Source organism: Bos grunniens, chromosome 8 (genome assembly GCF_055505025.1).
Source record: "Bos grunniens cultivar Pamir isolate PY7600 chromosome 8, Bosgru_T2T1.0, whole genome shotgun sequence".
In the NCBI taxonomy this organism is placed as follows: domain Eukaryota; kingdom Metazoa; phylum Chordata; class Mammalia; order Artiodactyla; family Bovidae; genus Bos; species Bos grunniens.
Window position 1 is genome coordinate 86641571 of NC_141172.1, and position 144179 is coordinate 86785749.

The 144179-nt window shown below is 43.0% G+C and overlaps 1 protein-coding gene across 4 annotated transcripts; it reads right to left on the minus strand.

The window, feature by feature from the left end:
* Window positions 1-10628: 10628 nt before the first annotated feature.
* Window positions 10629-118590, minus strand: SYK (spleen associated tyrosine kinase). 4 transcript variants are annotated; one of them, XM_086414467.1, is made up of 14 exons: window positions 118437-118590; window positions 68041-68455; window positions 65583-65743; window positions 48844-48979; window positions 45515-45596; window positions 45089-45132; window positions 43353-43421; window positions 34226-34313; window positions 32388-32562; window positions 28447-28656; window positions 27399-27588; window positions 17759-17899; window positions 16498-16610; window positions 10629-13253 (listed from the first exon to the last, which is right to left on the minus strand). In XM_086414467.1, the coding sequence occupies exons 2-14, from the start codon at window positions 68440-68442 to the stop codon at window positions 13181-13183; spliced, it is 1884 nt and encodes a 627-aa protein (XP_086270593.1). In that variant the 5' UTR covers window positions 68443-68455; window positions 118437-118590; the 3' UTR covers window positions 10629-13180. The 4 variants fall into 4 exon arrangements, with proteins under 4 accessions (XP_086270593.1, XP_086270592.1, XP_086270595.1 ...); XM_086414466.1 differs by having other exon boundaries at window positions 32388-32565; XM_086414469.1 differs by lacking the exon at window positions 43353-43421.
* Window positions 118591-144179: the final 25589 nt, after the last annotated feature.

The following is a 144179-nucleotide window of genomic DNA, read 5'->3' on the forward strand; positions in this document are numbered from 1 at the left end:
AAGTGCAGCGCCCTCTGACCCCCAGCAGTTCACACGCATGGCAGCACAGGACACGCAGGACCGGAGTCCTGGGGGCACTGGGTTATTTGGAAAGAGTCTGGAAGCAGGTGGTCCTCCGAGAAGCTGACTCTAAGGAAACGTCAGTGCAAGTGTTTATCAGCTAGAGCGTGGGTTCCACACCAGAAGTGGAGAGAGGTAGGGCCACAGCCGCCTTCCCACGGGGCTCGTGTGGCCCAGCAGAGCTGTCCCAGGAGGGCCAGACGCCAGACCTGCACAGACCTGGACAGCCCACCTGGACGAGGTGATGTCCCTCGTCCCTCAGGATGTCCGCCTGTGCTGGGAAGCTTTGTGGACCCTCTGGCTGAAATGGGGCTCCTGGAAACCCAAGATATACCTCCAGGCCCTGGGCTTCCCTCTGGGACAGCTTCAGGCTCAGTCCTGGGAGCTCCTCCCTGTGGCTCCACTTGTGACCAGAGAGGGGGTCACTGTACAGCTGAAAATGGTCAGGATGGGCCTCGCTCTCTGCCCCCCTAGGACAGGGAGGCACCTCAATGACTTGCTCATGTAACCCTGTGTTCTAGTGAAGTGAAAGTGAACATGTCAGTCGCTCAGTCATGTCCGACTCTCTGCGACCCCATGGACTATAGGTCACCAGGCTCCTCTGTCCATGGAATTCTCCAGGCAAGAGTACTGGGATGGGTTGCCATTTCCTTCTCCAGGGGATCTTCCCAATCCAGGGATTGAAGCTGGGTCTCCCGCATTGCGGGCAGATTCTTTACTGTCTGAGCCACCGGGGAAGTGAAAGTGACACAATTTGACCCCAGTGCCTGAGACTGTGGTCTCCCTTCTGGGCCTTCCCAGTGTATCCATACTTGTCTATTCTTACAAGCGGTTCCCAGGCTGCACCGGATTCAGGCCCCACAGAACTAGAAGTGCTTCTGCTCCCCCCGCCCCGCCCCAAACACCTTGGGAGCCTGTTCCTCCTGGAGACCACACATCAGACTTACCCACCGGCCTTTAAACATTGTCAACACCCAGGCCATAGCCCAGACCCAAGGAGACCAGCACCACATACCCCTGCAGGCAAGTCTGGAGGGCAGCAAGTCAACCACCAGAGCCCGGGCCCCTTGTTACTCTGCATGGGGCCCCATGAGCCTCACCTGGGAGCTGGGAGGCATGAAGTGTGCTTTCCCAGTCCCATTGCTTCAGAATCTGCTTTTCAACCAGATCTGTGTGATCCATGAGCCTGGGAAGGCACTGAGAAGGGTGACTGGGAGCCATTTGGTCCCCTCTCGGGTCTCCCTGGCCCTCATTCCGCTCCACAGAGAGAAAGGGCGCCTAGTGCGGGCAGGGCCGCCGGACCCTGGGTTTCCCTGAGGATGCTCGTGGTCGTTTCCTGGAACCGTTGTACAAAGCACTGCGGACTGAGCACCTTAAACAACAGAAACATACTGCCTCACAGCCCTGGTAGCTGGAAGTTCAAGATCAAACCATGGGCCGGGATGGTTCATTCTAAGACTGTGAGGGAAGGATCTGCTCCAGGCCTCTCTCCTTGGCCTGGAAAAGACTGTCTTCAGGTTCACAAGTCATCTCCTGGTGTGCATGTCTCTCTGTCCAATTTCCTGTTTTATAAGGACAAAGTAATGTTGGACCAGGGCCCACCCACATGACCTCATCTTACCTGAAAGTGGAAAGTAAAGTGAAAGTTGCTCATTTGTGTCTGACTCTTTGACTCAGAGAGCCCGCCAGGCTCCTCTGTTCCATGGGATTCTCCAAGCAAGAATACTGGAGTAAGCCATTCTCTTCTCTGGAGGGTCTTCCTGACCCAGGAATCGATCTCTGGTATTCTGCATTGCAGGTGGATTCTTTACTGTCTGAGCCACCAGGAAAGCTGCATCTTACCTAAATCATGTGCAAAGACCCTCATCTGTCAGTAAGATCGTGCTCACAGGTACTGGGCTAGTATTTCAGCATCTTGTTGGGGACACAGCTCAACCACATCTTTCCAAGAGTGTCTCAGGGCGAGGTCGGTGCTGCAGCCTCCTAACTGGCTAGAGCCACCCTCAGCCAAAGGAAACGCAGCAAGTCCCTTAGAAGGCCCAGCCTGGCTTCGGCTGCCCCTGTCATCTTCAGAAAGACATGGCATGGGCTTGGGGCCCATCTCTGAACTATGGGGTTGGTCAGCTAGAATCTCTCTGTGCTGGGAGTGAGGTTCTGGTTGGACTCCAGTGGGGACCCAGCTATTTCCAGGCTCTTGAGATGAACCAGTGAGCACAGTGACAGAAGAGTCCATCTGCACAGTGTTATGGGCTGAGTCATGTTCCCCAAATCCATGTTAAAATCCTAAAGAAGGGAAAATTTGGTCTCAAAGACAGATGTTCACAGAAGGACTAACACGTTTTTCAGGGAGAAAACAGCTGTCTGCAAGCCAAAGAGAGAGGCCTCAGGAGAAACCAACCCTGCTGATGCCTTGACCTTGACCTTCCAGCCTCTAGGACTGTGAGGCTAGAGATGTCTGCTATATAAGTTGCCCTGTGTTTGGTGCTTTGTTATGGCAGCTCTGGGACACTGCCGCACCCAGGGATGCTGACCCGGGGAGGACTCTAAGCTGCTGGCTTCAGACAATGGTTGGGCACAGGGAAGAGCATGTAAAACGTGCTTTTTGGGGAAGGGCCTGATGGCCACACGCAGCTCCAGACACACACCTAGGTGTGCAGGCCGATGCAGCAGGCATAGTCTGAAGAACCTGACTTTGTTCTTGTCCCGTGAGACATGGGCCAGGAACAGTCCTGCTGGGCCTTGGTGTCTGCATCGATTCAGGGCAGGCTGCCCTGCCAGGGATCACAAAGTCTGTTGGAGCTACACGTGAGATCCCAGGATGCTCAGCAGTAAGGTGGGGGCATTCACAGATGCCGGGGATCAGGACGTTTCTATCTTCTTTATGAATCTAGCCTTGGTTTCATCCACAGATGGTGTGATCTTGGGAAAAGGAAGCAGAGAATGTGGGGGCCAGGGGGATCCTGATGATGTCCTGAAAGGGCTGAGCTCCAGGGGACCCAGGTTGGGGGTACAGAGCAGGTGGTAAGCATCCAGGCAGAACTCAGAGTGTGGTCCTGGAAGGTGACTTCTCTCCTCTTTTTAGGCACTGTCCATCCACCCCCACTTACACCATCTACACCCTCCAGGATAAACATTAAAGATATTTAGTCCCCCTGTTTGAGGGAGTTATTCAGCCAAGCCTTCCAGCTTGTGGGTCTCCACCAGGATGTGTGTACGGGAATGGCTCAGACTGACATCACCATGGATTTTGCTCATTGCTGGGCATCCTGCAACTCATCTGGGACACAGGTGCTGGCTGTGCTTTTGAGGCTGAGGTCCCCAGATTCTTTTCCTGGACGAGGCCTGAACCTCACAGTTTCCTCCAAGTCACCCTCTGCTGATTGATGACAGCTCCTGACACCTTCTCAGGCCCCCTGACACCCTATCGTCCTATTTGTGAGACTCTGCAGACAGAGAGGCAGTGAAGGAGGCAGTTCAGTTCCTAGGCTGTTTGCCAATTTGCTGGCCAACACCGACAAGCTGATCACGACACTGACTTCTTCATGCCACAGATTTCTCAGTTCTTTCGTGAAAAGTTGGAACCCAAATCACAGGGAAATGATGAGGTTTAACAGTCAAAACCACCAAGTCAGATTTCTATCAGTCAAGGGAATTCAAGACCTTCGCTTTTCAATGAGATGATTTGCAATTGCCGGGGCCCCTTAGGGAACTGTCCTGGTGGGTGTTCAATGACCCATCATAGAGAACGTTGGTCAATGCCACTTGGCCTTCATTGAAGAAACCCAACCTCCTGGAACTCAGGTGGGGCTCTGACTTGAACTTCCTGTCCCAGGGCGCCAAATGGTTCCAAGTCGCCCAAGTTAGAGCCCTGATACAGAGGAGCACCAGTGATGGGCCACACAAGGGGGATGGGTTGCTCTGTTAAGTATTATCCATGCCTTGGCCCCTGAAGCTCCACTCCAGATGAGTGGAGTATTGCTGTGGGAACGCTGTAGAGAATGCAGCCTGGACACCAGCATTTTTAAGGTTCCAGCTGACTCTACTGTGCAGTCAGGCCTAGGACCCAGTGGTATTAGATGAAGACATCTGGGTTGGCCTCTTTTGGGCAGCTCTTTTCTGAGTCAGGAACTTCCCATTTGTAAAATGAGGAATCAGTGATCATAATCTCAAAAGTTGATTGTTTTTAGACTAAAAATAGAAGATGTACCTCAAAAGGCTTTGCAAGCTACATTATGCAAATGAAGCTTCTATTATAGAGTGCTCAAAAATGACACCACACACATTTGCCAGTCTACCAAAGCAAGCTGAACCAGGTGTGTGTGAGCGATGTTCTGGGCATTCATACTTTGCTTGATTTTTTAAAAATCGATTTTAAAGCCCTGTGCGTGCTGGTTGTCCCAGTGGTCAGAGGTGCAGGCCATGGGTTGCCAGAAGGCATCACGTGGGAGTTCTTTCCTCTGACCCACGTGTGTTCACCGGGCATGATCCAAAAGCTGCATGTCACTTTCAAGTGGCATGGATGAGTGGGCTAACTTTGTTTTCTCTCCTGGTGAAGTCTCTAAGAATCAACAGTGGCTTGAGGCTTCAACCGAGGCTGAGGAAGGGTCCTTGCCCCTGTTAGCCATGCAGGGAGTTGTCTTTGAGACAACCTGGGACATGGCTAGCTTCCAAGCGCCGTGCAAGCCCACTCTGCCAGTGGGCTGGTTCCTCAGGGGCAGGGGGACAAGGAGTCACAGCCAAAGCCTAAGTTCCACTGAGGATGCACCTGCAGGTGTGGAAAGGGTGCCATGTGCTCTCAGTAGCCCTGCCTCTCTGCTGAATGGGGCTCCCCAGCACCCACGCGACCCTCTCACTGCAGAGCAGCAGGCGAGTCTCTGTGCAGTGCAGGCAAAGCAGCTTTTCTTGTGCACTGAGACATTAGGCTCTTATAAAAATATCAATAACATGCCCTTGGTCCATGCTGCTAAGTGGGGGAAACCAGTTCTGCACACTGAGAACTGAAGTGGGGAAAGCAGTGATCAGGTTGTTAACAATGAACAGTTATTTTTATGTTGAGAAGAGTATTAAAAGTACAAGAAAGTCTGCATATGACCCTGAAATCCCACTCCTGGACACATATCCAGAGAAAAACATTATCTGAAAGGATACATACACCTCAGTGTTCATTTCAACACTATTTATAATAGCCCAAACATGGAAGCAACCTAAATGTCCATCAACAGAGGAATGGATAAAGTAGATGTGGTACATACATTCAATGGAATACTACTCAGCCATTAAAAAGAATGAAATAATGCCATTTTCAGCAACATGGATGGATCTAGAGATTGTCATACTGAGTGAAGAAAGTCAGAGAAGGAGAAATAGCATGTGTCATCCCTTGTGTGTGGAATCTAAAAAGAAATGATACAAACAAATTTATTTACAAAGCAAAAACAGACTCATAGACTTAGAGAACAAACTTACAATTGCCAGGGGGAAGGATGTGGGGAAGGGATAGTTAGGGAGTCTGGGATCCATGCGTACACATTGCTATACTAAAATGGATAAACAGCAAGGACCTACTATATACCACAGGGAACTCTGCTCAATGTTATGCAGCAGCCTGGATGAGAGGGGTGTTTGGGAGAGAATGAATACATGTATGTGTATGGCTGAGTCCCTTTGCTGTCCACTGAAACAATCACAACATTGTTATTCAGCTATATTCCAATAAAAAGTGAAAAGTTTTTTTTTTCTTTCTTTTTTTAAGTACAAGCAGATCTGAAAAAAAGGAAAAAGGCTGAACACCTGTTTGACACAGCTTCACACACACACTCACACAGAATCCCTGGGGAACATTACAACAGAATACAGGCCCCATGAGCCAATTTTGGACTCTGTGTTTTAAAATTATGACATACAGAAGTAGGGTTTTGGAGTAGAAGGAACTCACTGGCACTTTAAGGCGAACCCTCACCTTAAATGAGAAAGCAGACTGGGGGACATGATGACTTAGTGCCCAAGAACGAAGCATAGGAAAGATACAGAAAAATCTCATTGCAGGACATTCAGGAGCGGACATCTTACTGACTTGAATGTCCCAGACGGAACAAATGTCTAAATGTTCTGATTGCAGAGCAAATCATTTGCCATGGCTCTCTGCTGTGCTGTGCTTTAGCTGGGCAGCCCTTTTCTTGGGAGCAATCACCTCCGCTCAATTCTGTCTGTCTCGGAAGGTTGGCTTCATCTCTGAGCCAAGTGGAGTCTGCTCAGGTCCTGATGTCCTGAAACAGATTGTGTATTTAGGTCACCTTCTTTCTGTCTGGTTTTCCTGCCTTGTACATAATCGCTTGAGGTAAAGGGAGAGATAAGTGGGTTTGGCTTCATCAAGCATCCTGTTTATTTTCTTCAGGGTTGAATGTTGACAGAAGCAAGAGGAGGAGGGGGAAGGTGGCGAAATGGGGGCTTACTGGGCAGCTCATGTGCCTCTGTTCTGGTGGGTGCTGGGGGGCAGCACACTGCTATGTAAGGTTGCCCACTGGGCACCTGGGCAGGCAGAAAGCTCCCTGGCCTCCCTGGGAACACATCCAGTACCCAGAGGTCATGCTCTCCAGGGTGACTTCAGGATGAGAGATGCCACTCCTGATGTTCTCCAAGCATCACCGGGTACATCACACAATCAAAAACTGCTTCCTGCGCAGAGAATGCAGGTAACTCGCCTACTCTGGTGAAAATCATTTTCTTTCTGGCCCAAGGCCCCTGAGAAGGGCTTGAACTTACCAAAATGGTTTTCTTGATCAATAATCTTTCCTTCCTTTCCTCACCTGCTCACTGCCTATGATGCTGACGCCTCTACCCTGCCCCCATGTCAGGGAAGAAGGGACTTGAGCAGCTGTTCACAGGCCATGAGTATTTACAGCATCATCTTCCAAACAGCTTTGACAACCTTGGTGGTTTATAGAAAATTCATGATGTCATTACTTCATATGTGCTGTGGAGAATAAACAGCAGCTAGACACTGGCTCTTTACTTTTATGAATGAGAAAGAGTTGTTTGTGAACAATATTCATTTTCCACTCACTGTTCCACAGCTGAATGGTAGTCATGGAAAACTGAGTCATTCAAAGACCTCAAAGACTGCAAAGGCATCAAGTCTCATGACTCATGGCTTTGGTAAAATAACGCCTAGCTGAAAAAATAGCTCCTGGAAATGGCCTCAGTTGAGTGGCATGTGGGCTGAGAGCATCGCTTGGTCAGCGAATACCCCATAGGAGGGCAGTGACTGGCAGTGCCAGGCTGGTGAGATCACGAGTTCAAACAGGCACAGATGGGCCAAATCACAGCTCAGGATGTGCTGGCTATCCAGGTGGATGCTTGCTGGACTTGGGGTAGTGGCTCTGGGAATGTGTTCTTTCTTTCTTACATTTTTTGGCCACACTGTGTGGCATGTTGAATCTTAGTTCCCTGACCAGGGATTGAACCTGTGTCCCCTGCAGCGCAAGTGCAGAGTCTTAATCATTGGACTGCTAGGAAAGTCCATGTTCTTTCTTAATGTAGGTTAATATTGTAAAACTACAAAACAATAAGTGGTCTTAAAAAGAGTTCTATGTGATGAAACATCAAGTTATATGCCCTGCGCCCTCCTTCTGTATGAAAATGTCATCGTTTGATTTCTTTTTCTTCAAAGGAAAGAGTGATTATATGTGTCCTGGCATTGTGTGTGTGTGAATGAGACAGAGAGAGAATATGGTGTATAAATAACCCACATTTGAGAACAGGATGGGGCTAGTTTTTCAGCAATAAATACATGGTAACTGCTTCCTTGAGTTTCCCTGGTAAAGTGGTCAGTGGTAAAGAATCCACCTGCCAACACAGTAGACACGGGTTCAGTCCTTGGGTCAGGAAGACCCCCTGGAGAAAGTCATGGCAACCCACTCCAGTATTCTTGCCTGGAGAATCCCATGGACAGAGGCACTGAGGGGGCTACAGTTCATAGGGTCACACAAGAGTCGGACATGACTTAACAATTAGACAACAACAGCTTCCCTGGCTGATTTCAGGGACAGAATCACCTTCCCACAAACACACTGCATCTGCTGTAGAGATCCCTCCCTCTTGAGTGTTAAGTGTGGTGTTTCCCAGTCTGTGAGGAGCACCAGCTCCGTCTTGCTAGTAGTCCTTGAGTACAATGATGGCTCTATGGTCAAAGAAGTCAGGAAAATGATGAGCTAGAAAAAAATGTGTGAAAAGTTCTTTGCTGCGCTATTCCTTGAACCTTGGGCTAAGGGGACACTGGGATTCTTATGTGGAAATGCTCCTAGCCATGCTATTAGACCAGGGAACTGCTGCGTGCACAGCACGGCTTTGTCTCCAGACTCACATTTGTAGGGAAGACATTTGTGAGCTGTTTATTGGGCTTCTCTTTGGGTGATGGCAGGGAGAAGGAGAAGGGGTAGGGCTTGAGTGCTTGAGTGCACTTTGCCTTTGCTGGGCTTCCAGTGCCTGAAAAAGGCCATGATTGAAGAGGACTGGTTTTTCCTGAAGGTTCGGATGAATTCCATCCTGAGGCTACAAGCCAATGTCTAGAAGGAAGCAATTACTGCCTAAAGTGGGAAATGCCGGCATCGTTTGTCCTGAATTAAGATCTCATTCTGGCTCTCTCAGGTATTTTTATTTTTCTGAAAATCAGCTGTATGTTTCAGAAGCTGGGAGCCATCGCCACTCCTGGCCTTCAGTTCAGTTGGTGGGCAGTTCAGGATCACATGAGGAGTTGTCATTTCCTTCTATCAGGTGGTCACTGGGTATGTTTCTTTATAGTAATCACAGGACTTTCCATAAAGGGGGTTACTTCTCAGGCTCCTCAGTTTGGCCTGTGTGGGGGCGATGGGGAAAATGCCTTCTCTTTCTCAAGTCGACAATTTCAGTGGAACTAGTGAGTGGACAAGAAGTCACCCCAGCTTACAGGAAGGCGGCTGTTCTCTGCCAACCCCTTTCCCTTGGGCCCCAGCAACTCTCATCCTAACTGCAGCTCGGGACAGACAAAGTCTAACAGGCGCTTTTTCTGAAGTGAGAAAGTGTTTATTAACTGGTTTTGAAGTCTCTTCCTGCCTTTGGAAGGTCAAGCCACAGGTCTTAAAATCTCTTTCAGCCCAAGCTCAGTTTGGTGATAAAGCCACTTCACGTCACCGTTTCCAGTGGTCACAAACATGTGATTGCTTGGGTTCTGCTTCCTCACAGTGATCACAAACGGGATTGCTAGTTTTCTACTCTCTCCCTGAGCTTGAAGAAGTCATTTCCTGCGCCATCACTCAGCGCCACCTGCTGGCCGGCAGAATTCCCACAGTCCAGGTGCTGCGGTGACTCGGGCATTTTTAGAATATGCAGCCCCGCCCCGCGATCCCGCCTCTGCGCCTAGCACTTAAGTGTGCCAGGGCAGTCAGTGGGTAACCCTCAGCTGCAGTTTTGCACATTAGGAGGCTGAGTTTGTATGACTCCCCCAAGGTTAGTGCTGGAGACCACCTGTCATGCTCTGCTTCGGGGGCAACCCGCCAAGGGGCTGTTTGGCGGTCTGTGTTGTTCCTGTCCTGGGGCCGTCTTGACCTCAGGGCTCACCAAGGGAGAGTGAGGCCAGTCAACCCAGGTGTCCTTCAAACCTTTGCCTGCCAGGAGCCGGAGAAATTCTAGTGGGGCTGGAGGGAGGCTGGCACCCAGGAGAGACTCTGGTACTTGACCCTGGCATAGAGCATGTAGAAGAGAGATGACGAGCCACCATTATATCTCCCACGGCAGGATGTCTGCCTTACACTTGCACTGAATTCCAATGAAGTGGTCGTTTGCAATAAGGTTCAGTGTATATGTGTGGCATGTGTGTTTATGAGGTATGTTATGTGCAAGGTATGTGTCTATGTGATGGCCATGCATGTGTGTGTAACCTCCTTTAAAAACAGGGAATGGGTTTCTTTCCTTGTCACCCCCAGTGCTCCCTAAGCTATGTGTACAGAGAAAGGGAAAGTTCACACCCACAGCCCTGCTCTGGCCCCTTTTGGGATTTCTGTCTTGTCGGCCCACATCCCATTAGGGTACATTGTGAGCTGCAAGGCTCTTGCTGGGCAGACCCCTGCCTGTGAACAGAGGAGCTCAGTGGCTTAGGGCCCTCATCAATAGGCCTTTCCCTTCTGTGCATGGCAGAAACCTCCAGATCCACTCCCACCAGCCTGCAAACATCCACCATTTTAGACCATGGCTGGGGACTTAACATTGTTTTTAAGCATGCCGCACGTTGGACATGCTGTTCGACAGTGTATTTGACAGTATACCTGTCCTATTTGGGGCTTCCCAGGTGGTGCTGGTGCTAAAGAACCCACCTTTCAGTGCAGGAGGTGTAAGAGACACAGGTTTGACCCCAGGATTGGGAAGAGCCCCTAGAGGAGGAAATGGCAACCCACTCCAGTATTCTTGCCTGGGAAATCCCACTGAGAGAAAAGCCTGGCAGGCTATAGTCCATAGGGTCACAAAGAGTCGGACATGACTGAGTGACCGAGCACACCTATCACATTTTAATTACATCCATGCAACTCATCACAAAGCTCATTTAAATGTTTTATTAAAAATTACAGTTGAAAAAAAGTCCAGTGACAAAAGATTGCTCTTCTGAAATGAATGGAGAATACGACGCCCAGATGAACTGGTCAGCTGTGCTCCTTGGGAGGCTGGATGCCTGACAATCCAGCAGTCTGCCCCACATGTGAAAACCCAGGTGGGGTTCTGTAGTCATCGGTTGGGAGTAGATGTGAAGTCACCATCCAGTGGCAAAGGCAAGGCTGATACCAGCAAATTGCAGGGAAAGAACAGGTTCAAACAAAAAGCATTTATTATTTTAACCACAGAATGAATTATGTTTCTTTTACAAAAACTTTTGGTCCCACTGAGGAACAAGGTGTTCGTGGCATCAGCAGACAATTGATGCCGGCCAGGGCAATGTGTCCATCATGCTGTCCTTTTGTTCCTGTTAAACGTGGACTGAAAGGTGAAGGCACGTGGAGTGAGCCCATATCAGGGTAAAGATGCGCTCAGAACCATCAGAAGGGCAGTGTGCATGTGAAAGCCCAGCCCAGGCCAGATGCCCCAGAGGAGGCCCTAACCTTCCAAATTTTGCTCATTTACATCACAAATCCCTCTTCTACAAGGTTGCCTCTCCCTGTGTCCCCTCCTCTGTGACCCCAGGGGAAAGGAGAGTTATCCATAACACAGGACACAGTTTTCATTAGATAAGACATGGACATTGGCCACAGGGGGAATTCTACACTCAGGTCTCTCTCCACTGGGGGCGAAGCAGAGGACAGAGTGGGAGGGGGAAGCACTGGCTGCCTCCCAGGCTGGGTTTCTCTTGCCCACTAGCATTCTAGATGGCCTTCCTCCCCGGACTCCAGGGAGGGGTGAGGAGATGCTAGGCAGTGGACAATCCCACCAGAAAGAAGGAAAGAGCTCCGCACACTTATTACATGCACATCCCTTATTCCTGTATTCATGTGGCCTCAGCTCAGACACACTTTAGGGCTGAAGAAGGACCCTGGGAGTCCAGCAGTGTGTATGGATGGCCTCTTTCTTAGATGCCATCCTTGCTTTATCCACATCTTCCTCTGATAACTCTACACAGCCTGACCATCTTTATAATTTCAGTGTGCTGTGCATTGAGTATCTGCTCAGCACACAGGGATCCTCTCTTTAACACAGTGAATAAACCACGAGGTGGCACGATTCCAAAAAGCATGGGCAGGTTCTGAAAGTTTCTTAACACAAGTTCCACCAGGGGAGTCATGTCTTTGCCTGGCTAAGCTGGGGTGCTGACTGCTGCCTTTCTCTGTTCCCAGCTCCCCTGTTAGGAAGTGGGGCCTCCTCCTCTGGCCATCAGCTGGATGTAGATGCAACTGATGATGAGATGGTCTGAGTTTATGTGTCTTGACAGACCTAAGAAGGATGGCCAATTAACACCTACCTTCAAGGGCTACAGCAAACCTGATATCAATGAGCTGATGCCCTACATATGATCAAACAATAGTCAGGATTAACAAGAAGTAGGGGACTAGAAAAGATTTCCTGGGTCTTGTAGCTTCAACTGAAAATCATACTCAATGAGGCTTACTTGTGGGCAGGACAGGGTCTTTGGCTTTATTTTGAATTAATACTTGCTTCAGAAACTTATCTTTAGATGGCCTTGGCCAACAGGTTGTCCCTTACCATGAATACAGAGAAAGTCAGGGAATTCCAGCTGCGGATGAGGAAGCTTGGCTAAGCAGACAGCAGCCCGCAGCACCCTGCTGTTTGTCCTTGGTCAGACCTGAGATGATGGGCACCTTCTCCTCTACTGGATCTTTACAAAAAACCTTCTTTATTAGTCTTCAGTCAAGTACAGCCTTCTGAGAGTCTGAAGGAGAGAGGCTTTTGCGGGGAGAGTAGGCCAAGCCAATTCATTCTAACAGGCCCTGTTTTCCACGTAGACCCAAACTTTCTGCCTCAGAACACACAGAGCAAAAGCAGATTTTCCCTGAACTGGGCTACAGGCTTAGAAATAGCACTGATGCAGCCTGATTTTTGTTTGTTTTTAAGCCTCAAAGCACTTTTATTGGGGAAAGTTTTTCAGTGGCAGGACTCAGTCTCAGGACCTGTCAGAGCATGTTTTAGAGGCAGTCAAACCCCTTCTCCTCTCCTTTCCCTCCCTGGCAGGTGTCACAAGCCAAAGGCGTCCTCCAGAAATTGCAGCCAAGGTGGGCAAGAAGGCTCAGCACGCCATGGTGATGCTTGGTGTTCAAATGCAACCCAGGAGCCTGAGAACTGGAAAATGAGAAAGGAATTTGCAAACAAATCCTGCAAACAACGTGCCACATGGACAAGAAACGCACACGGATCCATAGGTTCCTTAGTCCTGCTGCCTGTCTGTCTGTCTTCCCACCGCTTCTCTGGGACGGGTTTACTTTGTGGAGGGTGTGTTCCAGGACAGGCTTTGGGGGAACAACAGTCACGGACACAGTCCACCTGAGCCGTCTCTCCCAGTGGGCAGAGGGAGATGAAGGCTCAAAATCAACGCACTAGAAAAGTCTTCCCGCAGCCGCTCATCTTCTGAAAGACGGTGTGGGAGCCTTTAGTTAACCACGTCGTAGTAGTAATTGCGCAGCCGCAGTTCCACAGCTACGAATCCAGGCCTGTTCTCCACGCTGCAAAGGGAAGAGAGGTATTACTGTTTGTTATCAATGCTTGTGAAAAAGCGCTGATCACAGCTGGGGCCTTTGCAGGCCAAGTGCGAGTGGAGTGGAAGCGCCCTCTGCTGGCTTCCTCAGGAACCCGCAGTCACAGCACACCCCTTCTCTGGGCTCAGGTGACCAGAAGTCTCTGGGGAGCAGTGTCAGGCCCACCCTAGACCCACAGAACTAACCTGCATACAACAGAGTACCCAGGTGACTCCTGTCCACGTAAGGTGGGAAAGTTTTGTACTCAGAGTCAGGATCTTTAAACCCCACTTTCAGAGATGGTCTCTTTATGATCTAGCAAAACAGAATGCATCTGAAAATACTTAGTTGATCAGTGTGCTGTAGATATACATTTAACACTTAGCTCCTAATCTTTTTAAGACAAAAATGTGGGCACAATTTAAGGTTGTGCCCCAGTAGATGGCTCTAGATTTTCTGAAAACATGCTGCTATTACACACCGTAATGTGGCAAGGTCTTACTTTTGTCACTGTTAGCAGGTGAGGCGATGGTGTATGCAAACCATGGGTAAACGTTTTTAACAATCTGCAGCCTCTAAACAAACATTTATAGGCATCTCTGTTTCCTCTAACATGGGCATACTGAACAGGATCAGCTGAAAGCAAGTATTTCTTAAAACTCTGAGAATATGTCCTTGCTTGGAAGTTATTTTATTTTGCAAGATTTTTGGCAATATTGCAAGTGGGTAAAATTGCCTAGTAAGTGACACAGAACTTGAGGTTAAACTGCATACACTGTCCACATTCAACCTTTTTGACCAACAACAGCTGCAACTTCACTTGGTTCAGTCTAGGTATGAGAGAATAGCCAGGCACCCCACATGGGGACCAAAAATCACTCACTCACTGTTGTAAGAGCAGTGGTTTCTACAGAACCAGAATGGGCTGTTCTAGCAAATGGCATCAAAATAAATGGTTGCACTCATGGTTTTCATTTGCACTTATGGTTTTCAAGAGCAAGCAATAAAGCTGCTTGAAGTATGTCATCTGTGGTCATGGTTAGAGACAAAAGCTTCCTCTGTCTCACTGTGGGAAGATGTGTCTCCAGCCACCAAGGTGTGCGCAGGAGTGGAAGTGATGGCCAAGCCTGGGATGCAGAACCACAAGTGGAAATGTGTCCACACAGAGGGAAACCTTCCCTCCTGCTACTAAGTTTCTACAACTAAAGAGCACAACCTCATCATCTTTGCCAAACAGGGTGCTCTCCTCTGACCGAATGCACAAAAACTCCCTAAGAGTCTTACTGTGAGGGTTTCATCCACCTAATAGCCTGTACTGGGTGCCGTGCTTAGTTGCTCAGTCGTGTCCGACTCTGCAGCCCCATGGACCATAGCCCGCCAGGCTCCTCTGTCCATGGGATTCTCCAGTCAAGAATACTGGACTGGATTGCTATTTCCTCCTCCAGGGGATCTTCCCGACTCAGGGATCAAACCCACGTCTCCTGCATTGCAGGCGGATTCTTTACCGTCTGATCCACCAGGGAAGCCCATGAATACTGGAGTGGGTAGCCTATCCTTTCTCCAGGGATCCCCTGACACGCCAAGCGAGCTAGTGTTGGGAAATAGGAATAAAGAATGACTCTCAGCAAAGATGCCTGGTCAGGTTTCCCATAGAATCTCTCCTTTACATTACGGGCCAGGCTGCTGCCAGGAGGCCAGGGAAACTCTGAGCTTCTGCAGAGGAGCGTGGCCAAGGGTCCTGTGTGCTTGCCGGTGTCCCGCCCACTTCTGTGTACCCGGTCTGGGGTGCTTTTGTTGCTCTGACCCTGGTGCCCAGCAGCCTCCTTCTCTTCTCATTTCCTGCACTCAAGTTCCTCAGCCTGCAGTTCTCAATTGGAACACCCCTTCCTAAAAGAGGCCAATATGGACTTGTCAATGGAAGTATAATCCCCACCCCTGGCAAATTCTGTGTGTGTGTGCCGTACTGTACTCGGTTGCTTAGTCGTGTCTGACTCTTTGCGACTGTATGGTAGTAGGGTTCGACTACTACCAGTCGAAGTAGTGTCCAACTCTATGTGCCTGTAACCCTCCAGGCTCCTCTGTCAATGGAATTCTCCAGGCAAGAATATTGGAGTGGGTTGCTATTTCCTCCTCCAGGGGATCTTCCCCACCCAGGGGTGGAAATTCTCTACTCTCACTCAAAGCTCCCTGTGGTTTGCTCTGTAGCACCATCACAATATGTAATCATGTGTTTAAGTGCTTGGTTAATTTGTTTCCTGTTCGCCCAGCCCAGAATTGTTGACTTCCATGAGGAAAGTTGCTCTTTCCCTTGGCTGACCCCGGGTCACTTTTAGATAATAAAGAGATTCTTAACTTCCATTCCCAGCTACAGTCATGGAAGATGCTTCCTGGGATGTTGCAGAATTCCAGGTTACATCTGAAAGCACTTAGAATATCCATCATCTTGGAGATGCTTCTGCAGCATCAGATGTCATACCTGAGAAGAAACCTGATCCTCAAAATATTAAATCTATTGGCAGATATATGAATTCCTCCTGATTACAGACCTGCATCTTTTCCAAGCTACAAGGGCTCTGCAGCACACTTTAGTGCCAGAGGGATGGAGACCCTGGCCCTGGGTTTCTCCACAATGCACATCCAGGCAGCCAAACCCAGGCAAGGTCAAAGGCCATGTCCCTGATTCTCAGGGGCAATGCGTTTCCCTGGCCAGCTGAGCTCCCCTGCACATCACCTGCCTACAATGTCACATGTGCTCTGCCTGGAAGGCCACTGGGGCAGACTCTAGGGCCACTGTTTCAAGTTCTGAGTCACTTTGGGGGAGTGCAACCTGAGCCAATCCATCCGTGATCATGCCTCAGGCTGAAAGGTGATCAGGAATTAGGACAGTATGACATCTCCCTGCTAAATACTTCCATCATCTTCTCTTACCAAACATGGCATGTATCCCCAGACCAGACACTTAAGAACATTTGTTTTTTATTTTGAACACCCCTTAACCCTGACTGATATCATCTACATTTAAATTTTTATACCTGGAATTAGAGTAATTGTATACTCTTTGGACTAAAGAACAGAAGTGTATGGTCCAGGAAGCAAGACCTGTTCCCGATTGTTTGAAGGGAGCCGACCCCTGATTCATGAAAAGATAGCATTTATGGTCCTTATTAGTGCCTGGCAATTCCATCGGCCTCCGGAGGATTGGGCTAAATGGCAGGAAGGGCTAGGTACTCACTCATAGGTCCAGCACAGGGTCATCAGCTCGTACATCTCTCTCGGACACCCTGGTGGGCACCCCATCCTCTCTCCTTTCTCCAGCATAGCAGAAACTTCACTGCCTTTCATTCCCTAAACCAGGCAAAACCAAGCACAGCATTCAGCAAAACAAAACAAAACAAATAGAACCCATCCTTGAAAACAAACGAAAGAGTAGATGCTGTGTGACTTCAATTATATAAAGTACAAGAAACAGAAGCACCTAACCTATGATGCCAGGAATCAGGTGGGGTGACCCTTGGGGTAAGTCTTATGCATGTAGGGGGAAAAGGGAGCTTCGGTTTCTGCTTTGAGGGGCTGGCTTTATGGGCATGTCCCAGTTATGAAATTCCATCAAGCTGTAGCCTAGGATTTGTGCACTTTTCTGTATATATATTTTGATGTGAAAAAAAAAATCTTAGAAAAGATTACTGAACTGCACATTTGCAAATGAGAGCAGCCATTATTTTTATTTCAACTCTAATGCATGTTGATTTGGGTACATGTTTAAGTAATATTCGTATTTTAAGGCAGGACAAAAAGAATTAAATATAAAATCCTTTCTGTGTGTTTTGACCTTCTCTCTCCCTCCCTAGTGGGCAGTGTGTATCTGCAGTACACATTAACCAGAGCTCCTCAAAGACAGGAGGACCTGCTTGACCACAGAGATCTATTTTCTTTCTCTCTTCTGACACTGGCAAAGTCACTTCTTTAAAAAATAGTGCTCTTTCTTGGCTCTGAGGGGGTCGTGGTGACTTGCTGCTCCCTCTGTACATGCTCACCTGGACTGTGTATCCCTAGTGAACGAGTATGTCATTTTGATGTATAATCTTTTGTCTCAAAAGATCTTATCTCTAAGACTGTGCCTTCGACTTTTAACAGGTGGAATAACTCTCAATGCCTTCTAAGAATTTGCTTCCTGGGTTATGAGCCTCAGTTTGGCTCAGATAAAATTCCCTTTTTTCCTTCTGAACTTGATAGTTCACTGAATTTTTGTTGACATATGAGTGCATATTTATGTGTATAATAGACAATGAAAAAAAACCACATATTGTCCAGATAGTTTCAAATATTTCTTTCAGTTTAGAATAAACTGAGATCACATTAGCTCTGCACTCTCAAAAGATACAGACTCAGGAAGGGTGACCAAATTTGATGTTTTTCAGGGTCCTGTAAAGATAATCTGGTGCTTATCTGTTCTGACGGCCTGATAATTAGGACACGAGGCACAAGTAACTCACCCGATATGGCTTCTGCCCGTAGGAAAATGCTTCCCACATTAACACTCCGAAGCTCCAAACATCACTCTTGCTGGAGAACTTGTAGTAGTTGATGCATTCCGGAGCATACCACTTCACAGGCCACTTTCCGTGGGTCTGGGCCTGAAAACCAGGCAAATGGAGATGTTCCATCAAGAATAAAGTGATGGACACCGTGTCTGTTCACGGCAGCAGTATTCACAACCGCCAAAGGCGTGAGCTCCCCGAGTGTCCATTGACAAGTAAACGGGTACACAAAACGGGGTATATTGATATAGCGGATGCACATCTAAGAAGGAAGGGGGTTCTGACAGATGCCATAACATAGATGAACCATGCAGTTACCTTGTGTTATGCTCAGTGAAATAAGCTGGCCAGGTCACTAAAGGACTAATACATGATTCCACACAACTGAGACCTCTGGAGTCACAGAGACAGAAAGTAGAATAACTGTTGCCTGGGGCCAGAGGAGGGGGAGAGATGGAGAGCAGCTGTTACAATGGGCACAGAGTTCCAGTTTGGGAAGATGAAAAGAATTCTGGAGAGGAGTTGTGAGCAATGTGAATGAACACTACTGAACTGTACTCTTGAAATGGTTAAGATGGTAAAAGGGTAAAATTTATGTTATGTATGCTCGTGCTAAGCTGCTTCAGTTGTGTCCGAGTCTTTGTACCCCTCAGACTGTAACCTGCCAGGCTTCTCTGTTCATAGGATTCTCCAGGCAAGAATACTGAAATGGGTTGCCATTTCTTCCTCCAGACGTTATGTGTATTTTACTGCAATTTTAAAAATCAATAAAATCATGACTCACAAAATGTCTGTGTATATATATTCTGTCTGAATCTTAAAATATGATTAAATCTTAAAGTTTTAAGGTTTAAATATGTATTTTTAAGATTCGGACTGAAGTTTTTGTATCTTCAAAGTCTCTTTCTCTCACCTCTTTGGTTGCTCACAGCTTCTTGGAGTTTGGCATGACAATGCAGGAGTCAGGCCTGAGTATTACTTAATGGTTTTTGGGCTGTTTACAATATATTTAACTATTATTGTACATTTGTCCACAGTTTTAAGTCAGCCCTGATTATTTTGGGGGAGAAGATTTCCTAGTATCATTTAAAACAAAGTTGCAAACTTTCTAATTTAAAAAAGCAAGTGGTGGTAAAAAGATCAAAATTTTGCCCAGAAAAACCCTTTCTGAGGGACATGAGGTTCAGTGTGACATGGACAAGTCTTACTACCTCCCCTGGAAGTCACTATAACCCTGGTGGCATCTCTTGGGGTGGACAGAGGGAGGCCAGCTGCCCTATGGTGGCCAGAGGGGGACAACTCAGGGATTTTAATCTGAGATCTTCTCTAAACGGCACATTGCTTATACTTTTGCCTCATTCATTTTATGCATTATTTTTAGATTTTGATTTCAGATTTTTTTGAACAATCTAGTCATGTATGTTATTTGAAGTTTATTCTGAATTTTGATTACAAGATAAACCTTTGACAAATCCTAAACATGAGGGAAAATGAGTCTCTTTCCACCACAGACTCCAAGTCTCATCAACAGAGACAGCACATTTGATTATTTTTCTTGAGTCCTTCCAGAAAAATCTATATACAAGTATAAATAAGTAATACATGCTTTTTTTGAGAGGTAATCAAGCTACAGGCATATACTTCTTATACTTTACTTTTTAATTTTTCTACTTAGCCATGTGTCATAGATATATTTCTGTCAGCACTTGCAAAGGAAGTCACTTTTAGAAGAGTTAATTGCATGCTTTCCATAAATCTGCTATGACTCATCTAGCCAGCCTCCTGCTGAGAGGTCATTAAGTTTTTTCCTGATTTTCGCTCTTACACATCACGCTAGGGTGAACATTACTGACAGTGTGTATTTGCCCTCTGTATGGAGTACTTGTAAGGAGCTGCTGGATCAAAGGGCATCTGTATTTATGGTCCTGGTGCTGCACAAGTCCATGCTGCCATGCACAGTTCTCCAGAAACCCAGCTAATTCGCTTCTGCCACTATCATCTCTCCTTAATCTTTCTTAACTTTTTAAAGTTTTTCATTTCACTTTGTTTTCTTAAAGAAATTCTTCATGTTCTCATTTTTTCACATGTGTTCAGTTTCTTTCGGCTGCTTCTCACATGGCTTTTTTTGGATACAGTGTGATGACTGAGACATGTATATACTGCAAAATATTTACAACAATAAAATTAGTTTACACATCCTTCACCTGACAAGATTACCATTTTGTTGTTGTTGTTGTTGTTGAAATGGTGAGAACATTTAAGATCCACTTTATTAGTAACTTCGAAGTTTACAATGTAGTGGACTTCCCAGGTGGCTTAGCGGTAAAGAATCCAGCTGCCAATGCAGGAGACCCAGGTGATGTGGGTTCTATTCCTGGGTCAGGAAGATCCTCTGAAGGAAATGGCAACCCATTCCAGTGTGCTTGGCTAGAGAACCGGACAGAGGAGCCTGGTGGGCTACAGTCCATGGGGTCACAAAGAGTTGGACACAACTGAGTATAAGCACATACAATGTAGTACTCTTAACTCTAGGCTTGTAGGTTAGAGCTCCAGAATTTATTTTATAACTAGAAGTTTGTACCCTTTGACCAATATCTTCTCATTTCCCCCACCTCCCAGCTCCTGGCAACCACAATCTACTCTCTGTTTCTATGACTTTGGCATTTTTTAGATTCTACCATACAAGTGAGGTCTTATAGTATTTATCTTTCGCTGACTTTTTCCACTTAGCATAATGTCCTCAAGGTATGTCTGTGTGCTGTGCTGTGCTTGGTTGCTCAGTTGTGTCCGAGTCTTTGCAACCCCATGGACTTCAGCCAGGCTCCTCTGTCCATGGGATTCTCCAGGCAAGAACACTGGAGTGGGTTGCCATGCCCTCCTCCAGGGGATCTTCCCAACCCAGGGATCGAACCCAGGTCTCCCTGGGTTCATTGCAGGTAGATTCTTTACCATCTGAGCCACCAGGGAAGTCCAAGAATACTGGACTGGGTAGCCTATCCCTTCTCCAGGGGATCTTCCCAACCCAGGAATTGAACCAGAGTCTCCTGCATTGCAGGTGGATTCTTTACCAGCTGAGCTACCAGGAAAGCCCCAAAGGTACATTGATGTTGTTTCAAATGGCAGGATTTCCTCCTATTTTATGGCTGGATATTTCCCATGTATTGTCTACAGTTTTAAGCCTACTCACACATACACACACATGCACACACTCACACACACATCACATTTTCTTTATCCATCATCTATTGATGGATAAAGATTGTTCCCATGTCTTGGCCATTGTGAATAATGCCATAATGAACATGAGAGTTAAGATATCTTTACCAGATAGTGATTTCATTGTCTTTGAATATATACTTGGAAGTGGGATTGCTGAATGGTAACAGTAGTTCTATTCTTATTTTTTGAGGAAACTCTGCATTGCTTTCCATAGTGACTGTACAAATTTATATTCCCACCAATAGTGCACAAGGGTTCCTCTTTCTCCACATCCTCAATAACATTTTCTATCTCTTATCTTTTTGGTGACAGCCATTTTAACAGGTATGAGGAGACATACGGTGGTTCTGATTTGCATTTCCCTGTTGCTTAGGGATGTTGAATACCCTTACACGTACTTGTTGGCTATTTGTATGTCTTCTTTTGTTATAGAAATATAGGAAAAATAGAATCTTTCCATTCTGGTCCTTTGCCATTTAAAAACTGGATTATATGGGTTTTTTTTGCTACCTAGCTGTATTGAGTTGTATGAGTTCCTTATATATTTCTGGTAATTACCAATTATCAGATAGATGGTTTTCAAATATTTTCTCCCATTCTCTAGGTTGACCTTTAATTCTGTTGATTGTTTCTTTTGCTATACAGAAAACTTTTTTGTTTGATATAGTCCTGCTTGTTGATTTCTGCTTTTGTTGCTTGTACTTTGGGTTTCATATCTAAAAAATCATTGCCAAGACCAGTGCTGAGGAGCTTTTTCCATATGTTTTCTTCTAGGAGTTTTATAGTTTCAAGTCTTACATTTAAATTCATTAATACACTTTGAGTTAATTTTTGTGAGTGTTATAGTCCAGGGATCCACTTTCATTCTTTTGAATGTGAATATCCAATTTTTGAAGAGTATTTTTCCCCATTGGATATCCTTGACTCTCCATATCAAATATTACTTGGCTATGTATGCGTAGGCTTATGGGCTCTTGCTTCTGTTCCATCGGATTTCATGTTTGTTTTTATGTCAGTACCACACTGTTTTGTTTACTATAGTTTGGTAGTATAGTCTAAAGTCAGGAAGCATAATGCATCCAGCTTCATTATTTCAGAGGATTGCTTTGTCTATTCAGGGTCTTTGGGGTTCCATATGAATTTTAGGATTATTTCTTCTATTTCTGTGAAAAATGGAATTCTTGTAGGGATTTGTATTGAATCTGTAGATGGCTTTGTGTAGTATGGTAATTTTAACAATATTAACTCTTTTTATCCATGAACACAGGATATCTTTCCATTTATTTGTGTATTCTTCAATTTTTCATCAATGTCTTATTTTCAGTCAGTAGATCTTTTAACTTTCTTGGCTAAATTTATTCCTAAATATCTATTGTTATGATGCAATTGCAAATGAAAGTTTTTCCTTCATGTCTTTTTCAGATAGTTCACTGTTAGTGTATAGACGTGCAATTGATTTTTGTATGTTGATTTTGTGTTTTGCTATTTTACTGAATTTGTTTATTTGTTTTCACAGCTTTTTGATGCAGTCTTTGGGTTTTCTATATACAATGTGGGGGTTAAACAATGTGGAGGTTCAGGGTGCCAACACTTTATATACTCAAAAATCCATGTATAACCTTACAGTTGGCTCTCCATCTTCATGGTTCTGCATCTATGGATTCAACCAAGAGTGAAATATGTAGTGCTATAGTACATACTTAGTGAAAGAAATCCGTGTGTAAGTGGATCTGCACAATCCAAATCTGTGTTGTTCAAGGGTCAACTGTATAAGATTATGTCATCTGTCAATAAAGACAACTTTATTCTACCTTTCAGGTATGGATGCCTTTTATTTCTTTTTTTTAACTTGAGGTAACTTTGATACATAAGCCTTTTCTCCCCCTAATTGCTCTTGCTAGGACTTCCAGTACTGTTTAATAAGCACTCATCTTATTCCTGATCTTAGATAAAAAGCTTTCAACCGTTTTCCACTGAGTTTAACATCAGTTGTGGGCTTGCATACATGCCCTTTATTGTGTTGAGGTATGTTCCTTTTACACCAAACTTTATGAGATTGTTTATCATGAAATGATGTGAATTCTGTCAAATGCCTTTTATGCATCTAATGAGATGATCATATGATTTTTATCTTCCTTTCTATTAATATGAGGTATCACATTTACTGATTTGCATATATTGAACTATCCTTGCATTCAAAAATAAATCCCACTGGACCATGATGTGTGATCTTTGTAACGTGTTGCTAAATTTAGTTTGCTAGTATTTTGTTGAGAATTTTTGCATCTAAGTTCATCAGGGATATTGGTCTATAGTTTTCTTTCCTTGTATCTGGCTTTGGTATCAGGATAACATTGGCCTTGTAAAATGAATTTGAGAATATTTTCTCCTCTTCCATTTTGGGCATTAATTCTTCTTGATATGTTTGATAGAATTCTCTTATGAATTCTGTTAGGTCCATTTGGTCTAAAGTATAGGTCAAGTCCAATGTTTCCTTAGTGATTTTCTGTTTGTATGACCTATCTATTGTTAAAAGTGGGGTATTGAAAGCCCCCACAATTATTATATTGTTATCTATTTCTCCCTTCATATATGTTAGTATTTGCTTAATATATTTAGGTTCTCCAATGTTGGGGCATGTATATTTACTATTATTATGTCTTCTTTATGAATTGACCCCTTTGCCATTATAGGATGACTGACCTCCTTTGTCTCTGGCTAAGGTTTTTAGATTGAAGTCTATTTTGTATGATACAAACCTAGGTACATTTGCTACTTTTTGGTTTCCATTTGTAAGGGATATATTTTTCCATCTCTTCACTTGGAGATTTTGTGTATCCTTAAAGTTGAAATGAGTCTCTTGTAGGCAGTATATTAGCTGGGTCTTTTTTTTTGGTCCTTTCAGTCACTCTATGGTTTTTGATTGACAAATTTAATCCATTTACAATTACAGTAATTATTCACGGGTAAAGATTTACTAATATCATGTTATTGTTTTCTGGATATTTTAGATTTCCTATGTTCACTTCTTCCTCTCTTGTTGTCTTCCTTTCTGATTTGATGATTTTCCATAGTGGTATACTTAGTCTCTTTTGCTCTATCCTTTATGCATCTACTGCAGGTTTTTTCCTTGTGGTTACCCTAAGGCTTACATAAAATATCTTACAAATATAAATCTATTTTAAGGTGATAACAACTTAACTTTAATTGTATCCAAATACTCTAACCCTTTCACTCTTCCCCATACATGCTATGTTTTTGATATCACAATTAAAGTCTTTTTATATCATATATCCATTAATAAATTATTGTACCCATAGCTATTTTTAATATTTTTGTCCTTTAGCCCTTATGCCAGCATTAAGTGATTAACATAACACCATATTACAGTAATGGGGAATGCTAAATTTGATTAGATACTTACCTTTATCAGTATGCTTTATATTTTCATATTTTTCATGTTACTAATTAGCATCCTTTTATTTTAGCTTAAAGAATTCAGAATTTCTTATAATATAGGTCTAGTGGTAATATACTCCCTCAGCTTTTTTTTTTGGCTGGGAAAGTCTTTATCTCTTCATTTCTGAAGGACATAAAGTGTTCTTTGGGATATATAGTATTCTTGGTTGGCATTTTTTTTTTTTCTTTCAGTACATTGACTGTATCATTCTACTCTCTTATGGCTTATAGATGTGTGCTGAGAATTCTGTCGGTAGCCTTAGGGGGAGCTCCCTTGTAAGTGACAAGATTTTTTTATCTCTCGCTGCTTTTACAATTCTTTTTCTGATTTTTTGACAGTTTTATTATTGTGTGTATTGGAGAAGATCTATTTCAATTGAATTTATCTGGGACCTATGAGCTTCATGAACTTGGATGCCCAGATCTCAGATTTGGGAAGTCTCAGTCATTATTTCTAAAAACAAGCTTTCTGCCCCTTTCATTCTCTCTTCTTGGACTTCAATAATACATAACTCATTTCGCTTTATGGTGCCCCATAAGTCCCATAGGCTTTCCTCATTCCTTTCTTTAAGACAGTTTTTTGGTTGTGTTGAGCCTTTGTTGTGGTGTGCAAGCTTTCTCCAATTGCAGTGCATGGGCTATCAAGTTGTGGTGCATAGGCTTAGCTACCCTGAAGTATGTCTCTGACCAGGGATTGAACCCATGTTTCTGGTATTGGAAGGTGGATTCTTAACCACTGGACCACTGGGCAAATTCTGAGAGAATCAATTCCTCTGCAGGTTGATAAGAAGTGTGGGGTCCCTGAGGAGAGGAGGAAGGGGTCAGGGGCTCTTGAAGCAGAGACAGGGGTCTGGAATTCTTGAGGCTTTCCCTTTCCTGATGAAGAGAACTCTTTCTAGCTGGGTTCTCGCCTGGCACTGAGTAGTACTGACCTGAAGGATGGGATGATGCAGGCAAAATGAAGTTATTGTTCTTTCCTTTTAGTGCAGTTATTCTCATGTTTTTCATTCTGCTGTGTTGCTAAAGCTTTTTAAGTGGACTCCAGAGTTCTCTCTGGAGCTCTGTGAGATGGTGAAGGACAGGAAAGCCTGGCGTGCTGTAGTCCATGGGGTTGCAAAGAGGCAGACATGACTGAGTGACTGAACAACAAGCTCTCAAAGCTGTTTCATTCATGGATAGCTATTTGACCATTGATCATTTCTGGAGGACAGAATCTGGATCTCCTACCCCACTGTCTTGTTCCTGATGCTTTGCCTTTTATTACTACACTATCTTCTACATTTTCTTTCCCTTCTTTACAGATTTTCAGAGATCTGCTTGTTCCCTTTTCAAAATATGCTGTTTAATATCTGTGGCAGTTGAAAAAATTGACCCTCATGTTCTTGGACATTCCTCCCTTCTGCCTTGAATATGGGTGATCTGGGGTTGCTCTGACCAATAGAATAAGTGGACAAGACTCCTAGCCAGTTCCTAGGCCCTGAAGTTAAGAGTGTGACAATCTCTACTTCCTGCCTCTTGAGTAACTTGTTCTCAGGACCCAGTTGCCATGCTGTGAGGAAGCCCAGGGGTACATGGAGAAGCCACATGTAGATAAGTTATTGTTAAATGGATACAGACCAGTGAAAGTCCCAGATCATGGCCCATGCCAAATCAGTCATTAATGGTGTGAATGAGCAGAGTGGAAATAAATCCTCCTGACCTCTTGGAACCACCCTCATGACACTGTATGGAGCAGAGATGCACCATTTCCACCAAGCCCAGCCCACACTGCAGAACTGTGAGTAAATAAATGCTTGGTGTTGTTTTAATGCAACAAGTTTTGGGACTATTTGTTATCTAAACTTCTCTGTCTCCTCTTTAAGCCCTTGCTTTAGATAGTCTGTATTTTCTTCTTCCTACTTATCATCATGAAGTGCATGTTCCAAAGTGTCTCTAACTTTAAAATCTATTTTTTTCTGGTATGTATGTGTGGTTATTATTTGAAGGTTATTGTTTCCTTTGCTCCATCTCCTAGCAGTCCCATCAAAGGGATCATTTGATGCTTTACACATTCTGTCTCATTTCTGAAGTGGCTTCTCTGGGGCCAGCTTGTCTATGAAGAATGGAGTGAGGAGCTGTGATGGGAGCTCTGCTTCTGCTTCTCAGCCTTTGTGCTGACCCTTCACTGACTAAGATCTGCTATCCATCACCAGCTGCCATACCTGCTGCTGTCTCTCAGAGAAAGCATGGGTGGGTGTATGTGGTCACTTAGGTGTCTTCTCCAGCCACTTTGTGGTGTGGCACTCAGGGAAACTCCACAACTCTCATCCTGCCATTCACTAGTTAGATCATCAGGGTATATCATCTATTCCTGAGACTTCTGGACATTCCCAGGGTCATGAAGAGTTGAGAATGTGTTCTTGACACCCTTTTATACTATCTGGTCTCTGTTACATTTTCCAATTGGCCAGGGTAGACTCTACATACACTCTGTGACTGAGTTCATATGAGGATGGGGCTTTTTTTACTTTTTTCCCTTCTTTTACTTGCTATTAGTTCATTTGAGGATTCATAGAGGAGCTTTGAAAAATCCTACTAGAGTCAACCTGTCCAATACATATTTTCCAAAGTAATTTAACAAATGAATTCTATTCTTGTTTTTTCCAGCTGAATCATCATTAATACCTTGATTCCCCATTATTCTAAGGAACATAGTTTGGAACATACTATTCTGAGTAAATCTCAAGTTGTGACATATTAGACTATTTCCATCTTTTTAACAATAGAATCAAAGCTTAAGAAGAACATTTCTTACACAGTTATTTTTCTATGGGGACATTGCTTCTTGAAATCTTACCAAAATAAAATAAAGAACCATATATTTGCATTTCAGATTTTTACTACCAGCTGCTCTCAGTGGTGGGTAAGTTGTTCATACCTTGTAGTAGTTTTCATCAGCACGAAGTGCTTTGGAAAGTCCAAAATCACTGATCTTGGCATAATGTTGAGTAACCAGCAAGACATTCCTTGCAGCCAGATCTCTGTGCACAAAATTGCATTCTTCCAAATATTTCATTCCCATAGACACCTGATGAACCAGCTCTATGATGTTTTTATCCTTGACATGCCTGAAAGTCACACATATGTCATTAATGATAGTGAACAGGAGTCCATTTCAGAACAACCAACCATGCTTCTTATACAGAGAGAATATGAACCAACTTATTTCCTATTCTTCTAAAGCAAGAGTCATAAGTGGTGGTGACTGGTATTCAGCTGCTAGAATTTTCAACATGTGCTTTGAATTACATGAAAAGCAGTATAACAGGGTGGTCAGACCTGTCTCATGGAGAGCCAGGGTTCAGTTAGAACCCTCTTTCCAATATTGAAAAGGTAAGAACAGCAACCTTGAGTCCCAGTGAAGTACAAACAGGTGCAAATGGGATAAAGTAATCAGTGGCTATTGTTACGACTTATTCCTCATGACTCTCTATCTCAACCATGGCTGGAGATGAGCATAGCATGATTACTCCATTGATGGTTGCAATGAATTAACAGCAATGGGTATTTTCAAAAATAATTACTTATGGGAATGCAGTAGTGAGCCAGATATGTAAAATATCACTGATTTCCCATATAAAATGTTTATTTAATTGTTTCTTTTAAAAGAGCACATTCTTTCTGCCTGGTAAGGGGAGAATGCTTGCCAAGATAGTCTAGGGCTGACTCTATCACCAGGCCAGTATGACATGAGCAAAGGAGACCACATTGTTGAATTAGAGTTTTTCTTTATAAATTAAGAGCTAAAGAACACTTAATCCAAAGACTACAGCTCTCAAACCTCCCCACTCAAGGTCCCTGATTGTGGGCCAACTCTGGGAAGGCACTAGAGGAGACAAGGGTTCTGGAAGAAATCAGGCTATGATGTTCATTGGGTAGACAGGCCCTGCCCCTCACATATGAGCTGCTGAGGCACCTAAGGATACCTGTTCTGTTGTAAATATTTGTTGAGTGGACCAAGTTCTGCCATCTCCATGACCAGCATCCAGGACTCAGCTTCACATATCCCTATCATGCGCACAATGTAAGGGTTGTCAAGCTGCTGCATGACATTCGCTTCTGCTAATAACTCATCCTTAAGAGCAGGGTCATTGGCCTCATTTTTCAGGATTTTCACAGCCACTGTTTTCACAACTCTGCAAAAGAAATCAGAACACATAAGACACTTTTCAAAGTGGCTCACGTATAATTATCTTCCATGAAGCATAATTCCTGTGCTGGAAATGATGATATGGAAATACCTGCCACAGAGTGGAAATGTGTCTGTTGTACATGGCTAATTCTTCAATCATGTTCTCTCATTTTGTAGACAGGGAGTAATACCTAATTAGCTGAAAATAATGGGAGAGTGCCGAAGAATATCCCAACCAACCAGAAAGCTGACACACTGTAGAATATTTAAATAACTTTTAAATAAACTTTAAAAACTATGACATGCATGGATTCCAGTAACATCTTGAGATTTATCACATTATTATGTATAATGTATGTAATTGCAACATGCCTTTAATATGTGTTACAATGAATTTCCAGATGCAGAATTAAAAAGCATGCACTGTTGAAGCTTATAATTTACAAAACACTTCTAAAAACTGAGTTTTGTTCATTTCAAGCATGCTTCAAAATGTTTGAAAAAAACTAATTGTTTTCCATTTTTGAATAAAAGCATCATCTAAGTCATGTTTAAAGTCTTGAAAATATCCTGACATAGTGGGGCTTAAATAAATAAATAGCACTTAACTATGTACAGTTTGAAAAACTGCATCTTTTCATGATACAGTTTCCACAAATGCAGGAAGTATAACTCTTTTGCTGAACTTCAAAAGTAGAAAATAAAAACAGAAGTATCAAATAAAATAGGTTAAAAAATATAATAACAGAGTAAGTCTGACATACATTTGGAAAAGAACATATAGCTGCAGTGTAGAACTCAGGAGTATTTACACATCACACACAAGATGTAGTTCCTACACAGATGGAAGTATAGAACTTATCCAGTACCCAAGAAGCCTCTGCATCCTCCTCCTGAGATCAAGGAAATATAATCTTATGCCATCTCTAGACAGCTTATTGTTTTACCTTTCACATTTCAGTCTACCATCCATCTGGAATTAGTTTCACGTATGGTGGGAGGTAAGGGTCAAAATTAACAAGCATAAACCTCTTGATTCTTCCAATGTTTAAGGAAGAAAGAACATCCACAAACTTTTCCAGAAACAAAAAGAGGAAGGGAACTCCCCAACTCATTTTATGAGGTTATCATTAGCCTGATGCCAAAACCGACAAAAAAATTACAGGAAAATAATTTACTGATATCTCCCATGAATGTAGATGCAAAAATGCAAAGGGAAATATTAGAAAATTTAATTTAGTGCTTTATGAGAAGGATATAATGAATATATAATTCATAAGATCAACCCTGGGATTTCTTTGGAAGGAATGATGCTAAAGCTGAAACTCCAGTACTTTGGCCACCTCATGCGAAGTGTTGACTCATTGGAAAAGACTCTGATGCTGGGAGGGATTGGGGGCAGGAGGAGAAGGGGACGACAGAGGATGAGATGGCTGGATGGCATCACTGACTCGATGGACGTGAGTCTGAGTGAAGTCCGGGAGTTGGTGATGGACAGGGAGGCCTGGCGTGCTGCGATTCATGGGGTCGCAAAGAGTCGGACATGACTCAGTGACTGATCTAATCTGATCTCATCTGATCCAGGAATGCAAGTTGGGTGAAACATCTGAAAATCAATCAGTGTAATTCATCCATAAACACAACAAAGGAGAAAAAGACTATCAGCAGAGGAGAAAAAGTAAACCAAAAATGTAACACACATTTACAATTAAAAACAAATCTCTCAGAAAAGTAGAAATAAAAGGAAACTTCCATAATCTGATAAAGAGCAGCTACGAACCTACTGGTGAAATATTGAAAGTTTTCCCCCTGAAATCAGGAATGAGGAATGTGACCACTGGCACTTTTATTTAACATTGAACCACAGTTTCTAGTTAATACAATAAGGCAAGGAAGAAGTGTAGAAGTATGAGAATTGGACGGGATGAAATCAAACTCTTGTTATTTATAGATGATATATTTCTGGGTCAAACAATACACAAATAAACTACTGGAAATAATGAGTGAAAAATAATAGAAGACTTTAAGAAAAGTTGTTGGACATCAGGGAAACAGACAAAATCATATTCGTGCATTCAAGCAAGGCCAAGGAATAGCAAGTAAAAATTTTAAAATTATACCACATATAAAACCAAAAATACTAAATACCTATGAATGAATCCAGCAACTAAGCTGTGCAAGACTTCTACACAAAAAAGTAAATAATTTTGCTCAGAGAAATTAAAGACCCAAGTAGACGGAAAGATGAGTCATGCTTGTTGATATGAAGACTCAATACTGTAAAGACATCATTTTGCCCCCAGTTAACCTATATGGCCTTTCCTCTCCCCACATCTCTAGTTGAAATTATGTATCTATGGTCATGTCCATGTCAATCTGTATATTTAATTAAGCAAGGAATTGAGTATCACAAACAAGTTGAGAAAATTTATACCTTAATACAGGATAATTTGTATTCATTTTATAAAATAATGGACATATATTAATTTATTTAAAAGTAAGCATAGCAGTCATATATCTATATATATATGACTTTATATATCTGTCATATGTCATATATATATATACACACACACACACACACAGACTTGGACATAACTTAGTGACTGAACAATAACATATATATACACATATATAAACACATATGGTGAAAGGCGTATGATTAAAAGCATGTTTCTGTGCCTACTCTTGCTCGTATTTTTGACCCTTTTATCTGCTCAAGAAAAAAACTGTATACAAATTCCTTAAATTTAAAATAGCATCAAACAACCAAACCCAATTATATTCATATCAGTAACTTCCTAGCTTGGACATAGATTTTCAGAGGATTTGTTTCAAAGGACTTTAGAAACCAATTTTACTGAAAATTCCATGACAGATGCCTTCTAAGCACCAAATAAAGTACAAAGAGATTTTTAGTAATCTAGCAATTTTAATTGTTATATACTACATACTAGGGTTTCCAAGGTGGTGTTAGTGGTAAAGAACCCTCCTACCAATGCAGGAGACATAAGAGGCATGGGTTCAATCCTTAGGTTGGGAAGAGCCTCAGGAGAAGGAAATGGCAACCCACTCCAGGATTCTTGCCTGAAGAATCCAATGAACAGGGAAGTCTGGCGGGCTACAGTCCATAGGGTTGCAAAGAGTCGGACCCGACTGGAGCACCTTAATACGCACATGCACACACATAATACATACTGTTCTTTGAAATTATAGACTAGAGCAAATAAATAATTATACTAATGATACTTGTCATCAAGAATTTTCTGGCTAAGAGAAATGAGACGCAATTTTTAAAAATCAAAGAAAGTAAGTGAAAACACTGTTATCAATGAATGATTGCATCTTAAATAATACATATGTGCATGCATGTGCATATAGAGACCTGAAAATTATAGACACTCAGGTTTGTTAACGGTTGCAGTGTTTGAGTGGTAAAATATGATGTTTTTATTTTCTTATGTTTTCATTGACTCTATTTCTTAATTTGCAATAAAGGACACACAATACATCTAAACTATTACATACACAGTTAATATATATAATGGATGCTTTCATTGTAATTGTACCAGAAATGAACAAAAATTATACAGTCAATCACAAAGGATTTAGCCATGCCACATTACATTTTGTGTCTGGGATTAAAAGAACATGATATATGTATATATGGTAGTTTGTAGAATGTAAGCTCACATGAGAATAAGTGCAGGGAAATGGTGCAAACTTTTGACTTACTTTTTCATCTGGTAATAGCCCTTCTTCACAGTCCCAAAGTTCCCAGAGCCCAGTTCCTTGTCCTCCAGGGTCAGCAGCTTCCGGTCCAGGTAGACCTCCTTGGGCCGGATCTCCTCGGGGTCTGCATAGGGGCTTTCGTAGACCTCAGTGTCCATGGGCAAGGCTTCTCTCTGAGCTTCTGGAAAGGAGTTAAGAAACTTGCAGCCTGTGAACTTGATCCCATGTGAAATTGCCGTGTCCCCTGCTCTTGCCTCCTGGGGTCATGCCTTGCCTTTCATGACCTTGTCCCCTGCTCTTGCCTCCTGGGGTCATGCCTTGCCTTTCATGACCTTGTCCCCTGCTCTTGCCTCCTGGGGTCATGCCTTGCCTTTCATGACCTTGGTTATCTTGGGCATTTATAGCGCCTGTGAGCACAGCCTTTCCCAGCGATGGCAAGGTAGGAAAAAGGCCCTCATCTTTGTTGTTCTTGACCCCTGTTCTTGCACTAAAGTACATCAAGAAAGAGTTTTCCTGTCAGCAGCAGAGACAGATGTGCTCAGCCATGTCCAAATCTTTGGGGTCCCATGGACTGTAGTCTGCCAGGCTCCTCTGGAATTTTCCAGGCAAGCATACTGGAGTGGGTTGCCACCCCCTACTTCAGAGGATCCTCCCAACCCAGGGGCTGAGCCTGTATCTCTTGCCTCGCCTGCACTGGCAGGTGGATTCTTTACCATTAGCACTCCTAATGGACTGTGGTGCCTTTAAACTCCGTCTGAAAATCCTGGCCCTCCTTCACTGAGAGGCGGGGTCTACGCCACCTCCCCTCCGTGGCTTCTGTAATCATGTCCACCGATAGAGTACATCAGTAGTGATGCTTGTGATATACTCAGGCCAGGTCCTAAAGGCCATGCACCTTCTGTCTGGGTTGCTGGGACTCTTGAAGCTTCAGACTTCATGCAGTTGTTTAACTGCCCTGGCTCCTTCTATGCTGTGAGAATGCCCCAGCCAGTCCAGGTGGAGAGACCAGATGAAGAGTCTCTGAGGCTCCATATCCTGGAGATGAAAGATGCTGGCTGGCCTCCAGTGCCTTGGTTCTAGTCCCACCACGGTCTCCAATCCTGCTAGCCCAGCTCCACCCCCTATCTGCCTGTAAGAGGCCCCATGCTGCCATGGCCCCGTTCAGCCTTGCCCAGATTCCTGATCTGCATGAGATAATTAAATAACTGTTGCTGATTTAAGCTACTAACTTTGGGGTTGATTTTTTGTAGCATTAAATAGATCAGGTTTACCAACTAAAACAAAAACCTGGGGCCACCTAGAAAACCTAAGAAGCTGGTCCAGAGGCCCCATTTCTGACCAGTCTAGTAGAGGCCTCGTGAGTTTGAAGGGGTGCTTCCTCTCCTGCCCTCACAGAATCACTGCAGTTCTCTGAACATGTCTAGAATCCCAAAACTTAGACGTTTCTTCAGTTTTTACCAGCTACCCATTGCTGGACCTCCATCTGAATTTACTCCTGGACACAGACATCTTTCCAAGAACAGATCTTAGAAATGGAAACTTTAAGTAGCGTCAGTTATTACTGGAAAAGGTGAAATATTCTGAAGCAGGGGGTTTGAAGGATATTTTCAACATGGCTGATTTATTGTGAGGGAGGCTGTACAGACCATTTCATCCAACAGACACCACTACTCACAGACACATGGCATATTCCACCTGCCCCCAGATGACAGGATCACTCACTGCTAAGCAGTGCCTGTAACAGCTGCTGACAGCAGGGTGAGCCTGCCCTGCCGTTCGCAAGGGACTGTGGGAGGCATCTTTGCGCTGTGAATGCCCAGGACCAAAGGGGCAGCTCTTACCTCTCTCGTTGGCCCACGGTCCTCGGTCTGGCTCGTAAGGGTTGAATGTTGTAGAACTATCCACCTGGTTCCCTGAGGATGTGCGGGTCTGAGGCACACAAATGATAACAGCTCATTTTTCTTCATGAATAACACTGTTGAGTTGGCCTGAATACTAATTTTTATTTTCAAATAATCACATCTTAACTTAAGCAGGGAAGACAAAGGAAGGAACCAGGAAAAGAGACAGGAAAACAACAACAACAGCACGGCTTATCTCATTCCCCGGGCAACTGATGGGATGCTGTGAAGGCTAAATAAAGCTCATGCTTCTATAACAGAAGGGGCCTGCAGGGATCCCAGGGGGTGTGTGAGAGAATTAACCAGAACTGTTTCGGTGGAATTCCCGCCTACTTACTTGCCCTTTCAAATCCTACTTCCACTTGCTAAAAGATGCTAAGGATTTTCATTATCCCCTTGGATTCATTCTCCTCCATTAATTCTTTCTAATATTACAGAGAAGTTATTGAAAAACAAACACTAAGTATCCACCAGCTGCTTCAGCCCACTTCCCAACTCTAAAGCATCCATGAATTCCCAGTATCCACATGTATCTTTACAATCTGTGGAGATCTAGCAGTATTTGGGTAGATGCCAGAGGGTAGTGTGGGTCTGGTCAGTAAGCTAGAGGTACCAAGAGGAAGCGGCCGCTAGCATCCCAGGGTCTAGTGCCCCCCTGTTAATTGTCACTACTGTCATCATCCTCATCTACCAACCCTTTGAGACAGGGAAGCCTGATTTTGCTAACCTGAAGGCAGGTATTTCTTCCTTGTACTCAGAGCAGGTAACTGATGCAGATAAAAAAGCCTTGCTGGCCATTATTAATGGCAACCTTTCCTTATTATTTATTTGATTTGCATCAATTTGCAGCAGGAAATAATGGAGGGAAATCCACTGTTATATTTCTATATCTTTTCCCTTCCAAAAGTCTCCATCTCAGTGGAGATCCACCTTTCTCCTCAACTAAAAACAAAGGTGTGTGCTTAGTCACTCACTCATGTCTGACTCTTTGTTATCCCATGGACTGTAGCCCGCCAGGTTCCTTGGTTCATGGGGATTCTCCAGGAAGAATACTGGAATGGGTTGCCATGCCCTCTTCCAGGAGATTTTCCCAACCCAGAGACTGAACCTAGGTCTCCCACATTGCAGGTGGATTATTTACTGTCTGAGCCACCAGGGGAGCCCAAGAATACTAGAGTGGGTAGCCTATCCCTTCTCAGGGGATCTTCCTGACTCAGGAATCGAACCAGGGTCATCCTGCACTGTAACCGGATTCTTTACCAGCTGAGCTAACTGGGAAGCCCCCAAACAAGAATATTGCTACTAAATTTGGTTCACAGAAAAACCATGGTTCAAATTATCTTTTTGGCATGAGTTGAGTAGAAAGAAATTTTATATACCCATTTTTTTTTTTTTTAGCAGTGCCCAAACACTGGCCATGAAGAAATGAGATACTGCCATATTTTGGAGAAATTTAGAGAAACAGACAGTAAGCTGAATTTTACACAGTCGCTTATCTACTGGCACACACAGAATGTTCACCTGCCTTCCTGACATCCCCAGCTCGGGATCCAAAAGTACAGTAATGAAGTCACAGTGCATCACTTCTGCGACATGGTCACTTGTGCCTGAAACTGTCTTCTTGCTGCTTACCGAGCTCTATAGAGCCCTGGCTCACCATTGCAAAGGCCCTTCTGACAAGCTAAAGGACATCCACTCTTATGTGTCAATGGAATGCCACTGTATCCATTTTCTGATGACTATCTCAGCATTCTTATCAAACTGTTTAATAGAAACAGCTGTGATGTATCAAGAATGAAAATAGAATATAAGTTACAGGGGATATAATCATTTATTCACTGCACCAGAGCTTTGTTGCTAAATTGTTCATTCAACCACTGCTAAATAAAAATGTGTTCAACAAACATAACATGAATGAACGAGTGAATGGAGATAAACTTCAAACTGGGAGGTGTGAAATGTAAACACTTTTAATGTGATTTAAAAATGAATTCTCTCTCAAGTTCTATTAATAGGTGTGGATAATTCCAAATAACAATATACCACTTTAAAAAATTAACATATGATTATAAGACTCTTGGATATACAGTTAGTTCACTTTTTATTTATAATTACCCTGTCTCAACGGAACTGTCCTAGGAGAAACTAGGTAATTCCCAAAGCTTGCCATACTCCTGCTCTGCTTAGTCCCCTCCGGTAATCAAACTACAAGATTGAAATAGTTTTCAAATTAAAAAATAAATTCTCTTTTAGGTTTGCATTGACTATCATTTCAACTTCTCTAATTTTTTCCCTCGAGGTAGGAAGGTTCTGAACTCAAAAGCAAAACCATGATCCCAGGACCAGCCATTATGGACAAGGAGAAGGCACCGCTACCCCTTCTCTGCACTGGAAGGCCTCCCACTCTTTGCCCACTTAGGGATGTATCCCAGGACTGCAGCCCCTCCACCCTGATGGGATGTTCTCCGGAGCAGAAAGACTTCATAAAGGCTGTTACATTTGAAGCCAGAATGCAATGATCTGTGATATGAATCCTGCCAGGGAGAATTTAAAAACAGAGGTGGGGATGTAAAAAGTACTGAAAAAGACACTAGGCATGAGGAATAGGAATCAGTAGTGATGGCCACAGTTTGCCTACAGCCCTGGACAGAGTGATGCATACTTTCATTGGCTGTGTGGTGTCCATCCCTTGTCTGTCTTGTCTATGGATAAGAAAATGGGTTGTGGGTCTCCTCTCGAGAAGGTTGAGCCCCATCTTTAAAGCCAAGGTGGTTCAAGGGCTTCATTTCAACACTGCCCACTTAGACCCCCATGTGGTTACCAGACTTTGTAGCCTAAACCCAGAGTTTCCCTCAATAACCACATCAGCTCCCTGCCTGGACCCCTCGGCCCTCCCTACCCTGACTGGGACAGAGAATGGAAATACACTCCAAAGAGAATGCTCTTTGGAAGAAACGGGAGGTTTTTCTACTGTGTCTGTTAAAAAGGCCGTATTGACTTTATTTGAAGATGAAGCTACAAATGCAAGTTTCATCTTTCCCAAAGCACTTGGTGATTCTACCATTCAGTAGAACAACAAAACCCTATGGAATCAAATGCTTGATTGAAAAGAAGATTTGAGGACTTTGTAAACAATGAACTCTAAGGCAAAATGATAAATTAGCAAAGTATTGTTAATGCTTAGAATTGAAATGCCTTTTAATTTAATGAAAAATATATTGCTGATCCATTATATCATCTGTAGTTATTATTTCTGCTCTGTATTTTATCATTTATTCTGCCCTAATCAATAACATCCCCTTTTCTGCATAGAGAACAAGGTATAAATGAAATGTTGACTGTTGCTTTCCCTCTACTTTTGCTGATATTTGAAACCGAAGTCAAACCACAGGACACCACTAGATGGTACTAGCTACCTTAGCGTTCCACCTTCCAAAGCGCAATTTGTGAGTTTTAAGTTTTGTAAATTTAAAACTTGTATTTTTACAATTTTCAAAAAATTGTAAAAACAGATCACTCCACAATAATAAAAATAGGATTTGTTTAGGTTGGGAAGATCCCCTGGAGGAGGGCATGGCAACCTACTCCAGTATTCTTGCCTGGAGAATCCCCATGGACAGAGGAGCCTGGCGCCCTACAGTCCACGGGCTTGAAAAGTGTCAGGCACAACTGAGTGACTAAGCACAGGTTATAAATTATGATCCCTGATCTCCTGTTGGCTACTTAGCTGCAAGCAGAAAATATATTTGACAAATATCCTTTGAGTGCCTATTTTTAAGAAGTACAGATTCAGAAGTGAACAAAAAAGAAAAATACATTGCTTTTACGGAGCTAATTCAGAGTTTCCTGACTCGGGAACATTTTTTGCCAGGTATTCTGATTTTCATTTCTAGACCTTAATTTTTAGACTTAAAACACATTTTCAAGTCAGGTAACAGCAGTAATAATGATGACAATATATTCAACCACTGCGATGACAAAAATAGCCAGTAGGCTTCAGAAATTGCAGCTGCCCAAACCAGACACAGCTCTGGTCTTCAGTGGAATGACTTTGGTCCCAGTCCAAGTGTCCAGAGCTAAAGGCAGACTCTCCTTGGTCAGGGCATGAAATAACCTTCCGTTTGCTTCAGATCCATAAAAATAAGCACTTGGCTGTCCTAATTAATCTTCCTTCACCTTAGAAGCAAAGCTCTAAGAGCTGGTCCTTTATAATGATGTGGAAACATTTTCTCAAGGGTGTGGCCCACTGCTTCCACATTACCAAGTACATGGGCATGATTTAAGAACTCCTTTCTTTCTCCTAGCTGATTCTTCGTGAATCGTGTTAAAATGTCTAAAAGTATTCCAGTCAGCAATGTAGGTGCTGGAATAAAACCTGAAAAATGGATTTGAATGTGAAATTCTAGAACATTTTTCCACAACGAAGACAAATGTGAACGCTATGTTTCATCTTAGAGAACGTGCCTATGAACTCTGAAACAGAAGCACAGTCTTTAAGGCTGCTGTTGTTCAAACTGACAGTCATCCTCAATAGAAGGATTGGTTTACATACTTAAGGCAGCAAAGAAAAATATTCCAATGCTAACAATAGGAGGGATTTTATTCATGTAAGGATTACCAGTCCTTAGAGTAAGTGATGGCAGGAAGCAAGGAGAGGGTAGATTATGCTTGTATTATTTTCAGTTAAATTCATTCATGTTTTCAAGTGTTAAAATGTTACTAATATCTAAAGAAAAATACTCTTGCCCTTAAGTTTTTGTCATAACATTTCAAATTATCTGATTAATAATATTCTGCAAATCATAACACATTTGTCATTAACTATCTGCATGCTAGAGTTAATTCAGGCTCTATCACATCCATTTTGTGTCTGAATTATTTAAAAAACAACTATTCATATTGAACAAATAAACAAATTCAAGAAAGTCTTTTATACCTTAACAGATGGGATATTTGACATAATTCCCACAAGTCTTTTTCATGACTGGTTAAATAATGGAAAATTCCTCTTTTATTTTTTAAGACCTAAGTATTAGTTCTCCTAAAATATTTCTGGTGAGCAATTAAAATATTTTTAATTCATTGCTTAAATCATACAATGCTTCTCTTTGTTAATGAACTACTGATATTTTTGGCTTTTATGAAAGCTCAATGCATACTTCAAAGCTGTTATAAATTTAAATAGTCAATAGCCCTCTTTTAGCCAGAAAAGTATTTCCACAGTATTAATCAGATTAATTAGCTTCTAACATTTAATTGTCTTTTAAAAGTGATTAAGTAATTTAAGAGGGGCAAATTTTAAAAGGCACAACAGGATTTCAATGAAAAAATGGGTCTCCTTGACATGCCATTTCCTACTCCCAAGGCAACGAGTGCTATCAGTATTTGCTATATTCTTCTAGAACATTCTACACTGTATCTGCACATATATTTGTGCCCGACTTTGTCATCTTCAATTAACATTGCATTTTGGAAATGACTCTATATCTCAGCTACCCATCGTGGTATGAATTTTATAACTGATTTCATTTATTTCCCATTGATTTTTAAATTATTTCCAGACTTTGTCAATGATGCAATGTTAGACATGTACCATTTCACACTTCTCCAATAAAGTACAGCTTACTCACCACACACTTGTTGTGTGGTGTCACCAAGCTTATTTATTTGGGCTAGTTTTACAGATGGACATAAGAGAGCACCATAGTTTTAACTCGCATTTCTCTTATGAAATGCAACAGCTTTTCCTATGCTTAAGAAGTGTTTATATTTTCTTTCCTATAAACTATCCTATGCCCACTAACCTAGTAGATAGTTAAAACTTTTATTGCTTTATATAATTTCTTTATATAGTAAAGATATTGACCTTATATATGTATATGTGTATATATACATATATGATCACTACTAATATTTATTCCAAGTTTATTATGTTTCTTTGGAAGATGTTTTGATTCTTATCCACACATGTATTTTATTTTTTGGTAGTCTTACTGATATTTTCTTGAATTTCTTTAGACATTCTTCTTTAATCTAAAGGCCTACTAGATCTTATCTTCTGCATATTTCTGTATCACTGTGGGTGAGTGGGTTCGGGCTGCTCGGAATAAGGACAGGGGTGGGAGAGGGGCTTATTTCTTCACAGCACTGGGTTACTGTTTCCTGGGGTGATAGCGTCTTGACGTGTCACCCTGACTGGCCTGAATGATAGTGCTGTGTTATTGACTCAAGCTATGATCATGGTACTGCTGTGGAGGGATTTTGGAGAGGTAATTAAAATTCTTAATTAGTTGATTTTATTTAGGGAGATTATCCTGGGTTGGCTTGACTTAATAAGTCAAGAGTTCTTAGAAGAGGTTGAGACTTTTCTAAGAGGGGTGGGGTGGGGGAGTGACTGACCCTTGGCTGTTAATGACAGTTCCACCTTGCATATCCTCCCTTCCTGATGACTTGCCCTATGGACATTGAACTTGCCCCAACAGTTGTGGAAGGCAAGCCCTAGTGATAAGTCAATATATATATGTGTGTGTGTACATGTATACAGATGTGTATATAAATATGTACTTAAGTGTGTTAAAAATTACCTATGTGTGTGTATGTGTGTGAGTGCAATGTGGGTGTTTCATGCATACATCTCTGACTGATCACATTCTCCTGGTTGAACCCTGAATGATGCCCTTGGACACTACAGAATTAAGGTAAATGTGGAAAGCTGTGTCTTCTCTGCAGTGAAATTGCTTATGTCTGGGATTGCACATGGATGGAGGACTGTGCATCAGCACACGGGCCTTGGGCCGTCAGAAAGAGAATGATGGATAACCAGGTGGTGGGAGTCAGGAGTGTGGTCCAAGTCCACAGGGACTCCTCCACGGCTGCCACACAGACTCCATGCATGAAGGGGCCAAGGAAGCCAGGTGCGCGAAAGGTTCTAAGCCTGCCGATGGGGCTCCATGAATGGGCAACTCAGTGTCCTTCCCCAGGTTGTACTATAATATGAAGTTTTGTCACTGCAGTGTTTGATTAAGGACTCAAAGAGATGACTCATGGTTGAAAAGCACCCTGAACCAGAGCATATTTTGAATCACCTCAGTTGATGGGGCACCATCTGGCCTATTTTCCCCAGAAAATGGTCCTATGAGATGCCATCTTGACAACTAGGTGCACCCTCCCCAAGGAGAAGGGGTGTGTGCCGACAGGGGTTGAGGGCCAGGAGGGCCAGAAGGTGGCAGCCGTGGATAGTTTCACCTTGGACCACGGGGAATACTGACCTCTTCAAGGCCAAAGCCTCAATCACCTATTGGCCCTGGTGGCTTGAAACAAACACCAAGTCATGGGGCAAAAGGGGTACTGGCATAGAGCATGCATTCCTTTGACAACCTCCCAGTCTTCCAGCTCCTAACATGGCATGGACACGCTCTCAGGGTCAGTCCTCTAAGAGCAATAGCCCAACATAATTGATGTTTCCCATGAGCTGATCCACCCTGACTGAGAATGTGGCCTCAAAACAGATAGTTCCTCCATTCAGATTTATCACCTAACTTTCCCCCTCAAACACTACATTAAACTCACTTCTCTTTTTCGTAGTCAACAAGATTGAAAATATCTAGAATATAACAGCCCACTTGGAAAGAAAATCTCAGGGCTTTTATGCTTTTCATTTATGTTGTTTCTGCTAAGTACTTCAGGTAATCTGCTTCATGAACTGATGCTTGATTATATGCTGACATGTCTAGAAAAGGCGCTTCATGGGCAGCTCAGCTGATAAAAAATCTGTCTGCAATACAATTGCTGGGTTGGGAAGTTCCCCTGAAGAAGGGATAGGCTATCCACTCCATTATTCTTGGGCTTCCCTGATGGTTCAGATGGTAAAGAATCCACTTGCAATGTGGGAGACCTGGGTTTGATCCCTGGGTTGGGAAGATCCCCTGGGGGAAGGCATGGCAACCCACTCCAGTATTTTAGCCTGGAGAATCCCCATGGACAGAGGAGCCTGGTGGGCCACAGTCCGTGGGGCCACAAAGAGTGGAACACGACTGAGCAACTAAGCACATATGTCTGGAAAAGTACTAACTGGATATGAAAGTGGAAAGAATTATTAATAAAATAATTTTATACCACAATGATAAAACTAAAAAAATAAGAAATCCATATACATGTTATAAATATTTTTTGAGGAAGGTGATTCATTAAAACTGAGTCATTAAAAAAAACTTTATTTACCTCATAATTCAATCATACAGCAAAATATGAATATGCATTATACGTCAGCTTTTGTTGCTGTTGTTTAGTCACTAAGTCATGTCTTTTGCAACCCTGTGGACTGTAGCCCACCAGGCTCCACTGTCCATGGGATTTCTCAGGCAAGAATACTGGAGTAGGTTGCCATTTCCTTCTCCAGGGGATTTTCCAGAGCCAGAGATCAAACCTGTGTATCCTCTATTGGCGTGTGGGTTCTTTGCCACTGAGCCACCAGGAGAGCCCATATGATGTCCGCTTTACTGTCTCATAAGTAAAAATGATGCTCTAATCCTCAAATTCCTCCTTGTCTTTATATATGATATACTTCAGGTTCTGTGTTGGAACTCTACAGCTACAATGAAGTTACTATGGCACTTGATATTTATAAAATCAATGACCTTGTGTAGTCACTGGGCAGGATCCACTCTACTTTGGCTATTCCTTCCACCAATGTGTAATTTATCTAGTCAATTACCATAACACTGCAGCATGTGATTCTGGTTTCCTTTGAAAAGACTTTCCCATATGAGAATTCCCTCCCACCTATTACACTGGCGGAGACGACTTCCAAGTGCGCATTGTAGCAGAGAGAGCGTGCTCACGGTAATGGACTTTGCAGCAAAGGGCCTTGGACCCACATGGAAAGCACAATGAGTACTGGGCACGGGCTGCCCATGAGGGCTACACATGGCAGGGACATGAGACCAGAGCAGCAGGAGGGTCGGCAGCAGTGCACACGGAGGGGCAGCCACAGGGCAGAGCGTGGGTGCTGAGTGCGGGTCTGTCCTACCACTCAGTCAGGGACAGCAAGCAGGGGACTCTTTAGCACCTTTCTGTGGTCACGCTTTGGGAAGGAGTATGATTTGATTCTTGAGATTATTCCACCCGCTGACCAAGTCTAGAAACCATAATGGCAAAGAGGAATAGTAAATGTTTCAGAAAACAAATACAGGCTGCCTTACATGACATGTTATTTTAGCTGTTCCATAATTACAGTAACCCCCTCCAGATTCTGTTGATGAAATGCACTAGAGGCAACATGTGATCATTAGAAAGGCTTCAAGAAAAACCTACTATTTGAGTAGAAGGATCTGGAAAAATATTTTGGCAATATTTTCCATGAAAGGCTATAAGATTCAAGTTTTCATATTAAATAGCCCACTTTTCATATATAATTACTGTCAAACTGAAGACAAATCATCCTAAAGAAACTAATTCTGAGAGCCCAATTTTGTTACTTCTGGGTGCTGGTTCTATGATATTTGTGGAAATTCACTGAGTTGGACCCTTAGGGAACATGCATATTTTTATATAGTCGGTAAAAATTTTTCCAAAATGTCCAACTCCTTGAAGCCATTACGTGATGCACAACTAAAGAGAAACCGTGATATTCTTTTAAAGTTCTCACCTCTAAGCCCACCTGCCTCTTAGAGCAAAATGGACCTGTCCCATGGTGGATAAAATCTTAAAGTTGACTTGCCAGGCCCATGAGTCGTGTAAAGGGTAAAACAAAATGATGACTCCATAATGGTGCTTTACTTTAGAAGCTGATCCCAAAGTTCACTGGCATTTCAGTTCCCTTGATTCGGGGACAAGAGCTGCCTCAGACAGACTGCTTGGTTCAGCATAGGTGCAGCTTCTGAACAAGTCAATAGCCCCTACCATGGGTGGAGGGTTCATTTTAACTTCTGCAGATTTTAAGGGGTAACGGGCAGAAAGTGAGGTATAGAGCACACAGCTCATGTTGGGGGAATTTTTAGACCTCACAAATGGCATTAAAGGGCATCAAAGGTCCACAGTAAGGTCCCCTTCAAAGTAGCAGGACATCATTCCTGCTTGGAGTATAAATCTGTGTGTCAGCTCCTAATAGTCTGGAGGGAAGAAAGAGCTGGAATTCTCTCTCTTCAGAAGCATCAGGCACGTGTTGGCCAAACCCACATGTAGAAGTGTGGAGAGATCACATTCTCACCACCCACTGATGTGGAGTGGGTGGTGGGTTCTTGCCAAGCCTTCAACTCCATCCTTTTCTAGAGGCTTCTTCTCTCAAGTGATAGCAGCAAGCACCCCCATTCCAAGCCTTCCTCCACCAAGCTATGGCCAAAGCAGCTCCCCTGGAAAGGGTGAGTTTTCTGATAACAATGTCTTGGTTGATTTAACCAAAAGAGTTTGGCAGTCAACCTCACTGAGACAATTTATATACCCAGCTTACTACCCATCATGCATGTGGTCACAAGGATCATACACGTGACTCCTCATGGATGGGTCAGGGCTGAGCCTGAACAATATGTTACCATTTCCAAAATCTACCAGGAGGTATATTTCTGATTTAACATTGGGTTACATGGATATTTCATATACTTTTAGAAAATGGAGGTATTTTAACCTACCAAAGAAGCTAACTTAGCTAGCTCAGAACTGAAAATAGGCTGATTCTAGCTGCACCAGCAATCCCAGTTTATCAAGTGTGATAAAAGCAATGACCATTACTCCTTTGTCTAAAAATACTTTTCATTGTGCTAATATACAACTGCTTCATCTTTAATGGCCTGGCTAAGTAACACTTACCCCAGGATGAGAACTTGGAAGTTGTGGACGGAAGTTAATATTTCCTGGTTAGAAAAAACATGCACAATTACTGCTGTGTCAGTGAAAACCATCTATTTATCCCCTCCTCCACTGCAGATCAATCAACATGACTGTAAAATATTACTGCTTGAGAAGCAGATATATTTTCTGCATACATTTCTTGTTATCCTCTTTCACTCAATTTTCTCATACAAGCAATAAAAACAAATCCATTTTTAAAGTTACTGACTAGTTTTTGATGAATGATAAATATACAGTTGGAGTAATCATTTTAATCAATCAGTAAAACCAAAGTCTCATCCCATCTGGTTTGACTTTGCAACAGATCAAATCTAAAATCTAAAATCAGAGGCTGATTATTATCAGCATCTGAAGGAGTGAGACTCCAATGTCTTGGCTACTCACCCGATTGCCCGCCAATTTTTTGACATGGAACTGTAAGAACTCTTAACAAACCATCTGATTTATAAGAATAATGCTCGACCAGCTGAAAAAGAAAAAAGTAAGAAAGTATCATAAATAATGGGGGCAGGAAATGCTCCTTACCTGGAGCAGCTGACTCCCCTTTTGGATTTTAAAAGTGATTCAAGGACAGCCCTAAACAACAAAAGTTGCTTCCTTGGTGATCTTCCTGATTCCTCCCCACACCTCTTTTCTGCCACCCTCAGACTTCCGGCAGAAGTCCACATGCCACCTTCCCTTTTTAACCTTATTCTACTCTTTGCTCCCTTCCCTCCTTCCTTCCTTCTTTCTTTGGTGATAAGTTGCATGTCTTTGTTTATATTCTTCTATATCCATGTGATACTATAACAATGAATTCATTTATTCAGTCTTTCAACAAACATTCTGTTGTTTGGTAGGCCCTGAGAGAGGACGAAAGGTAGACTATGGTGAATGAGACACATTTCCTACTGTTGAGGTGCTTACTTCCTTGGTGGAGAAAGCTATAAATGAATTATAAGGTAGAGTAATTGATTCTGTATTAGTGCTTCAGGTAAAGGCTCTGGAGGGACCAAATAACTCAGCCCAAAAGTTTCGGAGAGAAGACATCACCACACAAGTGACACAAGATCTAGGCCATGGAGAAAGCTGACCCTTTGGAGAATGGCCTTATGTTCACAGAACATGGACACCCTTGGCTAATGGTGCCCAGGAAACTATGAATCATGATGTCTGATTCCTACATTAAAAAGGAAATGAATGGTAAGTAGATTTATTTATATCTAATCAAAATTATGCAATACGAAGACAGCCTTAGTTTTCACATTTTCTTTTCTCAAACAGATATTTCCTCTTCAGACAAACTAAAATCCTTCTATCTGATATTTCTTTCATATCTATTTATTGATTCCTTTTCCATTTATGGACTCTTGGCTCCTAAACCTTTTTTTATCTCAAAACTTACCTATTTGGGTAAATGTTCATTGAGTGAGTATATTTTATCCTTCCAGGGAGCATTCTTCTTTTAAATTTTATTTTGTTGTGGAAAGAACACAACATGAGATACACCCTCTTTGTAAATATTCCAGTATGACCAGCCCTAACGCACTACTGAAATGGACAGCAAAGCTCTCTCTGATCTGTTAAATGCAACAGTGTGTTCTCAGACCTAGTATTGAAATCCCTACAACAGCTGAAATATCCCATGCATCTCTCCATTATCATTCAAATATCTCCTTACATGCTTATGGTTTCAGACAATCTACTCCAAAAGGATGGGTGGGAGGTGGGCATATACATAAAGATTTCCCTCTTGGGCAAGGGTATGCAAACATTTTCTGTAAAGGGCCAGATACTGGTATTTTAGGTCTTTTCATTCCACATATCATCTCTGTCACATAGTTCTTTATTTAAAAAAATATATATATTTTTAAAATATAGAAACCATTTTTCTTCAAGGACTACACAAAAGCAGCTCAGGGCCAGACGTGATCCATAAGTGTGTTGATTCTTTCTCTACAGAAAGGAAAACTAGAGTAGTGAAGTAATTACCAACTCTCAGAAAAACAGCACCAAATTCCTGGGTAGGGGAAGGGTACCGTGGAACCTTACTGTTGTCAAGAAAGAACACTGAAATCACACTCATGAAAATGGAAGGTACTGCTGGCACTTTCGAGGCTCTTTCTTAAACAAACATACAAGGGAAAGATTTAATTAAGGCTGACTACTACGATATGGTAGCGGAATCAGTAAATACGGGAAAAAGTCCTGGGAAGGAATTTTCCAACAATTAAAGATGTTTAACATTAAAGTCAGCATGCAGACTTGGAGACTGTGAGTGGACTCACTCAGGGAAAATGGTCATTCAGGAGAAATCCAATGGCTGTGTAGCAGTGATGGAGCCCAGGACCTTCAAGCATCAGACTGACGGATGGAGGCCAGTGCCTTTCAATGCACACATTCAGCGATTCTTGTAGGAGGTGAGAGTTTCTGATGGGAAATTAATCCAGAAGGCAATATTCCCTACTCATCTCTCTGATTTGCACTGGGCAAACACCCTTTCAAAACGATACCATTAAAATAAAGCAAAGCCTGTGGTCAATAATGAGCTACACGTCAATGAGCTACAAACCAAAAGATAATGTCAGCGTTATGACTAATATGCATGAATATTAAAATACCCAGCATTCAAAGAAAAAGATTTTCTTCCAGCTACAGTTAAGAGCCAAAATACATCATGTGGTGGTTACTCTGAGTGCTTTAAAGGTAATGGGGATCCCTGATCTCAGGTTTTAAAAAGACAAGATTTTTTGAGCCTGGTACTTTCCTGCTGGTGCCACCCATGAAGTTCCTAGTGGGGCCTGGTGTGGACATTTGAACCCTTCCCCAGTGACATCCTGCACCTACAAAAACTCAACGTAGCTGTCGTTCTTGGGGTGGCAGAGTCCTTTGGTTTTCTCTGCCTCTGGGCCCACTACAGTTTATAGGATGTTCTGCCATTTTCTCATTTCTTCATTCATTTAGAATGAAGCCAAGTCGTTCGTACCTGGTGGAAAGCAGGGGTGAACACCGGATTAGAGCTCACTAGCGCCTAAGTAACTCTCATATTACACATTGCTTCGGGCTTTACTATCAGGTAGGTTAAGAAGCGGAGAAGGCAATGGCACCTCACTCCAGTACTCTTGCCTGGAAAATCCCATGGATGGAGGAGCCTGGTAGGCTGCCGTCCATGGGGTCACACAGAGTCGGACACGACTAAAGTGACTTAGCAGCAGTAGCAGGTTAAGAAGAACCCCTTTTTAGGCCAGGTGTGTATAATCCTATACAAGTGGCGGCCTGACACGCAGGAAATGATGACCACTAGGTTGCCTTAATGTTGCAGTGATTCATTTTGCAGCGAGAATGGCACTTGACATTTCATATTAAATTTGGCCTTTCACAATTCAAAGAATAGTCTGATTAGCCACCTCTAAGACTCCCTTCCCAGCCATCTATGCCTTTCTTTACTGTGTATTTGTCTGAAAGGCTACTCTGGGCTCCAGGTAGAGTGCCTTAAGGCAGGATCCAGTGCCTTAAGGCAGGATCTCCTGTTAAACCACGTGTAGTCCTGGTTAGGTACCACTGCCTGGTGCCAAGAGCTGAGGGGCCCTGAACAAGCCATGGGAGCCTCAGTCAACTAACATGGTAACCCTAGACCAAAGCATCCAGGAACCTGGAGGGTGCACCATAGACTCTGATTGGGCAGGTCTCAGCAAGGACCCAGGTCTTCTACAAAGGTCCAGGAGGACATGTACCTGCCAGAGTGTGTCGAAATTCTTCCCGCCAGGGATGGAGAGCTTCCCCGTTTTGTCCTTGTCGATGCGGTAGTGCAGCACCTTGCCCTCGTGCAGCAGGCACAGGGCGTAGGACCCGTTGTCCTTGGCCCTGATCCTGAAAGAGAGAAGACAGTGCGGCACCATCACTCCTACTGCCTGCCCGGGGTGGGGAGGAGTGCCCTGGGCAGGCCGCCTGCAGCAGCGTCTTGACCTCTGGGTCAAGGGCTTTGTACCCAGGGAGGCCCAGCTCCCAGCTCGATGACACCTCGAGTCCCAGACAAGGAACACCCAGCGGGCTTGGGAGCACTGAGGGGATGTCAGGAGAGGCCCAGGCTCTGGGGGTGAGTCCTCCATTCACCTGGAGCACAACTTGGCTCAGAGCACGGGCAGATGAATCCCATAGCACCCCGGAACAGTGGAGCCTGTGCAGCCCTCTGCACTCGGCTCCTCTCTTCCATGAGGTCTGCTTTTGGGTTAGATTCCAGACACTGCAGATCCCCTGCCCAGCCCAGGGTGTGTCACTGGAGGGAGTGTTTGGTGGGCATTTTAACTGGGAATATTCTTGACCCCAGATGGAGGCCAGGAAAGGCTCCCACTTCCTAGGACCCTCTTCATTCCGTCAAGCTCACTCTCCCTTTTACAGGGAGGAGAAAGCAGGACTGGGATTTAAAATGTCCCACGGTAAAGAATCTGCCTACAATGCAGGAGACTTGGGTTCGTTTCCTGGGTCAGGAAGATCCCCTGGAGAAGGAAATAACAACACACTCCAGTATTCTTGCCTGGAGAATGCCATGGACAGAGGAGCCTGCGGGGCTACAGTCCATGGGGTCGGACACGACTTAGTGACTAAACCACCATGCGATAGCGTCAGATGATGTCACCAGGAGAAGAAAATGTCCTTCACTGGGGGCTGGGGACCAATGAGCAGGACCCGGGCTGTGCTGGCTGCCCAGGCTCTGCCTCCTGGTCCCCTCCTTGATGCCACTCCCTTCCCTTATCCAGGGATGAGACTTGTGAGCCTGATGCCAAACAGAGACACCCATTGCACTGTAGGGGGAGGTCTTCTGCCCTGCCCAGGAAGACCTGTGGGACTGTGGGAGGGTGCAGTCTAGGTGAGGGCTGCAAAGGCACAGAATGGAGGTGAATCCCCTCCCCCAACTGAACTCCTTAGTCATCACCATCCTCAGCCCATCTTCCCCTCTCAGCAACTCAAACCTTTGGGATCACAAGATGTGAGAGGGTAAGTCACCGAGATCTCAGAAGGTCCCAGAAAGCCTTGCCGGCCTTGTCATTTTCTAAAATGAGGGAACTGAGGCCCGCAAATGTTAAGCAATGTGTCCAGTCAACTGTACTTTGGGAAGATGCCCAAATGTGCCAAAACTGTTGTGGGATTTCCCTGTTGTGGGGAAATTTCTGATGCCTCCCCTTGGCTGTAAGAGACCACATCCACAGGGCCAGCTTTGGAAGCTGACACAGTCACTTTTGGCCTTGTAGATTCATCTCAAAAAGTGAACCCAGGACATGAGAACTAAGCTGCGTCACATGGGGTTGGAACTTTGTTTTAAAAATAAGTTTCTTTTAAGTTGTGCTTGGCTGTGCGCGGCGAACAGGTTCCTTCCATGCCTCAGTGCTCAGGGCAGCTGGTGTGGGTGGCGGGACACACCCAGACTCCCCTCGACCTCTGCAGGACTGCTTCTGAAACCTTCTGCACTGTGAAAACAGTCCTTCCCCCAAACCCAAGCAGGTCGCCTGCACCCCAAAGTGTAAGCTCCCTTTCATGGTCACATGGCCCATTAAGGCCAGTTGGCTGCTGTCAAATCGAAAAACAACCACACAGAAAAGGAAAAACAGTTTTATATGAGGAAGAACTGAGTTTATCTCTTAGGGAAGCTATTTTATAAGGCAGGATTATTCACCCCTGCTTTGCTTAGTTTATAAGCATCAGTGGCAAACAAATAGGATAGTTTGAAGATTCAAAGAATTATACAAATTCTAAATACGAAGCATTAAGACTTTATGCAAATACATATAAAAGGTTAACTCCAGATAACGATGTCCATAGGCCATTCCAAAATACCATTCTCTTTGATTTCAAGTCTTTGGTGTCTTGGGCTTCCCTGCTGGCTTAGAGTCTGCCTGCAATGCTGGAGACCTGGGTTCAGTCCCTGGATTGGGAAATGGCAACCCACTCTGGTATTCTTGGCTGGAAAATCCCACAGATGGAGGAGCCTGGTGGGCTCCAGTCCAAGGGGTCACCAAGAGTCAGACACGAGTGAGCAACTAACTTTACTTTTACCTTTGTATCTTGGACCTTTGGGTCCTGGAGACAATTAACTGGATCTGAACTCTGACTTTCTGAATCCACGTCCAGTGCCCACCACTCTATCTTGCCTCAGGTCTTGATTGATCTTTTATTGTTAAACAGACAGAGGATCGCAGAATGACAGGGAAATGGTGCAATCACCTCATTAGAAATGGGTAAATGGAAATGAAGCCCACAATGGAAATAACATTATGCCCCTTCCAGACTGGCAAAAGTTAAAAAGACTAGACATAATAAATTGCTGAGAATGAGGGCATTAGGCACCTTCATTTACTGCCAGCAGGCGCATGAATTGGTTCAATCATTTTGGAAAACAATTTGGAATTCTCTACTGAAACTGAACCTATGTATTCCCTGAGTCAGTGATCCACTCCAAGATATACAAAATGCATGCATTCTGCACCTGTAATGTGTGTGGGGATGTTTATATCAGCTTTATTTGTCATTATCAAAAATTGTAAACAAGCTAAGTATCTGCTGAGTACAGAGTCAGTCAGTCTTGGGGTATTCATACCACAGAATGTCATGAATAAAATGAACAAAGGACAGTGTTTGTTCAAATGATACAAATGTTCAAATGTTTGTATCAAATGATACAAAGCACAAGTGACTCTCATAAGTATAAATGGACACTGTGATTCTACCTGTATGAAGTTCCCAGATAGGTAAATTTGAACGATTTCATTGAAAAATGTATACCTAGGTGGTAACAAGTGAAAGAAAAGAGCCGGAGCATGCTGGACACAAGGATACAGAAAGTGATGTCCTCTCTGGGATGGGTGTGAGTGAGGGGCCTTCTGTGATGCTTCTCCTATTTTAGTTCTTGACTTTGGTGGCATTTGCTTTATAATTATCCACTAAGATACACGTATAGAGTGAGGCAGTCTTGTGAGTATTGAATATTTCATAAGAAAAATGGCATTAAAAGAGAGCTGGTGTGAGACAGAAATAGATCAGCAATTTCTGTAAAGGCACGCACTTCCTTGAGGATCCTCCCATGAACAGGCCCTGGAGGAGTCTGTCTCTTGCAGAGCTCCTGACACCAGTGGCAACAGCTACCTGGTGAGCACAGTCTAAGGACCAGCAGGCACAGGGACAGACCATGGACATGCAGCCTCAGCGGCCCCCAAGGCAGCTGGCAGGAAACGAGGCAAAGAAGGGAAACCCACAGGCCCAGCATCTGTAGGTGGCAAAGACCAGAGGCTTGGTGACACTAACGGCCAGCAACTGTGAGGTGTCTGCTGGCTGGCTGCAGGCAGATCCTGGGCTGGGCTATTTTTAATCTGACATACGGAAAATACTGGTTTGGAAGCTGAAGTAGCTCCTCCTCCTCCTGGCCCCGTCCTGTTCCTCAGAAAGACCCCCAGTGTCCTGGGACACCCACCGGGTTTGTGACATGGATGCCCAAAGCGGAAAGAGAAAAGGCTAGTCTTGCAGCCTCTCTTGAGGTTGACCACCTTCCAGTTTAACTATCTTCAGCACATTCCCAGAAGCCCCAGAAGAATTTTTTTCCAGGGAGTCTCTTGGAAGAAGCAGATAGAAGAAGCCAAGACAAATCTTGGCTCACGACAGATTTGTGTTTTGCTATTACAAGGTGTGGGACTTCAGTGCTTTCAAACTGTGACGCTGTCCTAATTGGCCTTAAGATTGCCTTGAGGTCCCTGCTGAGACAGCAGGAGATCCACCTTGTCTCCAAGGGTAGACCGTCTCAGGCTCTGCCATGAGCAGGTTTTGCACATCACAGACATGAGGCACAAGCAAAACTGAGGTCTGGAGAGTGTTCATTCTGCCAGACACAGCCTGGAGGGCTTCCTATGACTTCCTGGATCAGAGAAAACACGTAGTAATGATGCCCAGACATTCACAGGGAAGTAAGGACCCAAGCGGTGGTAGGACCTTCAAGGTGACCCTCACCCACCAGGGTCTGGGGTCATGGCATTGTGTCTGCTGCAGACAGAACAGAACAGCCGGGGCACAGCCTGGCCCACCAGGCATTCTCACTGTCTGCGTATTTTTTTTTCCCCATGGCAGAGCAGAGCATGGCTGGCTCGGGGGAAAGGAGGGCTCTGGGGATGAGCTGTATATCTATGGCCTGGATGGGAAGTTCAGAGAGACATGGTGGGGAGGTTCCCTTCCAGAGCTGATGCTGTATCAGGTGGTCAGATACTGCAGCATGGGGCCTGACGGTGGCTTGTTAAGAGAGGAGCTGGGAGTGGGGGAGAAGATGTGGGAGTGGCATGCTCAGTAGTATGTGTGCTCAGCTGCATCCAACTTTTTGTGCCCCCATGGACTGTAGCCAGCCAGGCTCCTCTGTCCATGGAATTTTCCAGATAAGAATACTGGAGTGGGTTGTCATTTCCTACTCCAGGGGATCTTCTTGACCCAGGGACTGAACCCATGTCTCCTGTATTTCCTGCATTGGGCAGATGGATTCTTTACTACTGCACCACCTGGGAACCCTGCTCAGTAGTGTGCTTGCCAGCATCATGCCGAGAGCATCCTTGGACTCAGGAGAGGTACCAGCCCTAATGATCCACAGAAGAGAAAAGAAAATGCAACTTCTGGGTGCTTCTGTCTTGCACTTGAGCAAAATTGAGGCACATGAGACTTCCACTCATGCAGTGAAAGCAAAATCAGTATGGAACACAGGTCCAAATACAGGGCCACGCCAAGCTCTTCTTTCACACATCTGCCTTTTTAAAAGTTTTATCACAAACTCCCCCCTCTCTCCCTCTGCTCTAACTCATGAGGTGAAACAGGTCACACTGCTTCTCCTCCAGCTTCATGGGGACTTTGATCAGACCAATGAAGAGATACTCACATCAGTCCTTAACCCTCTTTAAACTTTTCACTTCAGACTCTTTTTGCTGACCTATAGCTGCAGAGCCACATGTGTCGAATGAAATGGCACACTTTGATCCCTGATGGCAGCACACGAGAGCACTCAAAAAACTCAGCTTTTACTGTGGGCATATGAGGGTCATGCAGTCTCATTCATCAGTGAACAAAAGTAAGGTTTTTGTTTTTTTTCCCCTAAACCCACAGATTGCTTTTGAAATGCAGGTATATAAGAAAAAAGTGAGCTATAACTTGAGCAGGGAAAAGTGAGTGACAAATAAGAAAAAAAAGTGTGTTTCACCTAATGACAAATACCAATATCAGTACTGGTGTGGACACAGGGAGAACATCCCATTCTTGGGGTCAGCAGCAAGGTGAGCATCTGAACCTAGGATTCCCACAATGAAGCAAGGACCATGAAGAAGAAAACCTCTTCAACCCCGGAGGACAGTGTCCCTGGCACAGAACACTCAGGAGTCCCACAGATGAATATCAATCAAATATAAGCTCAAAAGATCACCCCAAACCAAAGGAAACAGGAGTTATGAGAAAGAGGGCAGGAAAAGAAAGAGAGCAGGAGAGACATAGATTTATACACTAAGGACTTTCTGTATTGAAATCATTAGATTTAGAATATAAGCTAATTATGCATGAAATGTTCAAAAAACAAATGAGGGACTCACAAAAACTAGCAAGCAATAAGATGCTCTAAAAAATGTACAGGACTATTTGGGAAACAACCAGAACAAACAGGACTGCTAGAAATTTTTAAAATGTATAACTGATGGAAAAAAAACAGTGGATGAGTTTAAAGTAGATTAGATACAGATGAAGTGAAAATTAATGAACCAAAAGACAATCTAAGGACATTAAATAGTGCAGCACATAGAGAAAAGGCAACAGAAAATAAGAAAGAATTGAGGATGGAGTAAGGGCTAAAATATGTTTAATAGCAAGCTATGAAGGAAGAAATGATAAGAAAGAAGGATAGTAATATTTGAAAAAAAAATAGAGTATTTTCCAGGATTGATGAAAGAAAAAGATTCATAGTTGCAGGAAGCACAAGTACAGGACAGCCACAGGTTGAGCTTTAAACACATTACCTTGTTCATCTCGATTAACAAGCCAGATAGCACATTAGTTTTCCCTTTTTATCATTCAGTAAACTGACGTCAGAGAGATTAATTAGGCTGTCAGTCACAGAGCTATTAAATGGTTGTACTTGTCTGAACTTAAGTTTCTACAAACAGAAGCAGTTTCAAGGTTAACAGTGTCTCAATCAATCAAATAAAACAGAAAAATTCCTTACTGCACATATACTTACAGATCCTCCAATGAACTTGGAACATCTCAAATTATCACTGTTCTTAGTTTTGCTTAGGTAGGCACTGGGCATCTTGAACAGGCTCAAATGTGGTCCCCAGACCAGCATCGCTTGGGAACTTGTCAGAAATCCAAATTTCTGAGTCATAACCCAAACTTGGTGAGTTAAAAACTGGGTGAGGGGGTTGTGGTTTGACCCAGCAATCTGTGCTTTAACCAGCCTGCAGGTGATCTGCACACAAACAGAATGTTGAGAACCACTGCTTACATCATCTGCTCTGGACTTCGTATCCATCCTGTGGAACCTCATTCTTCATCCTTTCTCCTAACTTACATTTGTTCCTTGCTCATAGGGAATACAAGTGTGTATTCTTACAAGCTTTCTCACTGTCTCTGAAAAATGTGTCACATTCTGAATACACTTTTTTTTTTTCCTGGCTACCTTATACTGAATTGTACTTACGCTGAAAAAGATATCTCATAGCTCTTTCCAAAGAGAGACATCCACCTGCCTCCCAGTCCACCTGGTGGGACAGGGGCAGGGGAGGGGGGAGGGCATTGTTCTAAGATTCAGGGGTGGCAGGTAATATGTTATCTGGTGTCCCCAAGCCAGGTCCATCCTGGACAAGGACCATGCGGTTTTGTAGACCTCTGATTCTGGGTGGTCACAACATTTTCCCTTAGAAAGGCATTGTCACCAAATCTTCCAGGATCCAGCTGTGTACAGAATGGGGGACACCCTCATCAGACCATCTATACACGCTGCTCATTTCTTTACCTGTAAGTTCTCCTGGAGGGCTTCCCACAGGGCCCCGAAATGTAAGAGGCATGAATAAATGAATGTGTATGTGTGTGCATAATTTGTGCACCCATGTGTGTAAGGGAGGTGAGGGTGTGAGGGGCGTGGGGCTATAATGAAAATCAATTCAGTGGGCAGTGGAAGGGAGGAAGGGAGGAAATGATGAGCGGGCGACACTCCTGGAAAATGGCTAATGAGGAAGGGACGACGCAAAGGTCAAAGGGCTTACTTTTCGAACGGTATGAAGAAGGAAGGTCTGGGGCACCTGGATTTCAGATGCAGAGCACATAGGAGGACTCAGTTGTTCCAGCGGGCTGGGTGAGAAGATGATGGTGGAGGGCCTGAGAAGGGCAAATGGCACCACTACTTGGCACCTGCTCAGAGGCCTGTGCACTCTCTTCTTCCTCGGCATACAGGGCCCAGGGGTACCCGAGATGATTTCTGACATATTAAAAAGCTGACATGGGAAAGGAGCAGGCGGAGGGGTCCCACCCATCACATGCAACAACCACAGGCCGGCGCAGGGTGCTGGGGCCTACCCCAAGTGCCGGAGCTGTACCGCTCTATAACCTCAGGATGGGGGAAGCCCACAGGCCACAAGTCTCGCCCTCCTCACACGCTCCCCAGCACAGGTGCCTCTCAGACCCTTGGACTCCAGCTCCCCGGGGCTTCCTCTTGGCCTCAGTCTTCACCTTCCTGCCCCTGCCCGCCCAACCCAGCTACCACATAGGCCACACTCGCTCTTGACTTCTGCAAACTACTGTGCCTGGTCCAAGACCTGACTCTCTGCCATCTCTCTCCCCACAGAAGCCTCATCCCCCTCTCTCTTTACACTTGTGGAGGGGGCAAGCCCAGAGGTCAGGGTCTCCCTCAGGACCTCACAAGTCTTCCAGACCTGACAGCCCAACTGGTTTGACCCTGGAGACTTGACCTGGCAGTGCTCAAACCCACCACTCTCCTGGGATCTCTATTTCAATCCCCTCTACCTCCCAGCCCCATGGCAATGCTGGCCTGGCATTCACCAGGCATTTCCAAAAATAAGACCTGCAGTCAGCACCTGCAACCCATCCCTTTCCTTCCACCGTTCTCGCCCAGCAGCTCTGGGTACAGTTGCCCAGCACTTGTCCCACTGTGTCTTTTCCTCCCTCCTGATGGAGGAGGTCAGGCCTGCCTTTTCACCATCTCGTGCGTGTGTGCATGCTAAGTCACTTCAGTCATGTCCGACACTTTTCGACCCTGTGGATTATAGCCACCAGGCTCCTCTGTCCATGGGATTCTCCAGGCAAGAATACTGGTGTGGGTTGCCATACCCTCCTCCAGGGAATCTTACCAACTCTGGGATCAAACTTGCATCTCTTATGTCTCCTGCACTCGCAGGTGGGTTCTTTACCACTGGTGCCCCCTGAGAAGCCTCAGCTAAATCTAATCAGACAGTTTAAGGATCATTTGGCAAATCCTACACTTAGTGCAAAAAAGGATGACCATCTGGCCTGAGACAGTCCTGTTATCCTCTGCTATACCCCTTTCCATCTTGTCATTGGCTCCTTCTTACTCTCAAAGTGTCCTTGAGTGGACAGTCCATTCCCTGGCCCACCCCTTAGGATCTGGAGGGACTTCCAGTCTGGCCTGATGACCTCCCTGCCTGATGAGCTCCCTGTCACTCTTGCTTTGTTCCTGGCCAAGTCACACTCAGGTCACAATGTTGACCCCTAAGACATTGCACTGACACTTTCTCCTGCCCAGGACCACTTTCTTTTATTTTTCAAAACATAATATGCTGTTTAAATTAACATTTGGCTGTGTTGGGTCTTAGCTGAGGCAAGCAGACTTCTCCCTAGTGGTGGTGTGCAGGCAGTTGTCCTGCAGCATATGAGACTTTAGTACCTCAGCCAGGGATTGAACCAATAGCCCCTGCACTGGAGGGCAGATTCTTAACCACTGGGCCACCAAGGAAGTCCCCAGTTTCTTGTCTTTTCTTTCTCCACTAATTTTCTTCTCATTGCTCAGAGCACAGCTTAAACGTCCTTTTCCCCAGAGTCTTACCACTGAGCCCCTGTTCTGAGTTTTGGGGCTCCAGCTGAGAAGATGCCAGGCCCTGCCGTAGGCATTCATAATAAGTGGATTGATAGACAATAGACACGTGAAAAGAAATATAATAAAGATAATGCTTGAGAGTCAGTGTCCCTGGTATCATTAAATAGGAAGCCTGTGATGATGGGTGGGGCACATGACACATTTTGCAGCATGTCTTTCTAAATTTGACATCTTCCCCTAGGCTGTAAGGGCCTGCCTGATGGCTCAGCAGTTAAGAATCCACCTGCAATGCAGGAGATGCTGGAGACTCTGGTTCAGTTCCTGGGTCAGGAAGATCCCCTGGAGGAGAAAATGGCAATCCGCTCCAGTATTCTTGCCTGGAGAATCCCATGAACAGAGGAGGCAGGGGAACCACAGTCCATGGGGCTGCAAAGAACTGGACATGACTGAAGCAACAATATGCAGTTAGGCAAGCACGGTATGGGCAGGGATCAAAGTCTATCTCGTTTGTCACGGTGCTGTCACAATGCCTGGTATATATCTGGTGGAATTCATTATTCTGTGGAATGAAAGGCTATTTTTTAAACAGCATACTTCTGTTTAAAGTCAGACAATAAGAACCATAGTGAAAATGGCATTGGCGACTTACTGGTGTGATGATTCCTTTGATAGATCTAAACTACTACCTTCTCTGTGCAAGGTTAATTCAGCCATTTGGAGAAGCCACCATCTGTGTGTTTTAAAGGTCACTGAACTCCCTCCCAACTCTTTAAGACTTGCAAGGATCTTTAGCCAAAAACAATAAAATGTTTACCTGGAGACTAAATACAAAGAAAGTGACAATTCCATTGTTTTATATTTGCAGAACATGGCATGGGTAGAGCATTTTTGTTCTGAGATAGCTTCCATGATGACATGAAGGGGCCAGCACATTACATTTCAACAGACATGATGTGCTCTTGGGGGCAGCCGGTGTAAGAGCTCTGAGCTGCCCTGCATGAACCACGTGGTGAGATATTTATACACGAGATGGTCAGAGGCCTGTTGACCACAGCCCATCCCCATAGGCTCATCTGGCCCAAGCAAGGTCCAGCAGTGTGACCACATGGCCTTAGAGTTTTATATAATTTGTAAAAGTTATTTCATCATAGCCAGAGAAGACCGCTCTCTCTTCCACTCCAACTTCCTTTTCCAGAATTGAGAGTAATCCTAAAAATGGACATGCGTTACTTAGAATGAGTTGTGACCCAAGAGGAAGGACCAAGTTTTCTTTTTTCAATATGCAGGAAATATTGCCAAATTATTGTTAAATGAAGAGGCAACCAAGCACTATGCAGTCAAAAGACACAGAAAATAAAAAGTGCTATAGACACATGTCAGGCACTTAACTAAAAAAATTATATTACTTTTCAAAATTTTGTATGTCTGAAGTATTTACCAGTTTTTTAGAAGCTTGCAATTCATTGTGATTTTTCTCTGACTCTAAAATACTGTATTTTGTACCTAATTTTGTGTTCTTTTTAAAGAAGATCTACAAATTATACAGGCTTTGAACCCCACCAATTCTGGATCTTTCCTTTTGGGGAGAGGATACAAATTTTTTGTAAAGTAAGCTTTGTTTCCCTTTCCTAACAAACTCATTTTGTAGTCACACCTGAGCTGTGACTAATCTCTCAAAATCGCAAACCATGCTGTCAAATGAGGCCTCAGAGAGCCGAGGGGATACATTCTCAACATAGCCTGTCCACTCTGCCTCTGTCCCTGGTGTCATGAAAGAGGCAGAGCTCTGGCCGCCATTCACAGGACCTGGCTGGGGGTCCCTAGATGGTCCTTGGCCATCTAGACCTCAGACATGGACAAGTACCTTAGAACACCACACCTGGAGAGCTTAAACAACTGACATTTCTTTCTCATAGTGCTGGAGTAGAATTCTCAGATCAAGATGATGGTCCTAACTGCATAACACAGGAACTGTGTTCCATGTTATGAGGCAGCCTGGGGGCGTGGGCGGTGTTTGGGGGAGAATGGATACATGTAAATGTACGGCTGAGTCCCTTTGCTGTCCACCTGAAACTATCACAACATTGCTAATTGACTAGACTTCAATACAAAATAAAACGTTTCTTAAAAAGATGCTGATTGAGCCCATGTCTTGTGACAGCCTGTTTCCTGGCTTGTAGACCATCATCATCTGGCTGTACACTCACATACATGACCTTGCCTCAGTGTGCGCAGGCAGAGAAAGTCCTGTCTCCTCCTTTTCGTATGCAATCCCATCATGGGGACCCATCTTTGTGGCTTTGTCTAAACCTAATCATCTCCCAAAACCCCCACCTCCAAATCTCTTACACTGGGGGCTTGGGCTTCGACATATTAATCTGTGGGGACACAGCATTCAGCCCATTATAGCAGGTGATGAAAAGCTACCTCTAGAAATGCCGCAGGTGACTGTGGGGGTGGGGGGTTCTGTAGACCACATTGTCTATTCCCTCTGTAGAGAGCCTTTATGCTTACATCCATTATTATCCAAGGACAGTATAATGTCTATCTTGGCCACTCTTCATAAAGCCACTCCTGAGCAGCCCCAGCAGCGCTATGTGGACAGGAGACAAGGCAGAGAGTGTGCATTCTGAGTGACACACCCTGGCACCATGCCTTACATGGGGAGAGCAGTGTGGCTTGGGGCCTGGGAGAGGCCCTGGAAATGGATTTTGCTGCTGCTTCCTCTCAGGCTATGGTTTTTCCAGTAGTCATGTATGGATATAAGAGTTGGACCATAAAGAAGGCTGAGTGCCAAAGAACTGATGCTTTTGAACTATGGTTCAAAAGAGAAGACTCTTAAGAGCCCCTTGGACAGCAAGGAGATCAAACCAGTCCATCCTAAAGGAAATCAACCCTGAATATTCATTGGAAGGACTGATGATAAAGCTCCAATACTTTAGCCACCTGATGCAAAGAGCCAACTCACTGGAAAAGATCCTGATTCTGGGAAAGACTGAAGGCAGGAGAAGGGGGTGACAGAGAATAAGATGGTTGGATGGCATCATTGACTCAGTGGACATGAGTTTGAGCAAACTCTGGGAGATAGTGAGAACAGGGAAGCCTGGAGTGCTACAGTCCATGGGGTTGCAGAGAGTCAGACATGACTGAGCAACTGAACGATAGCAATCTCTCCATCCAAACACATCAGAGACCCTAAATTCCAGCCCTCATCTCCTCCTTGCCTGACAGTCCTGGGCAAGTTCCCTTGTGCCTAAGTCCTTGCTGCTGCTGCTGCTGCTAAGTCACTTCAGTTGTGTCCAACTGTGTGTGACGCCATAGACGGCAGCCCACCAGGCTCCCCCATCCCTGGGATTCTCCAGGCAAGAACACTGGAGTGGGTTGCCATTTCCTTCTCCAATGCATGAAAGTGAAAAGTGAAAGTGAAGTCGCTCATTGTGTCTGACTCTTAGCGACCCCATGGACCGCAGCCTACCAGGCTCCTCCATCCATGGGATTTTCCAGGCAAGAGTACTGGAGTGGGGTTGCCATTGCCTTCTCCACCTAAGTCCTTGATTGAAAATCAAAGGATTTAGACCATCAGCAGTGAGGTCCCTCTTGGCTCAGAAGTTCTGCCACCACAAATGTACTTCATACCATAATTCAAGAGGAGGAAAAACTACAATCTGAGTTGGCCAGATTCCCCAGACACAATCATCTCAACAGTTAAGAGTCTTTGGACCATACCTTCTGCATTTTAAACTGCATTAGAGAGGATTTATAACCTCATTTAGGTCTCAGACATTTTAAGATATGGTTTCTGTGGGTGGCAAGAAAACTGTTTTTCTACGATGAAGGCTGGGGATCTGCTTCATTGAACCACAACGCAGACCAGAGATTCCAGAGTGAATCTAATATTTTCACTCTCGATTCTCCAAGATATTCCTAAATGTAAACTGTAAACTTTCAACATTAGCCATGGGTGTCCCTTGGCCTTTTATCCTATGTTCATTAATGACTCGACATCCACTTATATGTATTAACCTTCTATGAAGTACTTAACATTACGTGTGACCTATTCATGCGCTATCCATGTATGTATGAGTTGCTCAGTGATGTCTGACTCTTTTTGACCCCATGGACTGTAGCCCACAAGGCTCCTTTGTCCCTGGGATTCTCCAGGTAAGAACACTGGAGTGGATAGCCATTCCTTTCCCCAGGGGGTCTTCCTGACCCAGGGATTGAACCCGTGTCCCTGCATTGCAGGCAGATTCTTTACTGTCTGAGCCACAACGAAGCCCATTATTAGGAATCACAGAGGATGGGTTCTGTTTCTGAATCTGAAAACCTCCTACATTCTCAACATCTTCCATGTGCTGTGGGCGTGTTCCAGGTAAGATCTGCCAGTCTTGGCAAGTCTTAGACAGGGTGGCACAGGAAACAAGCACCTCTGAGCCGGTATGAAGAGGTTGGTGGCGGTATAAGAAGCACATGGTGGTCATGGGCGGCCAACTGGAGTCAAACCATGTCCAGAGGGCTGGGAATGGACCTGCATAAGAACTGCAAGTAATGATGAGCTGGATCATCAGCCCTGAGTGATAAAATCAAGCAGCAAGATGAGATTGGACAAGGAATTGTAAACATTAGGGTAAGAGAAGGTTGGTGCTGAAATTGGCCTCTTCCCCAGGGTCACTGGGGACCAGAGAGGAAGCAAATGAACTGCTGCTCCCAATAATAAGGGCCCGAATGCACAGGAGAGACACAGAGCCCAGCCACGCTGGTGCAGCCACCACACCATGTCACTCCCCCTTCCAACATTCATTAAAGGCAGTTCTTGTGCTCAGACATGAGAAGGTGAAGGCCTTAAAATCTCTGCAGAAAAATGGACATCATACTTTGGTTTAAATGTATATAATCGCATACAAGTGGGCCTGGTGAGCCTGCTCACTTTTGTTCCTCTGCACTGGCTCTTTCTACACCCAGCCAGATGGGTCCCCATGAACTTCAATTGTATCTGCCCTAACATCTCCCCAAAAGTAGATGTACTGATTTGCCCAAAGAAAAGTCTTCTTAATACTGGAGAGCCCGCAGTGGCCTGGCCCCTATCCTCCATCCATACCCCCCACACTCTGTACCATCCACAGTGGCCTCATGGTGGCCTCACTCTCCAAGCACACTCCTGCCTCTGGGAACCCACACAGGCTTTTCCCTCAATCAGGATGGCTCCTGGCTGCCCTCAGGTCTCTGCTCAAATGTCTCCTTCATAGCAAGGCCCCTCCTGATTACCCAGCATAAAACAGAATCCCAGACCGCCAATCACAGCAAGTTCTAGTCCCTTCCTTAAATGCGCCAATGCACTGGGCAGCCCTTGTTCAATTGTTCAGTGTCTACTTCTGCCAGTGAGATGTGGACTTCACAAGGCAGAGATCTCCATCTCCAAAGTCCAAGATGGAGTCAACATCTAGATCCTCACACAACTCTGAAAGTGTAGTCACTCAGGCATGTCCTACTCTTTGTGACCCCATGGACTGTAACCCACCAGGCTCCTCTGTCCATGGGATTCTCCAGGCAAGAATACTGGAGTGGGTAGCCATTCCCTCCTCCAGTGGATCATCCTGATCCAGGGATCGAACCCAGGTCTCCTGCATTTCAGGCAGATTCTTTACCATCTGAACCATGAGGGAAGCCCAAGAACACACACAGCTGTGGACACTGTTAAATGCTGGTCCACAGATGGACAAGTTCATTTAAATGATGGGAAAGTGTGGAGGAGACACATTCTTTAGGGAAACCTGAATGAGGCCCGAGAAGATTCAGTAGGAAGGACTCCATAGCTGTGGGGCTGTTCCACGGTGGGTGTCCCCTGCAGCACCCCCTTGTCTAGGTCGGAAGAAGGCAGCCTCCTTGAGTGCAGCTGTTCCCCAGTGAGCCTGAGAGCAAGCTTCTGAACTGGCAAGAAGGCAGGAGGCCTTGCTGTCTGGATAATACAACTTAGGGCTGACTTAACCCACAGGCGGCCATAGGCCCAGTCCCATGACACGTGTGTTGGAAATTACTCTTAAGAAGGTGGTAAAAGTCCAAACCTCATGGGAAATGAGCCAAGAGGTGCCACACTGAGGGGAAAATGTCTTCCTGCTCCAGGATCTCTACCAGTGGCTGTTATTGCATCCACTAAGTATCATCCCAGTTACCTTGTGTGCCCACTCGGGCTGCTCTATGCTTGCTTTTAGGATCACTTTTTTAAAAAAGTATTGTGTTTAAGATCACCTCACCTCTTAAATAAAAGGGATTATGGTAAAGTCGGGTTTCCCTGGTGGCTCAGATGGTAAAGAATCTGCCTGCAGTGCAGGAGATTGGGGTTTGATTCCTGGATGGGGAAGATTCCCTGGAGAAGGGAATGGCTACCCACTCCAGTATTCTTGCCTGGAGAATTTCATGGATGGAGGAGCCTGGTGGGCTGTAGTCCACAGGGTTGCAAAGAGTTGGACACAACCGAGCAACTAAATTTACTTTGATTCTTTAAATAGATGGATACTCAGAGAAAACACTTTTATTTATAGGAAAAATTTAAAACACCAGCTGGGTGTGTCTCCACATTCTTGGTTACAGGGCTAACACTGCTATGTAACTGTCCAAGGCCAGGATGGGGCACCCAGTCAGCACAGCTAGGGTGTGATCACTGAGTAGCGACAAGCACAGGTGAGCATACCTCCATCCCCTTGGTCACAGCATCTCAGGGGAATGAGATCAACACCTGTTTGAGACAGCTCCTGGCCTTCTCTGGACCCCCAACCCTGCCCTGAGGTGACCTGCATCTCCAGCAGCTCCAGGATTGAGGTGCACTGACCATTGAGAATAATAGTGAGCAGGGCTTTGGATGCACACCTCATTTCTGAGATTATGAGGCCAGAGTTCACACACCTGCTTGTGATCAAGTTCCTGAGCTAACCTTTCATATGAGTGACTATCAGAAAATTTTCTTTTCTATCTGCCCCATTGGCATGTCTCTCCAAGTAAAAAGAGAAGCAAAGTCTGAGATCTTGGGGCAAATGTGAGCAAACATATTGCACTGTTTTTTAACATGGGTGGATGCATACTATTACACATCCCATGTTTGTCATTAAAAGCAGAATATGTGGCTGAAAAGATTCTCTTAACTAATGTCCCTCAGTGCCCAAGAAGAGGGTTCACTTTGGGGCCAGACTGAGCAAAACAAATGCTGAATTACATGAGATGGCTTCAATTTGAGATGTCATATGAAATTTGTCAATTTCATATGACAACCAACATGCGTGTCTCAGTTGATAGCACATGATCCCTCTCAGAGGTCACCAGGAGTTCAGGGGTGGGAGGGCTGAGTGACTCCTAACTGTCCAAGCAGGCCTGGTGCCAGTGGCTGAAGGGAAAAGACATAATACTTACAAGAACTTTCCATTCGTCTTTGATCCTATCAGGACAATCTGCTCAGATTCATCCCGAGAGATTTTTCCATGGAACCAGGGCATTTTTTCATGAGCTGTGGTGGCGATCAGTTTCTCCAGCTGAGGTTTCTGGCTGATGATGGCCTGCTCAAGAGCTTGACCCTGTCACAAGGAGAGGAGATGGAGCCATAATAAGTGAAAGTGACAAGAAAGACACATGAAGCAGGTCCAATCTGGCCTAAGTCCTGAAAACGGTAAAATGAAATCACATCTGTTTGTTTGTTCATTCAATAAAGAAAGTTAATAGACCTTGTATGTTAAAGTATCTTCAAGTGTATAACTAAAAAATAGATTTTAGAATACAGAGGCTGGCCTTTGCAAAGACACATCGGGCTTTAGAAACTATCAGGAATAATCCATGAAGTCTAGAGAATGGGCCTCCTGCCCTCTCCCAATCAATCACCTCCTAGAACTGACTGTTTTATATTAGACCTTGATCATTTAATGATAATCTGGAAGACTTAAGATGTGTGCAAGCAAAGAGACGTGCTTTTTTCCTGTCTTCCCCTAAAAGGCTTCACACTAAGTGTTTACACATGCTGCTGCCTGTAACTGCAGATGTGGTCACAGAAAAAAGAGATAAATCTTGACAATGCAGAAATGACAACATGGAAAACAAGAATGAGAAGGAGGCTGACAGCTGGGTGAATTAACTTCCTAATCATACTTAGTAGCAGAGAAATAGATACCTATTACAGTAGTAAATGAAGAACACAAGTTGATGATTCAAAGTTATAAAAAGAACCAGAAGAAGTGAAAATAAAAACATAACCAACCCCTGAGGCGAGGGAAAAGAGGAGGGGAGGTAGAAGAGAAGGTGAATCTGAACATTTTGTCATGCTTCATGATGGGAGGAAAAACAAAAGCAGTAATAGCTACATACAAAGGAGGTAACCGGTTCAAAGTTAGCAAAGGGCAAAAGCAACAGAGTGTGGAATACTACTCAGCCACAATAAAGAAGGGACCACTGACACATAACTGGCTCACAAATGTGTTATACTGGGTGTGAGCAACCAGTCTGAAAAGGCTACATGCTGTGTGAGTCCATTTGCATGACATTCTGGACAAGGCAAAACTATAGGGACAGAAATCAGGTAAGGGGTTGCCAGGGGCTGGAGTCGGGGGTGGTCCTGAGGGTGCTTGATGGGTGATGGACCTGTTGTGTATCTTGATTGGGGCTGGGGATGGGGCTACGTGATGTCACCTGTTTGTTAAAAAAAAAAATCATAGAACTGTACACTCAAAAGGGATGAATTTTCATAGTGTGTAAATTATACCTCACTGATTAAAAGAGTAAAAGGATGGTCTAAGTCTTGGTGCCAGGGACCAGTTTCGTGGAACATAATTTGTCCACTGACCTCATGGGGGATGGTTTCTGGATGATTCAATCACATTACAGTTATGGTGAGCTTTATTTCTGGTATTACTACAACAGCTCCACCTCAGATCATCAAGCACTGGATCCTGGAGGACCCTTGGTATAAATCATATCCAATAAATACTAGTGAAAAATATAGAATCCATAGTATTGGTCTGCAAGACTGAATTCAGTGCAGAGCATATTATAGGAGTAAAGGAGTGAGTGGATAGAATCTTCAAAAAGCGTTTACTGTTATCCACCTGTATATATAAAAAGCATACATTCAAAAAGTGCAAGGAAATGGTTCAACACGTGAGTCCGATCAGAAGACTGTCAACCAGCCTGGAGCCTCCTGATACCAAGTGCTATGGAGAGTGTGTGGTGGGAATGTAAGTTGTCACAACCTCTGGGACCTTTTTGGATGACAACCTGTCATCACATCCAAATCCCTCACTGTGTTCAATCCAACCAGTTTGGGGTTACCCTGCTGATATTGATAAAAGGTTAGGAGAATGTTGGGGGGGCACTGTTTATAAACAATGAAGGTGTCTACCAATATGTGCTAGTAAAATGAATTATAGTCCACAGGAGGGACTATCAGATGGCCAGTAAGGGGCTGATTTAGCTGTGTGCTTGTTGACATGGAAAATTCTGGAAGAGATGTTAGGAAGGGGTAAAATCAAGTGCCAATCAGTGTGTTCAGTATGACCCTCTTAGGTAAATAAAAACAAGTATTTGCCCAGTGATCCTGCTTTGAAAGGGCCCAGCATGAATTGGGTGACAGTGGTTTCCTGTGGTGGAGAAACCCACATTGCTGGCACAAAGGGGCCCACCCTCTCAAGCGTGACCACAAAAGAGGAAAGGCTGCCTTCTTGGAGTGAGACATTTGGGGGCCCATGTTGATGACTAAGGAGAAGGTTGCTTATCTGAAGCACCACTGCATAGCTCTTATGCAACTGGGTGCCCGTGTGGAATTCCAGGGCCCCTGTGAGCAATAAGACCCTTCATCACACCTGCCAGAGGACTGCCCGCCACCCACCTGTAGGTTCCATGTCTGTTTCACGTATTCTCGGATGAGGTTCTCCTTCAAGTCCTCAAAGGGTCCAGTCTTGGGCTGCACCCCTGGCGGCCGGTTGAAGGGCTTCTTGAGGAGGCAGACGAGGCCATCCAGCTCCTGGGTGTGGTAGTGGCAGAGCTCGGCTGGACTGCCATGGGCCCGGCCACCCGTGATGGCATAGGTGCCATTCAGCTCCCTCTCGATGGTGTAGTGATGTGCCTTTCTGTCGTGTGCCACTGACAGGGCAAAGCCACCCAGGTAGTTGCGGCTCTGGCGCAGCAGGTAGAGCCCATCGCTCATGCCCCCCTGGACCAGGTAGTCTTCCGCCTCCTCCCGAGTGATGTTGCCGAAGAAGAAGGGCAGGTTGTTGGCGCCGTCACCCATGCCTGCGCCTTTCCTTCAGGCAAAACAGAGATCAGGCAGTGGTCAAGACCCGAATGGCAAGACATTGTTAGAGGACCCACCCTCCAGCCCTGGAGGAAAGTCCTCCAGTCAGCGGGATGCTCTTCCTTCTGGGACTTGGGTCTAGAGCCCGAGCTAATCTGCCCTCTTCCTTTCTGCCCACATAACCATTAGATTTTCAAACACATCCTCTCAATATTGAACCAAAAAACAGCATTGGACCAATGTAGCCAAATCAAGCTCTCTGTCTCTCTTTTTTCTTGTTGTTGTTGTAAACAAAGAATTATAAGAGACAAACTAAAAAGAGAAGTTATCCTGCAAAATAAGACTCAGGAGCTCTCACTCCGGTCACCGGGACGTAGGGACAGAACCCAGAGGAGTCCATTGCTCTCTGGAGATGGAGATGGCTGTCAAGACCACTCATGTTGGTCAGTTACGTGCAGTGAAGATGTTACTGGACTCCTTTTACGTAAACACTGAGGGACTACTGTGTCATATACTGTAGTTGGACCCCAGAGAGCTGAGCACTGGCCATGTTTATATATCACATCAAACCTTTGGGTGGGAGGTAGGACAGGCAAGCAGTTGCCCTGAGGCATGAAAAGTGTCATCCTCCTGAAACCCCAGGCCTCAGTAACATGCAGACCCCTCCCTGCTCTCCTCCATACCACTTCCTGGCACCCACCTTGTACCAAACACATGGCTGATATTGAACACATCGTGTAGGTTCCACATTTGATAAAGACATCTGTCACAAAAAAGCTACCTCTTGCACTAAACAGACACACACTTCAGAAGAGAAATGTGAAGATGATTTGACAGGAAGATTGTTTGATCAGTTGTGGTTGTAGATGAGAAGAATCTAAATTACCAGTCGAAAAAGTATACAAAAGGGTAATCCAAAAGCGGCTTGCCGTCAATGGAAAAGTATCTAGATGACTACATCTGTACACTGAGAGAGCAAAGCACACACCCCTTCATGTTACACATGCACACACATGACACACTCAGAGACGCAGATACACAAACACCTGTACGCACACATGATTACATGAAACAGTTTCTTCTCAATAGGAATTACCTTAAAAGGACAATAAAACATAATACCTGCCTGGTAGAGGTAAAAATTTTCTCCAGGTAATATTGCCAAATCAATATTTCTCAGTGAGCACCTCCCCCTCTCCCCGAAAAAGAGATAGGTTTTATTATAATTTGGTTGTACAAATAATTTTATTGCTTACTTCTCTTAATATTTGACTATCATTATTTTTTCTTTGTGGAAGTTTCTAAACATTCATTGCTCAGCAAGGTTTTGTTTTCTCTTAAAAGTACAGCTCATATTTTCTCTTAAGGCAAAGACATCTGCTATTAACCAAAAGCACTCTCTGGAAAGACAGTGAGTAGACATGTCTTTCCAGAACAATATTTCTCTTCTGCTTCTTTCTCCTTCTCAGGCTAAGTCTCCTTCACAGACGTCTGTGCCGTCTGTGTTACAACTTCAGCCCCCTCTCCACGGTGATGGCCCTTGCACTCCTTTCTCATGCTCTGCTCTGTTCTTGCAATGGGGCTTTCAGGTCCTCACCTGCCATGTGCTGTGGGCCCCCCTGCCTTTCCAACTCCTGTCCCCTGCAGCCCATCAGTTTTCCAGCTTCCATGTGCCTGCACATCACCTGAACTCCGTTAAGAGCAGGGACCAGCCTCGCTGCAGTGCCAGCAATCTGGGTGATGTCGAAGCTGGCTCTGACTGCATCTGAGGCTGCGATTTCCACGTACCACTTGCCTACCTTCCAAAGCCCAGGCGTTACCCCAGCCAGGAACCCACAGCCTTTGAGAATACTTGTTTTTCTCTTGGGCTTGTGTTTCAAGTGGCTTTGGCGTGTGTTCTGTTTCTCTGTATCCCTTATACATGTATGTAAAATTGCTTCCATTGTGTCCAATTCTTTGACACCCTCTGGATTGTAGCCCTCCAGGCTCCTCTGTCCATGGGATTCTCCAGGCAAGAATACTGGAGTGGGTTGCCATGCCCTCCTCCAGGGGATCTTCTTGACCCAGGGATTGAACCTACATCTCATGTTTCCAGGATTGGCAAGCATGTTATTTACCACTAGCGCCACCTGGGAAGCCCCCTGTATCTCTTCCCACTGGCTCTTTAACGCATCTCCCCAACTGCACAGCTGTAAGCATCACTGCCCTCCCCTTCCCCTCGAGGCTCTCCCCTCTTATTCCTGCTTCATCTGCCCCATATCCACACAGTTCCCTACAGCTCACCCTACCCATCTCTTCCTGTCAGCTTCATTCCTAGCAGGCTCAGTCCACAGCCCATGGCTGCCCCCTCCTGTTTCCTGGCTCACACACTCCCTCTGCTTGGGTCACACACCATCTTGCACACCTGCCTCAGATGCACCCTTACTCTCAGCTGTTCCTACTTCTGGGGACTTTTTACAGAGCTGCCACCCAGCATTAGGCTCAACGAAAACCGTTAAGTCTTCAAAAACAATATCGTAAGTGTTAATAAGTATTTTTAATTTATATAAACCTTTAACCACTATCATTTTTAAAATTCATCAGTTTGCAACTAACATTTACATCAGTGCTGGCCTTCTGCTGCGAATCCCACATTGAAGTGAATGAATGTGACAAGACAGGAGACAGGCAGAAAGGCAGCCTGCCAGGCCCATCCTCCAGGCCCTAAGTGGGAGGCTCCTGAATGGCTCCGATGGAGCATGGCAGGCTCAGCCTCAGCAGGTGGCACTTCTCTGGCTTCCCTGGGAGAGCAAAGCCTGGCTGCCCTCAGTGTGAGCAGTGTCTGGCCGAGTAGCCCTTTTCTGATGGTGTGATTTCCTGTGCTGGAGGTGACACTGGGCGAGGGCCTGACGAAGATGCACTGGGCCGTTGCTCTCGGTGGTGGTTTTGACAGTAGAGATGGTTTATTGCAAGGACAGCTTAAGGAAGATTCTTGGGCTATTTAATTTGGAGGGTGAACAACATCTGTGATGCTCTTCTTATGCCTTCTTCAGACAGGTCCCACCAGCACCCACCTGACACCTTCTCCATAGCACAGGCTGTGGTGACGGGCGATGGTCACCTCTGCTGTAGCCACTGTGCCCAGAAGCTGCATCCCCACCCTGCTGTTCTCAGCCCTGCTCCTCAGACAGTAGCTCTCGTTCACTTTGCTAAAGCGGTACAGACAGCTCCTTCCCTGTTGCCATGCTCCCCTCTCCGCCTGCACTGTCTCACAGGCACTGCTTGAAACTATTTCCCTGGACCCCAGGGGAAATCTGTAGCTCAAACTCTGTTTAACACCCACTAGAATAATATGCCTTCCAGGGTAATAGGATAATATCCCTGGGGCTTCCCAGGTGGTGCAGTGGTAAAGAATCCATGCAGAAGGTGCAAGAGATGCGGGTTCTACCCCAGGGTGAGGAAGATCCACTTGAAGGAGAAAATGGCAACCAATTCCAGTCTTCTCGCCTGGGAAATTCCATGGACAGAGGAGCCTGGTGGGCTACAGCCCATGGGGCCACAAAGAGTCAAATACGACTGAGTGACTAAATAACAACAAGGGTAATATTCTCCTCGACAGTGCCTAGAACTTGCTACCTGTTTTTTGTCTATTTCAACTTTCCCAGTTATTTTTTGCCATGTGTGAAACCACTTTATTCTAAAGTTCAAAAATTGGGAAACGAAAAAGGCCATTGGTCTCCATGGACCAGGCCCTTCTGCTGCTGCTGCTGCTGCTGCTGCTGCTAAGTCACTTGAGTCGTGTCCAACTCTGTGCGACCCCATAGATGGCAGCCCATCAGGCTCCACTGTCCCTGGGATTCTCCAGGTAAGAACACTGGAGTGGGTTGTCATTTCCTTCTCCACCAGGCCCTTCAACTCCTCCCAAACACCCCCATCACCTCAGCTGGTACATACCTGCATAGGTAGCTCTTGAGTAAGGTGAGGCTTCATGCTATTACCAGATGAGAGCCTCGAAACATTGCAGCACTGGGGAGAGTTGGATTGGGAGTTTGGGACTAGTGGATGCAAACTATTCTATGTAGAATGGATAAACAACAAGGCCCTATTGTATAGAATAGGGAACCATATTCAATGTCCTGTAGTAAACTATAATAAAAAAAGAAGATGAAAAAGTGTGTATATAAGTATAGCTGAATCACTTTGCTGTATACCTGAGGTTAATACGACATTGTAAATCAGCTACACTTCAACTTAAAGCAAAACCTCAAAACACTGCAGCGTCACTGGCTCTTGGGGCTTTTTTATGAGACACATTCAAGGTGGATTTCACACCAAGAAAATGTTTTATAACATGAAATAATGTTTTGTGATTCCTGGGGTAGCCCATTCCTCTTCCCAGCTTAAGTTGCTCTCCAGAGCACATCTCCATGGGTGACAACCTTTTAATATGTGGTAATCTGCTATTGAAGACAGATTCTTGTCTTGGTCCTCCCACCAGAGTGCCAGCTCTGGGAGGTGAGAAGAGAAAGATTTTGTTCACTGCCCTGTCCTGATGCCTGGAACAGCTCCTGGTATACGGCAGGTGGTCAAACTATTTGTTGACTAATAGGCATTGTGACTTAAGTGGAGACTTAAGTGGAGAAGGCAATGGCACCCCACTCCAGTACTCTTGCCTGGAAAATCCCATGGATGGAGGAGCCTGGTAGGCTTCAGTCCATGGGGTCGCTGAGTCGGACATGACTGAGCGACTTCACTTTCACTTTTCACTTTCATGCATTGGAGAAGGAAATGGCAACCCACTCTAGTGTTCTTGCCTGGAGAATCCCAGGGACAGCAGAGCCTGGTAAGCTGCTGTCTATGAGGTCGCACAGAGTCGAACACGACTGACGTGACTTAGCAGCAGCAGCAGGCATTGTGATGTTGTTGCTGTTTAGTTGCTAAGTCATGTTCGACTATTTGTGACCCCATGGATTGTAGCACACCAGGCTCCTCTGTCTATGGGATTTCCCAAGCAAAAATACTGGAGTGAGTTGCCATTTCCTTTCCCAAGGGATCTTCCCAACCCAGGGATCAAACCTGTGTCTCCTGCATTGACAGGTGGATTCTTTACTGCTGAGCCACCAGGGAAGCCCCAGGTATTATAATGGGAAGAACAAGTCTGACTCCATATTGGATCTATTTCTCTTTAACCTTTGTATTCTGTTGCTTTGGCTTTGAGCAGTCTCTTAAAGGATGCTGCCTATAGCTTAAGTAAAAGTTGTGTCTGACTCTTTTTGACCCCATGGACTATACAGTCCATGGAATTCTCCAGGCTAGAATACTTGGCTGGGTAACCATTCCCTTCTCCAGGGGATTTCCCAACCCAGGGATTGAACCCAGGTCTTCCTCATTGCAAGCAGATTCTTTACCAGCTGAGCTACAAGGGAAGCCCAATAGCTTAATGTACACATAATAACCCACCTCTGGGAACCCTACCTCCCATGCCTGAACATTAAGCTAAAATATCTTTGGTTAGCTCACAGGAAATATCCTGACCTGGTCAACCTGTGAATGACTACAGGAAAGAAGAAATTAGCACATCCCCTGCAGTCTGACAGGAACCAAGAAATATTTGCAACAACTTAGCGCCAACTTCTTTTTATCTTCTCACCGCCCCGCTTTGCTCTAGAAGAGATGGGGACAGTACTCCACCATCTTCTCGGTCTGAATAAAGCTGCTATTCCTTGTCCCTACACCTCGTGCTCAACTTATTGGCCTGCGGTGTGGCGATCTCGGGCTTGGTAACCGTATGATTAAGTGAAAGCAGTTTTCAAAATAATGTGTCCAGAGTAATCCAGTTTTGCTTTTAAAAGGTTGTATGTATGAAAGTACATAATAATATACAGCTGGAGAGTGGGAAAGGAGAGAGAAGGTCTGAGGGGACGGTGGGGATGGAGGAAGGGCTGTGGCTGGGTTTACTGGCCTCTTCTGTATTTTCTGTCAAAGCGTCCACTCTGCCCCCTCCTCTTCTGCCTACCATCCTCTGCCTGGCCTTTACTCCATGCTCCATGAATCTACTCTCACCAGTGTCATCAATCTTTACATGGCCAAACTCAAGGTCATTCCGAGGGCCTTGTCCTTCCTGATCTCCTGTTAGCAGTGGGTGCTGCCCAGAACCCACACTTTAGTGGGTCAGTCCCTCTGCTTGGCCAACTCCTCCCCCAACCATGGCTCCTTCCTTTGCTTACTCTGCAGCCCTGTGTGGGGTCTTCATCTGCGTCTTCTCCCTGCATATGGCCTCCATGTGCCCATGGATCCCACATCCACCTCTCCTGGCTGAGCTTCTGAACTAAACACTGCTTATCTGATGCTTCCACTGAAAATCTAAAAGGCAACTCAACCTTCAGATGCCCAAAATGGGCTTTCAATTGCTCATGTATGGTCTCCCTGAGCCTCTCTTAATTAAGAAAATGACATTAACTCTAACCAGTTGCTCAGGACAAGACCCTAAAGACTCAGGATCCCTCCCTTTCACTCATCATGCATGTTTAATCCACTCACTTCTTGCTTCTGTTTAGTTGCTAAATCATGTCTAGCTCTTCTGAAACTCCATAGACTGTACCCTGGCAGGCTTCTCTGTCCACGGGATTGTCTACGTAAGAATACTGGAGTGGATTGCCGTGCCCTCATCCAGGGATCTTCCCAACCTAGGGATGGAACCTGTGTCTCCTGCTTTGGCAGATTCTTTACCACTGAGCCACCTGGGAAGCCCAATCTGCTAACTAGATGATCTTATTTGCAAAGCAGAAATAGAGACACAGATACAGATAACAAACATATGGATACAAAGGAGAAAAGAGAAGGCAAGATGAACTGGGAGATTGAGATTAACATATATATGCCACAATATATAAAACAGATAAGTAACGAAAACCTACTGTATAGCTCAGGGAACTCTACTCAGGGTTCTGTGGTCACCTAAACAGGGAGGAAATCCAAAAAAGAAGAGATACATGTATACACATAGTTGATTCATTCTGCTATATGGTAGAAACTAACACAACATTATAAATCAACTATACTTCACTAAAAATTAATTAAGAAAAAGAACATCTTTTCTTTCAGATGGGTCCAGCCCACCCAGTAATGTGTCCCCTTGGGAAACAGTGAGCTTCATTCAAAGACCAAAGGGGCTCCATCAAGGACTGGGGTCTCCATCAAGGACTCTTGAAGGAAGTTGGACCAGTTGATCTCCAGGAAGCTCTCATCAGTTTTCCTCTAAAAGGTATCCCAAAGTCATGGCTTCTCTTTGTTTCCCTTGACATTCCCTGGGTGGAATGTTCATCAGCTCTCGCTCATGCGAATGCAAGTCTTACCTCGTCAGTTCCCCCTTCCATCCGACCCTTCTTCTGGTGGTCCACCGTGACGCCCCCCGCCAGCAGGCAGAGGCATCACCCTCTCTCAGACACATCCTCCTCCCCTGACCTTCAAAGTCTACTTGATTTGGCCCAAGCCCCTTCCTTCTCTTGCCCATTTGCCCATCTCACCCGTGCTCACCACATCCAGCCACGCCACCCTTCTTCCTGTCCTGGCCATGGCGCTTTCCCCCTGCACCCGCCCACCCCCTCCCACCACTGGCTGGTTTCCTCTTTCTCAAGCCTGTGGTCTCAGCTCATGTCACCTCCTCAGAGGGGTGATGCTGATGGCCGAGTCTAAGGTGGCTTCATGACCCCCTTTATCTTCATCTCCTGAAAAGGTTTATTTCCTGAATCCATTAACCACAAGCAGGCCCATGTATAATGTAAGCTCCGAGGTCCACAAACTGACCTGCAACCCCAACAGTTGACCCGCATCCTGAACACTTAGGGGCTTCCCAGGTGCTCACAAAATACCTAATAAAGGGAAATGCGTTGTTCACTCCTTTTTAGAGTTTCCACAGTGAATACATATTACTTTAGTATATAAACTCTCACTGTGCAGCTGCTGCTCTGCCCAGGTGGAGAGCATGGTGCCAGAGTGAGAGAACCTTGGAGAACACGCGTCCAACCTCTTTCAAGATCCACACAATTCCATTTTGCCCAAGACCCTCTTAAGGGTGTAGCTGGCTTTGTGACACCACGGCCAAGATCTAAACACACAAATGCACAGGTCCCTCTGGAGCTGCTGTCAGCGGCCCATAGACGTGGCCCTGGCTGGCCTCAGCTCCTGGTAGCCATACTGGGCTACTGGCAAGTGAAAAGCTGCCCTATCGCATGTGATCAAAGCACGTCCTTCACCCTCTATTTACATACTAAGAAGGCTGCATGTGCCCAACTCACACTCTTTTGATTGGTATCACCCATTTCCATCTGTCACCTCTCAATGCATCAGCACCATGCTTCTCAACCTCATACACTTGACATCTGGGCCAGATCATTCTCTGCTCTGGGGCTTCTTATCAACTATAGGCTGGGTAGCAGGAATCCTGGCCTTTGCCAGTAATGCCAACAGCTTTCTCCCATCCCCTAATCATGAAAACCATCTCCAGACACTGCCAAAAGTTCCCTGGACACAGTCCCCAAATGTCCCCTGACTGGAAGTCATTGTGTTAATCATTAGGTCTGCCCACAAATCTGCGTGTTCTTTCCATTGCTAGAGCATCTTCACCAATAAATTAGATAAATGAATATCCCACTCTCTCATTTATTACCATGATCACTCTGAGCACAGGACAGGGAGGGGTGGAAAGGAACAGAGCCCTGTGGAGGTAAGTGTGCCTTGACTCTGAAGGTAGCAGAGTCAGGGGTGCAGAGCAGAGCCTGAGCGCCATACAGGCTGGCATCCCATCCCAGTTCCTGATTCCCAGGCCCCTTAGAGCCACAGTTCTGTACCTATGAAAGTGGTGGCACTAGCACCAAAGTCACCGTAACTCACTACAGTCACAAAGGATGGTGCGGGGGCTGCCCATGGCAACTGGGACTCCATGAATGGAGGCTCTGAATAAAAAACAAAAGGAATGGTTCGTGGCAGGATGGTGAAGGGGGAGGTATGGGCAGCCCGCACTTGAAAGGAGTGTGTGATGTGAGTGTGTATCTTTGTGTATGTGCATGTGCGCACACCACCCGCAACACTTTCTCACACAAGGATGAGCGAAGCTCGAATTGAACCACAGACAATGATTCCTTACTTTAAATCCTGCCTAATCAGCTAAGGCTTCATACTGCATTCAACGCCCTCGGAGGAGTTATCTCTAGAATAGAGACTATTTCATCACTGGGCTTTGATTCTGGCTGCCTCACCTAAGGAGCCCCATCAGCAGCCCCGCCTTGAGCCTACAGAAACGGATTCATGGGACAGATGATGAACCCCTGGAATCCGACAAGCATCCTCCTGACTGTCTCATTCCATTTAAGCAGCACTGTGCTCTGCACTTCTGACATGTTACAATCTCCCCTTCCAACTAACCTCTCAAAGTCCATTTTCCCCAGTTCCAGCGCCAAGGCTGCCTGCACAACCTTTGCCCTTTACAATGCAATTAGCTTGGAAAATATCACTTGTGTAGTTCTAGCTTATCATACAGCAGTTTCATAGATTAAGAGGAATAGCCCATGCTTGTCATCATGAACACAATGTCTCAGATAAGATTAGCAAAGTTAAAAGAAAAAGTCACCCTTCTAGGAGCAGCCTGCGTGCAAGGTTAGGTACAGCCGCTCACACCCAGGATAGCAGCTACAAAAGCTGTTTAGAACCTACAACTCAGGTGGAAGGAAATTTTTTCCCTAGCAGAGAACACTCAGAGTGAATTCAGCATGAGAAAGGAGGGCTGGAATCTGCACGCTCATCCACCTCAGCTTTTAAAACCTTCTATTTTTTCCTTGTCTGCATCTTGAAAGCCATTAGAATAGATATTTCATAAGGATCAGTGTGTTTCTGTATTGTTTCCTGTTGCCTAGAACAGAAAGTGTTAGTCACTCAGTTGTGTCTGACTCTTTGTGACCCCATGGACTGTAGCCCACCAGGATCCTTTGTCCATGGAATTCTCCGTACAAGAATACTAGAGTGGGTTTGCTTGCCACTAGAGGGATCTTTCCAGGGATCCTTCCAACCCAGGGATCAAACCTGAGTCTTCCACATTGCAGGCAGATTCTTTACCATCTGAGGCACCAGGGAAGCCCTGTCTAGAACAGAGACACCCCTAAAAATGGGCTTCCACCTTGCAAAGCTTGGTGGAAAATTAGAATGTATACGTGGCAGCCAGTCTCCATGATGGCTCCACAGATCCTTTCCAGCCCTCCTACCCTGACTGACGGCTGACTGCACAGTGATAATGTGTGATGCCTGAGGCTAGTCTATAAAGGCCTTTACAATTTTCCCGTCTCTGGATCACTCACCCTGGGGAAAAAGAAGTGACAGTGTTAGTCACTCAGTCGTGTCTGACTCTTTGGAACCCCACGGACTAGAGCCTGCCAAGCTCCTCTGTCCATGGAATTCTCCAGGCAAAAATATTTGAGTGGGTCGCCAATCCCCTCTCCAGGGGATCTTCCTGACCCAGGGATTGAACCCACACAGATTCTTTACCATCTGAGCCACCAGGAAAGTCCCAATCTGGGGAAAGCCAGATACCGAGTCATGAGGATGCTCAAGGAGCTCTTTGGGGAACTGAGACCTCCAGCCAACAGCCAGCATGGACTTGCCAGGAGGGAAAGCCACCTCAGAAGAGGGTCCTCCAGGCCCCGATGGGCTTTCAGACAATGCAGCACTTGTGACTGCAGCCTCACAGGAGACCGTGAGCCAGGCCAGGCCACCTCAAAACCAGACCCACAGACACTGTGAGGGTTACTACATGATTATTACTGTTTTAAGCTGCTAAGCTGAGGGAAATTTGTTGTAGAACAACAGATCACTAATACAGCACCTGGAATAGGGTCAGATGAGAGGAACAAAGCTGCTTCATAAATATTTGAATGACTTGTTGATGAACAAGGCCCCAGGTCTTGGACTGAGTAAGGGAAGTACCTAGAGGCTAGGTTCTGGCAGAGTCAGAATAAAACTTCCAGGTATTGAGGACGGAAGAGATGAACCCCTAAAGTCAGGAGGGAGGGAACTGAGATACACGTACCTAGTGAGTGCCCCTAGGAACTGCCACCCCAGTCTGTCTTCCTCTATCCCCACTTCTACACACTGAAGACCATCAGAGGCACTGACCCCAAGCCCTGCAAAGGCCTTGGTATCCAAGCCTGGAAACCGGGATCAGAGGCAGACCCTAAAGTTGAGAGTAAGTTACTGTCTCTGACAACATTGTAACTCACTCACTTTCATAGCATCCTTTCCTTCCCTTCTTCCTCCTCTCTCTATCATGTCAATATTGCTACCCTTGGCTCTATTCTCTTTTCATCCAATGCATGAAACAAACCATAGTTGACTGTCATTATTTGTGACTAGTTATGTTCTATGGTGGTGCTAGTGGTAAAGAACCCACCTGCCAATGCAGGAAATGTATGAGACACAAGTTTGATCCCTGGGTTGGGAAGATCCTCTGGAGAAGGGAATGGCAACCTACTCCAGTATTTTTGCCTGGAGAATCCCATGGACAGAGGAGACTGGCAGGCTACAGTCTACAGAGTCGCAAAGAGTCAGACACGACTGAAGCAACTTAGCGTGCATATATATGTTCTATATAGGTGTTGTGAACAATAAATTTTCAAATGCTGAACTATTGCTCATACAGAAAGATTGGGTTGGGTTCTTTTGAGCCTCTGACCCATGATATTTTTGTCAACAGATCAATATATAATTTCACTTTATGTGTGTTCCTGTTTAAAGAAACTCATTTCGTATATATGATTGACATCAACAGCTCACTCATGGCCAACAACCCTATAATTTATGCCTGAGGGAAGTTTATCTAGTGTGTGTTTTCTCCATAAGTCACTTAATAGCCTTCTTGCCCTTAGAAATACCAGACAGCACTTCAGCACTATGCTTGGGGCCCTTTTAAACAACAACAACAAAAACACAAAAATATACAAAAAACATGGCACTAAAGAGACTATGGAAAGGATACCTGTTTGCAGGATGAGCTGAGACAAGAGGACAGAGTGACCCTTCATTCAACCTCAGCTGGGAACGACTTGAGTGACTCACATTTTTCTCTGTCCTGTGCATGTAGACCAATGACCACAAAATCAAAGTGAGTATTGATGTAGGGGTTGCAAATCTATTTTAGCAAGAAGGTGAATTTGTAAAAATGGAATCCATGAATAATGAGGATCAGCTATGTGTGACTCTCCTCCACTCTCTCCCACTTGCCCCGAAGAGCCTCCACTTCATGGGTAGAAACACAATGATGCCTTGGTATAAGGGATTTGCTGGTAGCTCAGTGGTAAAGAATCTGCATGTAATGCGGCAGACTCAGGTTTGATCCCTGGGTCAGGAAGATCCTCTGGCGTAGGAAATGGCAACTCATTCCAATATTCTTGCCTAGGAAATCACATGGACAGAGGAGCCTGGTGGGTTGCAGTCCTTGGGATCGCAAGAGTGAGATATGACTTAGTGCATAAACAGTAGCAACATAAGATTGTGTACTTAAATGTATTATTCTTATTTTCTAAATCTGTGTTCATTTCAGTGCTTTTAAACTTGGTGTAGAACTAGAAGAGGTAGCCTACGTCTTTGTAATTTAAAAAATTTTAATTTTATCTTTTAGAGTGTGGAATATTTTTATTGATCATAATGTCTATCTTAATCATAGATTCCATTAAAAAATCCCAGTATTTTAGTGCTAAAAATTTCAGTTACAAATTGATCATTTGCTTATTTGTATTTTTTTTCTTTTTCCCCCTCATATTTTAAATTTTTATTGTGTATTTTAGTATTGTTGATGAACAATATTATATTAGTTTCAAGTGTGCAGCAAAGTAATTCAGTTATACATATGCATGTGTCTCTTCTTTTTCAAGTTCTTTTTAAAAAACCCCATCTGCCCTGGTTATCACCAGCCCTGACCTGCACTTCACGGCTTTTTTTAAGACCCATCAAACCATGGCTACTGCAGGTGCTGCCCCTGACTAAGCGTTCAGCCCTTTCTACTTCCTGTGGAGAACCTTAGCACATTAAAGGTAGGCTGATTTCTCATCATAGGGTCAGTTTCCCCTTATAATATGGACGGAGGTGACAGTGCCAACAGTTAATGGTGCTCTGGGGGACACCATCTAGGGACAATTTCTGTCATAGCCCTACCACGGAGGGGAACAAAATCAGGAAGATGGAAAAAGATATCTTGCTCAACGCCACACAGGCACCTCAATGCAAAGCAACCCTGATAAAATTGGCCTGGGAATTCCCTCTGCAGCTTCAAGCTGAGAAAATTAAGTACTTGGACTTGGGTAAAAGGCAAAACCGCATCTGTAGGTTTGATTAATTTTCATAAGTAAGAGGACAGAGCTTGGCCCGGGGGGAAGAAGAGTTCTTCCTGGGCCAGTCAGGCTCTGGCTGATGAGTTATGAGAAATGATCAGGCAAAGGGAGACGCAGGGGGACCATCCCAAACAACACCAGCAGATGACTGCACTCCATCAGTCTGCAAAGGGCTCTGGGCACTACCTTCTGCAATAGGATTTGGCTGCAATTAAAAAAAAAACAAAACAAAAAAAAACAGGTGAACAGACCTGTGGCTGCAACACGGAGAAACAGAACCCAAGTCCCCAGCCTGAGTTGGCCCCATATCCGTCCAGTTTCCTGAGTGATACCAGCTGGCCTTCTGGGAGACCACCCTGCAGGGCTGTCCCCAGGCCCTCTGAGGCCTGCTGGGCTGGTCACACTGCCTCAGACCGGGTCTCCCAAGGCAGAGGCATACTTTACAACTTCTGCCGAGTGGTCCCTGTTCTGCATTTGTGGTAAAGCACAGAGATTCTTAGATACAGAGACACGCATTTAAGACACAGAAAGTAAGTCTGAGGCTGGAGAGAACACTGTTACACTGATATTTAGAAGAGATTAGATGTTCCAATACTTGAAAATGTTATCCAAACTTTCAAAACCAAGTTCTTTTGCCTTGCCTTCAAAACCCTGAAGGTGCTGAAAATGCATCAAGGAAATACTGATGTATCTCAGCCAACATCTGGATTTTCAGGCTCCACAAAGATGTTCAAGAACTTCTTTATTATATCCACCCAATACTGCCTCAACATGATTAACACAAATCACAGATACAATCAATGCCTACAGAAACGTTAACACTTAACATAAACATTAACTCTCAATATGCTGCTGCTGCTGCTAAGTCGCTTCAGTCATGTCAGACTCTGTGCGACCCCATAGATGGCAGCCCACCAGGCTCCCCCGTCCCTGGGATTCTCCAGGAAAGAACACTGGAGTGGGTTGCCATTTCCTTCTCCAGTGCAGGAAAGTAAAAAGTGAAAGTGAAGTCGCTCAGTCATGTCCGACTCTTCGTGACCCCATGGACTGCAGTCTACCAGGCTCCTCCGTCCATAGGATTTTCCAGGCAAGAGTACTGGAGTAGGGTGCCATTGCCTTCTCTAACTCTCAATATATTTGGTTACAAATAAGCAACCAGCCCACCATTGTGAATTTAATTTCAAAATATGAATCATTTATTCATTTAGGATGTTTTTTGGGCATCTTCTATGTGCAGTTCATTTTGTTGAGGACCCCTGGAATAGGAAGGGGACTTCCCTGCCTCCAGACAATGAGCAAGCAGAAGTGGCTCATGGGTGGTGGAATCTTCTCCAGGGGCCCTGCTTCCATCCCCAGGACTGTGAAGACCCCGATTCTCTACTGTCTACACTTCTCCTCGCTTCCCAGTGTGACTGGCCAGAGCCACTACAGATGTAACGTCTTGGTGGAAATTCACTACACTGTGCATTTGAGGCTCAGCCCTGGAAATGGGGTTCCCGACCCAGCTTGGGCCCAGAGACACAGCGTACAGAAGGCAAGTCTGGATTTTAAATAACTTCCTGGCAATTTTCAAGCACTTTCTTATTTGAGAACCTCTGCCATGATCCAATATTTCATTCCCCAAGTGGAGCTGGTAGAGAGAGAAGGGAATTGAGCTGTCTCCCTCCAGGATGTAGGGAAGAAGGGAGTCTGGAGATGGGGTGAAACTGGGCTGCCTGCTGCCACAACTGGGAAGGGAACCAGGGAAGAAGTTTAAAGTCCCCCACACTGTGCCTGCTGACCTCAAGGCAGGAAAATCCAGCTCCAACTCCCTTAGGGAGGGAAGGTTATCCAGACACTCCTCTGCCAGGGCACTGGGTCAGAGGCATGCTCGTCATGAAGCTGGATTTATGCACAAGGATTCAGTTATTAAAAGTGAGCTAGACTTAGTGAAGAATCAGTGAGCACAGGAACGCATCCAAGTGGTCACTAGTGATGCCCTCTCATGCTCTCTTGGGGTTGTTGACTGTGGGCTGAAGCCTGGGTCAACCCAGAGTGGTTCCTAGGACATCTCCCCACCTCCAACCCCCACCATGGACCTCACTCAACCATTGTGTCCTGAAAACCACCTGGTCACACACTCTGCTCTTGGGAAATTTAAAAACAACAGATAAAGTCATAGATGAGAGAATTCACATTGTTGGTGGCTGATACCCCTCACTGCCCTTCTCTTCCTTTGGGCATATCCCACAGGAAATTTGAACAGGCAGTAAAATTACTGAGTTTTCCCTGGTCCTGATCCAGATGACCCTCCAAGACCCCTTCCCACTCAGAGAACGTCTGGACCTATTCGCAAAGCCATGGTTACCTCACAGTAACTTGGCCTGTCCTGTCCCCTCTGGCGGTACCTGGAGAAGGTTTTTGGCTTCTGAGCACTATTTTACCTTCCTGTACCCCCACCTCATCCACACGATATTCACAGGGACCTGCAGCTGCTGGAGAAACCAGACCACATTTAAATCAAGGGGCACAGTGGTAAAGAATTCACTTGCCAATGTAGGAGAATCAAGAGACAAGCGTTCAATCCCTGGGTCAGGAAGATCCCCTGGAGGAGGAAATGGCAACCCACTCCAGTATTTTTGCTTGGAAAATCTCATGGACAGAAGAGCCTGGAAGGCTACAGTCCATGGGGTTGCAAAGATTCAGACATGACTGAGCACACACACATAGACACACAAATGAAAGGATCACAGCTACTAAAAGTTTTACTAGGCATACATGAAAAATTGCCATCCCTTTTTTTCTGGTCAGTGAAAGAATAATTATGGGTGATTCATGATGGCAAAATACTATAGAAACATATGACGGTATCCTTAGATGTCATAAACCTGTGACATAAATATATCCAGTGCTTACATAGCTGGCAAAGGGTTCTATGAAAGAGAGAGATGGTCTGACTACACAGTAACTATAGGCAAGAAGTAGGATGGCAAAGACCAGAGTCCTGCTCTTCTGGGTGTGTGTTCAGTGGGAGAAGACTGCCTGCACAGGGCAGAGAACACACAGCGCACGAGCACAGACATGAACTCCCTGAAATACGAGTGCACCACCCTTCCTGTGGGCAGTCACAGAGGGGAGAGCTCCAAGGTCACCATTCTGGATTTACTTGATTCCCACACATCTGACCTACCTTCCTTTTCTGGATTCAAGTGCAGGTCTGCAGTTAGAAGCCCAGGACAGCACGGAGCATGGAAAGTGAAAAAGCCCAAGACGGAGAGACGTATTTAAAGGGGAAACAGCAGATATGGAGAGAAAGCAGAAGACAAGCCTTACCAACTGGAGTCCTTCCTGTCTGCGCTGTGTCTGCAATTAGGGAAGTGGGCCTTCTCCTCCCATTTCAGCGAAGCAGCCAGAAAGCAGAAGTGCAGATCCCCACGCAACTGGCCTCGTTCACTTGCACAAATGGACCCCCCAGGGACATGGAACCCACCAGAACAGAGCGTGCCAATGGCTTAGCCTGCTTGTGTTGAGCCAGTCAGGAAATTCACTCTCCCAAGGGTTCTTACTGAAGGAACTATGTCCTGAAGTGCTAGGTGTGTGTTAGTGTTAGTCACTCAGTTGTGTCTGACTCTTTGTGACCCGAAGGGCTGTAACCCACCAGGCTCATCTGTGCATGGGGATTCTCCAGGCAAGAATACTGGAGTAGATACTGCTGCTGCTGCTGATTAGTCACGTCAGTCGTGTCCAACTCTGTGTGACCCTATGGAGGCAGCCTGCCAGGCTCTTTTGTCCACGGGATTCTCCAGGCAAGGGTACCAGAGTGGGTTGCCATGCCTTCCTCCAGGGGATCTTCCAGACCCAGGAATTGAAGCAGGTTCTGCTGCATTACAGGCAGATTCTTTATGCTGAGCCACTGGGGAAGCCCACTAGGGTGGATAGCCAGTCCCTTATCCAGGGGATCTTCCTGACTCAGGGATTAAACCTGGGCCTCCTGCATTGCAGGATGGTGAAGATTCTTCACCATCTGAGCCACCAGGGAAGCCCCGAAGTGCTAGCTGGGGTATACCAAAGTCATCTTGGTTATTTTATACTTTAAACAGCCCCTGCATGCATGCGTATGTGATAAGTCACTTCAGTCATGTCTGACTCCTTGAGACCCAATGGACTGTAGCCCACCAGGCTCCTCTGTCCATGTGATTCTCCAGGCAAGAATGCTGGAGTGGGTTGCCATGTTCTCCTGCAGGAGATCTTACCAACCCAGGAATTGAACCTGCAATTCTTAGGTCTCTTGCATTGGCAGGCAGGTTCTTTACCAGTAGTGCCACCCGGGAAATCCCTTAAACAGCCCTGCTGCTGCTGCTAAGTCACTTCAGTCGTGTCCGACTCTGTGTGACCCCATAGACGGCAGCCCACCAGGCTCCCCCCTCCCTGGGGTTCTCCAGGCAAGAACACTGAAGTGGGTTGTCATTTCCTTCTCCAATGGATGAAAGTGAAAAGTGAAAGTGAAGTCGCTCAGTCATGCCTGACTCTTAGCGACCCCGTGGACTGCAGCCTACCAGGCTCCTCTGTCCAGGGGATTTGCCAGGCAAGAGTACTGGAGTGGGGTGCCATAAACAGCCCTAGGACATTATAAATATCAAATTCCACCTGAACTCTGGATCAAATAAGAGAGAAATCCTAGGAAAGGACTTATCAGCAATCTCAGGATGCTAATTTCTGTCTGGAGATTGGAGAGGTGAGCAGATATGGTCTTTATGGCAGGAAGGCCAGAGTTCAGCGTCAGAGTACCCATGCCAGCCATCTCTGACTCTGCTCTCAGACCTCCTGGCAGACAGCCACCTGTAGTACCAGCAGGAGACACAACTTCACAAAGGGCCTTTTGTGAGGTCCTTCAAGTTGAGACAGGCGGTGCTTTCCAAGGATCTACCAAACACCCACACACTCTGCAGGAAGCACAAATGTGAATGTCTCACTCCAGGCTGTGCCATTCCCTTCACCTGGAAAAACAGGTGGAGGAGCCTAGCCAGGCTTCACCCAGAAACAGGTGAGGAAATATCCTTGGAAAGGCAAGATGGAGAAACACCCTCTCCAGACACTTGAAGTTGGAAGGAGTTCGGCGGGTGGTTTTCTTGGGTGAGGCCAGGACACTCACAAGGATGTGTTCAGAAAAGTAACAGTAGCCAATCTGTACCTAAAGCTAGCAAAAATGACAGCTCAATGCAAAAAAGCATTACCATTTTATGAGTGATAAACCCAAGGCACAAACAAGCTTAGTGCTGACATCTGATGACTGTGAGATGGATGATGACAAGGATGGCAAGCAGAAGCAGCTCCCTTGCAGGGTGTTGGCTGACCTGCACAATATCCTTAAAGATAGTGGCTGCTGTAATCCCCAACTCACACATCTGGGTATTGGGCTCTGAAAAGTCAGTTGCTTCTCAAAACACGCACAGGTATTAGTGGGAGAGCCAGTGTGGGAAGCCAGCCCTTCTCTTAGCTACTGCCTTCCGGTCCTCAGCTGAATGTGAAAAGACGCTTCTATCAACACATCCAAATGCAAGCTCAGGGCTTTGCAACACGAGCATCACCAGCAATTTGCAAGAATTTTGGCTTAAGAACTCCATCCATGTAACTGCTGCAGACAAAAAAACTAAGCCCTTTCAGACAGTTCTCTCCCCTCCTCATTCCTGAAAATAATGTATCACCAATCTCATGCACCTTATCTTCTAACCTTCCAAACACATCCACTTTTCAATCAAAACCTAATCACACCACTTTTCTGCTAAAGATTCATCACTGTCTGCTCTCTGATCTCAGGATGAACACCAATTTCTTAGCATCCACATCAGTTACCCTCAGATCTTACTACCCTTGGCTTTCTCTGTACAGCATCCCGGATGTGCTCAGACCATCCACCTCCCCTCAAGGTACCATGTGCCTTTCTGTTGTAATACTGACCACAGTTCTGACTTAATTTTAATTTACCTTTACTTAAATGTGTGTGATTATTTGATGAATTCCTATCTTGAAAAATGCAGGCTGAGATATCTATTCATCCCTCTCTCTCTTTTTCACTTTTTAAATGAACTTTTAATTTTATGATATATTTAAATTTACAGAAAAGTTGCAAAGATTGTACAGGGAGCTTTCCTATACCCCTACATCCAGCTTCCCTTATTATTAACATCTTACATGAGTATGGCACATTTCTCACCATTAGTGAACCAACAGTGACAAATTATTATATTATACTTTATTATTTTCTTTGGGTTTCCTTAGTCTTTACCTACTGTAACTTTTTTAACTGTTCCAGGAACCCAGCCAACATATCATATTATACTTAGTTGTTATACCTCCTTAGGCAATTGTTTGGCTACAACATGCTCTCAGACTTTCCTTGTTTTTTATAATCTTGACAGTTTTGAGAAATACTGGTCAAGTGGTTTGCAGAATGTGCTTCAGCTGAGGTTTATCTGATGTTTTTCTCATGGTTACTCTGGGGGTTATATGTTTTGGGGAGGAAGAACACAGACGTAAGTTGCGTACTATCAACACGACTTGTAACCACTGATGTTAATCTTTGATCCTTGGCAGAGGTGGTGGTTGTCAGGTTTCTCCACCGCAACATTGCTCTCCCACCCCATCCCCTTTCCATATCACCCTCCTTGGAAGGAAGAATTTCTGCATGACTTGCACTTAAGGACAGCTGAGATACCTCCCTGAGGGGAGAGTATCTATATCAATTGTTTGAAATTCTCCTGCAGAGTAGATTTGTCTATTCTCTCCATTTATTAGGTAAGTATGGATTCGTGGATATTTATTTTTTTATCCATTAGGTTGTAATCTAATGCTACTTTATTTTGTGGCTTAAATTACTCCAGCCTGGTTATGGGAACACTTATAACTGGCTCCCGTGTTCCTCTGACACACCTGCATCACTGTGGGGCTTTTGGGGGACTTTTTTTGTTTTGTTTTCTTTACCTTTGGCATGACAAGATACTCCAAGCTTATCTTGTTTGTTTTTTGTTCCTATCACAAAATCTGTGGTTTGTATTCCTTTTTATTGAGGATCTGGGGACTCAAGATCTGGGCACTAGGCATGCTTGCTGCTACCAGGATGTCACTGTTCTAGACCTTGTTACATGACAGAGCAAAGAAATACATGTGTATACTTAACCTGTATATGTAATACATGTCTAAAATATTTCTGTATATATCCCTCTGTATCTGTATGAATCCACATGAGAGTTTCTACTGATGTCTCTCCATCCCTCTGTTTTCTGGAAGAGAAAATTTTTGAAAATTAATATAATCTCTTCCTTAAGTAATTCACCAATGAAACCGTCTTTTCTGGGTGCTTTTTTGGAAGGGAGGTTACAAATTATTGATTTAAATTGAAAAGACATGGATATTCAAGCTAGTTTTCTTTCTATGAGTTTCAACGGTTTGTGTCTTTCAAGACAGTCTGTTTCACTTAATTTACCACATTAGTGAGAACCGAATTGTGTTATCAGATCAGATCAGATCAGATCAGTTGCTCAGCCGTGTCCGACTCTTTGCAACCCCATGAATCGCAGCATGCCAGGCCTATTTCATTATTGTCCACTTATCCACTGAATCAGTGACCTCTTTTTTATTTCTGATATTGCTAATTTGTGTCTTCTCTCTTTTTTCCTGTTTACCTTAACTAAAAGTTTATTAAGTTTATTGATCTTTTTCAAAGAACCCATTTTGAGTTTTATCAACTTTCTCTATTGTCTTCCTGTTTTCAATGTCAGTTATTTCTATTCCAATTTTAATTATTTTCTTCTTCTTGCTTTAGAGAAATGTGCTCTTTTTTTCTGTAGTTTTGTCAGGTTGAAAAACAGTTTGCTGATTTTATATTTTATTTTTATCTAACATATGCACTTAATGCTCTAATGTATGCACTGCTTTTGATGCATCCCGTGAATTTTGGTTAAGTTGTATTTTCATTTTTATTCAGTTCAAAGTATTTTAAAATCTATCTTCAGACTTTTTTCTGAACCCACAATGTATTTCAAAGTTAGTTGTTCAATTTCTAAACATTTGGGGATTTTATAACTTTCTGTTACTAATTTCTGGTTTAATTCCATTATGTTTGGAGAACATAATTTGCATATTTTTTTCATTTAAATTTGTTTACGTGTTTTTCAAGAATTTGTTCTGTCTTGGTGAATGTTCCATGTGAGTTTGAGAAGAACGGGTACTGGCACACAAGCAAATATCAATAAAACTAATCACATTAATTTTTTTGTTTCTCAAGAAGTACATGCATATATTAATAAATATTATGTATATACTATACTGGTGAGCAGTAGCATTGTTTTAAAAATAATATAAATATCTTAATTTAAAATACTCTATTACTAAAAAATATTAACCATCAACCATCAATGAGTCATAAAGTTTTTGCAATAGTAACACCAAAGATACACTGATCATAGATCACCATATCAAATATAATAATGAAAAAGTTTGACATATTTTGAGAATTACCAAAATGTGACACAGAAACATGAAGTGAGCAAATGCTGTTGCAAACACTGCACTGATAGAATCGCTTGACATAGAGCTGCAACAAACCTTCAATTTGTAAAAAGCATCAATACCCATGAAGCACAATAAAGTGAAAATGGAAGTGAAGTCGCTCAGTCGTGTCCGACTCTTTGCAACCTGTGGACTGTAGCCCACCAAACTCCTCCATCCATGGGATTCTCCAGGCAAGAATACTGGAGTGGGTTGCCATTTCCTTCTCCAGGGGATCTTCCCGACCCAGGGATCGAACCTAGGTCTCCCACATTGCAGGCAGACGCTTTAACCTCTGCACCACCAGGGAAGCCCTTAAATGCAAGCATACAGTCTCTCAGAAAACCTCCTATAGAGACACAGAACTTCAGATCCAGGTACTAACATCAAAGACTTCAAGGGAGGAAAGGCAGTAGTGAAGTAGCTCAGTCGTGTCCGACTCTTTGTGACCCCATGGACTGTAGCCTACCAGGCTCCTCTGTCCATGGGATTTTCCAGGCAATAGTACTGGAGTGGATTGCCATTTCCTTCTCCAGGGGATCTTCCCAACCTAGGGATTGAACCCAGGTCTCCCACATTGTAGACAGACGCTTTACTATCTGAGCTATGGCTTTTGCCCAATAAAGCGAAGTGCAACAAAATAAGGTCTGCTTGATTTTTTCCATTGTTGAATTGGATATCTTATAAGTATCAAGTCGATGAAACAGTGCTGCTCAGGTCATATATATACTTCTGATTTTCTATCTACTTCATATATCAATTACTGGCAGAGGTGATGGAAATTTTCAGTTGTAATAGTGGACTTGTCTAATCTCCTTTCAGTTCTGTGTTTGGCTTATGTATTCTGATGCTTAAACATGTGCACACATGTTTAAGCCTGTTGTGTCTCCTTAGATGGTTGATCCATTTATTATTATGTAACATGCCTCTTTCTTTATCTCTGATACTCTTCCATTTTCTCAAATCTGCTTTGTCTAAAATTAATATAGCTACTCTGATATTCTTTTGATTAGTGTTAGCATGGAATATCTTTCTCCATCACTTTACTTTTACTTTATATGTGTTTTTACATTTAGAGTGGGTTTTTTGTAGATAGTAGATGTGTCTTGTTTTTTAAACCATTCTGACAATCTCTGTGCTTTAATTTGTAGGCTTATACCATCTGTGGTGGCTCAGAGGGTAAAGCGTCTGCCTAGAGTGCGGGAGACCTGGGTTCAATCCCTGGGTTGGGAAGATCCCCTGGAGAAAGAAATGGCACCCCACTCCAGTACTCTTGCCTGGAAAATCCCATGGACGGAGAAGCCTGGTAGGCTACAGTCCATGGGGTTGCAAATAGTGGGACATGATTGAGCGACTTCACTATAACATCTGCATTTAAATTGATTATTGACTTAATTGGATTAATATCTACAACGCTTGTATCTTTTTTTTTTTTAACTCACTGCTGTTTGTTGTTTCTTTTTTTTCCTCCTGTTTCAGCTTTCTGTGGTTTTAATCAAGCATTTTATATCTTCTCAGCATGTCCTTTAAAAATTTTAGTGATTGTCCTGTAGCTTACACTATACATTTTAAAACTTAAATTCCATCTTTAAATAACACTATACTGCTTTACACATACAAGGACCTCATAACAGGGTGTTCTGAATTCCTCCATCCTGTCTTCAAGACAATGCTGTCTTTCATTTTGTGTATCCATATGTTATAATAATCCAATATGCTGCTACTTCTATTGCTTTAAACAGTTACCTTCTGACCAATTATGATTATGAAAAGCAAAATAACTTATTTTTTTTGCTTTTCACATAGATCCAAGCTTTGTACCTATATCATTTTCCTTCTACTATTAAATAGTAAGAACTTCTTTTAATATTTGCTGTAGGGGCAGTCAGCTAGTGGTGAATTTTTTTTTTAAGTCTTTATTGAGTTTGTTACAATAGTATTTCAGTTTTATGTTTTGTTCTTTTGGCCATGAGGCATGTGGGATCTTAGCTCTCCTACCAGAAACTGAACCTGCATCCTCTTCATTGGAAGGTAAAGTCTTAACCATTGGACTACCAGGGAAGTCCCCGAATTTTCTGTTTTTGAAAAGTCCTTATTTATCCTTCTTTTGAAGGGTAAATTGGATGGATATAATATTCTAGGTTGTTGCTTTTTTTTCTCTTTCCTTTCAACACTTCATATCTTTCACCACACCATTTCTCATTTGCATTGTTTTTGATGAGACGTATGCTCTGATTATTATCCTTATTCCTCTGTAGGTAAGAGTTTCAGTTTTGTTTTTTCAACTGGACTCTCCTACAAGTGTATCCTTTATATTTGAAACAAGCAGTCCCTCACCCTCCTCATTTACATGCCAAGCCAGTGTTCCCCAGTCATCCCAGGGTCAGGTGCCAGGCAACTAGGAACAGCCTGTATGCACTAGAGTCCACTGAGATTATTCAAACTAGCCAATTCCAAGCTTACCTACTCTATCTCATTTGTTCTTTCCCACAGAAACCACAACCAAGGCTCTTGTAAGCATTTTCTTCTCTCCCTCTGCATCCTGGCAAACCCTGGCACTTCCTAATGTAGCCCTGCATGGTGTGCTATACCTCCTATTTCTAAGGATCTATGGGTATAAAGGTCAGTTTTCATTCCAATCCCAAAGAAAGGCAATGCCAAGAATGCTCAAACTACCACACAATTGCACTCATCTCACACGCTAGTAAAGTAATGCTCAAAATTCTCCAAGCCAGGCTTCAGCAATATGTGAACCGTGAACTTCCTGATGTTCAAGCTGGTTTTAGAAAAGGCAGAGGAAACAGAGATCAAATTGCCAGCATCTGCTGGATCATGGAAAAAGCAAGAGAGTTCCAGAAAAGCATCTATTTCTGCTTTATTGACTATACCAAAGCCTTTAACTGTGTGGATCACAATAAACTGTGGAAAATTCTGAAAGAGATGGGAATACCAGACCACCTGATCTGCCTCTTGAGAAATTTGTATGCAGGTCAGGAAGCAACAGTTAGAACTGGACATGGAACAACAGACTGGTTCCAAATAGGAAAAGGAGTTTGTCAAGGCTGTATATTGTCACCCTGTTTATTTAACTTATATGCAGAGTACATCATGAGAAACGCTGGACTGGAGGAAGCACAAGCTGGAATCAAGATTGCCGGGAGAAATATCAATAACCTCAGATATGTAGATGACAACACTCTTATGGCAGAAAGTGAAGAGGAACTAAAAAGCCTCTTGATGAAAGTGAAAGTGGAGAGTGAAAAAGTTGGCTTAAAGCTCAACATTCAGAAAACGAAGATCATGACATCCGGTCCCATCACTTCATGGAAATAGATGGGGAAACAGTGTCAGACTTTATTTTTCTGGGTTCCAAAATCACTGCAGATGGTGACTGCAGCCATGAAATTAAAAGATGCTTACTCCTTGGAAGGAAAGTTATGACCAACCTAGATAGCATATTCAAAAGCAGAGACATTACTTTGCCAACAAAGGTTCATCTAGTCAAGGCTATGGTTTTTCCTGTGGTCATGTATGGATTTGAGAGTTGGACTGTGAAGAAGGCTGAGTGACGAAGAATTGATGCTTTTGAACTGTGGTGTTGGAGAAGACTCTTGAGAGTCCCTTGGACTGCAAGGAGATCCAACCAGTCCATTCTGAAGGAGATCAGCCCTGGGATTTCTTTGGAAGGAATGATGCTAATGCTGAAACTCCAGTACTTTGGCCACCTCATGTGAAGAGTTGACTCATTGGAAAAGACTCTGATGCTGGGAGGGATTGGGGGCAGGAGGAGAAGGGGATGACAGAGGATGAGATGGCTGGATGGTATCACTGACCCGATGGACGTGAGTTTGAGTAAACTCCAGGAGTTGGTGATGGACAGGGAGGCCTGGCGTGCTGTGATTCATGGGGTCGCAAAGAGTCAGATACGACTGAGTGACTGATCAGATCTGATCTGATGGGTATAAAAACTTCTATCTTCATGACAGTTATTTCTGGGTCTGTGTGTCTTACCATACCCCAGGTACCCTTAAAACAAGGTTTCTAGAGATAAAGCCAGAGAAAGTGGAGACCTTCCTAAGACTGTGACTCACTGAAATTTCTCTTTCAACCTAGTCCACAATTGGCCTCACCAAAATGATCATTTAAGAGTTCTGTCTCTTTAGGGCTCCAATAGCTTCTGCTCTAGGTAAGCAGGATTTGGTGTTTCTGGAAGCACCAAAAATAACATTTGGTCCATAAACATTTCTCAAATGAATAATGAATGAATGAGTGAGATGTAACTGCAGTTTTATCCAGATGGGTGCCCTAATAGTTCATCTCAAATCTACAATTTCTAGGTGCCAATATGTCCTAAGACCTCTGTTTCCCAAATCTAAAAAAGTATCACTGATTCTCAATTAGTCCAGCTTTGTAATAGTCTAAGAATAAAAGTTGACAACACTCCAACAAGTTCTACTTGTTGGAGCTGAAACTGGAAGATGGTGTCTCTTTTCTTTCACCCTTACCTGGTGTCTGTCTTATTAGAGATGGCCCAAAAATATTTGTCAGATAAATAAATAAATGAATAAGTAATAAGATATGATTACTCCTTAACAGATGATCCATGTGCATTTGTCAAATGAAAGAATGAATAATCAGATATGATTTTTCTATAGTAGATGGTCTATAACTACATCATACCTATGAATTTATAAATGAATGAATAAATGATTCAGATGTGATTATCTGATCCATAAACATTTGTCGAATGAATAATGAATGAGTGAGTGAGTGAGATGTGTGATTGCAGTTTTTTCCAGACAGGCGACCCATCTCAAATCTAAGGCAACCCACAGGTACTTCAGGGTCCTAAGTCTGGTCCACCCAATTTCACTCTAAATAACTAGAGAACCCAACATCCTCTGACATACAGTGCATACCCTTTCTCTACTTTCTCCCCAGGAACTCTGAGACCAGTCCTAAACTACTTCTGCCTCAACTGACTGGATGTCTTTTTTTTTCATGCAGATCTGGAATGCAGAAGGAAAAAAAAAATTACTCTTCCCCAAATACGATAGTTAGAAAACCTTCGTATGTCCCATTTAGATACTGTCCCGTGTTACTTGCATGCATGTATACTAAGTCACTTCAGTCATGTCTGACTCTTTGCAACCCTATGGACTGTAGCTCACCAGGCTCCTCTGTCAATGGGATTTTCCAGGCAAGAATACTGGAGTGGGTTGCCATTTCCTCCTCCAGTGGATCTTCCCAACCCAGGGATTGAACTCACGTCTCTTAAGTCTCCTGCATTGGCAGGTGGATTCTTAACCACTAGCACTACCTGGGAAGCGCTGGTTAATTAATAAATCATAATCTTGTGGCAAATTACAGGGACATTGTGGACCTTATTGTCTTAATTCCCTTCTTTTCCTTCTGCTTAACCATTAAAAACATTTGAGGCCTAAACCAAGAAAATTACAATAACTGTGCAAAATTAAGGGCCTTGTGCTTTGAAAGCAATGTTGACATTTCCCTTTTACCTGAATAGTAAGATCAAGCTGCATTTTCCATGCCTTATTTTAGGCAGAACCTTCTTGTAGAGTCACAGAAAGCCTTGCATTCTTGGGGTGGAGAGGTGGTCTGTGACATGGTCACGGGACCCAGCTCAAGACAGAGTCCCTGGGTCCAAACACTGATTCCACTGCTTTTAAACCAGGCAGCTGAGCCTCAGCTTTCTTCATAAGGAAAATAAGGGTCATGTTGGAACCCACTTCCAATAGTGGTGTGGAGATTCCATTGTCAGTGTGTATGAAGTGCTCACAGTGCACGGCCTGGCACTTGGGACACGCCCCAGGTTGATAATGAGGGTGGCCTAGTGGCAGTCAGGGTAACAACAGCGTGCACCTTCACTATTGGTGGAAATGACTTTCTTCGGTAGATTTTCTCATCCTTTCACTTCTAGGATGGCATGTTCACCTGTCTCCATGGTTCTGTGGCTGTCAGCAGGCTCAGATGACACCGTAATTACAAGTGTTCCCCTAATGCTAACTGTGGTGGGAGGGGGATAACTCTATTATTATCATGCCTTTTTTTTATGAAAGGAACATTGAGGTGTTTAGGGGTGAAATTTCATAACATCTGTAGTTTACTTGGAGTGCACTTCAGAAAAAAATATGGCAAAATAGTACCACAACTAAGCTTTGAGTATATGCATAATACACGGGTCAGCATATTAGAAAATATTCAAGATAAAAATGTAAGTTTTTTCATGCAAAAATATTTTTAAAAATGAGCATAAAACCTGTCTTGCATAATATGGGCTTTAAAGACAAATTTTAAGCCTGTCCCTATCAACCACCACTTTGACGGCATGAGGGTCCACGATTATCCACAAGGACATCTCTGGGCTTTATGGATCTTACTGGAAAAAGTGTGGATTTATGGGTCTTACTAGGGCTAACCAGGTGGCTCAGACGGTAGAGAATCCGCCTGCAATGTGAGAGACTTTGGTTCCATCTGTGGGTCAGGAAGATCCCCTGGAGGAGGGCATAGCAACCCATTCCAGTATTCTTGTCTGGAGAACCCCATGCACAGAGGAGTCTGTTGGGCTACAGTCTATGGGGTTTCAAAGAATTGGACATTGAGTGACTAAGCACAGCACATGGGTCTTACTGGAAAAAGTGGGGATGACCACAGCCTGCTAGACCCAAACACCCCCTCTCCAAGCACATAAAGTGATGGAGCGTATCAAAGAATAAGGTACAAGAAACTTTGAAAACACAGAGCCTGAAACAAAATATTCTCTATTATGATGTTACCTAAAATATTTTGTTCACAGAAACCTCCAACTGCTAAAATGACTACCATTTTACCCTCCAAGGAACAGATGACCTTTATCACAAGAATTGTTTAGGTTCAACATTTCCCACCTAAAAAATAAGCTCTGCTCCCCCTAGAAGATGCCCTTCTCCTATTGGCTGGGTGGTGACCACCTATTTAGGCAGCACTGCTTATACTCATGCTAATTAGCATTTTATTTTATAAATTGCATCTGGACTGGGGGAACTATAAATTTCTGACAAAAACCAAATCTTTGGCCTGTTTCCAGTGGGACACTGAAGCTGTCTTGAGTATTGTACAAGGAGAGTGCTGGCTCCCCAGGCATGCTCCAGGCGTGGACCTGTCTTTTTGCACCTAAGCTGTATGATGCAGTAAAGACCTCACTGGAGGAAAACGCTTGTTGGCACCCTGCTGTGCAGAGGGGTTTCTGTCTGACAGCCTCTGAGTCAGCCTAGGCCAAATATGAGCTGTGATGACTGAGGGTCTGAATACAGTGAGACACAAGGACCTTCTGGTGGGTTCATATTACTGTATATTATTACCAGCTTCCCACTGTGCACCTAGCTGGGAGGGAACTTGGCATAAAATCAGTCCCTGGTTATGATAAAGATATTTACTTAAAAATACTAGCTATGAAAAATTAATCTCTCATAAGAAAAACACTAATGTAAGAATCTGATTCTTATTTTGAGAAATCACTAGGTTTGCTATCAAATTTAAACAGAAATGACCTTGGTGAAACGTGAGGATGTTTTCTGTTTTTAAGATTTTTTTGATGTGGACCATTTTTAAAATCTTTAAAGAATTTTTTACAATAATGCTTTGGCTTTTTGGCTGCACAGCATGTGGGATCTTAGCTCCCCCACCAAGGATCGAACCTGCACCCCTACACTCGAAGGCTAAGACTTAACCACTGGACTGCCAGGGAAGTCCTAGTGTTAGGACTTTAAATTCTGATGAATTAAAAGGATTCATTTGACCTCTGAACCTGTTCACCAATGTCCTCCTGGTACCAGAGTAGTGACAGGCGCACGGTAGGAGTTCAAGAAAAAACCTGCTAATTTAATAACTATACAAAATGCAAGGCTAAGGAGATGTTCACTGGATTATAAAATAGTCCATTTGTTTCAAAACCATGTCTCATAAAACAATCACATTTAACTGGGTTTTAAAAATTATTTCCCTGATTTGTACAAAAATGAAATAAAACAGTCATTCCTAGTTATTTGTGGTAATTATGTTTTATAAAGTTGCCACTAACACTGAATTAGCAAATATTGAACCCATTGCTACAAGGGGCAATACATGGCTAAGTTCCTAAGAGTCTCATGTTATCTTTTCATTAACCGAATAATACATAACCTTGTTTTCTGGATGTTCCTGTTTAAAGAAATCTTGTATTATATATATATATATATAGTTGATTCATTAATATTGAACTCACAAAAAAGCCCTATGACCCATGCCAAAAGGAAACTTACCCTACACACGTGTTTTCCCTGTTAAGGTACATCACAGCCTTCCTGTGCACAGCACGTTAGACAGCACTTCAGCACTGTGTTTGGGGATCAATTTAAACTGTAAAATCATCAAAAAAAGCACAAAAAATACACTACTCAACTGATGTCAAAAAGAGCACCATTCTTAGGGTGAGCTGAGACTAGAAGGCAGAACTTCACCTTTTTCAGCCTAAGCTAGGGACAAGCACATCAGATGACTCAAGTATTCTGCTGCTCTGCATGTGTCCACAAAGGGCCACAGAAGCATCATGGGTATTGATTCAGGGGTCACAGAAAAAATTTGGTGAGCAGGCAAATTTACAAATATGGAACCTGTGGAAAGCTAAATATAAGTCTTAGATTCATTTTTTATTCACAAGGGGGCTCAGTGGTCACAAAGTAGATGGAAAAGTACAGGCTACTGTAAAACATCAACACAAGGGTTAAGAGATACTAATATTTGGAAATTTATATCTCAGTTCATCTCAGCTCCCTCCTGATAACCACGTTTTCCTTTTTTTGCTGGCTCTCGAATAAGATGTGTCTTGGGACTCTCAAAAAATGTAAGCAGTAATTACATTTACTAAAAATCAGTCTACTGTGTAAAAAAAAAGTCTGTCTGGTTTACTATCGTAGGTGTTGATGTTTGCTGTAGATGAGCTGTACAGCTCACATGTCATAATCAATGCCATATACACAAGGCAATGCAGCAAATAAGTAAGGGAATAAACAGACTTTGCACTCAGAGGGCCCTGCTGCTCACCAGCTCTCCAGCCTTAGGAAGTTACTCTCCTCAAAAAGGGTACAACTTCTACTTTATTTGGGATGCTCTTCTTTTAGAGGAAAGAAAGGGAAAAAATGGTAAATCAGCAGTGTTTGTTAATTATGAGTGATGTTGCACTTTTCTGAAGTTTTTAAATGGTTGCAGTGAAGAATAAATGAGATCATATCTGATCAAGTCCTGGTGCTGGGCCTGCTCCTTCTTTCAACTTGACTGGAAACAGCTTAAGTGCAGAGAGGGATCTTGGCTACTGCAATAGCCCCAGCACCTAGCACCGTTCCTGGCTGGTGAGAGGTATTCAGTGAATCAATATAATGAACAGATCAAGAAACCAGCCAACAAAACAGCCTCGGTTGGACAGGTAGATTGGAGAGGCTGGCAGAAGCAAAGAGTGCCACATGAAGTTTTTTGGTCATTCTGAAGTTGTTTTCTGTGTGTTTGTTCTTAACTGTTCCTGTAGAAATGTAGTTGCTCCATAAAAATGCCAAACATGCTAGGTTGTCATATATGATAAATATCAAAATATCAGATAGCTTGGATGTTGATAGAGTAAAGATGTCACAATTCCCTTCATTCTAAAATCGCCCTCTAGAAAAAACAAGAGAAATGCCATGAAACTAATAGACCCCACTCACCCTGAACAACAATCTGAGGGGAGCAGGAAAATGCAGCAAAGTTTTGTCCTGGGAGCATGAATTCCTTTAAGGAAGATGGTCAAGGAAGCAGAGGTGCTTCTGCAGACCCCAAAGCCTGCAGAGATGGGGCTTCTACTGAGCAGGTGGAAGGCAGCCTGCCATTCCCTGGGGGTAGAGAGGAGATTCTGAATGGCTGGCAGCCACCCTGAAAGAAGTAAAGGTTTAGCCAATTCTCTCCCTTCCTTCCTTCCTTTCTTTCCTTCTTCCTTCCTTCCATTTTCCTTCCTTTTCTCTCCTCCCTCTCACACACATACACACACACAGAAACACACACAGCATTACTGAAAATGAGGAAAAGATTCTGTTAGGCTAGAACACATCCTAGGCCTCTCCCTGACATGATTCATTTCCGAGATGAGGAACTTACCTTGTGTCTGTACAGTGACACTAAGAGGAAAAAAAGGAGAGAAGCAACAAGAGAAACAAACAGCACACAAAGAACACTGGCTGGAAAATCGTCCCAAGGGGCAGATGAAATCACAGCCACACATACCACCATGGAGCCAAAGGACTTAACAGAACAGCCACTGTTAGAAACAGTAGCTCTAAATGGAGACACAAAAGGCAGAGGATGAGGTGGGGAGGCAAGAAAAGTCATGGGAAATAAGCCAGCAATCAGGGGGAAACACAGGAAAGAAATGATGTCTGTTATTTCCAACAGAAAAAAAGAGAACAGATACTAACACTGTGAATAAGGCCATGGACAGGATGGAGTAGCTTGAAAAGAATGAAATGAACAAAGAGTGGAAGCATACAACAGAAGAAGACTAGAAGGACAGAGGAGAACCAAAGTGTGTAAGATTGACATTCCTGAAGTAGAGAATTTAAATAAAGGGGTGGGAAAGATGTTTAGAATTTCAATTAAATTTCAACTTCCCCTGGATTCTCTTATCCAGGATCTTAGGAAAGGAAGGAAAGTTCTGGGCTTCAGACTTCTTGTCAGCCATGCTCCAAGCCAGCAGACAGAGGGCAGATGTTCCCAGAGGGGTCGGGCATGTCTAGACCAGAAACAAAAGGTTCAGCTGGGCTAAGGGCTGGTTACAAACATCACAATTTCAGGACAGGGACTGAAAGTACTGTGGGTGGTAGACAGGTTCTAATGCTTCTGCCAAGAGTCCAAAGGCCAAGCAGGCCCATTACACCTCCAAGACTGCTTCAAAATCACTCCAGATGCTTCTTATTGTGCAGATGGGGGTGGGAGGACAGAGGTCGGTACAGCAGCCTACAGAGTCTAAAGTCTGAGGGCCTGTGCTGCTGGCCCCAGTGTTGTGTGAGCACATAAAATCACAGAAGAATGTTTTCAACAGTAAGTTCAATAGCAAAGCTCTAGGCAGGAACAGTGATTCTTCACGTGGACCCAGGTAACAACCACCCGGGTACCTTAAGTACTGGTGATCGTGCCTTAACCCAAACTCAGAACTTCCAGAGGTGGGGCTGAGATAGCACTGTCTGTTTAATTTTCCAAGTGATTCTCGTGAGCAGCGGGGACAGAGAACCACTATTCTAGAATTATTTCCTCTGTACCGAAGGTTCAAAACTGGCCCAAACAGAGCTGGCTGATGACGTGAGCAACAGCGTGGGCTACCGAATGGAAGAAAAATGGAAAGAGTAGAAAATTCAAAGTTTTACACAGAATTCTAAAGAAGAAATAAGAAAGGCACTCAGGAAATCATGTTTAGTTCAGTAAAGCCTCCGCACACACTGATTTTTAGACATACTGATTGTGCTAACTCAGCGATTCAGGTAGAAGTGTCTTGCCCCCAAGTCCTCCTAGCCCATCGCGCGTGCGTGACGGCCGGGGGTGGGGTGGGGCATGAAGTCCGCTTGGGAATCCACACGTTTTGCTGCACTTCCTGATGTCGGGCTGAATCATGAAAGGAAGTTCTATAATTCGCAAACCCGTCCAACTGCTTCACTTGTGGTGTTTTATCTCTCCCGAAATTGAGCAGCACAGGAATTTCAGAGACAGGCAAATGTCACGTCTCTCTTACGCCGCCCAGAATGAGGATGAGGCAAAGATGGAGCCTGGGGACCGGGCAGGCGCCCAGCTGGGGTGGGTCCCCCGCACAGGGTGGGTCCCTCCGCCCGTCCCCTCCCCATCACAGGCTCCACGGGTGCTGCCTGCCACAGGATGCACCTGCCTCTCAGCCCGCCTTGCCCTTTCCACTGCCCTCGGAGCTCTCAAATGCACGGGGTCACGTTCCGTTCCCAGAAGTGAGAGTCTTTTGTTTTCTTGTATTGGCAGGAACAGAACATGGTCATGTGATCAGCATTGCAGTATTCCTCATTTTGCCTTGAGGAAGAATACATTCCCTCTTCAAATCTTCCTTTTAAAATGGACAGACTTTGGATTCCAGGTATTTTGAGGAAATGGCATTGGATTTTCTATTTTACTGCAGAGAAGGTAATCAGTACTAAAATTTTCCCCATTAACTCTAAATCCTCTTGAACAAAAAAGGAGCCTATTCTTTCAGAAACTATACTGAACCAAGCGTGCTTAACTCCAGGATATATTACTTAGTATTCTCCAAGACGGGGTTCCCATTAGACTGCTCCAAGAGCACAACTGGGAGCCATTTCAGGCCCTATGTGAGTGACCTGTCACTAAACTAGACTGTCATGGTGTGTGCACGTGTGCATGTGTGTGCATGCACATGTATATGTGCTGTGTGTGTATCTGTGTGATGGAGGTTGCTGTGTTGGGAAGGAAAGGGCCAGACCTGATTCTTGTGGTCTCATCTCAGGGATGTGGGCATCCTGCTGACACCATCACCTCTGAGGCTTGAGTCCTTTAAAGAAACAGGAGGCACCCAGGATCCACACATGCAAAAGAGTGCAACAATGCACTGTTGACACACAGCAGTACCAAGGCTGAGGAACGGTGTGTGGGGGATAGAACCTTGTGTCTCCTCGCTCCCCAGGAAGGACCCCATAGGGCTCAGGTATAACACAGAGTGGTTAATCTGTCCCAAAACTATATTGCAGTGGAGATACTAGTTCTACTCTGCCCCACACAGAGCCACCTGCCACATGAGGCTGGTGACCCCTGAAATGTGGCCACTGTGATCGAGAACTGATTTTTACATTTTATTTCATTTTAAGCATTTGCAGTATAAACAGCCATATGTGGCTGGTAGCAATGCTCTGAGCAGCACAGTTCTAGATCCTTTCCAGGGAAGCTGGAGAGAGGCCACGTGTCCTCAACTGGGCAAGATGTCAGAGGTGAGCAGCAGGCAGTTCCTCCATCGGACCAATGTGATAGGACTGCAGGTCAGCAATGGGAATCTCATAAATTCACCCCAAGGAACACGCTGTGTGGTCCAGACACCTCTCCCTTCCAGATGTTTTTTCTACTTGGGCCAAGCTTGGGGCTCCAGGTTTTCTCTTAATTAACAAGAGACACACTTTATTCCAAATACCTAGCTTACTGTATTCAAACTATATGTGACATATTGAAATGTAAGGAGGGGACATTAAAAGTCTCTACACATGCGCAGAGGGCCCCATGCTGGAAGCATAGAGCTCACAACAATGTCCTCAGCATGGTCTCCAAACCAATGTAAAAGTACACGACTGGGGTCCAAAATAATGTCATACTGTGTTTTAGAGCTTCAGGGTTAGAGTGCTGCCAGGACCCCCTGAGCTGGTTGTCCTTGTCCAGTTACTTGGGGACAGGAGAGAACACACCATAAGAGCTGCCTGTTAAAACCCAGCAGGGTTCCCCAGGGCACCACCAAAGAATAGACACACACTTGCTTCAGAGTCAAGTGACACTTGGGCCAGAGCTACTCTTTCTGTGTTGTTGTTGTTGTTCAGTAGCTCAGTCACATCTGACTCTTTGCAACCCCATGAACCACAGCATGCCAGGCTTCTCTCTCCTTTACTATCTCCCAGAGTTTGCTCAAACTCATGTCCATTGAGCTGATGATGCCATCCAACCAGCTCAGCCTCTGTCGTCCCCTTCTCCTCCTGCCCTCAATCTTTCCCAGCATCAGGGTCTTTTCCACTGAGTAGGCCCTTCACATCAGGTGGTGACCAAAAGACTGAAGCTTCAGCTTCAGCATCAGTCCTTCCAATGAATATTCAGGGTTGATTTCCTTTAGGACTGACTGGTTTGATCTCCTTTCAGTCCAAGGGACTCTCAAGAGTCTTCTCCAGCACCATAGTTCAAAAGGATCAATTCTTTGGTGTTCAGCCTTCTTTATGGTTCAACTGTCACATCTGTATATGACTACTGGAAAACCATAGCTTTGACTATACAGGCCTTTGTTGGCAAAGTGATGTCTCCACTTTTTACTATGTTTCCCAGGTTTGACTCTTTCTGTGACCTTCCCATAAAGTCTTTTAATATCATTTTGCCCCTGACAGACCCTCTTTTTCAATCCCCAGGCAACCAGAGGCTACATAGCTCCTTGACTATCTTTACCCAACCATGACTGCTCTGCAGAGCACCTACCTGTCTGCAAGCCAGTCTGCTGAGAGCTCTGCACAGAGTGTCTCTGGAGCCACAGTCACTCTAGGGGAGGTCTTTCCAGCCTTGTTTTGGTGATGAGGTGGCCAGGGCTGAAGCAGTTTCAAGGAATGATGGAATTGGGCACTGCCTGCCGCTCGCCTCTGACACCTAGCCCAGGTGAGGACATCTAGCTCAGGTGAGGACACCTAGCCCAGGTTGGGTCCTGGGACCCTTTGCTGCAGTGTTTGTACCTGGACAAACCTCTCCTTAAGCAAAAAATTACAGAGAAGCTGTAAGGGACTAAAGTAACTGTGTGCATGTGCAATTGGGGCAAATTATGGATGAGATACAAAAAAGACCTACAAGCCTCAACCATCACTTCTGAAGAGCCAGGAACAAAAGCTGTGGGTTGAAAGCAAAAGTAGGGTACTGTGCATGCGCCCTGCACTCAACACCACTAAAGGAATGGGCAGCGCACCTAAGCCACCCCTCCAGTCTGACCCCTGGACCCACCCCTACCCTCACTTCATATAAGGAAGTAAAGCACTTTCACTAGGGCAGCAAGCAAGGAAAACTGTTCCTTGTTTTTGCTCCCCACTGCTGTGGGTGCCCCAATAAAGCTTCATTTGAATTTCTTGTCTGGCCTCTGACCACTTTCCATTGATTAAGGAGGCCACAAACCCTGGTCGGTAACAGAATCAGAGCCGTGGGCTTGGCTTGCTCCCATCACCCACACCGCCTCCCAGAGAGACTTTCAGAGCTGGCCATTTATAGGTCACAGTCATGGTCCTAGAAGTTTCATTACACAATATAAATGTGAGTGCACGTATGAGCCCCTGGGGCTTCCCATGTGCGTGCTGCTCAGTGCCCCAACGTGTATGCCTGGATGGACAGAGTCAGTACCAGGAAGCCCAGAACCTGGGAAGCCAGCCCCTGGGAAGTCCCTAAATGGTCCACACAGAGAGTGGCCCCTCCGTCAACATCTGCTGCAGCCTTCAAAGCCCAGCAGCCACAGTCACCAGGAAACCCAGGCCCCAGCTCTCCACCCAGAGCAAGACTATTTACATCCTTCTCATGAGAAAAAACCATCTCACATGAAACAGGCAGACGACACACTGTCTGAGAGTAAATAAGGCCAGTGGACTTGGAGTAACGAAAAACTGGTCTGAAAGATAATCATTCACATTATCTTGGGTAAAAAATGTGATGAGTGGTTTGTCTGATCGGACCAGTGCACACATTCTTTCTTGGACAATCATTTCAGGTGCTCTCACCTCCTACAAGTCTCACAGCAGGGTGCTGAGAGCACATTCACATTCTCACTCATGCTTCCAAAACTTCCACAGGCCTCCAGATGTTATGAGTACAAGTTTCCAAAGAGTAGAGTGCTTGAAGCATAAAAATATGTGAGTTTTCTCTATCTCAATCACTCTTCTCTCAGTCAATCTCTCTCTCCCTTTCCCCCTTCTCTCTCTCTCTCACACACACACAAAGTGGGGATGTACCACCTAATATGCCCAGAGTCTCTTCAATCGGAGGCACACATAGCTGCCATGATACCCAGTGTACCAGTAAAATCACATTTGGTGGAACTGTGTCAGGCTATGCTTGTGTGCTATACAATCCCACAAACTAATTCTAAACCAGTGGTTCTCAACCTTGGCTGCTGCACTTGGTGCCAGAGGGGTGAGGAGACCTTAACAATAAATATCCAAGGCAGGTCACATGCCAGACCACGTCAGAAACTTTGGAGGCAGCCTGGGCATCAGTGAGTGAGACAAGCTCAGATGATGGATGTGTACAGGCATGTTGCAAACCTTGGCTGTACATCTCTGGGCAAACTACCCAACCTCTCCAAACTTAACACCTCAGAGACAGTACGGTCCCAACAGCCATAACTGATGCTTTGTTTTTGAATTAATTCTTTTCCCGGTCCTTTCCTACTTAGCCTCCAGCCCCATAAACAAACCTCATCATTTCATTACAATCACTGAAACATCTGTATGCAAAGTAAAAATGCACATTTCACATTTTTTTCTCCAAACCAATTCCCCTGCTGCCCTCACTAGATAACTGCTGCTCACAGTTTGGTGCCTTTGCTTTAGAATCTCTCTACATATTTACACACACACACACACACACACACACGGGTATAAGCAGACCTGCATCTTTTTATAGCAAATAACATTCCAGTGTAGCCTACATTGCTATGTGCATGCGTTTTTAAAAATATAGTGACATACTACATCTTGCTTTTAACTTGAACATTTTTATATTTTACTTTATAAGATTCCACATTTAAGAAAAAGACCACATATGATTCCAGTATATGGAGAGACTACAGTTCATTTAATCAAGCCTGATACAAATTTTTTTCTTCCTTCTTTCTTTCCTATTGCAAAATAAAATGTTGCAATGAGTTACAGTATGCATATATATATTTCCCCAGTTTTATCAATTTATGCATGTAATAAGTTCCTAAAAGTGAAATTGTTGAGTCAAAACACATGTGTGTTTTATATTTCCAAAGACATTACCCAACCGCCTTGCAGGTGCTGACCTGTGGGAGTGTCCTTCCCCACGTCTCACCATACAGTAAACCCTTAAATCAACGTGAGTTTACAGAGAGGCAAAGCATATTCTCATGCTTTTGGTTCATTTGCATTTTGGGCTGCTTGTTTGTGTCCTTGACTGATCTTTCTATTGGAATGTGTTTATTTTTCTCATTGATAAGAACTCACTACATATGAGGGCTTCCCTGGTAACTCAGATGGTAAAGAATCTGCCCGCAATGTGGGAGACCAGGGTTCAATCCCTGGGTTGGGAAGATCTCTTAGAGAAGGGTATGGCAACCCAATTCAGTATTCTTGCCTGGAGAATCCCATGGACAGAGGAGCCTGGCAGGCTACAGTTCACGGGATTGAAGAGTCGGACATGACTGAGCAACTAAGCACAGCACAGCACTGCCTATGAAAGCTACTAATCCTTTACCACAGACCTTGAAAATAAATGTATCTTTTGTGTTTTTCTTCCCTCACTTATTTATATTTTCCCTTTGTATAAGGACTTGTTTGCAATTTTAGAAAATCATACTCATCAACCTTTTTCTATTATGGTTTCATATTTTCTACCATATTTAGAGAGGCCTTCACTCCAGTTATTTTATAACTCAATTTTTTTCTTCTAGCACTTTATATTTTTATTCTTTGTTCAATCCAGAACTTATTTTTGTTCACAGAGCAAAGCTTTATTTTTCCCAAATCATCAGTCAGCTTTCTCACGACCAATAATTAATAACCTATGCTCCCTTTCCTGACTGATGGGAAAGGCCACCCTTGCTTTGCACCAAATTCCATGTGGAGTTTGCGTCTGTTGCCCCACGTTCCTTTGCAGTTTTCCCTTAAGATCTTGTAGAATTTGTCTCTCTTCATCATTCTTACTTTTCTTTTTTTTTCCTTTGGGTCTCATAGGTTTCATTTAAAAAAAAAAATAAAATTGCCAGTCTAAGGTGGAACGAAGAGTGTATCATGAGCATTTTAACTTGCTTAGTTTTATGTGTGATGTACATCTTGTTTCATAACCTTCTGTGCACAGAGCTCACTTCAGCTGGCTTAAGAAATCTCTCCATTGTGATAATGGAGAGCTCCTTCATGCTCCTGTGGCTACATAGCAAGTCCACGGTGGGGGGTGGGGTGGGGGGTGAGGTGGCAGGCTCCACTTAACTACCTGTTGTAGGAGGAACTACTTCCCTTCGCAAATACATATGTTGAAGTCCAGACCCCCAGTACCTCAGAATGGGATGTTGGAAATCAGGCCTTTACAGAGGTAAGTTAAAATGAGGTCATTAGCATGGGACCTAATTCCCTATGACTGATATCCTTATAAAAAGAGGAAATTACAGATACATGCACAGAGAGAAGATGTAAAGATACAGAGAGAAGACGCCATCCATAAGCCAAAGAAAAAGGCCTCAGAAGAAACCAACTCTGCTCACACCTTAATCTCAGACTTCCAGCCTTCAGGACTGTGATGTGATAAATGTCTGTGGTACTGTGCTCCAGGGACCCTAGAAAACTAATACACCATTCCTCTATTAATGAATGTGGATAGTTTCCAGAGTTTTCTGTGGAAAATGGATAAGCTAGAAGGAATATCTTGCACATATTTTTGCAGATATTGGCTTCTTGGGGAAACATGCATGACTTTTCTATCTTCTTTTTAGAAGGCATCCTTCCCCTGCAGTTTTCAACCTGCCTTCCTTTGACTCTAACCATTGAAATCCCACCTGCATCACAAATATTTCCACCATGGAACAGAACTTCCCTTGAAATTTTCCTTTATCTCCTGCTTCATTCTGATCTTCAGGACACCATGTATGCCCCCTCCCAACCCTCTCAACAATAACACGTGCAGAGAGCAGTGATTCTATCCTGTGTGGGGACAGTGGCAGAGATATCAGCCTGATATCTGAGCAAACAAAGGCTCAAAGTATCCTTTTACACCTTACTTAAATCTTCTCACATTACTTTAGTTCACTCTGGGTGGTAGATTTGAAAGTTAACCTTTCCCACGTTAACCTCTCATGGATTCAGGAATTTTGGGTCCTATTCCTACTGAATTTGCTTAATTTCTCAACACAAACTTGTGAAGATAACAAGTTTTCTAAAACTACTGGTAAAAGAGTGAAATCGACATGTCAAACTGGGCTTCTGTCCTCTGGCTGCCTCCACTGATAGGACTTTAAATCTTAGCACCAGGCATGACAGCAGGTCCCTTTAGGCTCCTCATTAGAGAATTGGATACGGAGTCTAATTCTGGATTAGAAACACCTGGGTCTTAGGTTTCAACTCACAGCAGCATTGCTTAGTGGCTGGACAAGTCCAAGTGACATCATCTTTCTGGGCCTCACTGCTTCTCAGGGGGTTGAATTAGATGGTCCCTAAGATCCCTCCCCCCTCTAACATCCCAGGCATCCTTATACACACTTCTAAGAAACATGATTCAGGACTAGCAATTGCCTAATGATCAGTAGAGACTTGACAATGCAGCCCTCTCTCTAGAAACAGTTCCTGCCTAAGCTGTAGAAGGGCTAGCTCAGCTCCCAGGGCAATAGGGAAGATGAAAGAACCCCTAAGTCTGCCTTTCACGGCTGCTCTAGGGAGCTCCCCTTCCTCCTCCTTCCTGTCACTTCCTTCACAGCTATGACCATCAGCTGATTGGTGTTGCTGAAAAAAAGGAAGTGTTGGACTTCCCCTTCAAGTATAAACAGCAGTTTAAAATGCAGAGAAAGAAAAGAAACAGCACTAAAAACAAGAATATAGAATATAAATCCATAACCATGCTGGAGCAAAGGAAGCAGATTGCTAGTGGAATGGAAACTCTCACTACCCTTGAAGGACTCAAAGAAAGATGGGCTCAAACTTAGGAAACCACAGCCTAAGTGCAGGCAGTTGGGGATGGCTGCAAAGAGTCAAGGGCGTGGTGCCTTGGAAATGACATAGCCTGGGTGGAATGGGGTGGGTGAGGACAAAGCCTGGGTGGGATGGGGTGGGTGAGGTGGGGGAGAAGCAGAGTGGGAAGCAGGCAGGCTGCCAAACCCTCTCCACCTCCTCAGCTGCTGGCACCCCTAAGAGCAGCAGAAGGCCCTCCGCAGGAAAGACGTGCATTTGGAGAGGCAGAGTATGGCCACATCTGCAAAGAACAGAGAGTGCCTGCACCCCACACCGTGGTTACTGGCTCATCCTGTCCTGCTCACATCTCACACTCCTCCCATCTCATGTGTGTGTGTGCGTTAATCGCTCAGTCGTGTCCGACTCTTTGCTTTGCCACGAACTGTAGCCCGCCAGGCTTCTCTGTCTTTGGGATTCTCCAGGCAAGAATACTGGAGTGGATTGCCATTCCCTTCTCCAGACCCACCTCATGGGTGACAGGTAAAAAGAGGGCCATGCAACATACACAGCCTTAAAAACTAACTCCAAAGCCATCTCTGAAACAAGACCAGCACACATCCTAGCACAACAAGAAAGCTAACCCCACAAAGGTAAGGAACCAAATGGGCAAACAAATGAGTAGGTGTCAAAGGAGATAGAGCTCACGAAGCAAGAAGAGAATGTCCATGCTGGAAGCAGTAACAAAAACAAGTATCTGGAAGAGCCTAAAGTATCACTTAAAAAATAAAAGAATTAACTACCTTCCTTCCTTGCTTGCCCACCTATTTGCTAAAATACAAATGACTCAATAGTTGGACTGAAAAACAGGATGGACAGGGCTGAAGATCTTTCTTGAGCAAATGATCAACTTGTCAGTTCCATGAAGTGCAATGAAAAGGGTAAAAGAGAGGGAACAGATGAAAGAAAAAGTGCATTCCCTGCAGCTTTGTATATAATATCAAAAATTAGAGAAAAATCCTAAATGTCTGTCAATAAGTAATCATATTTTCTGCTCTGGAATAAGACACAAGGATCACTGATAGGAAGAGCTCCCCCAAGCCTGTTGATTAAAAAAGTTAGTTGCAGGATGACACTGGTATTAAGAAGACACACACACACACTATATCTTCTAAAAATACACACATATATATACACACATGAATGCACAGGATGCTAGATTAGAACACTGTACATCAAGCTGCCCTCCCTGAGTTGGGGTGGGCTGGGGCAAAGGGTGGTGGTCAATGAGGGTTCCAGTGTCACCTGTCATATCTGAATTCTTCGCCAATGGGTATGTACTCAGACATCAGTTATGCAAGTCAACACCTTTCAAAAAGAAAATGATAGAAAGTTCTCCCATCTTGGAGGTCAGAGAAAAAAGCTTCAGAGACAGTACTTACTCATCTGTGACCTATTTGGGACTGCTATTATTAGTCCCAGCCAAGACTGCAGGGCAGACTCCCAGAGCTACCCACCTGGGAAAGACTGTGACCGTTATGCCAGTTCTAACCACAGGCCAGGTACGATTACTGCATATGTTGTCTCCACCATGCACCACAAGGAAATCCCCTGTAATCCTTCCATCTACAAAGACTGAAAGAGTAGCTTGAAAACAGTGGGATTTGAACCCGATGAGACTTCAGGCCCCGTACTCTCAACCACTGTTGATAAAAAATATTCAGTGACTGAAGCATTAGGGCAATCAAGTGATTCCAATACTCTTAGTGTTTGAGATGAAAATAAACTTAGCATTCTGCCTCCGTCTAAGCAAAGCCTGAGGATCTTGTAAAGGGGCAGCAGGTTACCCGCTTTTCCCCAAAATAGACCTGGGGAGCCCCGGTATACAAGATGCTCCAAGAACCAGTGTATCCCACGATCACAGGGGTGTGAGAGTTCAGTGACATGTGCCCTGACCATGCACACCACCTGTACAAACGCCATGAGCAAGCCCAGGACAATGATCCTGCTTACTCAGCTTTATTCTGTCTAAGAATAAGGAAACAAGGAAACGTTAAGCAAGGAAAGCTTCCTAGGAAATACCATTTAAAACTGCATAGCACCCACTTCAGAAATCAAGAGAATTGAGGCCAGTCATCTGATTTTTAAAATCTGTGGAGTCCCCATTCCCAGGAAAGTACATATTCCCATTAATCAAATAATAAAACATCAGGGTCAGAGCAAATACAGAGGTGACACTGAGACTGATTTAAAATATAGATGCTAACTGCTAAATTGGAGCTAAGAATAATCTTTCACTAAGCATGATTCAGAATATGCCCCGAGCTGAGAAAGTATAAAAATTCCAAAAACTACAAAAAGTAATAAATTACACAAATAAGCAAATAACCATAGAAATCAAAAATTTGGGGGAAATGTTTTCAACAATTATGACAATGGATTTAAAAAGTACATGAATGTTGATAAGAGTTAAGACTCCAAAATGCGTACAGGACAGCAACTTGCAGAAAATATATTTAGCTAACCAACACCCCCAAATATACTTCAGTTATTAATAGGTGAGTAGCAAGACTGAAAAGAAACTGTCAGACTGATGCAAAGAGGCAGGGGTTTCCAGAAAAAGAAAGAAATGGAACTTATAGAGTGCTTGACATATTTGACTCAGTAGGAAATTGAGTCCGAGTTGGGAGTGGGGGATGCGGTTTAGCTTCATGTCAGAGAATTGGGGAGCGAACCACCGCAGGCACAGGACCAACTGAGAAAACACAAAAATGAAACAAGAATTTACCCCATGAAAAACAGTTTGAGGTTCAAGAAAGAAAATAGAACTATACTATACAACATGCTCTATTAGTAAACAAAATCTCAAGGTAAATACCAGCTAAGGTTCCAGCCATCCTTTCATCATGTGTTCAGCAGGGTCTGAGTCTTTGTGACCCCTCGGACTGTAGCCTGCCAGGCTCCTTTATTTATGGAATTTTCCAGGCAAGAATACTGAAGTGGGTTGCCATTTCCCCCTCCAGGGGATCTTCCCGACCCAGGGTTTGAACCCATGTCTCCTGTGTCTCCTGCATTGCAGGCGGATTCTTTACCCCTTGAGCCATCGACTGGGGAAGCACACAGAAAGATTATCTTGGGTAATAATAATAATTATCCTAGGACTGCCATGTCCTTACTTCTCAGAATAGGAAATCAGCATTGTCTAAACTGATATATATATAAAAAGCAAGTGAACACAGCATCAGGAAATAAGAAGGAAAATTCTAGAAGAAATAGCTAAAAATATTAAAAGATTGCTTTTGGGGACCAGTACTAGAGGATGGGAAGGTATTGTTATATATTGAAATTAAATAAAAAGATTAACTCTGGTTGCACCAAAACATTTCCATGACAGCTGAACAGAAATGGATAGATTTAATAAATTGTCAGACTGACTAGCACAGCATGAAGATTTAGCATTTAAGACAGAAGACGGAGTGGGAAAGGAGAAGGTTAATTGTTGCATATTCAAATGCTCTTTGTAGCCTCGCTGAGTATAACTAAAGAAACCAATGTTTAAATTGTGACTTTTTCTAAAATTTGGTGCTCAGCCCTCTTCCATCCTTTCACACTGCCCCACTGACTGTATCCAGGCCTAAGCCTCACTTACGTGATATCAGCCCTACACTCTCCTTGTCAATCCTGCAGTCTGCCCAGCCTCTGCTCAGATCAAATACCTCACACACAGTGTGCCAATCTGGAAGCCCAATGTCCTCTCAAATCTGTGCTCCCCTCCAGGGCTCTAGCACAGCACTGAGAGGTACTGCCTTCTCCAGCAACAGAAGCTAGAATTCCAGTTTCAGAGCCAGGTACCCTCAGGACACAGAAAGCTACTTACCAGAAACCGTCCATCATAAGTTTTCAGTACACTTCCCTTGGTAACTGAGGTGTTACATCATCCTCACCTTTCTCTTCCTATCTTCAGCCTTTAGCAGCCACCACAAATAGATACATAATTTCCCAGAAACAAAAGAATCAAGAGAGAGTCCTTTTTGATTTGTTAAACCTACTGTAATAGAAACTAAATATTCTTCCTTCTATTGGTGTCTTTGGCAGTGGCTAAATTTGACTATATTTAAGATTTCAATTTAACCACCTTTCAGGATTCATAGGGCAAAACTTACATAATTAATTCTTAAAAGAAAAAAATCAAATTGATACAAGCTAACATTTTGCCAGAAAAAATTCTAAGCTAATAGAAAATATTCCTGCTGATGCAAAGCCACAATGAATGAATAAAACCGTCCCTTTAAAATCCAATCAGCTGAGTTTTTTTTTTTAATCTTCCTACAATTCCTCTCTTTTTCACCCACTTTTAAAGAGAAAGGGAAAAAAAAGTCTCTTTTTTTTCCTGAATGAAAAAACAAACCCAACTTGTTCAGTTCCAAAGTAAAAGGTAAGATGGTGAGACATAACTAAGTCAAGCAATTTAATTCCAGTCTCTCTTTAAGACTCTGTCTTTTGATTTCAGTTGCTTTAAAAGAAAAGCAATGTTCAGCGTATATACGTTTTTTTAAAAATTTCACTCACTGGCCTAAGTTCCTAATTTTCTCTCCACTCTGCTGCTGCTAAATTAGTCCAGAAGTGGAAGAAATTGTGGGGCGGGGCAGGGGGTGACTTAGGGAATCAGAAAAAAATCTATATGGTGGAAGGCTGAGAAAGCAAACAGTAGCTTAGATTGTACAAAATACTGGGCCATTCCTTAGGCACAGATAACGGAGACAGATAGAACAAAGTGAACAGGAAGCAATATTTCTTCCAAAGACAGGCTGTAGTTGTGAAGGGTGATAATACCTCCTCTTTAAGTAACTCTTGCATTTTTTTTTTAGAATCAGAGTGGCAGAAACTTTGCTGTTGAAAAGTCTCTAAGAAAGGATGAAACATCCTATTCTCACTCAGAGGATCTGTATTTTAATTATCATTGAAAATTCAGGGAAGTCTTGCTATTTCAAACTTTCTGTAAAGGCGGGGGAACTATTTGTCTAATTACTGGAAAGTATGACTTGTTGGGCAACAGAAATGCAATTTGCTTTCAAAACCAAACAGTAGCTCCATGAAGTCTAACACCGTCTCAGTTCCTTAGCCCTAATTCCACAAAGCTCTGAAAAACAAGGTTTTGGGTGAGTTTTGTAGGGAACCTCATAAGTGACAACACTTGCCCTGAACTGGCACACAGTATTTGTAGCCTCTCTTTATTCCACTTAGTGAGACTTTTCACACTATTGGTGCAGAAATATTAACACGTGGGATTACAGGAGGCTGCCCAGGCTGTCGGAGTGGTGTGCTGTATATGGCGTCAGTTTGCATTGCACACCTTTCTAAATTCTGAGAAATGGATTTCTCAAGGCTGAAACTCATATTCTAAATTTGAATTCTAAATTCTGAGAAATCTTGAATTCCAAAACATCATCTTGGCACAGGGTTTTGGATAATGATTATGGATGTGCTATGTGCTGCATAAGTTACATTCTATTAAGAAGTCTTTGATTTAAAAACAGAGAAATCAAACCTGCACTTAGAACAATAAATACAAACCTAAAAAAGGCTAAGGTGAATGGTTTCTGAAACGCAAATCTAGCAATAAAATGAACTTTCTGACAATTTTAGCCCTCAGGAAAGGTAAAGAGCTAATACATAAATTTATATTTAAAAAAAGATAATGAAAATTGTTGATTAACTCACCAAAATCACACAAATACAAACAAGTCTAATAAACAACAAAAATATCTTGTAAAAATAAAATAAAATAAACACCTTATTTTTATTTCTGGATTAAAACATTAAGAACATTATAGTTATTTAGATGATTCCTAAAATCCTACATATTGAAGCACTCTAAATACAAAGAATAAATTTTTTATTTATATAAAAGTAAAATAAAGAAATATAAAGTTTCTATCTTACTGCAACATTTCTCTAAACAGCTCAAAGCAAAAGTTCAGTGTAGATAAAACAAAACAATTTGATAAAATAATTTTAGTAGACAAGATTTTTCACTTAAAACATCTAATACTTTACACGTATTTAAATCTTTTAGTTCAAAGACATATAATTGCTGATAGTAGTCTCTTATGATCCTTTGTATTTCTGTGTTGTCTGTTGTGATCTCTCCATTTTCGTTTCTAATTTTATTGATTTGATTTTTCTCCCTTTGTTTCTTGATGAGTCTGGCTAATGGTTTGTCAATTTTATTTATCCTTTCAAAAAACCAGCTTTTGGCTTTGTTGATTTTTGCTATGGTCTCTTTTCTTTTGCATCTATTTCTGCCCTAATTTTTAAGATTTCTTTCCTTCTACTAACCCTGGGGTTCTTCATTTCTTCCTTTTCTAGTTGCTTTAGGTGTAGAGTAAGGTTATTTATTTGACTTGTTTCTTGTTTCTTGAGGTATGCCTGTATTGCTATGATCTTGGCCCTTAGCACTGCTTTTACAGTATCCCACAGGTTTTGGGTTGTTGTGTTTTCATTTTCATTCGTTTCTATGCATATTTTGATTTCTTTTTTGATTTCTTCTGTGATTTGTTGGTTATTCAGCATTTGTTGTTCAGCCTCCATATGTTGCCATTTTTAATAGTTTTTTTTCCTGTAATTGGGATCTAATCTTACTGCATTGTGGTCAGAAAAGATGCTTGGAATGATTTCAATTTTTTTGAATTTACCAAGGCTAGATTTATGGCCCAGGATGTGATCTATCCTGGAGAAGGTTCCATGTGCACTTGAGAAAAAGGTGAAATTCATTGTTTTGGTTATCCGGGGACAGGAGAGAGGTGTGCACATCAACGAATTTAGTTGCATCTAATGAAAATATTGCCTGAGTAACAGCAATGAATTTGTTTTTACTACAACAAAGAAAACACATACTAGAATCAATTCCATTTCTTTCAGGAATTCTCTATCATCCCCCCCCCCCCGCCTTTTTTTTTTTTTAACACAAAGATTCAGATGTGAGCTATCTCCAAGTCTTTTAACTACACACTGAACTACCTCTAAGGAAATGGCAACCCACTTGGGTGTTCTTGCCTGGAGAATCCCAGGGGCGGGGGAGCCTGGTGGGCTGACGTCTATGGGATGGCACAGAGTCGAACACGACTGAAGTGACTTAGCAGCAGCAGAACTACCTCTAGGGTTTAAGAAAAAGAACAACTCCAGCCAACAGTTTTATTTGGGTCAATGGGAATCTTTGATAGAGTCAGGCAAACTCATTAAAATAATCTGCAATCCGGTTTCCAAAGGCCACCTGGCAAGATGGTAAGGGCCAGCTGGTCACCAGTCAACAGGAGTGTCTTGGGTTGGTTCCTGTGAATATACTGCACAATGAAGGAGTCTATTTGCCAAGCAACTGCATTGCAAACGGCCAAAGATTCAAACTCTAACTTCTCCAGTGGTTGTCTTTTTAGTTCTTGATATCCAAACAAACCAAAAAATGAATCGCCTTTGTATCATTATGTAGGTTAGGTTTAAAGTTTTGAAGCCGTGCACGCATGCGTGAAGTCGCTTCAGTCGTGTCTGACTCTGCGACCCCATGAAATGTAGCCTTTCAGGCTCCTCTGTCCATGGGGAGTCTTCAGACAAGAATACTGAAGACCCCATTTGCTACTCCGGGGGATCTTCCTAATACAGGGATCCAATCTGAGACTCCTGCATTGCAGGCAGATTCTTTACTGCTGAGCCACAGGGGAAGCCCTTTAAAGCCATACTGTCATAGTGCAAAAAAATCTTTAACTCAAAATCATCGCATTTTACTACACCAAACTTTCCTGCTCTTCAAGTCATTCACTGGCTAATTAAGTTATTTTACCATGAGAATGTGAAGGAAGAAAAAAAAAGGCAATCATGCTACATTTTAGTAAAGGTTCAGAAACTCTCATGTTTTTATGCAACTGCTCTTTCTGTAGTAAAAGTATAAATAAAACCTTTGCATGCGTACGAACATCTCTACATTGAGTCACTTCCATAAATTCAGTGGAATTTTCCAGTGACTTCTGTAAATGGCCAAACGAAAATATGTTCTTTCCGAGACCCGACATCGAGTTTCTTGTGCCTGAGGATTCCAGCTAGTCTTCCAGGACCCAGCAGCTTCCGCACTTGCTGCGCACGCGGCAGCACCTGGAGTTTGGGGGCCCCATCGCACAGCCCCCAGGCCCCCAGGCCCCGCCCCTGGCTTCCCGTACAGAAACCGGAGCCCAGGAGACACTAACTAGGTTTAGGAGAAAAGCTGGCACAACCGACTAACTCTCAATCGAAATATTTTATCAAACGTTCCCTCCGATTTTCAAAGCAGGAAGGCCCTGAGCGTACCTGCCCGGGTGTGCTTGGGGGCACAGGTCTTGTGCGGGCCAAGGAGGAAGGGCCGCATCTTTCCCTCTCTCGGCGCCTTCTCCCCTCCCATGCCGCCTTCCCAAGCCCTGCAGCCAAAGCGGAGGGATCGCGCGGCCCCACCTACCTGTGCCAGGTGAGGCGAGGGCGGGGCGCGGGGCTCCGAGAACCGGACGGGCGAGATCGCGGGGGCAATTCGGGCACAATGCCGAGCCACCCGCTCCTCCTCGCTGCTCCAATCGCCGGAGTCACCTCAGTCGCCCAGTGCACGACGCTTCCTTATTTTGGGCAACTTCCTTAACGCGCCCTGGCAGGCCCTGAACTTCCTCCCAGCTGCCGCGCCCCGCTGCCCCAGGCCCGCCCTGCCGCCCGTGCGCCCCGTGTGCCCGGTGCGCCCCCAGCGCCCAGCGCAGAGGATCGGCGGCCAGAGCTCTCCGGAACCAGGCTCCCGGGGTCGGCCTGAAAGGCAGGAGGCCGGAGGGGAGCAGGGAAGGGAGCCAGGTGGGCGCTCGGTTCCAACTCCCCGGGCGCAGAAAGCCCAGACGAGGGGGCTTCATATGCAAAAAGGGGGCATGGCCAACAACTGGACCCTCTGGCCACCTGTTCTGCCTGCTGCGTGATTCTTCCAAGGACCAACAGGCACTCAGGGTCACGCCCATTTGCGGTGCAATTTTTGAGAAGAGAATCTTCGTCACAGTGTGGTCTATTTCTAATCACCAGCCCAAGACGCTCCTGCTGACTGGTGGTCAGAAGGCCCACGTCGTCGTCCCAGGTGGTCTCCTGACATAAGCGAACATCAGATTTCACAGCTCACCTTTGGGTGAGCCCAGCCTGTCCAACCGATCCGTTGTCTGATGGCTTTAATTATTACAAGGTTCTTGACAATGAGTTAAACTTGCTTCCCTCTTAACCACAAGCGGTTCTGACGTTTAATTAAATAAAGTTTCATCTTTCTCTGTAGTCTTTAAAATGGTTTAAAAACTCCTACCTGGTTCTCTCTCCTCCCCCCCCCCCCCTTTTTTTTTCCTGTTAGCCCTCTTTAGAATCTTCCCGTAAAACAGCTTCCAAACCCTGGCTGCCCTGGTAACTCTGCCTACCATTGCTGAACCAAAATATAATCAATAAAATAAAATATATAGGGTGTTAGATTAAAGTTGCCATGGAGAAAAAAACGTTAATAAGAGGCATTTAGACTCCAGTGGGACCCCTCAGACTTTTCCACTGAAACATTCTCTTCCATTTATTTTTACCACTAAATTTTTAACTCAAGTGAAGGATTTTTATTATGGTTTTATTTGTTAGGGCTTCCCTTGTGACTCAGCTGGTAAAGAATCTGCCTGCTATGCGGGAGACCTGGGTTCTATCCCTGGGTTGGGAAGATCCCCTGGAGAAGGGAAAGGCTCCCCACTCCAGTACTCTGGCCTGGAGAATTCCACGGACTGTACAGTCCATGGGGTTGCAAAGAGTCGGACAGGACTGAGCGACTTTCACTTTATTTGTTAACCACAGGACTTAATTTTACTGCAAATAGCCAAGGAAATAGCCATTGTTGTCTAAACAGAGGCTACAGAATCTGTTTTGCTTTTTACTAAGATTACAATGTTTCCTTAGATAATGATTATGGGAGATAAGATGAGGTTTTTCCATCCATCTCTAAGCCACCTTTTAGCACTGCTACAGTCCTTCCCACCTTTGAGTCATCTTAAAGTTAACTAGCCTGCTTTTCATGATTTTTTAAAAAAAATGTTAAAATTATCAACATCCCTGGTTTTCCAGTGGTTAAGAATCCATCTGCCAGTGCAGGGGACATGAGTTTGATCCTTAGTCTGGGAAGATTCCACCTGGGGATGGGGAGGAAGGACAACTAAACCCATGCACCACAATTACCAGCTTGTGTGAGCTAGAGCCAGTGCTGATATGAGAAGCCAGTGGACCTCAACTAGAGAGCAGCCTCAGCTTGTAGCAACTGGAGAAAGCTTTCAGGTAGCAACAAAGACCCAGTGCAGCCAAAAATAAATAGATGAAAAAAAAAAAAATCATCACGGAAATACCTAGGGGAAAAAAAATCTTCCTAAAAGTCAACATGTTTCTTCCAATCTTTCTTCCTTCATTGCAATGTGTCATTTCCCTTTGCTGACTCTGCTGTTTTAGCTTTCATTGAGATAAATCTTAGCTATGATTATGGAATCCTTCCTAACAAAGCCTTGTACCCAAAGGGTCCTACAGACTCCAGACACAGTTACTTTAAAAAAATCTCCTGTTCCTTATAGATTCTTTATTTTGTATTTCTTCAAAAACTAAATATATATATATATATATATATATATGGTTTTACTGTGTTAATTCCACCTTATAAAGTCTTGATTATATACTTATATTGTCTGAGTGTTACAGTGCCTGGCTTTTTTAGTTGTACTTAGTTACACTGGACTGTGAGCCAGTCCTTGTCCTTGAAAAGTTATTTATGGAAATTAGTTGAGGCCCAGGAGAAGGCAATGGCACCCCACTCCAGTACTCTTGCCTGGAAAATCCCATGGACAGAGGAGCCTGGTAGGCTGCAGTCCATGGGGTCGCTGAGGGTCGGACACGACTGAGCGACTTCACTTTCACTTTTCACTTTCATGCACTGGAGAAGGAAATGGCAACCCACTCCAGTGTTCTTGCCTGGAGAATCCCAGGGACGGGAGAGCCTGGTGGGCTGCCATCTATGGGGTTGCACAGAGTCGGACACGACTGAAGTGACTTAGCAGCAGCAGCAGCAGGGTGAAAGTATGTTTGTTTGTTTGTCTGTTATTTCAGAGAGAGTTTGCCTTTGCTTCTGTCAGCAATCTGGAGTGCAACTAGTATGTCAACAATTTAAGGTAAATTCTCAGCTTATGTCTTTAGGGACCAACTAGGGAACATGAATCTGGACTGGAAATTTGGGCACTATTATGGTCAACTTGGACTTCCCTGATGGCTCAGATGGTAAATCATCTGGCTACAGTGAGGGAGACCTGGGCTTGATCCCTGGGTTGGGAAGATCCTCTGCAGAAGGAAAAGGCAACCCACTTTTGAGTACTCTTGCCTGGAAAATCCCATGGACAGTGGAGCCTGGTAGCTTACAGTCCATGGGGTTGCAAAGAGTCGGTCATGACTGAGCGACTTCACTTTCTTTCTTTCTATGGTCAACTTGTGGCTGCAGTTTCTCAAGGATTCATTTGCTCTGATTCTGCTTTGTGCTTCTTTTCACATTTCTTCTATCTTTGAGTCCATATTTTTTGTATTCCATGTTTTTTTCTCCTTTAATTCACTTGATCATTTTGGTAGAACACAATCTTCTACATAGATATTTATTTTAAAAAAGAAACATAATAAGAAGAAGATACAGCACAATTCATCTTCAAGGGCGATGCATGTCTCTAAAATACTTTAGGCAGTCATATATTTCTATATTTAATATCTCTCATGGTAATTATCAATACCTGTGGTGGGTATCTTAACACTGATAAGATAAGCCGTGTAGTAGTGGCCTTCAAAGCGGTTAGAGCTCTAGCTGACTGCCAACGGGGATGTGAATCCCAGATAAGGAAGTGGAAATAGGTATTTTAAAGACCTTCCACATCCAAAATGCTTTTACTGTCAAATTTGATTGATGGTTTAGACTGTATAGAAAATAGTAGTTCAAAAATGACTTCTCCTCACATTTTAAAGTTATTATTCTATTGCGTTTTTGCTTCTAGTGTTGCTGTTGAGAATTCCAAACCATTCTGATTCTTCATCTTGCATCCTTCAACTTTTATTCTGATTCTTTATCTTCTTGGCATTGTTACTAGTTCATTGTTTTGCCCACGCTGGCAACCCTTCATTGTGTTCTGCTTCTTTGTGCCAGACTGGCTTCCCAGATGACGCTAGAGGTAAAGAACCAGTCTGCCAATGCAGGAGACGTAAGAGACCTGAGTTCAGTCCCTGGGTCGGGAAGATCTCATGGAGGAGGACACGGCAACCCACTCCAGTATTCTTGCATGGGGAATTCCATGGACAGAGGAGCCTGGAGGGCTACAGTCCATGGGGTTGCAAAGAGTCAGACCTGACTGAAGTGACTTAGCACACCTGTGAGAGATAGCTCCTTGAATCTTGTATCAGAATCTTTTTCTTTCCTCTGTCTGGGTAATATTGGTAGTTTTATATTAATAATAAAATACTATTATTGATATGAATAATAAAATATTAATATTTATTCACTTAATGCCTGTTTTACTATAGGCTTTGCACAGGGAAGGTGGGGATGTTTAGCTGGAGTCGTGTTGTACTAACTGGGCTCCTCTCTCCCACATCACACATAATAAATATATGAGGGTTCACTCCTCCTTGGGACTTCCTAGGTGGCACTAGTGGTAAAGAATCCACCTGCCAATTCAGGAGACAAGGGAAGATCCCCTGGAGGAGGCAACCCACTCCAGTATTATTGCCTGGAGAATGCCATGGACAGATGAGCCTGGCAGGCTACAGTCCTTGGGGTCACAAAGAGTCAGACATGACTGAGTGAGCGTGTGCAATCCTCCTTGGCAGAGGAAGAAGGGAGAGTTAACTATTTGGGGAGCACTTTGGGGCATTCGCTCAGTTCCCCAACTCTTTACATGCATGACAGAGTCATGCCAGATTGCTGACGTTTTTCTTTTTACCCTCATCTCCACAGCAACTATTTTCACTACTTCTTGGTCAAAATTGGGAAAAAGAACAGTCCTTTTTACTTCTCTCAAGATTTCAGCAAGAATTGGCAGGATTTTGTAGACTCACAAGATGAGGTTTCTGGGAGGTGGGGACATGGCCTCATCGTGACACTCTCAAAGTTCTGTTTTGTGGATGAGCCAGCGCTTTTCTAAGTTCATGCCATTAAGGGCTTCTCCTTTTCTCCTTTTCTCATTTGGTTACTGTTGGTAACTTTTACATTTTTATTTCTCCCCCTTCCTTTTTTTATTGGGTGAGGTAGAAGAGAGGTAGGGGTGAAAGGGAAGGAAGGGTTCTTTATCTTTTTTCTAGATGGTATAAGCTTGATACTCCCTGAATATCTCACCACTTTTATCCAAAATTTAATGCCACACATTTTTTTTTCTTATAGAGTATAGATCATATATTTTAAAATTTAGAATGCAAGGTCCTCATTTTTCTTCTCTTTCAGATAAAAAATACACAGTTACACATGACACTTTAGTTTTCAAATAAAATAATATTTAACTACAACTGCTTAAACAGTAAAATTGATTCATCTGCTGTCAGACATTTTGATTGCTTCCATGTCTTGGCTATTGTAAATAGTGCTTCTATGAACATTGGAGTGCATGTATAGATTGGAGTTCTAGTTTTTTTCAGATATATGCTCAGGAATGGGATTCCTGAATTATATGTTAGCTCAATTTGTATTTTTTTAAGGGATCTCCATATTGTTCTCCATAGTGGCTGTACCAATTTATTAATACATTCTAACACTGATGTTAGATTAATACATACTAACAGAGTAGGAGGGTTCCTTTTTCTCCACATCCTGAATGGATAAAGAAGATGTGGCATACATATACAATGGAGTATTTCTCAGCCATAAAAAAGAAGGAAATGATATCATTTGCAGCAACATAGATGAACCTAGAGATTATCATACTAAATGAAATAAGCCAGACAGAGAAATACAAATATCATATGATATCACTTATATGTGAGATCCAAAAAAATGATACAAATGAACTTATTTACAAAGCAGAAATAGACTCATAGATATAAAAAACAAACTTATACTTACCAAAGGAGAAGGATAAATTAGGAGTTCGGGATTAACATATACATACTACCTATATATAAAATAGATAGCCAACAAGGACCTACTATACAGCACAGGGAACTATTCTTAATATCTTGTAATAACCTATAAGGCAAAATAATCTGAAAAAGAACATTTATTTATAACTATATATATATGTAAACTGAATCACATTGTTATATATCTGAAACTAGCACAGCATTGTAGATCAACTATAATTCAATTTATTTATTGGGAAACTGAGACTCTGAGATCTCAATGCAAGGGGCCCAGGTTCGATCCCTGGTCAGGGAACTAGATCCCACATGCCTCAATTAAAGATCCCACGTGTGACAGCAAAGACCAAAGATCCCATGTGCCACAGCTAAGACCCAGCACAACCAAATAAATAAATACTTAAAAATGAAATAAGAAGATTGAAGAGTAAAATTTTGCTGACATATAAAGGAGAAAAATCCCGGAATTAGGACACTATCAGGTGTACTTTTATACAAATTATTTTAAGTTGAGATAAAAGTCACATGACACAAAATTTACCATTGTAATAATTTTAAAATGTAGGTGAAACTTTTAAAAATGTTATAGCTCAAAAAAAAAAAAATGTTATAGCTCAGCCCTTTCTTATCTTATGAAGACAAGTCAATTTTGGTTAAATAGCCAGAATCACTGGCAGAGTAATGAGATGAATTCCTTTATCTCAGTGATTTCCCCAACCTGGCCACATCCATCCCTCTTCTAAAATGCCACTGAACATGGCAGGAGGAAGAGCCTCTTTCTGCTGCTGGGATCCCCTGCCAATTCAACCATGATCTCAGTGTGACTTTTCACCTACAAATTACAGACTTCCTTCTTTTTTTATAGTTAGTGAGGTTTTGAATAGACAGAGAAAGAGAAAAATTACTTAAGAACCAAGTAAAGCATTGGAACTTGGATGCCAGCATCTAAGCTAGTGATAACACAGAGCAGAGGCTGCTAAGCCTGGGCTGTCATCCCAGTGCTCCCCCTTTCTTGTGGCTCTGAGAAAATCAAGTCTTCTGTGAGAATTTCTGGTTTCTTGTTTTCCATGAAGTTTAAGTCAGCAAGCAGGTATTGTGTGTCATTTATTGTCAGACATAATCCCAAGCACTGAAGATTTAAAAGGATGGGAAAATTTATGCTCAAAAATAAGTCCTCTCTTCACAAGTCTGAACAGGTAGGCATGCATTTGCCTAGAAGGCTACTCTTTAAAAATATAATTACTAAGCAAAAATAAACAAATGGGACCTAATTAAACTTAAAAGCTTTTGCACAGCGAAGGAAACTATAAGCAAGGTGAAAAAACAACCTTCAGAATGGAAGAAAATAATAGCAAATGAAGCAACTGACAAAGAATTAATCTCAAAAATATATAAGCAGCTCATGCAGCTCAATACCAGAAAAATAAACGACCCGATCAAAGAATGGGCCAAAGAACTAAATAGACATTTCTCCAAAGAAGACATACAGATGGCTAACAAACACATGAAAAGATGCTCAACATCACTCATTGTCAGAGAAATGCAAATCAAAACCATAATGAAATACCATCTCACGCCAGTTAGGATGGCTGCTATCAAAAAGTCTACAAACAATTAATGCTAGAGAGGGTGCGGAGAAAAGGGAACCCTCTTACACTGTTGGTGGGAATGCAAACTAATATGGCGACTATGGAGAATAGTGTGGAGATTCTTTAAAAAACTGGAAATAGAACTGCCATATGACCCAGCAATCCCACTGCTGGGCATACACACTGAGGTAACCAGAATTGAAAGAGACACATGTACCCCAGTGTTCATCACAGCACTGTTTACAATAGCTAGGACATGGAAGCAACCTAGATTTCCATCGGCAGATGAATGGATAAGAAAGCTGTGGTACATATACACGATGGAATATTATTCAGCTATTAAAAAGAACATGTTTGAATCAGTTCTGATGAGGAGGATGAAACTGGAGCCTATTATACAGAGTGAAGTAAGTCAGAAAGAAAAACACCAATACAGTATATTAATGCACATATATGGAATTTAAAAAGGTGATAACAATGACCTATATGTGAGACAGCAAAAGAGACACAGATGTACAGAACAGACTTTTGGACTCTGTTTGAGAAGGCAAGATGGAATGATTTGAGAGAATAGCATTGAAACATGTATATTACCATATGTGAAATAGATCACCAGTCCAAGTTTGATGCATAAAACAGGGCACTCAAAGCTGGTGCACTGGGACAACCCTGAGGGATAGGATGGGGAGGGAGGTGGGAGAGGGGTTCAGGATGGGGGACACATGTACAGCCATGATGATTCATGTAAATATATGGCAAAAACCATTACAATATTGTAAAGTAATTAGCCTCCAATTAAAATAAATGAATTAATTAAAAAATATAATTACTTAATTTTTGACTTAATCAAAATCACTTCAATCAAATGGATTTTCTCATAGGAAGATCTTTCAATTCTTATTTTATAAAAATGCAATTCAGTTTTAAACTTATTTTTTATATAATTGACATTTACATAGTTTAACAAATTAAAATGTATAATTCAATTATTTTACGTATATTCACAAAGTGTGTAACCATCACCAAATTCAATATTAAGACTTTTTTTTAGCCATGAAAAGAAATGCTATACCCATCAGTAGTCCCTCTCCATTCTCCCCACCTCACACATTCCACCCCTTCACATACACCCTAGGAAAGCACCAATCTTTATTTCTGTCTCTATAGTTATGCCTATTCTGGGCATTTCATACAAATAGAATTATACAATATGTGCTCATTGTAACTGACTTCTTTATTATGTTTTTAAGTTATGTTCTCATAGCATATATTTGTATCTCATTCCTCTTTATTGCCAAGTGATATCACTTTGTATGGATATACCTACACACTTTTATTTATCCGCACATTGGATATTCTTTGACTATTATGAATAAACCTGCCATGAGCATCTGTATGTCACTTTTTAATTATATCATATGCCAAACATAAGTTTTAATTTTGAAGAAGTTCAATTTTTCCAGTTTTTCTATTTTTTTGCCTATAGTTTTGTGTTGTATCTAAGAAACCATTGTCTTACTCAAGATCTTAAAATTTTACTCTTCTGTTTTCTTTTGTTTTCATTCTGTTTCTGGAGTTTTATAGCTTTAGGTCATACATTTATGTTTCAGTTCCAGTTTGAGTTAATTTTTACATATACCTTTGAGCATATAAATTTATTTTACACATAAATTTCAGCATATAATTTTTACATATAATAATAAGGCTGAGGTCCAACTTCAGCCTTTGGCAGGGGCATATCCAGTTGTTACACATTAGTTGTTGAAACAGCTATTCCATCCACAGTCATCTCAACACCCTGTTGAAGATCAATGTAAAGGTTTGTTCTGGACTCTCCCTTCCATCTCATTGATCTATGTATCTGTCCTTAAACCAGCACTAGAGAATCTTACGGAGAAGGCAATGGCAACCCACTCCAATACTCTTGCCTGGAAAATCCCATGGACGGAGGGGCCTGGTAGGCTGCAGTCCATGGGGTTGCTAGGAGTCGGATACAACTGAGTGACTTCACTTTCACTTTTCACTTTCATGCATTGGAGAAGGAAATGGCAACCCACTCCAGTGTTCTTGCCTGGAGAATCCCAGGGACGGGGGAGCCGGTGGGCTGCCGTCTATGGGGTTGCACAGAGTCGGATACGACTGAAGTGACTTAGCAGCAGCAGCAGCAGACAATCTTAATTACTATCATTTTGTGGTAAACTTGGAAATGGGGAAGTTTGCATTCAGCTCTGTTCTAACTCAAGATTGTTCTGGCTATAATAGTTCCTTTTGCATTTTTATTATATGAATTTTAGGACTAATATCAATTTATGCAAAAACGTAAGCTAGAGTTATGAAAGGAATTTTGTTGACTTTGTAGATCGATTTGGGAACATTTCCATCTTAACAATATTAAGTTTTTTTTTTTAATTTGGAGAAAAATTGCTCTACAATGTTGTTTTGGTTTCTGCCATACAACAGTGTGAATCAGTCATAGGTATACATATGTCTCCACATGTCTCCACCCCCCTGAACCTCCTTCCCACTCCTGACCCCATCCCACCACTCTAGGTTGTCACAGAGTACCAGGTTGGGTCCCCTGTTTTAAATAGCCACTTTCCACTGGCTTCTGTTCTACATATAGTAAGTAACATGTATGTTTCAATGATAGTCTCTCAATTCATCCCACAAGTATGTTCTTTATGTCTGCATCTCTACTGCTGCTCTTCATATAGTGCATGATTCCATGTTTATGCATTAACATATGCTATTTGTTTTATTCTTTCTGACTTACCTCACTGTGTATAACATTTTGCTTTCATGTCCTAGCTATTGTAAATAGTGCTGTGATGAATGTTGGAATACATGTATCTTTTTCCTTTGTAGTTTTCTCTGGGTATATGCCCAGTAGTGGGATTGTTTGATTATATGGTAGTTATATTCTTAGTTTTTTAAGGAATCACCCTACTGTCCTCCATGGTCATTGTATCAATTCATATTCCCACCAACAGTGCAAGAAGGTTCCCTTTGCTCCCTTTCCAGCATTTATTGTTTGTAGATGTTTTGATGATGGCTATTGTGACTGATGTGATATTTCATTGTAGTTTTGATTTTATTTTCTCTAATGAGCAATGTTGAGCATCTTTTCATGTGTTTATTAACCATCTTAATGTCTTCTTTGGTGAAATGTCTATTTAGAAATGTCTTTTTCCCACATTGGGTTGTTTGTTTTTCTGGTATTGAGTTGCATGAGCTACTTGTATATTTTTGAAATTAATCCTTTGTCAGTTGTTTCATTTGCTATTATTTTTTCTTATTCTGAGGGTTGTCATTTCACCTTGTTTATAGTTTCCTTTGCTGTGCAAAAGCTTTTTTTTTTTTTTTTTTTTAATGGCACTACTCAGATATCTTGCCCTATCTTTCCTTATTTTCACTGCATGCATTTAATCACTGTATTACTTAATGTTTGATTTGTTATTATGGGCATTTCAAATAGACAAGCATGAAATTGTAATGACAAGAAGCCTATTTTATATTGAGGATATATGCATTTGTATTTCACACACCAGAGATATTAAACACTGATTATTTTATGCTGCTGTTTATTAAAAATGTTTACCATAAACTATTTCCTGAATATTGCTATCATGGAGGTATTTGGGAATTTTAATATTATTTCTCCTAATGTTTGACATTTCATAGAAAGAGGAATCATAATTTCTATTTACTGCTATTTCATTGAAATGCTTTTTTTTTCAAGTAAGCTGTTTTTTTTTTTTTTTTTTCATGTGCGCTTGAGGAAAAGGTGAAATTCATTGTTTTGGGATGAAATGTCCTATAGCTATCAATTAGGTCTAACTGGTCTATTGTATCGTTTAAAGTTTGTGTTTCCTTGTTAATTTTCTGTTTAGTTGATCTATCCATAGGTGTGAGTGGGGTATTAAAGTCTCCCACTTTTATTGTGTTATTGTTAATTTCTCCTTTCATACTTGTTAGCATTTGTCTTACATACTGCGGTGCTCCCATGTTGGGTGCATATATATTTATAATTGTTATATCTTCTTCTTGGATTGATCCTTTGATCATTATGTAGTGACCTTCTTTGTCTCTTTTCACAGCCTTTGTTTTAAAGTCTAATTTATCTGATATGAGTATTGTGACTCCTGCTTTCTTTTGGTCCCTATTTGCATGGAAAATCTTTTTCCAGCCCTTCACTTTCAGTCTGTATGTGTCCCCTGTTTTGAGGTGGGTCTCTTGTAGACAACATATGTAGGGTTCTTGTTTTTGTATCCATTCAGCCAGTCTTTGTCTTTTGGTTGGGGCTTTCAACCCATTTACGTTTAAGGTAATTACTGATAAGTATGATCCCGTTGCCATTTACTTTATTATGTGCAAAAGCTTTTAATTATGTCCCACTTTTTTTTTTGTTTGTTTTTTTATTTCCTTTATTCCAGGAGGTGGGTCATTGAGGATCTTGCTGTGATTTATGTTATAGAGTGTTCTACCTCTGTTTTCCTCTAAGAATTTTATATTTGTTGGTCTTTTTTTTTTTCTTTTTTTTTAAAAAAATTAAAAACTTATTACTTTTAAAAAATCCTTTATTTCTCATGTGTATTTGTTGGTCTTACATTTAGTTCTTTAATACAGTTTGAGTTTATCTCTGTGTATGGTGTCAGGAAGTGTTCTAATTCCATTCTTTTATGTACAGCTGTCCAGTTTTCCTAGGATTGCTTATGGAAAAGATTTTTTTTTTCTCCATTGTGTATTATTGCCTCCTTTGTCAAAGATAAGTTGCCCATTAGTGCATGGGTTTATATTGGACCTTTCTATCTTGTTCCATTGGTCTATATTTTCGGTTGTGTGCCAGTACCATACACCTTGATGACTGTAGCTTTGTAGTATTGTCTAAAATCTGGAAGTTGATTCCTCCAGCTCCATTCTTATTTCTTAAGATTGCTTTGGCTATTTGGGGTCTTTTGTGTTTCTATGCGAATTGTGAAATTTTTTGTTCTAGTTCTGTGAAAAATGCCACTGGTGATTTGGTAAGGATTGCCTTGAATCTGTAGGTTGCTTTGGTAGTATAGTCATTTTCACAATATTGATTCTTCCAAATTCAGGAACATGGAATATCTCTCTATCTGGTTATGTCATCTTTCATTTCTATCACCAGTGTCTTATAATTTTCTGTATACACCTCTTTTGTCTCTTTAGGTAGGTTTATTCCTAGATATTTTATTCTTTTTGTTGCTATGATAAATGGCATTGATTCCTAATTTCTCTTTCTAATTTTTTCATTGGTAGTGTATAGGAATGCAAGTGATTTCTGTATATTGGTTTTATATCCTGTGACTTTACTAAATTCACTTATTAGCTCTAGTAATTTTCTGATAGTATCTTCAGGGTTTTCTAAGTATAGTATCATGTAATCTGCAAACAGTGAGGGTTTTACTTCTTTTCCAATCTAGATTCCTTTTATTTCTTTTTCTTCTCTGATTGCCATGGCTAGGACTTCCAAAACTGTTCAGTAATAGTGGTGAGAATGGGCACCCTTGTCTTGCCCCTGATCTTTGAGGAAATGCTTTCAGTTTTTCACCATTGAAAATAATGTTTGCTGTAGGTTTGTAGTATATGGCCTTTATCATGTTGAGGTAGGTTCCTTCTATGCCCATACTTTGAAGAGTTTTTTTTTTTTTTAATTATAAATGGATGCTGAATTTTGTTAAAAGCTTTTTCTGCATCTGTTGAGTTTATCATATGGTTTTTATGTTTCAATTTGTTAATATAGTGTATCACTTGATTGGTTTTCATAGAAGAACATGATGTGAACTTCCTTATGTTCTACTTTCATTAACTAACATTGGTCCTTATGAACCTACTCACCCCTGACCCAGACAAATAATTGTTGAACCCTCCTCAACATTTCTGCTAGAGATTATATATATATATATATATCTCAGACAGTAGAAAATTAAACTTATAAAATTGACACTTTCTAAAATATCACTGGTATTTTTCTTTTAGTTAAGCAGTACTTAAGTGAATTTTGTTTCTTTAAGTCTATATGTGGTCTTAGGGAGATGGTGAGTGATTTGTGGAGGAAATTAAGTTAAATATAAAAGTAAATAACTTGAAAAATATAGTATTTAAAAAAATATTCTAATATAAAGTATTAAGCATATTGGTATGAAATCCTATTAAATATTATTACCCTTCCCAGTGTGCTAGTGATGAAGAACCTGCCTACCAATGCAGGAGACATAAGAAATGCAGGTTCTATCCCTGGGTCAGAAAGATCACCTGACGGAGGGCATGAGAATCACTCCAGTATTCTAGCTTAGAGAACTCCATGGACAGAGGAGTCTGGTGGGCTATGGTCCATAGGCTCACAAAGAGTCAGACACAAGTGGAGCGACTTAGCCTGCATTCCCCCTGAGAATCATAATCTGTTTCAATTTTACCTAGAAAAAACATTCTTAGAAACAAAGAATAGAAACTATTTTTTTCTGATCCAAAATATGTTTCAGTTCCATGAATGGGCACTTCCTTCTTGGCCATACAACTCTTCACTGATAATGTTTGAAAATCTTGACTGATTTGAATTTTCAGTTTTGATCTGGTGTTGAAGCTGTCACTTTGAAACTCAGTTAAGAATGAAAAATTGTGATTCTTTTCACTCATACAAATGGCAAATAGGTCCGTGAAGACATACAGATGGCCAGTAGGCACATGAAAAGATGTTCTACACCACTGATCATCAGAGAAATGCAAATCCAACCACAATGAGATACTACTACCCTACACCTGTTAGAATGGTTATTATCAAAAAGGCTAGAAATAACAAGTGTTGGTGAAAATGTAGTGAAAAGGGAACATTTCTTTGCTGTTAGTGGGCACTAAATTGGTACAACTATGGAAAAGAGTAAAGAGATTTCTCCAAACATTGAAAATAGAACTACCATATCATCCAGGAATTTCACTTCTCAGTATTCATCTAAAGAAAATAAAAGCATAAACTTGAAAGATATCTGCACCCTCATGTTCTTTGCAGCATTATTTACAATAGCCAAATAAAGAAATAACCTAAGTGTTGATTGATTAATGAACAGATAAAGAATATGTAGCATATATACACAGTGGGACATTATTTAGCCATATAAATGAATTAAAACCTTCCACTTGTGAAAACATAGGCAGACCTCAAGAACATAATGCTAAGCGAAATAAGGCAGACAGAGAAATACAAATACCATATGATCTCACTTAAATGTGGAATCTAATATATATATTAGATTTATACACACACATATATATATAGGCATGCAGAGAACAGAGTGGTGGTCTCTGAGGTAGGAAGTGGGAAGGTAAGAGAAATGAATTAGCTGTTTTCGTCTTTTTTTGTTGTTTAAATAAACTTTATTTTTAAAGTTAAAAATGAAAAGTTTTCAAATTAATGTATCTTTTGCAACTATTAATACAGTTTGTTGTAAAATTTGTTGCCATATAGAAACTGAAGAAAGGAATGACTGATTGAAATTATCTACATTCTTTGCTTGTGAGTCTGTGGGTCCTCAAGTCTCCCTGTGTTCTAAATGGTGGCTCTTTGATTTGAGACAAAGACAAAATAGATGGCTAAGAATGACAGGGGGCTACTAGACAGGCGGGGTTAAATGAAGACAGAATTAATAAATAGAAATGGCTCAAGAAAGAACTCTGATTTTCCAAAGTTTTCAGTGTGTAACTCTGATTACACACACACACATATATATCTAATGTGTGTGTGTGTAATCGCTCAGTTCTGCCCTATCCTCTGTGGCCCTTTGAAAGTAGCCTGCCAGGCTCCTTTATCCATGGAGTTCTTCAGGCAAGAATACTGGAGTGGGTTGCCATGCCCTTTTCCAGAGTATCTTCTCAACCCAGGAATTGAATCTGCATCTCTTGTATCTCCTGCATTGCAGGCAGATTCTTTACCCACTGTGCCATAGAAGCTTTAAGAAAAGGGGTAAAATATAGTTACAATTTCAGTTCAGTTCAGTTCAGTTGCTCAGTCGTGTCCGACTCTTTGTGACCCCATGAATCGCAGCACGCCAGGCCTCCCTGTCCATCACCAAATCCCAGAGTTCACTCAGACTCACATCCATCAGGTCAGTGATGCCATCCAGCCATCTCATCCTCTGTCGTCCCCTTCTCCTCCTGCTCCTAACCCCTCCCAGCATCAGAGTCTTTTCCAATGAGTCAACTTTTCGCATGAGGTGGCCAAAGTACTGGAGTTTCAGCTTTAGCATCAGTCCTTCCAAAGAAATCTCAGGGCTCATCTCCTTCAGAATGGACTGGTTGGATCTCCTTGCAGTCCAAGGGACTCTCAAGAGTCTTCTCCAACACCACAGTTCAAAAGCATCAGTTCTTTGGTGCTCAGCTTTCCTCACAGTCCAACTCTCACATCCATACAAGACCACTGGAAAAACCATAGCCTCGACTAGACGGATCTTTGTTGGCAAAGTAATGTCTCTGCTTTTGAATACGCTATCTAGGTTGGACATAACTTTTCTTCCAAGGAGTAAGCGTCTTTTAATTTCATGGTTGCAATTTAGAAGTAACTAAAACTTTTCTTGTTGTGGTTTTAGTCATTTGTTTGCATACATATAAATGTGTGATTATTTATGTTTTTTATTACTTGATTGTAGGATTAGATAGCATGTCAGGAAATGTTTTTTTATCTTCCTATTGACTCTGTAACGCATGGACCATGAGTGATAACCAATCCCTGATGATATACCATTAATTATTTCCAGAGATTTGCTATTATGAACTGCCTTGCCATAAAGATCCCTGTTTGTACATCTTTGATCCTTAATGGATCTTTCTGGGATAAATTCCTACAAACTGACTTAGTCAGAAGAGGTGTAGTTTTGTCTATGATGCTTTTTGCTTGTGGTTCATGGGGTCGCAAAGAGTTGGACACAACTGAGCGACTGAACTGAACTGAACTGAGATGTGATTCTGATAATATTATACTTCCACCTTGTACAGGTGGTACTCAGAACAGGATTGGGTGGAGCCAAAGTCTAGCATGCACTCTGCTTAATGATACCTTTATACCAGGTAATGTGAAAGGTGAAAGCTCTCTCATTTTAATTTCTAATTTATATCATTTTAACTAAAGAGATTGAATGTAATTTTATAGGTTCATTGATTATTAATATTTACTTCTTTGGGGAAGTGCTTATTCATTACATTTCACAGTATTTTCACCAGGTGCTAATTTTTGTGTTGATTTATAAAAAGTTTTGTAGGTTAAAAACCTTACTTCTTTTTTTTTTTTTTTGTTACCATCTTTCTAAATTCCATATATATGCGTTAGTATACTGTATTGGTGTTTTTCCTTCTGGCTTACTTCACTCTGTATAATAGGCTCCAGTTTCATCCACCTCATTAGAACTGATTCAAATGTATTCTTTTTAATGGCTGAGTAATACTCCATTGTGTATATGTACCACAGCTTTCTTATCCATTCATCTGCTGATGGACATCTAGGTTGCTTCCATGTCCTGGCTATTATAAACAGTGCTGCGATGAACATTGGGGTACACGTGTCTCTTTCCCTTCTGAAAACCTTACTTCTATCTATGTTCACCAGTTATGTTGTAAATGTTTCCTCCCATTTATACTTTGTCTTTCAGCTTTCTATATTTCATTGGTTTATGTATCTATACCAAAATAATATTTCAGTATCTTATATAGAACAATTACCTATTGTTTCTAGCTTTAATGCCTTTGTTATCTTAAAATATATAAAAATATTCACATGTTTTTGCATTTAAATCTTTAGAATCCATTATAATCCATGTGAAATTTATTTAGCCATAAGGAGTGAAATAGATATTCAATCTCTTTTCCCAAACGGTTAGTCAGTTCATTCAACAGTCCATCTTTTCAAAGATTAGTAATTAAGTTTTATGAAATACTGAATTGCTAAATACTTGGACCTATTTCTGTTCTTTCTGTTCTATTTCATTTATCTGTCTAATATGCTAGGACAGTACTTCTTTAATTGCTTTACCTGTGTAATTTTGATGTTTTGTAATTTTGCTTCATTCTGATTCTTTTTCAAGATTTGAAAATGTCTTCTTTGCTAGGAATAGCCCTTCCCCCAACATGATAGGATGTTTACTTTTATTATCAGTAGGCTGAGAAAACACATATGCGTGTACATTCTTAGATCACAGATTCTCTGATTCAGTTTTGAGGCGCCAAAGGAGGAAAACAGAGGGAAGCTGTTCTCCAATTCATGGTTATTAAATGGAAAAGCAAGTTTGGTATAATGATACAGCACATTTCTCTAACAGTGGTCTACACTGTTTTTTTCTGATATATCTGGTGACTTGCAGCAGAGTGAACTGCTAAAAAAACAAGTGTAGGTCACTCTACACTTTGTTGTCTTTCCACACATGCAGCTGGACATATTTGTATTTAATATAAATTTATTAAACTATAATTTATGCTATAGGATATGTTTATGTTAATTTATAATTTAGAGCCTGATGGTTGTTGACAACAGTTTCTTTTATGACTGGTATAACTAGACAGTCCCCCTTTCAGTATATGTTTGATGTTATGGAGAGAATCCTTAACAGAAAGTATACATTGGACACCCTTTCTGTTACATAAAACAGACACACAAACTTACATAGAACCTAAGAACTTAAAATTTTCTGCTATTTATTTCTTCTATAGTTAAGAGGACTATAGTTTGTAAGGCGATATGTAGACACATTCCCTACTCTATCTTTCTGTATTAAAGAAGGTAAATGTTAGAACATGGCTGGGGCCATTGAGGATTTGGAAGGAATTGTGTCTGTGGTCACAATCAGAGGATGGGCATCTAGAGACAGCAGGGAGCAGGGGAGCTGTCAGTGTCTCAGGGGAGCTGTTAGTGTCTCAGGGAGCAGGGGAGCTGTCATTGCAGCCATGTGGAGTTCTCAGCCACGGAGGGCATCAACTTCAGTAACACGGAAGGTGTGGGTTGGAGTGACCCAAAATAGGTCCTGCGTTCTCCTTGTCAGAGGCTACGCTGAGAACTGAAAACATCTTGAGCAACCAGAGCATTAAAAAAACTCATGATTGGTGAGAAGCTAATGATGGCTCCATCAGGACTGGACCGTCCTCTGCTGTCCACCTGGTCTTAGTGTCCTTGTAGAACAGGGACATCTCAGAGGAGAAGCAGGACTAGAGCTTCCTGGGAGTGCTGTCTGAGCAGGTTGTGGAGGGAAGTGGGTATGAAATGCAGGGGAGAGGAAGTTGGGGAGGCAGCTAGCTACTGAACTTTGGTGAGCGGACATCAGGTGAGCAGTCATCAGGTAGACTCATATACACACCTGAAATCAGAGGCTGCCAGCTGATCCTCCAGGGACTGGACTCCCAGGCCCTGGTGAGCCCTCCAGGACCTTCTGCACCTGGGAGGAATATCCTTAACCAGCGGTTGTGTGAGCTTCTGCTTATTGGCTCAATCCACAACCTCCTGCCTGGAACCTGCAGAGGGTGCTGTCTGAACAAACCCTGACTCAGGGAACAGCGCTGTAAATTTAGGAATGTTTGTCATCACGGGGAAAATTTTTTTACTTTTATTTTGACAGCTCTTTTCATTTGTTTTTTGTTTTTGAGGCACTTTATAAAAAGTAAAAATTAAAGATGCTGTGAACAGTGGTCGGAGATCGGTAAACTGCAACAGCTGACCAGATTTGTCCAGTGGCCTCTTTTGTATATGCCCTCCCACACCAAGGATGGTTTTTACAATTTTAACGGACTGTTTAAAGGGTGTTTAAAAACTCATACAAGAATTAAACACTGGACTGCAGCCCAGTCCCTCCCCTATCTCCCCATCACACAATTATTCTCCTGTTCGGTAGAGTTTTTATTGCCCCTAGCCCATCCTGTTTTCCTCTCTTTTGCAAGAAAATACAGGTACAAACTACTCCTCCAGTCAGGAGTCCCTGAGATGTGCTGCCTTTTGGTTTTCAGAAGCTGCCAGTGGGTTCCAGTGTGTTGTGTTATGGTATCAATGATTTTTAAAATTATATTGTTGTTGTTTTTTTTATATTGTATACTTAAAAGGCAGTATCTTTTGTACTTTAATTTTTCAGAAAAAGATGCATAATGTACTTTTGTTTTTCCTTCTTTTGGAGTGTGTTATATATAGTCTGTGTGCTTCTCCTGATGAGAATAAACTTTATAAAAATAAAAAGTACAACTAAACAGTGTTGACTATGCCTCAGAGATTCCTTGTGACCTGGGCATTTTTGCTAACATTAAAACCTAACATTTTTACTCTCTGGCTGTCTGTAATAAGTGTGTGGACCTGTGACATGCTGCTGCTGCTGCTAAGTCGCTTCAGTCGTGTCTGACTCTGTGTGACCGCATAGATGGTAGCCCACCAGGCTCCCCAGTCCCCGGGATTCTCCAGGCAAGAACACTGGAATGGGTTGCCATTTCCTTCTCCAATGCATGAAAGTGAAAAGTGAAAGTGAAAGTGAAGTCGTGTCCGACCCTTATTGATGCCATGGACTGTAGCCTACCAGGCTCCTCTGTCCATGGGATTTTCCAGGCAAGAGTACTGGAGTGGGTTGCCATTTCCTTCTCCCCCGTGACATAGATAATCTAAATTATTCAAGGAATTTATTAAGTAAGAGTATTACGGTCCTTCTGTACATTGCATGGATTCCTTACACTAAGTCAGAGTGGGCGGCTTAGTGCATTTTCGGAGAGAACACGTTAAGTTTGGGTACTATGTGCTCACGTATTCAATTACATCTGACTCTGTGACCTCGTGAACTGTAGCCTGCCAGGCTCCACTGTCCATGGGATTTCTCAGGCAAGAGTACCTGATCAAGCTGCCATTTCCTCCTCCAGGAGATTTTCCCAACCTAGGAATCAAACCTGTGTGTACTGCATCTTCTGCATTGGCAGGTGGGTTCTTTAGCACTGAGTCACCTGGGAAGCCCTAAGTAGGTCTAAGAGATGGAGACTATTTAACCGGAAGTTAGGTTTTACTGGGAAAAGCACATTCAAGTCATTGGGATTGAATAGCCAGCTGTTCTGAGCTGGTTTACCCTGGTCATAGTCAGGAAAAAGAAAAAAAGGGTCTCATCACCCACAGAGCACACCGAGGCTGCCTCTAATCACAAGTCTGCCGACTCCTGCCTTCTTCTTCCGTGTGACCTTTGCAAGGACCTGATCACCCCCTACACTACCCCACCCCCCACAGCCCTCCAGAAGCCAGAGGTTATGTCTAAGCTTATAATAAATCTTGTAATAAATATGAAATATTTATCTTAAGCTTTCCCACTCTTGCTCTTTTACATATAATAATGAAATGTGATGATAGTGGTTTAGTCACTAAGTTGTGTCCGACTCTTGCACCCCAATGGGAGAATCCTGCCAGGCTTCTCTGCCCATGGGATTTCCCAGGCAAGAATACTGGAGTGGGTTGCCATTTCCTTCTCCTGGGGATCTTCCTGACCCAGGGATTGAACCCGCGCCTCCTGTATTGCAGGTGGATTCTTTACCACTGAGCCACTAGGGAAGCCCAGTAATGAAAGGAAGAAAGCATAAAAATATGAAAGGAAAAAAGAAAGTTCTGTTACCTTTCATTGAAGTTTTATGCAAACTTTTAAAAGAATGATTCTGTTCGAAAAATTAGGATGCAAACTGATTTACATAGAAGTATCAGGTTCAAACGTTTTTGTATCTATTTGTGGTGCTCACTCTAAGTTCTTTTTAAAATTTATAAAGATTTTAACTTTCTGAATATCTTCATTTTGCTTTATGGATGGCAATGAGAAAGCAGTGTTCATTTGTTTAACTTAGGGAATCTTTAATAAAGATCCTGATTTAATCACACATTAAAATATTAAAAATGTATTATTACTCATTCAGAAAATAAATTTGACTCAGAGAAACATACTAATAAATGGAAATCTGTCCTTTATTTATTATTTTTTTTAAAGAAAAAGACTTTCAATTTTGGAATAATTTTAGATTACAGAGAAGTTGCAAAAAAGCTACAGAGAGTGGCCATGTACCCTTCTCCCAACTTCCCCAGCATTAACATCTTATATAGCCATGAAGCATTCATCAAAATAGAAGGATTACCACTGCTGCAATATTAGTGCAATGTTGTTAGCTAAACTGAAGGTTTTATCCTACTTTACTAGCTTTCCTGTTTCAGGATTCATACCAAGGTTCAAGGCTGTGGTAGGTGCCCTTTTGGGTTTAAACTCCCCTAAGACAATATCACATTCAGACTTAGGTGTTTAATGAAAAGGCTGGACTTTCTCCTTTTGAAGATTCCTTTAAGATATGATTTTCCTTCATTCTGTAATGTAAGAACCAACGAGAGAAAGATAAAAAACTCCTCTACCTTCAAGTGCTTTTAAATAACAAAGATTTTTGGACAGACACCATATTGACAGAAAGAAACCCTTAGTAATTTTTCTTAGAAATTCAAAACTCTCATAATTATTGATAGAAAATTCTTCCTAAATTCCAAATTAAATTCTTTCTGTGGGAATCTAATTCAGCAGAAACAACAAAGAGTTTATCATTGTCATCATTAAAAGTAGAATCAATGGTTGTTTGGTTTAACTCATCATGAGAATCAGGGTCCTGGTGGGAAGTTTGGGGGCCATCAGAGAAAAAGTAAGTCAGGAACCACAGAACAGTTTCCTTGCTGTGGCAGGAGAGACGGAAGAGCTCCCTCTGACAGGGCTGCTGGCTTTGCCAGGACACCCCTTCTTTTCACCAACTGAGTGTGGGGTAAGACCCCAGAGGCTGGTGTGCCCCCAGCCACCCTGGCTTCACTGAGTCTCTTGTCATAGCTGTCAGCATTTCTACCTTACAACAGTCTCGGCTGAGTGAATATTTGCATCAGGGTTTATTTAGTTTCCGATGACTAGAAATCAAAGTCAGGAGCAAAACACCTAAAACCTTGCCAAAACCCCCCCGAAAACCTGTCAGAAAAAGTGGCAGTTACACCACAGGGAGCATATCAGCTTCCTCCTGCCAGCTGAGGCTTCACACTGAACATGTGCTTTTGTATTTAAGATTGTTTCCATTTTTTTTTGGTTTGAAGAAACCACATGCTCTTGTGTTTCCAGAAAACACCATTCTGTTGATGACCTTGGGGAGAGACAGTTGAATTCACTTGTATTCCATCAAGATGTTGGTTCTGCTTCCAGGAAAATCGCCAGTGTGCCAGGTCAAGACAGGGAAAGGCAGCTCCATTTCTGCCTCCAAATGATTCTCCCAGGGCCAGGCTTAGCTGTGCTGGAGACACCCCTTCCCTGGGGGAACTCAGAGAGCCCAGCCCACCAGGAGCAGGCTTGTCTTAGGAGATTTGTGCTTCTGCTTAGTATGTGATCACCTCTGAACTCCGTCCAATGGCAGGAACTCTGCACCTGAGCATGTGTGCCCACAGTGGTGCCCGTTAGAAACTTGACTCTGCTCTGAGGCCTGTTTGATACATCCATAAAGGCCGCCATTTTGTTCCTAGGTTCCTGCATGTAGGATCAGAGCAGTCCCAGAGTCTCTTCCATCTTTAGAGAACCCAATTTGTATAAAGTTCTTTCTCACACTGTTCAATACTTTTTCTTCCTAACACCTCTTGGTGATAAGGATGCCTTCAGGAACTAAGACTTAATCTTTTATTGTCACGAAAGTCTAGTTTGGGGATGTCATCAGTGGAGCCAAGTGCATAGACTCTGGGCTTCTCTGGCTTGGACTTCTAGTACTGTGCTGAATAGAAGTGGTAAGAGTGTCTTCCTGGTATGAGGGGGAAAATATTCAGTTTTTTTAACTGCTGATTATTATGTTGGCCATGGGCTTTTCATACAAGGTCTTTGTTGAGATCATTTCCTTCTGTTCGTAGTGTGCCAAGAGTTTTTATCATGAGAGGATGCTTAATCTTGTCAATTACTTTTTCTTCATTTGTTAAGATGATCATGTGAATTTTTTATTCTTCATTTTGTTAATGTAATGTATCACATCTATTGATTTGCCTATATTGAACCATTCTTGCGTCTCAGAGATAAATCCCACTTGATCATGGTGTATATCCTTCTTATGTGCTGTTGAATTCAGTCTGTTAGTATTTTATTGAGGATTTTTCCATCTATAGTCATCAGGGATATTGGTCTATAGTTTTGTTTTCTTGTGGTATGTTTTCCTAGTTTTAATAACAGGTAATACTGGCTTCATAAAATGAATTATAAAGTGTTTCATCCTCTTCGGGTTTTTGGAAGAGTTTAAGAAAGAACAGCATTAAATTTTTGAAAGTTTGGTAAAATTCACCAGTGAAGGCATCTGGCCTTGGGCTTTTCTTTACTGGGAGGTTTTTAATTACTGATTCAATCTCTTTACTCATTATTTGTAGGTACCATAACTTCTTTATCCATTCATCTGTCATTGGGCATCTAGGTTGCTTCCATGTCCTGGCAATAGTGATGCAACAAACATTGGAGTACCTGTGTCTTTTTGAGTTATGGCTTTCTCAGGGTATATGCCCAGTAGTTGGATAATTTGGTCATATGGCAGTTTTATTACTAGTCTTTTAAAGAATCTCCATACTGTTCACAATGGAAGCAAGGTCCAATGCTGTAAAGAGCAAATGGCATAGGAACCTGGAAAAACAAGACCAGGAGCTGACTGTGGCTCAGATCATGAACTCCTTATTGCCAAATTCAGACTTAAATTGAAGAAAGTAGGGAAAACCACTAGACCATTCAGGTATGACCTAAATCAAATCCCTTATGATTATACAGTGGAAGTGACAAATAGATTTAAGGGACTAGGTCTGATAGACAGAGTGCCTGATGAACTATGGATGGAGGTTCATGACATTGTACAGGAGACAAGGAGCAAGAGCATCCCCAAGAAAAAGGAATATAATAAAGCAAAATGGCTGTCTGAAGAGGCCTTACAAATGGCTGTGAAAAGAAGAGAAGTGAAAAGCAAAGGAGAAAAGGAAAGATATACCCATTTGAATGCAGAGTTCCAAAGAATATCAAGGAGAGATAAGAAAACCTTTCTCAGCGATCAGTGCAAAGAAATAGAGGAAAACAACAGAATGGGAAAGACTAGAGATCTCTTCAAGAAAATTAGAGATACCAAGGGAACATTTCATGAAAAGATAGGCTCAATAAAGGACAGAAATGGCATGGACCTAACAGAAGCAGAAAATATTAAGAAGAGGTGGCAAGAATACATAGAAGAACTATACAAAAAAGATCTTCACGACCAAGATAATCACGATGGTGTGATCACTCACCTAGAACCAGACATCCTGCAATGGAAAGTCAAGTAGGCCTTAGGAAGCATCACTACGAACAAAGCTAGTGGAGGTGATGGAATTCCAGTTGAGCTATTTCAAATCCTAAAAGATGATACTGTGAAAGTGTTGCACTCAATATGCCAGAAAATTTGGAAAACTCAGCAGTATCCACAGGACAGGAAAAGGTCAGTTTTCATTAAAATCCCTAAGAAAGTCAATGCCAAAGAATGCTCAAACTACCACAGAATTGCATTCATCTCAATGCTAGCAAAGTAATGCTCAAAATTCTCCAAGCCAGGTTTCAACAATACATGAACCGTGCATTTCCAGATTTTCAAGCTGGTTTTAGAAAAGGCAGAGGAACCAGAGATCAAATTACCAACATCTGCTGGATCATCAAAAAAGCAAGAGAGTTCCAGAAAAACACCTATTTCTGCTTTATTGACTATGCCAAAGCCTTTGATTTTGGGATCCACAGTTTATTGTGGATCACAATAAACTGGAAAATTCTGAAAGAGATGGGAATACCAGACCACCTGACTTGCCTCCTGAGAAATCTGTATGAAGGTCAAGAAGTAAGAGTTAGAACTGGATATGGAACAACAGACTGGTTACAAATAGGAAAAGGAGTATGTCAAGGCTGTATATTGTCACCCTGCTTATTTAACTTATATGCAGAGTACATCATGAGAAACGCTAGGCTGGATGAAGCTCAAGGTGAAATCAAGGTTGCCAGGAGAAATATCAATAACTTCAGGTATGCAGATGACACCACCCTATGGCAGAAAGTGAAGAAGAACTAATGAGCCTCTTGATGAAAGTGAAAGAGGAGAGTGAAAAAGTTGGTTTAAAGCTCAACCATTCAGAAAACAAAGATCATGGCATCCGGTCCCATCACTTCATGGCAAATAGATGGGGAAACAGTGGAAACAGTGACAGACTTTACTTTGGGGGGCTCCAAAATCACTGCAAATGGTGACTGCAGCTATGAAATTTAAAGACACTTGCTCCTTGGAAGAAAAGCTACGACCAACCTAGACAGCATATTAAAAAGCAGAGACATTACTTTGCCAACAAAGGTCTGTCTAGTTAAGGCTATGGTTTTTCCAGTAGTCATGTATGGATGTGAGAGTTGGACTATAAAGAAAGCTGAGCACCAAAGAATTGATGCTTTTGAACTGTGGTGTTGGAG

What these genes read in the sequence shown, in the direction of transcription:
- SYK (XM_086414466.1), bottom strand. Translation starts at nt 68,442, where the DNA reads ATGGGTGACGGCGCCAACAACCTGCCCTTCTTCTTCGGCAACATCACT. An exon ending in AACAGACATGGAACCTACAG is followed by an intron (nt 65,744 to 68,040) that starts GTGGGTGGCGGG and finishes TCCTTGTGACAG; the next exon opens with GGTCAAGCTCTTGAGCAGGC. An exon ending in AAATATTTACAACAGAACAG is followed by an intron (nt 27,589 to 28,446) that starts GTATCCTTAGGT and finishes TGTGACTTTCAG; the next exon opens with GCATGTCAAGGATAAAAACA.